This window comes from Cervus elaphus, chromosome 1 (genome assembly GCF_910594005.1).
Source record: "Cervus elaphus chromosome 1, mCerEla1.1, whole genome shotgun sequence".
In the NCBI taxonomy this organism is placed as follows: Eukaryota; Metazoa; Chordata; class Mammalia; order Artiodactyla; family Cervidae; genus Cervus; species Cervus elaphus.
The window spans coordinates 79,393,207-79,515,102 of NC_057815.1; the positions used below are offsets into that span (position 1 = coordinate 79,393,207).

At 42.1% G+C, this 121,896-nt stretch overlaps 2 protein-coding genes across 3 annotated transcripts; one reads left to right on the forward strand and one right to left on the reverse strand.

Annotated features, from left to right (window-relative positions):
- Positions 1-8,401: 8,401 nt before the first annotated feature.
- LOC122698384 (ferritin heavy chain-like) lies at positions 8,402-9,328 on the reverse strand. Its single transcript, XM_043909331.1, has one exon. The coding sequence runs from the start codon at positions 9,122-9,124 to the stop codon at positions 8,579-8,581; it is 546 nt and encodes a 181-aa protein (XP_043765266.1). The 5' UTR covers positions 9,125-9,328; the 3' UTR covers positions 8,402-8,578.
- Positions 9,329-11,467: 2,139 nt separating this feature from the next.
- On the forward strand, positions 11,468-117,895 carry TRIM44 (tripartite motif containing 44). 2 transcript variants are annotated; one of them, XR_006342321.1, is made up of 6 exons: positions 11,468-12,470; positions 31,020-31,097; positions 55,227-55,466; positions 66,052-66,071; positions 66,994-67,099; positions 115,613-117,895. XR_006342321.1 is itself a non-coding variant. In XM_043909349.1 (5 exons), exons 1-5 carry the CDS (start codon positions 11,811-11,813, stop codon positions 115,638-115,640), a joined length of 1,026 nt encoding a protein of 341 aa, XP_043765284.1. In that variant the 5' UTR covers positions 11,468-11,810; the 3' UTR covers positions 115,641-117,895. The 2 variants fall into 2 exon arrangements, 1 of the variants encoding a protein (XP_043765284.1); XM_043909349.1 differs by lacking the exon at positions 66,994-67,099.
- Positions 117,896-121,896: the final 4,001 nt, after the last annotated feature.

Here is a 121,896-nt window from a genome sequence, read left to right on the forward strand (position 1 = left end):
GACTATGTCAGTTGCCCTCTGGTTTATCTGTTTTTTTCCCCTAAACTAAAACCTCTTTTCCCAACCAATTCTACTCCTCTAATGTCTCATCATCACAGTCTGAATAAGGACTATGGCAATGTGCTACCTTAAAACTTTTCTTTGAAAAGGTACCATTTTAGGAAGCCTACTTAGGGAAAGGAAGTCACCTCACCAGTCATTCCATCATGGTATCTTCCATAATATAAATTTCTTCATTCATGAGTAGAGTTATAATTGACTTAGGATATTGAGAAAACTGTCTTATGCTACAGAAAAAAATAAAGTTGGATCTATACCTCAAACTGCACACAAAGGTGATCTTCAGTCGGAGCTTATTGTGAAAAGTAAAATCATAAAGATAAAAGAAGAAGATGTTGGAGTTAAGATAGTATCATCTTGAAGTGGAGCAGGACTTAAGAAGGATGGATTTGACTATATCAAAACATAAGATCTCCATTCAAAACAGCATTACTATATACAATGTTCTTGAACATGTAACAGACTGGGAGAAGAAATTTACTTTAAAACTGACCAGGGTTAATAACTAGAAGGTACAAGAAAATATTTCAAAACAGTAGGAAAATGGCAGAGAACTCAAAAATAGGCGAAAGGTAAAAATGGGGTATTCACTATTGAAAAACATTTCTAGGCTCAAGATGGAGCTGCTCCTGTTTGGGTTGTCGTATTCCCTGGTGGCTCAGATAGTTAAGAATCTGCAATGCAGGAGACCAGGGTTTGATCCCTGGGTCGGGAAGATCCCATGGAGAAGGGAATGGCAACCCACTCCAATACTCTTGCCTGGAGAATCCCATGGACAGAGGAACCTGGCGGGCTACAGTCCATAGGATCGCAAAGAGCTGGACACGACTGAGTGACTAACACTCACTCATCAGCAAACCTAAATTTCCTGTTCCTGAAAATGTTCCACTTGACCAGAAACAGAGTGTATCCAGTCAGCCAACTCCAAACGCCAAGCCAACTCTGGACTGTAGAGTCATTTCCTTGTTCCTTGATCTTTTGAAATAGAAGATCAGATATGCAACCCCAGTCAGTCATGCCGTTTCCACATTGCCACTTCTAACGCTCCCTAAAACTCACTCTTGCCCAAAATCCCTCAGAAGAGTGGTGCATTGGTTATGGACTGTTTTCCCTTGAATAAAGGATATCAAACTTGTTACTGAATTGTTTTATTTTGACATTACATACAAGTTTATAAAGAGTTATTTGTCTTTATCAGTAACCCAAGAAATGTAAATATAATGCTGCAATGAGTTATCACTTTATATCCCTAAGATTGACAAAAATTAGAAATTCAGAGAATAACCAAATATCAAGGAGCAGATATCCAAGATTATACCAATCACAACATTCAGTGAGAAAATGAAAGAAACAGAAAACTTTCTTGAGTATCATACATGTAAAGTTTAACATACAAATAAACAAAACAATAAAATACTTTAAAAACATGTATTCATGAACTTTTATTAAATATGCTAGAGATTCTGTGGGAAAAAGTTGGAGTAATGGGAGTGGGGTATGGAGATAAAGGAAAAATAAAATTAAATCAAATGTAATAAAATAACAAAGATGTATTACATGAACTAAAGACAGGTTATGATCTGAGTAGTATGATTAACTAGCCTATCTACACTCCAAAATAAACAAGTAAATGGAGAGAGCAAGCCTCAGGGCGATTCTCTGTCATAATTCCTGATTTACAAAGGCAGTGCACTACTTGCTAATATACGCAGTATTTAATTAGTTCCTGTCCACAGGTGACTGCTTGTCCAACTGGATAATGGAAGGCAAATTTAGGGATTTTTCTCACTCCCAAAGAGTACTGATCTTATAGATGATTAAGTGTCTGCCTTCATTCCCTACAGCCCACTCAGATTAACGCCAAGACCACCCCTAAGAAAGCATTTCCAAAAGTTTGAAAAACATAATTTTGCCAAAAAGAATTAGTATTACTCAGGGATCTGGGAGATGGCTTGGAGACTACGAAGGAAGTTAGAGATTAACACACAATTGACTGGATTTTTTTTTTTTAATAACTCTCTTGGCATTAGTTTCCATACTGTTAAAACCGAGGCAAGGGTGCCACTAGCAAGGGCTTTGTAGAGGGTATCTGAAGAAAACTGAAAGAAGAATCAGTGTGATTTTTTTTTTTTTTTGCATTCTTGGGGTGAATGAAGTAGTGGTTATGAAAGTGAGATATTTCTATTATCTGTTGTGGTTATAGGAATTACTTAACACTATCTAGCAAGTAACATACTAAAGGAATGTAATTAAAATATCTTGATCAGAGCTTAGCTGGGGCTATCTCTGCAAATACTTACTTTTGAATGGATGGAGGTATTTGGAGAATTACGATACTAACAAGCAGGGAACCAGTGGAGTATATCTATGAGAACTGGGTAAAATGAACTTGTTCAGGAAGGTGTTGGGCCAAGGAATCATTCTGGTATCCATCTCCATAGGCTTCTGAGGAACAGAAAGAGTCAGACCCAGCAGTACAGACTTCATTCTTGCTGTTTTGGCAGGATTGGGATATCATATTTCACTGCACTGACTTTAATAAGATAAGATGTTGGCTAAATAGGAAAAGGAGTACGACAAGGCTGTATATTGTCACCCTGCTCATTTAACTCATATGCAGAGTACATCATGAGAAACGCTGGGCTGGAGGAAGCACAAGCTGGAATCAAGATTGCTGGAAGAAATAACAATAACCTCAGATATGCAAATGACACCACCCTTATGGCAGAAAGTGAAGAATAACTAAAGGGCCTCTTGATGAAAGTGAAAGAGGAGGGTGAAAAAGTTGGCTGAAGGCTCAACATTCAGAAAACTAAGATCATGGCATCCGTTCCCGTCACTTCATGGGAAATAGATGGGAAACAGTGGCTGACTTTATTTTTCTGGGCTCCAAGATCACTGCAGATCGTGACTGCAGCCACGAAATTAAAAGATGTTTACTCCTTGGAAGGAAACTTATGACCAACCTAGATAGCATATTAAAAAGCAGAGACATCACTTTGTCAACAAGTTCCGTCTAGTCAAGGCTATGGTTTTTCCAGTGGTCATGTGAGAGTTGGACTATAAAGAAGGCTGAATGTTGAAGAATTGATGCTTTTGAACTGTGATGTTGGAGAAGACCCTTGAGAGTCCCTTGGACTGCAAGGAGATCCAACCAGTCCATCCTAAAGGAGATTGGTCCTGGGTGTTCATTGGAAGGACTGATGCTGAAGCTGAAACTCCAATACTTTGGCCACCTGATGCGAAGAGCTGACTCATTTTTAAAAGACCCTGATGCTGGGAAAGATTGAGGGCAGGAGGAGAAGGGGACGACAGAAGGAGAAGGGGACGACAGAAGATGAGATGGTTGGATGGCATCACTGACTCAATGGACATGGGTTTGGGTGGACTTCAGGAGTTGGTGATGGACAGGGAGGCCTGGCGTGCTGCGGTTCATGGGGTCACAAAGAGTCGGACACGACTGAGCGACTGAACTGAACTGTGAATATGATAACGGCATGAGATGAGATTTAGGTGATCTCAGGAGTTTGGGGAAGGGGAATAAAATCAGTCACTAAAGTGACAATGTAATTACATAAGAATGGGATAGGCTGAGGGGTGCAAATACCTTTCCTAAAGCAGTGCACTTAGAAATTCCACCCTGTTCTCTTTTCAACTTCTAGAGGTTTTTCTGAAATTAAATGTACTATGCTATGAATATTACTAAACCCAGATTGTCTCTTTGGAAGACATGAAAGAGAGAAAAATTGATTTCAGAGTTGAAAGGTAAAGACAGGTTAAGTTTACTAGGAAGTGGTTAGGCAATTGGGGGGTGGGGGTATCACCTATTCATACCACAAGTGAATGTAGTAAGATGGAGTCAGGTAGATCTGAGTTTGAATCCCAATTTAGCTACTTTATGGCTGGGTAACATGTAACAAGCTTCTTCACCTCTCTGATCCTAGGCTTCCTATTGTGTATAGTTTCAAATGTCTAGTAAGTTAAGAGCTATCACCTACGTAATTAGGAGATTCTTGTGTACTTTAGGAACACACCATATATTTCTAAAAGTCCCACATGAACAGTCTCAAATGCAAACTGTTCTGTTCTCTTCTCCACTCTCCACACATACTGCCTGCTGAGAATCTTGGAGGTACCTTATCGGTGTTGCTAACTGAAACAAGAAGACAATGCCAGTGCCAAGTGTGGTAACCCCAGGATGATCTAAAGTTTTGGAATAGTTTATTATGTAGTGAAAGTGATAGTGTTAGTTACTCAGTTTTGTCCAACTCTTTGCGATCCCATGGACTGTAACCCACCAGGTTCCTCTGTCCATGGGATTCTCCAGGCAAGAATACTGAAGTGGGTTACCATTTCTTTCTCCAGGGGATCTTCCCGACCCGGGGACTGAACTGGGGTCTCCTTCATTGCCAGCAGATTCTTTACGGTCTGAGCCAATAGACAACTAATATATATTTTATTATTATATGAGTAATAATAAAGAATCCACCTGCCATGCAGGAGACCCCGGTTTGATTCCTGGGTCTGCAATATTGGCTGGAGAAGGGATAGACTACCCACTCCAGTATTCTTGGACTTCCCTGATGGCTTTGACAATAAAGAATCTGCCCGCAATGCGAGAGACTGGGGTTCGATCCCTGGATTAGGAAGATCCCCTGGAGAAGGGAATGGCTTCCCACTCCATATTTCAGTCTGGAGAATTCCATGGACAGAGGAGCCTGGTGGGCTACAGTCTGTGGGGTCGAAAAGAGTTGGACACGACTGAGCGACTCACTCACATGCTCACTCCATAACAAAACCATAACCTAAAATGTTGGACTGCGTTTGGAATTAGATAGAGGGAAAAGCTGGAATAATAACCAAAGAAGGTTAGTTTTGAATTTATGCTGGATCTGCTTCTGTGACTTTAATTCTCATCTTGCTGCTTTTGTGACTGTAGGCATACACAGTGGCTTGCCCCAGGGAGACAACCTGAGCCACCTACCTGGGAAGGACTGTAAGGAAGTAAAACCAACACATTCCCCCGCCTGAAGCTTCCATGCTAGGGGAGGTTTGCAAAGATTGAATAGTCTTCTTACTTTGTTTCCTCACCTCCCCCCATCTCTAATCCATAAAAGAACCTGGCAATCAGGCCCCAACAAGATGGTTATTTTGAGGTGTTACCCAGCCATCTTCTCTGTCAGCCAACTCCCAAATAAAGTCACTTGGTAGTCCCAACACCTTGTCTTGGATTCACTGGCTGTCTTGTGAGCAGAGTGAGCTAGGATTTCATAACAGAAGAACTTGGAGGAGAGTATCATAAAAGCCTGAAAAAATTTGAAGAAACTGTTATGAGAAACCTGCTTTTTTTTTTTTTTTTGGCTGCACCACAGGCATGCAAGATCTTAGTTCTTCCACCAGGGATCAATCCCAATCTCCCTACAATGAAGGCACAGAGTCTTAACTACTGGACCACAGGGAAGTCCCCCTGATGGGTTTTGAAAAAGCTGTAGATAAAGGCTTAAGGGGAAATGAGGAAAATGTTGCTGGAAACTGGAGAAAGAGGGTCTTTGTTATGTAGTGGCAAGAACTTAGCAATGCTGTCACCTGCAATAATGTAGAAAGTGGAAAATTTGCCTAATTAATCGGGTATCCTAGTTAAGTACAATTCCAGGTAAAGTGTTGAAGGTGTTGACTGAAGTCTTCTTCCTGATTATAGTAAAATGTGAGAAGGAAAAGATAATATAAAAAACTAATTTTAAAAAAGGACCCAGGGCTTGCTAGATTTGAAAATTCCTGTCTTCTTCAGATAGCAAATAATACTAAAATGAAGAAATGACTTCCAGTTAAAAATAAACTCTCGGGTGCTGCAAGGAAAACATCATCCAATGATGAAGGTAGAGAGTGTGGCTGTAAAACAGTTTGTTCAGAACTCAAAAAGATCTACAGAAGTGATTCAGAGAATCATTCAGACAAACAATAGGGCTTTAAAGAAACTTACAAGTGTTGTACCTCAGCAGTTTCAGCAGAATGAGCCTCCAGAGAAGAGAAGAGCTTACCTCAGAGATTTGCAGGTATGACTTTTGTCCAATGGAATGGTTCCCCAGTTAGATTCACAGGAGACTCACAAACTTTTTAAATGCATGATACTGGCCAAAACACTGCCAGCATGGAATAAATGGGACAGAGATAGTACAGAATGAAAAGGAGACTTTGGACCCTGAAGTTCTAATGGCAGGAAGCAGACTGACAAACTACACAGCTGCAAACATGAGTTTCTTTTCATGGAAGAGGACGGATAACTCAGAGAGTAGAATCAAGAGCCCAAGGGGTAAAGTCAAAAGCCATGGAGAATCATTCCCAGGCAGAAGTAGGATTGAGCCCTAATCAGGGCACTTCTAACACGTGTCTAGAAGGATTTTTAGGACTCTTATGGAACTCCAACTCTTCTGTGCCTCCTATCTTTTCTTCTTTTTGAACAGGAGTGTCTGTACCAGTTATCTGAAGCTCGTCCCACCATTGTATGTTGGGAGGCATTCAGGTGAAAAGGAGGAGTTGCATACAGGACACTACACCTGGGGCTTCCTGGGTAGCTCAAACGGTAAAGAATCTGCCTGAAATGTGAGAGAACCTAGGTCGGGAAGATCCCTGGAGAAGGGCATGGCAGCCCACTCCAGTATTCTTGCCTGGAGACTTCCATGGACAGAGTAGCCTGTATAGTCCATGGGGTCACAGAGAGTTGGACATGACTGAAGCAACTTAGCAGGCACACATGGGGGCTCAGAGAAAAGAGAAGTTAATTTCAGCTGGAGACTGACTCACAGCCTCAAAGTTGAGAATTATATTTTAACCAGCAGACTTACTGAGGACTTAAGCAAGGGATGAGTGAGTGAGTGAGTGCTAAGCCACTCAGTTGGGTCAGACTCTCTGCAACCCCCATGGACTATACCCCGGCAGACTCCTCTGTCCATGGAAGTCTCCAGGCAAGAATACTGAAGTGAGTTGCCATGCTCTTCTCCAGGGATCTTCCCGACCTAGGTTCTCCCACATTTCAGGCAGATTCTTTACCGTTTGAGCTACCCAGGAAGCCCCAGGTGTAGTGTCCTGTATGCAACTCCTCCTTTTCACCTGAATGCCTCCCGACATACAATGGTGGGACGAGCTTCAGATAACTGGTACAGACACTCCTGTTCAAAAAGAAGAAAAGATAGGAGGCACAGAAGAGTTGGAGTTCCATAAGAGTCCTAAAAATCCTTCTAGACACGTGTTAGAAGTGCCCTGATTAGGGCTCAATCCTACTCCTGCCTGGGAATGATTCTCCATGGCTTTTGACTTTACCCCTTGGGCTCTTGATTCTACTCTCTGAGTTATCCGTCCTCTTCCATGAAAAGAAACTCATGTTTGCAGCTGTGTAGTTTGTCAGTCTGCTTCCTGTCATTAGAACTTCAGGGTCCACAGTCCAGAACCTTATCATCTAAAACAGGCCCAGGAGTGGATGAGGTTCCTAGGGTGTGTGTGTGTGTGTGTATGTGTGTGTGTGTGTGTGTTTGTGTGTGTCCACTAGTTGCTCAAAGCGCACGCACGCACACACACACACACACACACACCCCTAAGAACCTCATCCATTCCTGGGCCTGTTTTAGATGATAAGATTTTGGACTTTGAGCTGATGATATAATGAGTTAAGAGTTTGGGGCAACTTGGGAGGAAGTGAACGTATTTTGCATTTAAGAGAGACATAAATCACTAGGCGATAAAGGACAGAATATGATATCCTGCCTTAAAGATGGCCCTGATTGCCCCCTCTTGATATTCATGACCTACACAAATAGTCCTCTCCATAACTAATAGGCTATGTTGGAAATGATTTTAGACATTAAATTCATGTCTGAATTTAGACATTATAGACATTGCAGGCACTTCCCTGAAATTTCAGTGGTTAAGACTATGCTCCCAATGCAGCGGGCATGGTTCCATCCCTGGTTGGGGAACTAATATCCTGCAAGCATGTAGTGGAGCCAAAAAAAGAAAAAAAAAAAAAAAAAAAACAGTATCTTTCACTTTGTCCCCTATTGGATTGTTTGCTTTGGGATAATTTATCTGCCATATCATGAAGACATTCAAGCAACCCAACAGAAAATGGCAAGGCTTCCTGACAACAGCCATGTGAAGGAGCCATCTTGGAAGCAAATCCTACACTTCTAGTCAAGTCTTCAAATGATTACAGCTCCAGCCAACATTTCACTGAAATCTCTTGAGATACCCTGAGTTGAACCACTCAGTTAAGCCACTCCTATAATCCTGGCTCAGGAATAAGTGAAGTAATAATTGTTCATTGTTTTAAGCTGCTACATTTTGAGGGTTTTTTTTTTTTTGGGTACCAAATTACTTTATTTGAAGGAATGGTACTACTAAAGAAAGAACTTAAGTAGATGTTTTGTTACAACTTATAGAAAAGGTGGAGGTAACCCAAATATGCATGCACCGCCTTGGTGACCAGAGGAGTCACCCCTGTGGCTGTGGGAAGCCAGCCAGAGGCTTAGCTCTCACTGTGTCCCAGGGTGTGCTTGTCAAAGAGGTACTCTGCCATGCCAGATCCAGGGGCCCCCATCTTGCGCAGGTTGGTTACATGGTCACCCAACTCTTTGATGGCTTCCCCCTGCTCATTCAGGTAATGAGTCTCAATGAAATCACACAGATGGGGATCATTTTTTTCAGTGGCCAGTTTGTGCAGTTCCAGTAGTGATTGATTCACACTTCTTTCCAAGCACAGCGCACATTCCATTGCATTCAGCCCATTCTCCCAGTCATCACGGTCTGGTTTCTTGATATCCTGAAGGAAGATTCGGCCGCCTCGCTGGTTCTGCAGCTTCATTAGTCTCTCAGCATGTTCCCTCTCCTCATGAGATTGGTGAAGAAAGTACTTGGCAAAGTTCTTCAAAGCCACATCATCGCGGTCAAAATAGTAGGACATGGACAGGTACACAAAGGAGGCGTAGAGCTCCAGGTGGATCTGGCGGTTGACGGCGGCCTCCGAGTCCTGGTGGTAGTTCTGGCGCACCTGCGAGGGGGATGCGGTCGTCATGGCGGGCGGATGAGAAGGGGCGGCGGCGGCGACGGCTGCGCTGCGCTGGAGCGGCGGCGGGGACCTTGGGCCGGTCGGAGGGTGTTGTCAAGTGGGGACGAGGGCTGGCTCTGAGTAGCCTGCCGGGGCTAGCGGGGGACGAGCAGCCGGGTTCCGTTCAAGCACTGTTGAAGCAGGAAACCGCGGCGACTCTCCGCGAAGACTGTGTGATTTTGAGGTATTTTTATGCAGTAATGGATTATAGTTTATGGACTATAATAAGTTTCTGTCTCTACATACTCCCAAAGTTTCCAGTTCCTATGGAATCAGACCATTCTGATTTCTGTGCAGAGGGATACAGATGGTCCATCTTGTGAGTCTTGCCATATTCCATCTCCAGAATTTTATGAAGTCCCTTTTTAAGAATTCCACAACTTCTGTCTCTAAGACCCTCTCACCACAGGACTCAAAAAAGGCTTGTCAAGTGTCAGATACTGACTTATATGATACTTCAACTTTCTGTCAGACAAAATTAAGAACAAACAATAATGACAATAATAACAATGTGCGTGTGTGCTCAGTCCTGTTCAACTCTTTGCGACCCCATGGACTGTAGCCTGCCAGGCTCCTCTGTCCATGGAATTCTGCAGGCAAGAAAACTGGAGTGGGTTGCCATGCACTTCTCCAGCGGATCTTCACAACCCAGGGATCAAACCTTCCACTCCTGCATTGGCAGGCAAATTCTTTAAAACTGTGCCACCTGGGAAGCCAAATAATGACAACAAAGGCATAATTTCTGGAAAAATGAACTGCAAAAAAAAAAACCAAACCAGAAATGTGTATGGAATTGGAACAAAATGAAACTTTGGATTCCGCCCCTCCCCCCCACATTCTATAGAATTGCTTTGAGGTTAATAAAAGATTTTTTTCAAAATAAAATCTCTGACAAAAGCTACACAGAAATTAAGCATACATTATATGTACAGATATTAAAAATTATTTTAAATGATTTTTACACCCCCCCTTGCAATCCCCTGACATTTTGTGAAGATCATCTAGAAACCCTAACTCAAATGTATCTAAGAGAATCAATAAAAAACAGACACCATTCCATTTCCCTTCCTTCTCTTCAACCATATCTCAGTTTCTCCCTGGACTAGATTAAAATGTCCATTTCCACTTCCAAATAAACAAATCAAAAGCTCTTCTATGAATTGAGAGACATATATATGAGGCAGAGGTGGGGAGCTGCTTACAACAGCAGCCAGCCAAAATGTGTTAAGGGTCATTATGTACACTAATTATAATTTGTGCCAATAACAGTTAAAATACAGTGAATACCTCTACAAGGCAGGTATCTTTACATTTTATCCACAAAATAGGCCTATGAGTAGGTATTACTACTATTTCCACTTTGCATATATATATATATATACACACACACACATATTTTAAATATGTATACTTAATAGTGGAAAACATACTTAATATATACTTAATAGTGGAAAATATACTTAAAAGTGGAAAACAGAATGATCAATTAACCATGGAGACATAGTTGCAAAACCAGTACGTTGTAGTACCAGGATCTGCGGGTCCTTGGGCAGTGGCTCTTCCAAACTTGGCTTTTAAAAAAGCCAAAAAAGATCCAGCTCAATTCCTGGCTCTTTAGTATTGGTTAATAAATAACAGTCCCCTTTCTACCTCCTGGAACCAATCTGAATCTAGATGGTCTCCTTACATACAGGATAATGACTGCATGCTAGAACTCTCACTCGACAAATATTGTCTCTCCCTACCTACTTTCACTGACATCTCAGCCAAACCCAAAGCAAACTCTCGAAAAAAGGCGCAGAGGCTACCATTCTCGAGTTTCGGAGCCCCTAAGAGAGCAAGAATGCAAATAGACTTTGCAAATAGACAAAGCATAGTATTGCTTTAGATGGAAAATGTCTGTTTGCTCATCCTGACTCCGATTCCCTGAGCCTAGAGTGAACAAACACAACCTTTTCCCCTGGAAATCCCAAAGGGTCAGGTTCAGTCTGGTAAGCAACACTCTATTCTGGCGCCTTGCAGAACAGGCAGCAGCGGGGGCAGAGACGGGCAGCAACAAATTTGAAGGAAGGAGGCTGAAATGCACCTGCATGGTGACCTGAGAAATCAGGTTGACAACTTCAGAGAGCGAGTGGAGGAGGCGGGGCCCAATTCCCGCCTCCAGAGTGAGCGGAGTGAACTGGACACCTCTTCCATCCTTCCCCTCCTTCCGGGGATGCTGAGCCCCCGCGGGAAACGCAGAAAGGACCATCGCCACTTTAAGTGACTCAGGAAGTGAAAGGAGGCCGCCTGATTGGGGGGAGGAGGGGAGGCAAAGTGGAACCGGGGCAGCGCGAAGGCCTCGCGGCTCCGCGATCTCGCCGGGGGCAGCGGGAGGACGAGCAGGCGGCACGGCGCGGGGGCCGACGGAGGCGCGGGGCGGCCGCGCCGGAAGTGCCCCAACCGCGGGAGGAAGCTCAGCGGTCGCCGAGCTGCCGAGCCGGCGGGAAGGCCCTGCGCTCTTCCGCCGGACACGGGCTACCGGGAGCAGGCGGCAGCGGCCCCGAGGCTGCGGGACACTGCGCGGCCAGTCCCCGGGGCTGGGGAGGAGGCCGCGCCGAAGCTAGACGGCGAGATCGGGAGGCCCGAGGCCCGGGCCGCGGCAGAGCCCCACATGGCCTCCGGAGGGGGTGCGGCCTTCGAGGAGCTGCCGCACGACGGCACGTGTGATGAGTGCGAGCCCGACGAGGCTCCGGGGGCCGAGGAAGTGTGTAGAGAATGCGGCTTCTGCTACTGCCGCCACCACGCGGAGGCGCACGGGCAGAAGTTCCCCAGACACCACCTGGCCGAGTACGTTCACTGCGCCGCCCAGGCCTGGACCCCGGGAGCCCGCGGGGATGGGGCCGGGGAGGAGGCAGTCGAGGCCCCGGTGGAAAATGAGAAGGCCCTAGAAAGCGAGGCGGGGGAAGGGAGCGAGTCCGAGGAAGACAGTGAGCCCGAAGAAGCGAGCGAGACAGAGGAAGAGAGCGAGGACGAGAGCGAGGAAGACAGTGAGGAAGAAATGGAGGACGAGCAAGAGAGCGAAGCCGAGGAGGACAACCAGGAAGAAGGAGAATCCGAGGCCGAGGGAGAAACAGAGGCGGAAAGCGAATTTGACCCCGAAATAGAAATGGAAGCAGAGAGAGTGGCCAAGAGGAAGTGTCCGGACCATGGGCTCGATTTGAGTACCTATTGCCAGGAAGACAAGCAGCTCATCTGTGTGCTCTGCCCAGTCATTGGGGCTCACCATGGCCACCATCTCTCCACCCTCGATGAAGCCTTCGAGGAACTAAGAGTAAGTATTGGTCATTCGGAGCATAGGCCCAGAGGTTAGGACATGTGGTTTTCAACTCAGGTGGTCTGCCTGTGGCCACATTCACTTTCACCACGTCCCTAAAAAGCTGGCCTGTTCAACTTGTTGGGAGCAGTGCTTAATGGCCCCTTTTTGATTGAACTCCTTTGAGAATCAGATGAAAGTTCTGGACTCTGACCTGAGAAAAATAAATGTACACGCAAAGTCTAGGGTACAGTGTCTGGAAAATGACAAGCCTCTGGTCTTTGGATGCCATTCCTTGGTATTTTGACTCCATATAAGCCAGTTCCCACAGCATCTCCATTGTTGAGACTAGTGCTTGACTTTAAGGTTCTTGATAAGGCAGTCATTTTGCCTACTTGAAAATATGGCAAGCCATAGTTTAGCCAAAGAACCCAATATGTAGTTCCTCTGTAGTGAAAAGTCTCCCTAAGATTAGGTTTTGATGATAACTTCATGTGTATTCCTGAGATCCTTTTTAGTTCTTCATGTTTGGTACTTGTTTGGAAAAGAGAATGAGAGGGTGGAGGCAAAATTCGGATGGAAGTGGCGGGTCCCCTGTCCTTTATCTTTTGCAGGAGGACAGGGCCTTTATTTATCTTGAACCTTGCTGGTGCCCTGGAACAGTGTATGGAAATATTATAAATATTAATAAATATTTGTTGAATGAATGAATTTGAAGGTGATTTGCCTGTTATTTATACTGTGGATGCTTCCAATTAGTGAGAGAGACATCTGGAGGTAACCAGGCAGGAAAGTGAGTGATCAGTTCATTAAGTGATTAGTTCATTAGCTTATTGTCATTGTGACATCTTTTGTTTCTCTAAGCAACCTTTCAGTTGCTGGCACTGGGATAGCAAATATTTTGATAACGAAATCCGCTATATTAGGATTTTTCCTCTTTTTTTTAAAAATTGTAAAATGCACACTCAAAGTGTATGAAAACAAATGCACAGTCTAACAACTATAAAGCAAATACTGATGTAACCTCCACCTAGATGAAGAAATAGATTATTAGTAGCACTATTGAAGCCCAGTGCCCCTTTTATAATTTTCCAGTTATAACCATCTCCCTTTCCCATAGGTAGCCATTATCCTGACTTTTGTGGTGGTCATTTCCTTGCCTATCTTTTTATACTTTTACCAGGTTTATGAATTTCTAAACTTATTTGAACCTGACACAGTTGATATTGCTATTGTATTGTTATCATGCATTCTTTTGGAATTTGCTTCATTTTTTCAACATTGTGAGATTCATCCAGTGGGTGACTGTAGTTTGTTTATATTCATTGTTGTGTAGAATTCCATTTTATAAATATGCCACAAGTTACCTGTTCTGTCAACGATGAATATCTGATTTCCAAATTCTGGAGCTTCTGGTTATCGTAAACAGTGTTGGTGTAAGCATTCTAGTATATATCTCCTGCTGCACATCTACATACATTTAAATGGAATATCAACCTAGGAGTGCGATTGTTGGGTCACACACTATGCATATCTTCAATAATATCAGATATTGCCAACTGTTTTCCAAAGTTGTACCAATTTGCATTCCCATGAAGAGTGTCAGAGAGTTCCTTTTTCTCAGTATCTTCACCAATACTTGTTATTACAGAATTTTTAATTTTTGTCAGTCATATGGATATGTCATGGTTTCTTCTTGTGGTTTAAAATTTAAAGCTACTTTGAATGTTATTTGTGTTTTTTCTTTTGCAAGCTACTCATTCAGGTCTTTTGCTCATTTTTTCATTTGGGTTGTCTTTTTTTCATTATTTTACAGGAATAATTTATACACACACACAGATACAGGTATATATATATATATATATAAAACACTGACTTCTTTGTTTATGGATTACAAATATCTTCTACTCTCTTTTTCTTTTCATTTTTTAAAAAAATTGTGCCTTGAACAGAGAAGTTCTTCATTTTAAGGTAGTAAACTTTATCAATAACTTCCTTTATCATTAGTTCTTTATGTGTCTTGTTCCACTTAGTATTGATTTTTTGGCTAGTGGAAGTCGGGGTTCAATTTCACTTTTCACCCTGTACAGATGGCCAGTTGCTCTAGCCGCATTTATTGAAAAGTCTTTCCTTTATGTACTGATCTGCTGTGCCACTGGTCATCTATCAAATGCCCATATGTGTGCAGTGTGTTTCTTGGCACTTCTGGTTTTTTTTTTTTTTCAGGCTCTATCAAACTTTATTTATTTATTTTTTTTATTAGTTGGAGGCTAATTACTTCACAACATTTCAGTGGGTTTTGTCATACATTGATATGAATCAGCCATGGCGTTACATGTATTCCCCATCCCGATCCCCCCTCCCACCTCCCTCTCCACCCGATTCCTCTGGGTCTTCCCAGTGCACCAGGCCCGAGCACTTGTCTCATGCATCCCACCTGGGCTGGTGATCTGTTTCACCATAGATAATATACATGCTGTTCTTTTGAAGGCACTTCTGTTTTATACCATTGATCTGTTTGTATATTCCTGCATGAGCAACATGTTTTCTTAGTTACCATAAGTTTGTAACATGTCTTAATATCTGGTAGAGCAAGCCTGTCCACTTTGTTCTTCTAAAAGAGTGTCTTAAGCAGTCTTGGCCTTTTACATTTCTTAGAATCATACCATGAAGTTCTACCTTAAAAAAAAAAAAAAAAGTCTGCAAGACTTTTTTTGTATTGTATTGAAATTATAAACTGATACAAGGAGCATTAATGCCATTACAAAATGAAGTCATCTGATCCTTTTTTTTAGGTCTTTTGCATTGCCTCACAATATTTATAATTTTTTTCTTGGAGATCGTATACATTACTGGGAAGTTTATTTCTGGGTACTTACTGTTTTATAGTGTTGTAAAATATATTTTTAATTTTTCCCTAATTGTATATAGGAATATGATTAACTTTTATATACTGATTTTCATTTAAACTCTTACTATTTTAATAATAAATCTGTAAATTTATTCTACACACATGATCATATTATTTTCAAGAGGGGCAGTATTTGTTTCTTTTCAGTCCTTATGCTTGTTTTTTTTGTTTGTTTGTTTTTTTTTGCCTCCTTGCCCTGATGCTGTGGATAGGACCACCAATAGAATGTTGAATAAAACTGATAGTAGGTATTTTTGCCTTGTTCTTAATTGAGGGATAATTCATAACATTTCACAAGTGTGATATAACTTTTTTCCCACATATATATTGCATCAGATTAAGAAAATTCCCTTCCAGTCCAAGTTTAAGAGTTTTTCTTAGTACCGCTTGGATATTGAATTTTATCAAATGTTTTTTCTGCATCTGCCGCATGTTCATGTGATTTTACTTTTCTGCTATGCTGATGTGATGAATTGCATTAATTGATATACTTAATAATTTGAAAATCAGTATTATGTTCATATGTCTCAAAAACCTCTTTTTCACCTTTGGTAACTGCTTTTATTAGTTTTTTCATTTGTTCAAGTGTTTCTTTTTGCAAATACAGGTGTGTACATATATATATTTTCATCCCTTCATTATTATTATTATATTTTTCAATTAAAACAATCTGCCATTTCTGAGGTAGATTCAACTTGGTTGTGATGAAGTGTCCTTATGTTTTTGAATTTAGCTTATTAATAATTTATGTAGGAGTTTTCATTTATATTTATGAGAGAAATTGCCTTGTAAATTTCCTTTCTTGTAATGTCCTCTTGAGATTTTGCTATCAAGGTTATGTTGGCTTCGTAGTATGAGTCAGGATGTATTGCTTCTCATATATTTTCTTCCTGTTTTAATGCTCTGGAAGTGTTTGTATAAGATTGGAATATTTCTTCCTAGAATGATTGATAAAACTGACCAGGGAATCCATTTGCATCTGAAATGAGAGAGAGAAAGAATTTATTTTGTTTTTCTTTTATGGTATTTTTGACTATGGATTCAATTTATTTGATGGTTATAGGCTTCTCTAGGTTGTCTATTTTCCTTTGAGTCAATTTTGATAAGTTACATTTTCCTAGAAGTTGGTCCAATTTGTTTAAATTTTCAGATATGCTAGTATAGATTTATGAATCATATCCTCTTGCTATCTTTTTTCATACTGTTGCTATCCTCTTTATTCCTTTAAGAACAATAAGCATGTTGATTTATAATCTGTCACTGATATTTCCAGTATGTGAAGACTTTGTAGATCTGTCTCTGCTAGCTATTGTTTTTGGTGGTGATTTTCAGGTTTCATTATTTCCTTTTGTGCTTGTTATATTTGAGTAACTTTTCATTGCCTTTAAAAAATTATTTTTGGGGAATTTCCCATGCCTTGGCATGAAGCTGGATTCTTCAAAAGAGGATTTGAGTTTGCTTCTGCTAAGACCTAAGTGTACAACTTGTTTAGGACCACTTTGTTGTTTTCGTTCCGTTGCTCAGTTCTGTCTGACTCTGCGATCCCATGGACTGCAATATGCAAGGCTTCACTGCAGTCACTATCTGCAGTGATTTTGGTGCCCAAGAAAATAAAGTCCGTCACTGTTTCCCCATCTATCTGCCCTGAAGTGATGGGACCAGATGCCATGATCTTCATTTTTTGAATGTTGAATTATAAGCCAGATTTTCTACTTCTCTTTTGCCTTCATCAAGAGGCTTTTTAGTTACTCTTAGCTTTCTGCCATAAGCATGGTGTCTCCTGCATATCTGAGGTTATTGATACTTCTCCCGGCAGTCTTGATTCCAACTTGTGCTTCATCCAGCTTTGCATTTTTTGCATGATGTACTCTGCATTTAAGTTAAATAAGGAGGGTGATAATATACAGCCTTGACATACTCCTTTCCCGATTTGGAACCAGTCCATTGTCTCCTGTCTGGTTCTAATTGTTGCTTCTTGACCTGCGATCAGGTTTCACAGGAGGCAGGTCAGGTGGTCTGGTATTCCCATCTCTTTAAGAATTTTCCACAGTTTGTTGTGATCCACACAGTCAAAGGCTTTAGCGTAGTCAGTGAAACAGAAGTAGATGTTCTACTGGAACTTTCTTGCTTTTTCTATGATCCAACGGATGTTGGCAATTTGATTTCTGGTTCCTCTGCCTTTTCTGAAAACAGCTTGAACGTCTGGAAGTTCTTGGTTCATATACTCTTGAAGTGGCAGTCCCCTCCCCCCAACATCACTTTCTGCCTATAATCAAATGCACATCCTGGTTTCTTATGATCAGTAAATGTACTCAGATCAATAGAGCTGTTTCTTATACTCTGCTTGTATAACATTGGAACAGTACTACTAAACCTTATTAGAATTTCACCAGTTTTTTCTCTGATGACTTCAGTGCCAGGGTCCTCTGGCCATATTGTAGGTTTTTGTTTTTGATCATGATAGTTTTGAGGAGTGCCAGTCAGGTATTTGGTAGACCGCCCCTCGGTTAGATTTGTCTCATGTTTTTCTCATGGTGAAACTTGAATTGTGGGTTCTGGAGCAATAGAAATTCTCTTTTATGTTTTGCTTTCTTTCATTTAGTAGTATGTCTTAGAAATCACTCCATAGACCTCCCTATTTATTTATTTACTTACCTATTTCAGCTTCAAATACTCCAATGAGTGTCATTCATTAATTTTTTTTAGCTTTTTTTAAAAAAAATCACTTTTAATTGGAAGCTAATTACTTTACAATATTGTGATGGTTTCTGCCATACGTCAGCATGAATCAGCCATAGGTATACATATGTCCCTTCCCTCTTAAACCTCCTGGAGTCTATAAAGATGGTATGATGGTTCTATATACAGGGCAGAAAATGAGACACAGACATTAAATTCTTAATTTATGATATTGTTTTTCAACTCTAGAGCACCTATTTGGCTCTTTTAAAAAAAGATCCATTTCTCTTTATCTTTTGGGGTCTGATTCTTGATTATATGCCATATTTTAATGATTCTTTTCATCTCTCGTGATTTTTCATTCAATGTTAGACACTCTGTTTAAAAGAACTCTAGATACTAGAGTCATATTTTCCCCGCTCAGAAAGGGCATACCATTTGCTCTGTAAGACAGCTAGGATGAAGGGCTGATCATTTTTATCCAGTAAAAATTTGAACTTGGTCAGAGCTTGATTGCAGCATGAATTAGTTTCATTTCACCTTTTGTTTCATATATTTTGAGGACAGTGTACATTTACCTGTTGACAAGAGAGTAGGTCTCTTAGAATATTAAAAGTGTTTTGGCATGATAATGGCTAGAGAAGAGAATCTTTGTTATGCTGCATTTATTCTTTCACCAGATATTTGCTGAGCATCAGCCAAGAGCAGGTGCTTTCTAAGCCTTGGGAATATAGCAAGATGGAAAAAGTGTGTACTTCAGCTGGAGTGTACATTGTATTGGAAGGAAATAGAAAAAATGGGCACATAAGCATGTAGTAAGTGATATAAAGAAAAAATAAAACAACATTGTCCGTTTAGAGAGGGACAGAAGTATCCTAGTTCTGCCACTGGCTTTTAGACCCTGGACAAGTTACCTAATGGTTTGGCTGTGTTTTTACATTTCTAAAATGGGTATAAAGTTAAGAAATAGTGTTTTGTGAGAGTAAAATAATCTAGTTTGTGATAAAACTTTAACAATGCTTAACACACTGTAAGTGCTCTTTAAATGTTAGCTGTTGTCTTTGTTATTATTATTATAGGAGGAGTCTTGTTAAATGTATAAGTTTAGAGTTAAGAGGAATTTAAACAATATATGTTTTGAGATCTCAATGCCAGACTGGACATGAGTGGCTTATATTGGCAGTAGAAGATCAAATTGTTGCCAAATGCTAGAATAAAGCAAACTTAGAGTAGGCCAGAATGGTCAGAAAACCGAGGTGATTGTAGAGCTGAGGGGATCCAGGCAGAGACAACCTGAAGGCTATGCCAGAAGGACTAAGGCAAACACCTTGAAGGGATAAATTTAACCCTTCATCACTGAAATGACTTTTAAAGTCCTGCCTTCCTCCTGCGCTGTATTCCCAGTTTGGCTCCAGAGGATTTGGTCTCCAAAGGATTCTGCGGGTCCAAACTTGTATTGAGCCTGTGCTCCAGCTTTATTATAGAAACATAGTTACACAGCCCATATTATGACCTCTTATCTGGCTCAGAACCTCTCATCTCAGATACACAGGTTTCTCTTACTGTGACTGTGGTTTCTGATTCTGAAAATAGGTCATGGAGTCTGACAAAGGAGCTTGATCTGGTTCATGGATATTTTCATAGGAAAATTATGTTGCCATGGGAATTTGCATTCGTAGCTATAGTTAATGAATTGTTTTGGTTGAACAATGTAAGTGCAATTACATGTATTCAGAACTCTAGACCAGCAATTTAAAAAATTATTTTGAACATAACTTACAGTAGGGGAAATATAGTTTACATTGTGGTCTAGTTTACACACACACACACACACACACATACACACACACACACATTTAGCTAACACAAATGGAACACTATTAACCTTACTGTGTATGATATATTCTGTTCTGTTTCTCTTATTTTCTGTCTAAAAAAAAAATCTAGATTCTCCCAATAAATTGATTTCATTGCATACTAGTGGGTCAAGTCCTGTGGTTTGAAATGCACTTGTCTAGTTCATTCTAAGATCACCTGAAGAAAAGGTGGAGTCTTATAACATGGCAAAGGGAGAAATAATTGACAGAATCCAGCAAGCACTTATAAGCATCTGTGGAGTTTTTAACATTGCTTTGCTATGGACGGATGCAAAGGTTTTGAAGCCACTCCCTTTGTCCTTGGATGTGTCTTTAAGATGGATGGATATTAGGAGAGAAGAATGTTTGGTTAAGTGACAGTGGGAACAACTGCAGGGGGTACCCAGCGAGGGGGCAGCAGCAGCCGGGTGGTTGGAAGGATTTAGGCACATGCTCAGAACAGCTGTGACTCTGGAGGGGCTGGAGGTGGGGGCATGTCCCTGCTGCATCTCCTCATGGCCAGTGGCTCTGCCTGTGTAGTCAGCTCCTAAGAAACAGCTCTGGTAGGGAGGCAAAAGGTTGAATTTCTGCTGTAATGTCCTTATTTATAGTTTTATTCCTGACTGAATGGATTTGGTGTATCTTCTAATAAAACCATGAAGCATCGGCTACACAGTCATCCACTCAGTGTCTTATTTATTTGTATATGTGTGTGTGTGTGTGCGTGCTCAAGTTGTGTCTGACTCTTTGTGACCTCATGAACTATAGCCTGCCAGGCTCCTCTGTCCATGGCATTTCCAGGCAAGAATACTGGAGTGGGTTGCCATTTCCTCCTCCAGGGATCTTCCTGACCCAGGGGTTGAACCAGTGTCTCTTGCATCTTCTGCATTGGCAGGTGGATTCTTTACCACTGCACCACCTGGGAAGCACCATTTATTTGTATAGAATAAGATACAAGAAGACAAAAGCTAAGACTAAGGTAAAGGGATTCAGCATTCATGGTAGATGGAACTCCATTAGAGAGAGCCTAGAGGGCTTCTGCAGGGTGAAGTGCAGGGGACAAGCCATCAGATTTTGTTAAGGGTATGACTCTTCCCCCAATCTTTGTTATTAAAATGACACTTATAATCTAAGAATTAAGAAAAAAGATAAAGGTTACCTTGGGGTATTGGAAGGACAGCAAAAAGGTCATTATGGAATAAAAGAGGAGTCAGAAGTAGGTTAACAAGACAGTGTGTTTCTTACCTTGTTGCCACATTTTGGACTCACCTGTGGAGTGGGATTCTTTAGAAAATACCTGGGATTGGCCTCACCCCAGCCTAAAATCAAAATCTTTGGGAATGGTCAGGTATTTTGTAGAATGTCTTTCTCTTGGGATTTGTCACCTGTTCATCTCATGGTTAGACTGGAGTTACTGGTTTGTAGAAGGAAGACCATGGAATTAAGGGTACATACTGTCAAGAGGACTTTTGTGAGAAAAGGCCCAGACTTTCCTTGCTGTCTCCCAAGAAGTGCCCTCTTTTTCTCTTCCCTAACCTTTCAATCAGAATAGAATGGATTAATAGACATATTGTGCTATTAGATGCTTACTTTTCAGGGTAAGTTTGCTGATGTGGTAGGTATGTAATTCTTAAGTCACTCTGGGGATAAAGGAGTCTGTGCCTGTGATACCACCTTTTCTTGACACAGCCCACAACATGGAGGTTGCCCTGTCTGTCCACTGGTAACATCCACCTTTTCTCTTCCCAGGCATCTGACCCACAGTTAAGAAGCTAGAGATCTGTTGGTGTTGGTGTGTTTCCTGCTTGAAGTTTCAGTTCAGTCTGGGATAACTGGCTCAGTTTCACGCTCTTGTTTCTGTTTTGTGTTTTACTATCCAGAGCCAGAGGCTAAACCTGTCATGCGGCAGGAAGGAGCACAGATGCTCATGACCTCTTGGAAGAGGAGGCAGCACAAAGAAGGGGTGAAATAAGTACTTTAGTTCAGATATGTGGGGTAGAGATGAGAATCTTGCCTGTGTGTGTGTGTGTGTGTGTGTGTGTGTGTGTGTGTGTGTGTGTGATGGTAGGGATCAAGCCAACATGATAGCAGGATTAAAAAATCAATATCTATGCCCTTTACAGGTGTCAGAAATTAATCAAGATTGAAAAAATAAAACCAAGCAAGCAAAAGCTTCCAAATACACTGTATTAAGTCCATAATTTATGGCAAATAACCATATGGGCAATGACTCTGATGTACATTGTGTTATGCTAAATTGTTCCTGTTGAACATGTATTTATAAATTAAACTCAGTTCAGATGTATTTAGCTAGCTTTTGATCAGATAGAGTAATGTGCTTTTAACTTCAATAGAATATTAGAGAAAATATATCCAGACTGTAGCATACAGTTAGCTTTATTGTCAAAAACTGGTATTTTTAAGCTATTTTTATTTATGTGAATCTTGGAGCACTTACGGTGAGCTATGTGACAGATACTGAGGAAAAGAAAGATTCCTGACATCGGAAAGCTTATATTCTTTTTCACATGCCTATTTGTGTGTAAATATTAGAAAAGAGGTACAAATAGTATGTCATGGGGGCTCAGTATTCTCGCCTGGAGAATCCCATGGACAGAGGAGCCTGAGGGACCACAGTCCAGATGGTCGCAAAAGTCGGACATGATTGAAACAACTTAGCATGCACGCATGGGGGCTCAGAGAAAAGAGAAGTTCGTTTCAGCTGGAGACAGGTGATGAGGAAAGCTTTGAGGAAGCGGTGTGTGAGGTGAGTCTTTGCTGGGTGCACTCTGACTGGGCTGACACCGCGCAAGTGTGAGGCGGCCGGCCTCAGTTCCCACAGCGAGAGCCTGTGCACAGTGTATCACATTAATATTGTTTCTCCCCAACACGTCTGTGTCCTGTGTGTGCTATAGATTCTTCTAGGGTTAGGGCTGCATGTTGTTTATCTTTCTGTTCCCTGCACCTAGCACAGTGCCTGCTGGAGAGGAGGTGTACATGATAGGTTCGGTCAATGTGTGATATGAAGAATAATCATCTCAAATAATCACAGGGCATCAAGGAAAGAGACTATTGCATAGGGGTTTACCGCATCAATGTTTACATTAAGTTCAACTGCATGTAAAATAGTGAAGTAATTTGGAAAAGTCCAAAATAACGGCAGCTCAAACGACGGATGTTTTATTTCTCTCGTATAAAAGGAAGTAGGCTGTCTAAAGCTGGTATGGAGGAATCATGAAGTTACTAGGAATCTAGGCAGTTTCTACCTCTGCTATGGCATCCCTAGGGTTTAGTCCTTGTCATGGACCAAGATGACTACTGGAGGTCCAGCCATATATCTGAATCCCAGGACAGCAGGCACAGGAACGTGAAGAAGGGAAGGGAACCCTTTATTTTAAGAGAACCTTTCAGAAGTTGCACACATTGCTGTTTGTATTTCAGTGGTCAGAGTTCAGCCCCATGGCATTATCTAGTTGCAAGAGGGGGTGCTAGGAAACAGTCTTTTCTTCAGGCCATGGTGTGTGCAGCTAAAACTGGAGTGTCTTACTAAGGAGAAATGGGAGAATGAATATGAAGAACCCACCTGTCCTGCCTTAATTGGCTTTGCCCTCTGTGGGTTTGAATCCTGGCTCTGCTGCCTGTTACGTGTGTCATGCTGGAGAATTCACCTCCTCTCTCTGAATCTTGGTTTCATCATTTGTAACATGGCCATGATAATTACTTCTCCTTTTAGGGCTGTAGTGAAAACCAAATAATACATGTAAAGATCTTAGCACAGTGCCTGGAACATAATAATCCCTCAGCGATTAGTGACTCTTCTTACACTTATGGAGCCATCTATGGTTCTTTTCTGAGTTCAATTCCAGACCAGTTAGTCTGACAGAAATAGAAGTTCGGACACCAAGTTTCTTTGGGTGGAAACTGGTCAGCCCCCTCTCCTTCTGCTTCTTCTGCCTGCTCTATTCTGGTGGGTAGAAAGGCTGGTGGAAAACCTGTCTTCAGAGAAGAGGCTCCTGTATATTTCAGTGTCCTGCTGGTGCCTTATGCACTAGCTAACCAAAACACAGCTGGTATGTCTAATTTTAGGTTCACACGTCTTGCTGGTTGTCCTCTTTAAATTCTGTTTTACATTCTGAACTGTGGGAAATTTTTATAGAAGCAGAGAGGAGGCAGGGGCAATACACCCTTTTCATTCTGCTTGGAAAATAGCCTCCGTTTTCTTTCCAGTAGGAAATGGGGACAAGTAGGGGAAAGCCATTATAGGCACCCCTACTGTCCTCCTCTCCACCCTTTGGGTCTGTGAACCCTGGTAGGGTATAACTTGTGTTGAATGATAGACTCTGACTGCATGTGTGTGAAGAATGGAAGTCATATATACCCTTTTATATTTTAACCGTTAAATTTCACTCTGTTGCCTGTATGGAGAAGGGACACTGTAGGGTGGGTGAGTGGAGCAGTTTTGCTTCTTGGACCTCAAGCAAGCGGGGATTAGTAGAAATGGTTAAGAGTAATTGAACTTGGCCTGTGTTTTAGAGTTAGGTCTGAAAAGACTTGGTGATAGGTTTTCTCAGACCCAAAAATGATTTTGGATCTGAGCAACTGTATAAAGGTGGTTACCTAACATAGGAGTAGATTTGGAGTTGGAAAATCAAGTCATGTGAAGAACATGGAAAAGAATTTTTGGACATGGAGTGGTGATACTAAATTTGGTTTAATTTCCTTTCATCAGGACTTTGCTTTATGGTTGGATTCTTTAGGAGGACTTCTTATATATTCTACCTCCCAATCCTTTTCCATTGTTTCTCCCCCCCAAAAATTTTGTGAAAATGATAGAAAGTGGGATTGATTTTTTTTTTTATTTTTTAAAGCATGGTACCAATGCAAGGCCACTGGGATAGGGGAAAAAAAAACAAACATAGGCAGCCAATATTCTTTTGCAACTCAGTTTCTTCTGATTCTTTGTAATATAGAATTCAATATTTAGGAGCCAGTTTAAGATACTAAGTGATTTTGACATTTCTGCTGACACATGACTTTTCTTTTGGTCCCCAGCTGGTAATAGGCATTAGACTGGACTGACTCCTCTGAAAGCATAGAGACTGGTTGTCAAGAAACACTTCCTGTTCTGATGCCCCCTTTACCTACCATATTCCACCTTTGTTTCTACCTCTTGCCCGCTTTCAAAGAATGTTTACATTAGAATAAACTATATCATCTCTGTGTTTTGTATGGACATGTATTCATGAGGTATTCTGAATTCCTTTGAGGAAAGACATGCCACCATTCTTGGTGTTCAAATACAAAAACCCTTAGAGGTAAAAAACTCTCCGAGCTGCTGTTAAGGATGGCAACTTCAGATGTCTACAGGGAGCAGAAAGGTAATATAAATGAGAAGCCATCCAGGGTACCTGTGGCGTACTGAAGGGAGCTTGTCTTGCCTGCAGTGGGTAGTTGCTCCTCAGCTTCCCCCAGTTGCTGCCGTGTGGAAAGGGAACCCAGTGCAGTCAGACCTTTCAGAGTTTCAGAAGAAGCTAGCAATCTTTATTATGTCATATCTCCTGGTTTTTAAGTGTTGGCGATTGATTTAAAATTCCTAGCATGCTAGTGTGGGACAACACCCTAAAAACAAAAGTTGTGTAGGCTGTGGCCTGTGAATTTGTAGGCTCTGATTTGGCCCCTTTTCCTCATTTACAAGTTGAGAAACAGAAACTCTGAGATATAAAATGACTTTTCCAAGCGCACATAGCAATTAATAGGAATGAAGCCTGGGACTCCCTCCTCTTTATGCAGTGCCCTTTACACTAGGAAAGTCAAACTTTGGGGGAACTTTGAGCAATGCTCAAGTCCCTTTTTATAGAATAGTGCATGTCCTTCCCAAATCTTGTGGATAGTTTGGGGATTTCAAACTTCCTGAAATCCATATATGAATCCTAGGTGGAAAATCTTCTCTTATACCTTTGGTTCATGTTTGCTGCAAAGGGAACAGTGCCCTGGTATTTATACATAGGCAAACTCAAGGAGAGAGACACTCGAAGCAGAAACTCTGGGTCAGTCTTTGCTTCCTCCCTCCCTCCCTTTTTGTGTATTAAATCCTAATTAGACAATAGGAATACATTTAACTAAGTCTAAGACTCTTCCTACCACTATTCCCACTACCAGTCTCCCCAAGTCATTGCTTTTCTAATCTTTTACATACATATGTAACCCATTGAATAGTTTTACATTTCTTTAAATAAATGATATAGTATGCCTTGTTTGGCAAGTTTTTAAAAATTCAGCATTGTGCATTGCATGTACATACCGGTCTACTTCATTCTTTTTATTTGCCATATCAGACCTCATTTGTAATTCCATAGTTTATTTAGCCACCCACAATTGATGGATGCTTAGGATGTTTCCAGGTTTTTACTATTAAAAACAGTGCTGCAATAATTATTTTTGTGCATACCTCCTTGACACATGTTAGTGTTACTCAAGGGAAGAAAGTGAAAAATGGACTTGCTTGGCATGTGATTTCAAAGTAGCTTTGTTATATCAGCAACATATGAAAACCCCCAACGTCCCCGAAGTCTCTCATCACTTGGTGTTATCAAATCAAAACTTTTTTTGATTTAGATAAGTATGATGGATAAGAAATGATATCATAATTACAAGTAAGTTTGAGCATCTTTTAACATCTTTTCATATGTGTATTAGCCATTTCACATTCTGTTCTGTTCATATCCTTTGTTGGGATTTCTTTTGTGCTTTTTTGGCTTTTTCTTATTTATAGGAATCCCTTATGTATTTTTCCATGTGTTCCTGATACCAACCTCTTCTCTTGTACATGTTATAAATCTTTGCATTTGGATCTTTTTGATCCTGATTTTGCTACTGACCAGCTCTGTAATTTGAGGGATATCATTTAACTTCCCACAGAGCCATTTTTTCCTATTGTATGACGAGAATATACTTGTTGTTCAGTCCCTAAGTTGTGTCTGACTCTTTTGTGACCCCCATGGACTGCAGCAGGCCAGGCTCCTCTGTCCTCCACTATCTCTTGGAGTTTGCTCAGATTCGTGTCCATTGAGTCGTTGATGCTATCTAACCATCTCATCCTCTGCCACCTTCCTCTCCTTTTGCCTTCAGTCTTTCCCACCGTTAGAGTCTTCTCCAATGTGTTGGCTCATTGCAATAATACTACCTTTCAGTTATTGTGTTACTGTGTAAGGCTAGTGAAACAGTGTATGGACTCTGATTTGGTGGTTTCTGATTTGATTTCCGCCAGCCTTTTCTCAGCTGTAAAGTGAGAATACACTACTTTTTACTTTTATTATGAAATGCCAATGGTAGAGCATAGGAAAGTGCTTTGGAGAATAAAGAATAACTTCAAATGTAGGCATTTTGTCCTTTCTTTGACTTTATTATGATTTATCCCTAGGAGTTAACTTCTATGAAGCATCCCCATCTCCACAGGTGTGGATCAGATTTTGAGGGGTGGGTGTCACAACAGAGCATTTGTCTTGTTTTAATCTACACTCTTCTCGGGGGAGGGAAGAGGTTCATAAACAAGGATAGGCTCACATATGGGAAGGAGGTGAGGAAGAGCAGCATCAGGAGACACTCACTTCATCACCACTCACAGTGCTTGCCCCAAGGACTGTCATAGTAGAATCTGGCCATTTATGGATCCACATGTGTCCAAAGTTAGAATTCTTCTGACTTCGCAGTTAGAACACAAATTTCAGAGGCACCTCTTCCATTCCACCACAGTAGGGAAATATGTAAGTATGACCTATTCCAGTTACCTTTTGACTGATGAGTGCCCTCAGCAAACTATTAAAACACAATACCACACAATGCTTTGGAGACACTCATACTCAAATACCACCTTAGACATAGACAACCTTGTGCCCCTACCCTGTGCTTTAGAGGGCCCTTCCTTTGCCCATGCCTGCCCCCTTCTAATGGAGAAGTAAATGGCAACCCACTCCAGTATTCTTGCCTGGAGAATCCCATGGACAGAGGAGCCTGGCGGGCTACAGTCCATGGGGTCGCAAGAGTCGGACACAACTTAGCGACTAAACCACCACCACCACCCCCTCTTCTAGACTGCTCTCCCAAGTGCCCAGAACCCAAGAGTTACCTAATGAAGTGTCCTGACCCTGCTCTCAGGATCTGCAGAGGCTTTTTCTGAGCCCATCCTCCAAAAGATGAATTAGACCCCATTAGACCCCACCCCTGATATGTGCATTCTTATGTTCCAGGTGTGGCCCAGCGTGACTGTTTGAAAGAGCTGTTCCCAGAACTTGGGGGTACTAGCCTGAGCATCTGTGTACACGGCTTGTTGAGGCGCAGGAAGGGGCTGGGGTGTGTGAGAAAAGAAAGGCAGTGGCTCTGGGGCCAGGGTAGTCCATTTTCACTCTTGCCTCAGCCCTGCAGCTGTCAACTGCAGGGAGAGTCTCCCCACTGCTTATTTGTGGGGGAGGGTTTTTATTTTTTATTTTTTAAAGCTTTTTTTAAAAAAAGCCACTAGGGACTGTTTTTTTCCACCACTCGTTTAGAGGCTGGCTTCACATAGACCCCAATTATCTTTGAGAATATTCTCAAAGAGCGCGGGGTGGGGAGTGGTCTGGGTGAATTTCCTGAAGGAAGGGTCTCTGCCTCTCCTCTGTCACTCGCCTGGTAGGCAGTGCTGCTGTTGCTTTGTGAAGAGGAGGAAGGATTCTGCTGACCCACTGGATTTTTATGAAAGAAGGCTAAGGGTTCCCTTATCTCCCCTCACAAGGCACATCTGCCAGCAAACAGGCTGTCTGCTTCTTAGGGATTCCTTCGTCATCCTGTTTCTCTTCTGAATGTTTTAAGACACAGTTTAGTGCATTCCTTTCTGTTCTCTAGAGCTGTGGGGGGAGGCAGGGCGGTGGGGAAGTCATAATATATCAGGGCTCTTGCTGAAGAGCTTAAAATGGGTGCTGGCAGCTGGGATGTGGGGGAAGAGAGCTTTCCAGGGACAAGTGACCTGCTTGTTCAGCCAATGAGAATCAGGTTAGAGGAATGATATCACCAGACAGGCGTTATTGTCTGATCGTCTCATAAAAGCCGGATTGTGTCTGGTAGTTTAACCCTTCTTTAGGTACTTTGGGTCTCACGCACTTCCTGGTATGTGACCTCCAGATTCCTTTTCCCACCTGTCTGCTGTGAGACCAGAGATTAAAGATTTAAATTGGTGATGAAATTTGGGAAGTGATGTCATCATCTTGAAAGTACAAATTATTAAAACTTAGAACCACAGTTAGGGTGGGAATGTCAGCTATATCTGGAGAGCACATCTAAAGCAGATATCCATCTTAGGTTACATCAGACTTTTACTGTGGACTTGGGAGAGAATGGAGGGTAGAGGGGGGAAAAAGGATTTAAGCTTTAGTCTATTTCAATCTATATGATGGAGACTTACTAAGTATGCCCTGTTTTGGAGAAATTGGAATTTTCCTCCCAAATTGGGAAAAGATCACTGATTCTGAGGCCAATTTTGAAGAACAGATATTTGTCATGTTTGATTATATTACACTTATTTATTGTCCCTTACCCATAAAAATGACTTGATTTTCTCATACCTCCTTTCCATCACTGGTGAAATGAGGGTAAAGATCCTATCCTACCCCCGAGGAGTTGAGATAAGAAAACAAACTAATTCATGTGACTTTGTGCTACACACATGTATTATTATTAAGGCATTTGTATCTTAAGATTGCATATTCATTCATTCATTTGTTCAGCGTACTTTTTAAAACGCCTTGATGCTGGAAGCAGATACAGAGAAAAGATGTAGTTATTACCTTTAAGGAATTTTAAATATTGTGAGGGAGACAGACAATAATAATAAATATGTCTCATACATCTATTGTCTTTACCATGTGCCAGGCTCTGTTCCAAGTACCTTGATGTATATGAGCTTGTTTTATCTTACTACAGCCCTCTGAAATGGGTACTATTATTAGCTTCATATTATAGATAAAGAAATTGAGGCTCTGAGAGGCTAAGTGATTTGCCTAAGGTCACACAGACCTAATGGTAGATTGGGGACTTGAATCCAGGCAGTGTAGCTTTAGTCTTTGCTTTCAATCTGTGGTAACCAGTGCAGTAATCACTAGCTATACATGGCTTTAGAGTACTTGAAATTTGGTAAATCCAAATTGAATTGGGCTGTGTGAAATACACATTACATTCCAAAGCTCTGGTATGAAAAAGATATAAAATACCTCATGTTGAAATCACCTGTAGCGGTGATAATATTGTGGGCATACTGAGTTAAGTAAAATGTATTCAAATTAATTCCCTTTTGTTTTTTTGACTACTCGAAAAGTTAAAATTATATATGTGCCTTGCATTTTGGGCTCATATTTCTGTTGAACCATGCTAGTCTCAACCATTATAATGCAGTAACAACAACGGGTGACATTTATTGAGCTTTTACTATGTGCCACATATTATGCTCATGCCTTTACAAACACCATTTCAATTAAGCTTCAAAATAACCCTTTTTATAATCTTCATTTTGTTGAAAAGGGAATAGGTTTTGAGAGTCCGTAACCTGCCTGAGGTTAGTTAACTAGTTAATGTAGACCCCAAATTTGAAATGTTTTATGTCTGACTCAAAAACCTGTGTTCAACCAGCACACTGAAATGCCACTTCCAGTTAAATATTGGAGCATTTTTTTTTTGTTTTTATTTTTGTAAGGATATTTAGTATTGCATACATCTGTATTTGTGATGTAGAAGTTTAAAATCAAAATTACTTGGTCATAAAATAGACATCCTGGATAGAAATCTCTTGCAAAGCTTTGGCTCTCAGTGAATAATGGCCCAGTTGAGCCTTGAGATGAAGCAGTGAGTCACCCTATACAAATTGTGTTTAATTTTCATTTCAATTGTTCTCTCAGGTCACTGGGCAATTTATGTCCCAACCGTCTTTGTCCATAGAGAAGAGGAAAAGGGGCAACACAGCTTTCCTTAGTCGTTTAGTCTTCTTGCTGATAGGAAGGGAAAAAAATGCCTTCCGTTTCATTGTCCCATGAAATACTGTTTGTGTTCTAGAGAGTAACAAAGTGCTGTCTAATGACCCCTGACTTTCCTTTCTTCTAGAGCAAAGACTCAGGCGGACTGAAGGCGGCTATGATAGAGTTGGTGGAAAGGTTAAAGTTTAAGAGCTCAGACCCTAAAGTAAGTATTGTTTTGGATTTAATTGGATATTGGTACCCCAAGTATTTCATTCTCCTTGGGCTAAATTCGAGGGATGTTAATGACCGTCCATCTGAACACTGCATCAAGATTAATTAAGCCTGCCCATCAAAAGCAGTGTTCTCATGTGCCTAGAGATAAGTCGTCTTATTTTCCCCCTTCTCTATTTTATGACTTACAACACATAATCATTAATTGTTTTCTCTGAACTGCAGACAAGTGCATTTTTAATCTTCCTTTACTGGGCCTTTGAGACTGCTGGTGCCTGTGTCCATTAAATCCAGCCAAAGGCATCAGAGATACAATCAGCTTAATGCTGGGGACTGGAATAAACTCAGGCCTATGCAGTTGGTGTTCAGTACTAGCGTCTTGTCACTTTCCCACTTAGAGGAGCCAGCTGCCACAGTGAATGCCTTTGTCCCCATGACCTGGAGTCTGGTCTGGGAAATGGTTTAAGCTTCCCAGCTTTTTTTGAGAGATGTTGGGGGTTTCTAGGATTGGTATTCTGGGAGGTGCCATACCAGGGTTTGGGGGTGGACGGGGAACTGAGCATGCCTGAGGGATTATGACTCATGCAGCCTCCCTTCTCCTACCCAGACACTTGCTGTGGTGCTCCCCGGTCCTGGTGCCAGCTGGCTTTGCCTGAGAGTCAGAGCCTCTCACAATTTAAGAGAGAAAGGAGCATGATTTTAGTTGACTTTTTGTATTGTCATTTTTTTTTAATTAAAAAATTTTATAAGAGGAATTAGACTAGCATTTCCTGAGCACCTACTAAGAGCCCAGCACTGTGCTAGGATCTTTACATACTTTTTTAAAAAATTGTGGTAAAATATACAAAATGAAATTTACCATTTTAACCACTTTGGAGTGTTCAGTTCCGTGACCTTAAGTACGTTCACATTGTTATGCAGCATCACCACTCTCCATCTCCAGAACTTTATCCATCATCCCAAACTGAAACTGTGCCCATGAAGCACGAACTCTTCATTCTCCCTCTCCTCTTACACCCTTGTGATGCTGGGAAAGACTGAGGGCAGGAGGAGGAGGGGACGACAGAGGATGAGATGGCTGGATGGCATCACCTACTCAATGGACATGGGTTTGGGTGGACTCCGGGAGTTGGTGATGGACAGGGAGGCCTGGCGTGCTGCCGTTCATAGGATCGCAAAGAGTCAGACACGACTGAGTGACTGAACTGAACTGATCATTGCAGTAACCTTGTACATTAGCTTTTATTTCAATTTTATTGATAAGAACACTGAGGTTCAGAGAGATAGGGCCATTACCCCAAGTAGAGTGTAATTTAGAGCTGAGATTCAAAATCTGATTCCGGTGTTTGTGTTCTTTTTTATTATGCTGCAGGCACTGGGTTTCATCTCCTTTCTCCTATGGAATCACGTTATGCTTCCATTTTCTAACGTGAAACACTGTATGAGGCAGAGCCACAGACAATGCCAGGCTCTTCAAAAGGTGGCTGCAGTCACCAGTCTGCAAAATAATTTTCGTTTTATACAGCATTGAAAGTTCTTGGGACATCAGTAACACCTCTTGCCTTCTGGTGTAGTTAGGGTTCCAAAGCATCTTGATACCAAAAAAAAAAAAAAATTGGAGTAACTTTTGTCAATTTTGGTAGCTCAAAGTAGAAAGACCCCCCTCAAAACTACTTATATTAAAGTAATTTCCCTTTAGTGGAGGTGAACCAATTAATTATTAAAGATAGCAGGAAGATTTCTTTTTTTTACCAAGTTTCTTGGACAACAGCTATCCTGAAGGAAACAAATGTATTTCCTCTTTGTGCCATACCCACATGCTTATGGGCAGTGAAGAGCAAGAGGATGTGTACAGATTACACTGAATGGCTTCTGTGCCTGATGACAATACAGGTGAGGTGCTCTGGGGTCCTTACTGAATGTATAAAGTGCATCTGACGGGAAACTTGCCAGAGGTGAACGGATGGAGTAGTCCCCTCAGAGCAACCCATGGAAGCCTCAGGATTTTCCCACAGTGCATCATAAGCTAAAGGATATTTGTTAGGACCTCGCTTGATCTTGAGGATGTTTATACACACTCACCTTTCTTCCATCTTCTCTTTGTCTCATCCTGGATAATTTTCCACCAGTCTGTTTTATTGTCAAGCCCCTTTCTCGTCCACCATATGTGTGTGCCATTTTTTTACCTGGAGCCAGCTCCAAGAAGGACCAATGTCATGGTCGAATGACTGTCAGATCACAAAGAGGGGATGAAAAATGGGGCACTTAAATACATAATTTCTGCAACAAAGAAAAATTTCCCAGAAATAAACTGGTGTCTTCCAAAAGAATCCATGCATTTTTAGTCTGTTCTGTCTTCCTTCCTAACCCTACCATCCCTTTCTTATGTTGGCCTATTTAAGAAGAGCAAAATCTCTCAGGCTTTGGGACCTGTTATTTCCTGGTGTGGCAGCTTTAAGTAGAAGCACTGATTGAGTCATGGAGCGCTGAGCACTCTCTCTGCCTCACATCCTCAGGAATTCCCTAAAGCCTCACAAAACTTGATTAGTCCAGACAATGAGGTCTGCTGGGGACTGAGTTAATTTTTACATCTCAGTTTTGCCAGAGAGAAGTGGAAGATGCCTAGATTAACCTTTTTTAAAAAAAATTATAAAATAATATATGCTTATAGATTAAAAATACAAATATTCATAAAGAAAATTAAAATGAATTTCCCTCAAGTTAACCACTGTTAACATTTTGCTATGTAACCTTGTAGACCTTTTTTCACGTGGAAATAAGTTTCTAAGATATTTTACAAAAATTATACCATAGCTGTGGCTTAAGACACAGAATGTCTAAAACATTCCTCAGTGTCAGTAATATAGACTGATAAATGAGATGCCTCGTTTTGTCCAAAATATTTGTCGGATACCCTCTTTTCTTCAGATCAATGGTTCTTAAACTTTAGTGTGCATGAAAATCACTTGGAGGAGCCCCATCCCAGAGTTTCTGATTCAGTGAGTCTGAGGGGGCTAGAAACTGTGTCAGACCTTCATTATTTTCCTGCCCTCTTGTGTTTTGGTTTTTTTCATTCTTTTCTGCAAATAGCCAGAAGGGCCTTTGTAAATAAGTCCAAGTGATTTCAACCTTGAAAAAAAATGAAATACATAAAAGTCCAGGCTTAGAAAACAAGCTGAGCTGAGGCAGCAGAGGAGAGAAGGGAGGTGAGCTGTCATCAGCTCAGGCGCCCTGAGGACAGGGTTCCTTTCAACAGTTAAGTCCAACAGAGAAGCAACAAAGCCAAATAAAGGGAAAGGAGTCCTGGTCAGGAGTGAGGAGGATGATCACAGCATTGTGGTCCAGGAGTGGGCTGAGTTCTAAGACCAGAGGAACAGCAAGAGATACCCAATCCCAGCTCCTAGGATTGAGCCTGAGGATGGGAAAGAGTGCCGGTGATGCTTGGTAAATAAGGCGCAGGTCCACGTGAAGTTGTGTGCCTGCGTGTTGCTGGGGTGAGCCTAGTTTTAAAGGGGACAGACCTCCAGGGATCCAGAACTTGTATACAGTGGAAAAAAGTTGTTTTTAATAGCAATCTTTATTATGTTTAATTGGAAGTGGTCTATTAAGTAATCCTCATGTGTTTGACATGATCCAGTTTGCAAAAATTTTTTTGCAACCAAACTTTTCAGAAACATCTGTTGCACAAAGCAGGATTTTAGTCTCTAGATTTCTTATATTTATTCTAGACTTTAGGGAAACTAAAAGATGTAGTTAATTTGGGGTTTGTGTGTGTGTGTATGTCCAGGCTGGATTTTTAGGAAATTTAAAGCACATGAGTTCTTCACAGCTTTCCTTTGTAGTGACTACGCAATCATCTTTCATAGTTTACCCAGGGGAAACCGGAAACTTAAAAAACACATCGATCCCCTTCCTTTCCTTCCCTCTGCTCAGTCTCCTAGAAATCACTGAACCAAAAGTATAACATGCTAAGCTCAATGTAACCAGCCTCTCACCATGCAGTTAATGACAGCCGTTTTCTCCATTATATATTGATTACTTCTCTTTCCATATAAGATGCACCATTGACTGCTTTCTATAGCTGGTGTGCTTGAAACAAACAGTTAAACCATGTTTGCATATCTAGAATTTATACTAATTTATTAAGAAGTTATCCTCAAAAACGCATCTTAAACTTGAGCCACGTGGTTCACGTTATTCTCTCTGACTGGAGTGGGATTAAACATGGGATCTAATCATACTAAGACTGTCTAGAGTACAATCAGGTTCTTTTCCTTTTTTCTCTGATCTCAAAAGGTATTCTTACTGAAGTGTGAAACCAAAGAATTGTCTAGTAACATGAAATGAAATAGAACTGGGGATTGTTTTCTTGTTTTCTTTTTATTTAACATTTACAGAGCATTTTTTAATTGAAAGAGGACTTTATGGTACTTTTTAATAGCTGATGTCATTGACATAGAACATAGCCCAGACCTTCACTCCAGTGCTAATCAGACTGTTGTTAAAATGGTAGGTTTTGCATGTACAAATGGTAATGGATAGAAGCCAAACCAAACTTGAATCCTTAGTGTATTGTTATCACCTGGGTCAAGCCAGGCCTTGTCCTGCCATAAGATAGAAGGCAGTATTTAATCAACCATCTGAAGCAAATAATTAAGATGCCCCAGTTATTAAATTGGTTCATTCAAAAGTGTTTCTTTGGTTGGAGGGTTATTAGAATTATTGACCTAGTCCTTCACTTTAAATAAAAAAGTTATAAATAGTAATCTTAGAAGACATGAATTGTGTTTATCTCTGTATCCTCAAGCCCTGTGAGCCTGGTACCTGGCACATAGTAATAGATTTTCTTCTTCTTGTGCATGCTTAGTCATGTCCAGCTCTTTGTGACCCTGTGAACTATAGCCTACCAGGCTCCCCAACCATGGGATTTTCCAGGCAAGAAATACTGGTCTGGGTTGCCATTCCCTTCTCCAGAAGCTCTTCCAGACCCAGGAGTTGAATTGTCTCCTGCATTGGCAGGTGGATTCTTTTACCACTGAGCCACCTGGGAAGCCCTATAGTAATAGATATGCATTATCTATTACAACAACCGTATGAAAAGAAATATTATTATTTGCCCTGTTTTATGAATATGCAATCTAAGACTCAGAGGTGTTAAATAGCTTGCTGGTAAGTGATGGGAATAGAACTTAACTTCAGATTCATCCTGTTTCAAGTTACACACCCATACTATGGTTGAACCCATGGGTGAGTTGATGTTGATACACATAGCCTGTCTAGCAATATGGCTCTTCACTATTTTTCCCTCACACCCTTCTTTTATCTCTCACACTGGATCCTGCCGGATCCAAATAGGAGACATGCCAGCACTTTCTCAGGTCCAGTCTAGCTCTGAGACGCAGAAATCACCCGGAAGCAAGTGTGACCTCTTTGCATCCCAGGTAGACACTTGGGCAGTGAAAAAAAGAGAAGCAAGCTCTTTGCCATCTTTCACCAACTCCCTGCCTTTATAAAAACAAAACAGTTTCCCCTTTTCTCATCCGCCAGTTATAAAAGTAATACATGTTCTTCGTAGAAAAATATGGAAAGTACAGACAACTATAATGAAAAAGGGAAAAAAATCTGCCAGTCTGCTGCTGCCTGCAGTGGTTTGTAAGCTTTCAGTACTTTTTTTCTAAGATTGAGGATTCTTGAGCCTCACTCAGAACATCTAATTTGGTAGTTCGCAGTTCTGCTTTTTTAGTATGCGGCCTGATGCATACCGTCAACTTCAAAACACACCAGCGAAAAAGCTGGTTAATGTTGTGGTGCTTGGCCTTTTAGACAGAAGAGTCCTATCATTCTATATACAATTGACCTTTGAACAACATGACTCAAACTGCGAGGTTCCACTTATATAAGGATTTTTTTTCCCCAGTAGTAAATACTATAGTTCTACACAACCTGCAGTTGGTTGAATTTGTGCATGCAGAACCCAGAACCGTGGTTATGTAGGAATCCCGTATGTGGAGGGCTGACTCCGAACCAGACAGGGACCTTCAGCCCAACTTCAACAGAGGGTTGCTCACAGCACCGTTCAAGAGACAACGGTATATATACCTGTTAGAATTCTTTGTGTGTGTGTGTTTATATATATGTAAAATTATATATCTATATACACATACACACACATGCATAGTTTGTATCCTGCTTTTATCACCTGACATTATTCCTTATAAATACATATATTTTATCATTTGAATTCACTTCTATCTTTGAACCCCAGTTTCAAAAGCTCAAGTCCTGAGTGCCATTATTGCCAAATGGAAACTTTACCTAATAAGGCATTTCTGTTTTCTCCCTAATAGCATAAGCAGATTCTGTGAGTTTATTTGTTTTTTTGAGGCAAGCATGATAGTCAGAGTCTAAGGTTATTCAGGTACAATGGAAACTGAGTTAGTACAAAGTCAGATACACAGTTGTGTAGTCAGCTCCAAGCTACCTGTTTCACAGTATCTGTCTCCCTGCTGGTCAGGGTGTCTCCCGTCATGGGACTGAATGAATAAATGCAGAGCACAGTGGGACGTCTAAGGCCATCGGCTCTGGTCCCTCCACTCTAGGTGAGAACACTGAGGCGCCAGGGGAATAACGGGTTCTTGTCCAAGGTCACCCGGGCGGTTACAGCAGAGCTAGAGAAGGTTGACAGCTTTTAGGACTACAGCTCTAGTTTTCCAGTAAGGAGAAGTTTTGTCCATTTGACAAGGATGTGAGAAAATTAGAAATCGCATAACTTTATTGAAAGTGAAAGTCGCTCCGTCGTGTCCGACTCTTTGTGACCCCATGGACTATACAGTCCATAGAATTCTCCAGGTCAGAATACTGGAGTGAGTAGCCTGTCCCTTCTCCAGTGGGTCTTCCCGACCCAGGAATCGAACTGGGGTCTCCTGCATTGCAGGTGAATTCTTCACCAACTGAGCTTTCTGGGGGGATATAAAATGGTATAGTCACTTTGGAAAATGATCTGGCAGTTACTCAAAAGGTTAAACCTAAGAGTTGCTGTGTTATCCAGCAATTCCATTCTAGGGTATAAACCCAAGAGAGGTAAAAACGTACATCCACACAAAAACTGCACACCAGTGTTCATAGCAACATTATTCATACTGTCCAGAATGTGAAAACAACCCAACCAATGCATGGGTAAATAAAATGTGGTATATCCATACAGTGGAGGACTATTTGGCAATAAAAAGAAATCAAGTCCTGACAGAGGCTGCAACAAGGATAATCCTTGGAAACATGCGGAGTGAAAGTCATTCACAAAAGGCCAAATACTGCATGATTGCGTGGTTCCGTTTATATGAAATGTCCAGAATAGGCAAATTTTTAGAGAAGGAAAATAGATTTGTTGCTTGGGGCTGAGGGAAATGGTGGGAATGGGGAGATAGTGATTGCTAATAGGTATGGAATTTCTTTTTGTGATGATGAAAATGTTCTAAAATTGATTGTGGTAATGATCACACAATTCTGTTACTGTACTGAAAAGCACTGAATTATATGACATGTGAATTATATCTCAGTAAAGCTGTTGAGCGATTATTGTCTGAGTCACGTTTATTCAGCCCTTCACTTGAAATGTCAGCAGTGAATAGTCTTTTTCTTTCCCCTTTCCTCTTCTAGCAGGAGTGAGGGTCAGAGATCTAATGTTAGCCTCTGTTAGGGGAGCAGCACTTTATAGTTACTAAAAGCTCCCTGGGACAGATGCCTTGATAACTGCAGACTTGAGCAGATCTTGTGTTTAACCTCCCCATTTCTCAGGGTTTTTTTTGTTTGTTTGTTTTTTCAGCTGCAAAATAGAGGATGATAGTACATACTTCATAGGGTTGTTAGGGAAATTAAATGAGGTAATACGTTTAAAATGCTCAGGACTGCATCCTGTAACTGGTGGCTGCTGCCTGCTTTCTCCTAGTCTGAGAACCATCACTGTGTCCAGCGGAAAGGCAGGGGTTCATGAGGGCTGTAGACTCCTCCTTCACCCCCTACAAGAGTTCCGGAGACCTTCTGATACTGGTGGAGAAAAATAAGCCACCTGTTTTATAACTAACTGGATTCTGCACTTGCATCAATTAACACTTCCCAGGATTAGTGACACTTACAGATTGCAGGTTTCAAAGGGCCATTGCTACCTCTTTGAGTGATAATGACATGCAAATAAATTGAGTTGAGACCCCTAGGTGTTGTTGCCTGGCTGGCTGACTCTGGGCTTTGCAGGGTGACCTTGCTGGTTTTTGACTCACTGTCTATTGCCCATTCAAGTGGAGGCAAACATATCTACCTCGGGGAGTATGTGACTGTTTGTCCATAGATTTCCAGTAGAAATAAGAAATCAATGCACAAAAGTATGTTTATTGTTATGGAGCAAACTCTAGTTAGCATAACTTATCTGGTGCCAAATTAAAATAGAAATAAAGAAATTAAGAGCACAAAAGAATTTTGAGTGTGGCATTTGAGACATGCTAGGAAATATACCCCACTTTAAAGTAAATACCACTGAGATACTGGTTCCCTCCCTACTTCCCCTTCCCCTTCTGCTTTACCTTTTGACTGTTCTCTTTCTCCTGGAGCACCCGAGCTCCTAACTGTAGCACCGTACAAATCGACTCCAGGCATTTTAAAACTAGGTGGACATGGTCTCTGAGCCGCCTGGTGGGCTGGAGCGTTGTTAGAAATCAAAGGAATTGAGCTTTAAATGGCTTAATAAAATTAACACATCGTGATGTCCTTCTCCCCACTGTTCCAGCTCCTCTGCACTGACAGGAGCCTTGATAATATACTCTCTGCCAGAGCTTAAAGGGCCTATTACGTGGCAAACGTGAAGAAAGCAATGGACTGTCAGGATTCCCCCCCAGCAGACACACTTCACGTTTCCAGTGTAGGATTGTATTTGACATTTAATTTAGGAGCCTGGGTATCTAGATATAAAGCTTTACTGCGATAATAGTGATTTAAAAAAACCACCCAGAGTTTTATTTAAGGGCCTCCTCTTTTCCTGTCCCCCTCCCTCCCCTTTTCCTTTTAGTTCAACCAGGGATCGAACCTGCATTTCCGGCATTGCAGGCAGATTCTTTACTGCTGAGCCAATGAGGAAGCCCTATAGATGCTTGTAGGCATATATGAATGTAAAATTTGAAAACCGGCCTCTCCCCTGGTTGAGACCTGCATTTAGGCAAAGGGGAAAATTCATCAAGTCTCTGAGTCTCTGTAGTTGTATGGAGAACTGCCATTCAACCCCACGATCCAGTTGATGACCATCCCATGGTTGAATGGCTTTTGTTTTACTTCTTTAGTGGGTGAAACAGATTCTATGATATCACCTTAATTCCTAAGTCAATCTGATTAAATAGACATGATAATCCCCATTTTACAATTGAAGAAGCAAATATGTAAGAGGTTTAATGACTTGTCCAAGGCCACAGGGCTGGTGATGGCAATCAACTGCCTTTGTGTGATTGCTATACAGAATTAGTAGCAATCATAGGAGGTTATTAACTTTTTACTTATAGAAGATGGGTTGGGAATAGTATACAAATACAGTCTGAGTTTATTCAGACTTTTAGGGGAAAAGTTAAATCAAGTATCCCATGCTTTCCTTTACTTTTATGGCAAAAGAGCATAGACACTGGAACAGGATGATTTTATTCCAAGCACTGGCACTTAATTACCTCCCTCATTTGATTTGACTGAAACTTCAGTTTAATTATAAGGTGAGACTGATCATAGTTCATCAGGCACTCTGTCTATCAGATCTAGTCCCTTAAATCTATTTCTCACTTCTACTGTATAATCATTAAGGATTTGATTTATGTCATATCTGATTGGTCTGGTGGTTTTCCCTACTTTCTTCAATTTAAGTCTGAATTTGGCAATAAGGAGTTCATAATCTGAGCCACAGTCAGCTGCCAGTCTTGTTTTTCCTGACTGTATAGAGCTTCTCTATCTTTGGCTGCAAAGAATATAATCAATCTGATTTCGGTGTTGACCATCTGGTGATGTCCATCGTTAGAGTCTTCTCTTGTGTTTTTGGAAGAGGGTGTTTGTGACATTGTACAGGAGACAGGGAACAAGACCATCCCCAAGAAAAAGAAATGCAGAAAGCAAAATGGCTGTCTGAGGAGGCCTTCCAAATAGCTGTGAAAAGAAGAGAAGCAAAAAGCAAAGGAGAAAAAGAAAGGTATTCCCATTTGAATGCAGAGTTCCAAAGAATAGCAAGGAGAGATAAGAAAGCCTTCCTCAGTAATCAGTGCAAAGAAATAGAGGAAAACAACAGAATGGGAAAGACTAGAGATCTCTTCAAGAAAATTAGAGATACCAAGGGAACATTTCATGCAACGATGGGCTCAGTAAAGGACAGATATGGTATGGACCTAACAGAAGCAGAGGATATTAAGAAGAGGTGGCAAGAATACACAGAAGAACTGTACAGAAAAGATCTTCACGACCCAGATAATCACAATGGTGTGATCACTCACCTAGAGCCAGACATCCTGGAATGTGAAGTCAAATGGGCCTTAGGAAGCATCAGTACGAACAAAGCTAGTGGAGGTGATGAAATTCCAGTTGAGCTATTTCAAATCCTAAAAGATGATGCTGTGAAAGTGCTGCACTCAATATGCCAGCAAATTTGGAAAACTCAGCAGTGGCCACAGGACTGGAAAAGGTCAGTTTTCATTCCAATCCCTGAGAAAGACAATGCCAAAGAATGCTCAAACTACCGCACAATTACACTCATCTCACATGTTAGTAAAGTAATGCTCAAAATTCTCCAAGCCAGGCTTCAACAATACGTGAACCATGAACTTCCAGTTGTTCAAGCTGGTTTTAGAAAAGGCGGAGGAACCAGAGATCAAATTGCCAACATCCACTGGATCATCGAAAAAGCAAGAGAGTTCCAGGAAAACATTTATTTCTGCTCTGTTGACTATGCCAAAGCCTTTCACTGTGTGGATCACAATAAACTGTGGAAAATTCTGAAAGAGATGGGAATACCAGACCACCTGACCTGCCTCCTGAGAAATCTGTATGCAGGTCAGGAAGCAACAGTTAGAATGGGACATGGACCAACAGACTGGTTCCAAATAGGAAAAGGAGTACATCAAGGCCATATATTGTCACCGTGGTTATTTAACTTACATGCAGAGTACATCATGAGAAATGCTGGGCTGGGTGAAGCACAAGCTGGAATCAAGATTGTTGGGGAAAATAGCAATAACCTCAGATGTGCAGATGATACCACCCTTATGGCAGCAAGTGAAGAAGAGCTAAAGAGCCTCTTGATGAAAGTGAAAGAGAGAGTGAAAAAGTTGGCTTAAAGCTCAACATTCAGAAAACAAAGATCATGGCATCCAGTCCCATTGCTTCATGGCAAATAGATGGAGAAACAGGGGAAGACTATTTTTGGGGGCTCCAAAATCACTGCAGATGGTGACTGCAGCCATGAAATAAAAAGACACTTACTCCTTGGAAGAAAAGTTATGACCAACCTAGACAGCATATTAAAAAGCAGAGACATTACTTTGCCAACAAAGGTCCATCTAGTCAAGGCTATGATTTTTCCAGTAGTCATGTATGGATGTGAGAGTTGGACAATAAAGAAAGCTGAGCGCTAAAGAATTGATGCTTTTGAACTGTGGTGTTGGCGAAGACTCTTGAGAGTCCCTTGGACTGCAAGGAGATCAACCAGTCCATCCTAAAGGAAATTAGTCCTGGGTGTTCATTGGAAGGACTGATGTTGAAGCTGAAACTCCAGTACTTTGGCCACCTGATGCGAAGAGCTGACTCATTTGAAAAAACCCTGATGCTGGGAAAGATTGAAGGCAGGAGGCGAAGGGGACGACAGAGGATGAGATGGTTGGATGGCATCACCGACTCAGTGTACATGAGTTTGAGTAAGCTCCGGGAGTTGGTGATAGACAAGGAGGCCTGGCGTGCTGCAGTCCATGGAGTCCAAAGAGTTGGACACGACCGACTGACCGAACTGAACTGAGCTAAGATTAATCATACTATGTTTTTATTAATGAGTACCCTGAAAACAGAAACTTTTAAGAGGCAGATAGGAAATGATGCAGGAAGATTGGTCTCATGGCTTTTGGCAGCCTGAGAAGAATTTTCGAAACTGTAGTTATCTAACAGGCCCTGTGGTTCTTGGGTTAGCAGATTGTTAGCTCCTCGAGGAGGTGCAGTAGGGTTTCAGTCAGCCAAAGAGAGCAAATATGATAGAGGCAGGCTGTGCAGTTGAGGAGCTGACGCTACCTTCAGACTCTTTGTAGGTGCTGAGGAGCGGAGAGTGACCTGTCCTTCCTGCGTTTTCTGTGCTTCATGTCTATGTCATGGAAGTAGATTGTATCTCCTCTTATCAAACTAGAAAAGGCTCCTTGACAATTTGACCATCTACTGAAACTGAGGCAAGGAACCTCTGACTTGACATCTGTCCTCTTCAGTGCCTAGGGTCTGTGAGGAAGTCCTTCCCGTGTTCCTTTGGGAAATTAGAATCTACTCCCAAGGGTGTGGGCTCTCTTTCTCTGGAGAATTGACTGGAGCTGTGTATCTGTGAGAGCTCAGTGGGTACCAAAGGAAAAACCCACCATAAATGTTGCCACCAGGCGCCTCTGTCCATGGGATACTCCAGGCAAGAAAACTGGAGTGGGTTGCCATGCCCTTCTCCAGGGGATCTTCCCAGCCCAGGAATTGAACCCAGGTCTCTGATATTGCAGGCAGATTCTTTACCATTTGAGCTACGCGGGAAGCCCCTAAATGATCACAGTTACTCTTACCTGGGCCAGCAGAACAATTCTGCTGATACGTCTGTGTTCCCAGAAAGTACTAAGTTCTTCCCATGTATTATTTTGTATAAACGTCACAGAAATGTCTGTGAGAGCCATATTATTAGCCATATTTTACCAATGAAGAAACTTACCCCTTTCTGAGCTTCAGAAGCGCAGAGTTAGCCGGGCCAATGTGGAAAGCTTTCTCTATCATCACAGACTCCACCAGCTTTACCATTCTGACCCTCTGTGGCAAAGAAGACCCAGAAAACCTGAGCCCTGCATCTCAGTGCCCTTTGCTGAGTAGCCCTGGTAGCGCGGGTTGTGTTCGTTTGGTGGTCTCTATGGTACGCAGATAGCCATGGCTTTGCAGGAAAGATGTTTGGGTTGAGAACCAGAGTGGAGGTGTGGAGGTGATGGGTGGGTCTTGTTTTGAAATCACTTTCATCTTCAACAGATAAAATAGGCTTTCTTTGTATATTTAAGTCTAAGAGGTTTAAAAATAGTATAATTTCTGTTTAGTTGCCCCTGAAATTTTCAGGGTCAGTTCTTACCTCCCACTTCCTAAACAGTAACTCCTGAGGCAGGAGCCATCTGTCTGGTTTCTATGTACGTTAAGGTAGAAGTAAAACTAAAAACAAGGTGGAGTAGATGCTTTCACTCGTCTTCATGTTTGTTAAAGGTCTGTGGGGACCCAGTCTTCTACTTTCACATTTCTACAGGGGGCACCCAGAATTTTTTTCTGTTCACCCAAGTCAAGTGTTGCTCAGAAGCTCATGATTGCTTTCTCTGTTGCCACCCTGGAGCCAGGCAGAGAGAAGCATCTTAAGAGTAAGCCACAGAACCACTCAGAGAGAGCCCAGCATCCCTCTTGAACTGTTCTCTGGTGCATCCAGTTCAGCGCCATGACTCCAGGTTCCACATCAAGTTCTCAGGGCAGGAAATTCATAGCAGCCGACAGCTTGAACAAGCAGTCCTGGGAGGAGAGCACTTGCATTGATGCCATCACCGTGGTGGTTAGGTCTCCGTCTCTCACGTAGGGCTGCTTGGCAGTCTGCTGTGACTGTGTCTCACAGATGACTGGAGCACACAGTTGCTATCCACTTCACAGCTGATTAGCAGATTCAAGTGTTTAGTAGGATCTTTCCAGCACCAGGCCTCTGGAAAACGTAGTCCTGAGTCTCTAACACTCTGTGTATGCGTGTGCTCATGTACATGTGTGTTTATGTATGTTGAGGAGGAAAAACCATGAAAGGGAGGATATTCAGAAGAGGCATATTGCCAGGTCTTATACATGAAGCTGATAAAGAACAATAGAGTGCTTAGGTTCAAGTACCAAAATTTACAAGCTCAGGAAGAAGCACTGTGGCAGAAATAGAGGAAGGCTGAAGTATTCTAGCTGAAGTACGGGGCTCCTATGCATATTAAAAAACAGAGACATTACTTTGCCAACAAAGGGCCGTCTGGTCAAGGCTGTGGTTTTTCCAGTGGTCATGTATGGATGTGAGAGTTGGGCTGTGAAGAAAGCTGAGTGCCGAAGAATTGATGCTTTTGAACTGTGGTGTTGGTGAAGACTCTTGAGAGTCCCTTTGACTGCAGGGAGATCCAATCAGTCCATCCTGAAGGAGATCAGTCCTGGGTGTTCATTGGAAGGACTGATGCTGAAGCTGAAACTCCAATACTTTGGTCACCTCATGCGAAGAGTTGACTCATTGGAAAAGACCCTGATGCTGGGAAGGATTGGGGGCAGGAGGAGAAGGGGACGACAGAGGATGAGATGGCTGGATGGCATCACTGACTTGATGGACATGAGTATGAGTAAACTCCGGGAGTTGGTGATGGACAGGGAGGCCTGGCATGCTGTGATTCATGGGGTCGCAAAGAGTCGGACATGATTGAGCGACTGAACTGAACTGAACTGATCCACGAGAATGTGATTCTGCAAGTCAAAGATACAAACCTAGCTAAAGACTACGTAAGGCATATCTAAGGTGTAAACACCAAGAAGGAGAGCTTGAAGGGCATATGTAGTTACCAAGTCCAAAAGGATTAAGGTGGGATTTGAGGTCAAGATTAGAAAGTCAAGGATTCTGGGCCAAGTGGAAATGAGAAAGGAGAAAAAGCTGGCTGAAAACAAGTTGGAGGTAGGATTAGAATCCTAAAGAGTTTCTTCAAATCACTCAGCAGCCCTTTGTGACTTAGAACTTTGTTTCAGAAAATTAGTGGTGCAAGTGAGAGTGGGGCCAGTTTAACGTAGGTGGGTCTAGGTGGGGGTGGGGGTAGGTGGAGCTTAAATGGAGTGTTTGAGTCTAGAGAGTGGGTATAGTTATTTAGTGGGGAGTAGTGGGAGACGGTGCAAGAAAATGTATTCATTGGTATAGGGGCAGGCTTCTTCAGCCTGCCTGTGATGGAGAGACAGGTGTGGGATGGCTTCTGACACTTGGTCAGAAGGTACTGACTGCCATTATGTGCCAGATCCTAAGCAAAGATGTCATAATTTTTTCCTCCAGATATTAAGTACATCTATGATCTAGTGGAGAAAATAAAACCTGACTCGAGTGTAAAGCCTGGGTGACTGCCTAAACTTTGATATTGTTAAGGGGGAGAAGGGAGCAGACAAGGGTTGAATGGAAGATACGAAAGAATAATACTGTGTTTAGAAGGCAGATTATGCAGTCAAACTATGTGAGTTCAAGCTCCAAATTTGCCACCTGCTCTGTGTGTGAATTTGGGCAGGTTTCTTACCCGTACTCAACCTCAGTTTCTTCATCTGTAAAACTGATATAATAAGAATTGCTACCTCATGATATCATTGTGATGATTAATTGAAATAGCATGTAAAGTGCTTAGAATAGTGCCTAATATGTAAGTGCTCAAAAGGATAGCAGTGACAATGAGGAGGAAGAGGGAGAGGATTCCGTTTGATGCTTGATGGTTTAAGTAATAGGAAATTATCCAGGTAGAGATACACATCAAAAGGAATTGTGAGACTGGAGACCTAGAGAGAAAACCTCGGCTTTGGAGCCATCTCCATTGAGGTGGTAGTTGAATCGCAAAGATGAGATGAAACTAATAAGGAGGAAGTTATGGAGAGAAAGCAGTTTTGTCTCCAGAGGACATTTAACAATGTCTGGAGACTCTTGTTTGTTATAATTGGGGATGGGGAGCAATGTATCATCTACTACATAGAGGCCAAGGATGCTGCTTCATATTTTACAATGCACAGTTCATTTCCCCCCACAGCAAATACCAACAACAGATGGAACTTGTGCCAAGGTTGAAAAACCCTTGTGGTTTCCTCAGTCACAGTCGTCTGGAGAGTAAGCGTAATGTTTGCAGGGATGAAGCTGATAAACATAAAGCCAGGGAAGTCCAGGTCACAGAAACCATGGGAGAAGAGAAATTAAAGGCTGAGGGCTGTCAGCAGTGTCAGCAGAGAGGTCAGTCGTGAGAGCAGATGGAGTCAGCAACCAGTAGAGTCTTCAGTGCTGGAAGAGACCAGGGAGCAAGTTTTATGTGACTTTCTAAATAAGCTTGGTGGTTAAAGGTAGGAGAGAGGGCAGCGTTGCCATAGGAAAAGGGTTATTCTGCATTCTTCCTTACTTCTCAATCTGACTGTATCAGGCTAACAACTTCTAGGTCAGATTCCTACTCCTCTGATGCCCCCTCTTGTTTTAGCAACAAATGTGATTAGAGGCAAATCTGGATTAGTGAATTAGTTCCAAGAATGTAACATTTGTGCAGCTCTATCATTTTAGAGATAAAAGGGAGACTGAATTTAGCTTTTCACTTTTAACAGCTCAGGGGCCTGAGGCCCTGAGAGATTCCCTGACTTATCCAAAGTCACGCAGCTGGTTAGTTCTAAAGGACAGGCCTGAATGCCATCCACGGCCGCTGACTTCCCATCCCAAGTGCTCACTTCTGTGCCACACTGCCTTCCAGTGTTCTCATCCTGGTTCTCAGAGGAAGGAGGTTACTAGATAGAGTGGTTTTCAGTGTGATGACCTAGATCAGGCTGATCTGAGGTGCATCTTTGCTCTATAGCTTACCTGCTGTGTAACACCAGACCAGTGACTTCATCACTGGGGACTTCAATTTCCCCTACGCATAAAATGAAATTATTATTGCCTCCCTGAGGATTAAATCAGAAACACGCCTGTGATGGCACTTGGAACACTGCTTGTACATGGTCCCTCTTAATATCTTCAGTATTATGTTTCATAAGACCCTATCTTTGTCACAGATTAAGGGGCAAGAGAATGTCCAGTGGTAGAAAGCAGGCCAAAGTTAGAGAGGCCTCTGAGTCACCCAGAGGCTGGGTGACTCCCAGCCCTATCTTGCTCCTAACCCTGTCTCCTACTTTGCCATAAGAGCAGCATAGTGAGGGTTGGTGTTGCTGTAGTTATACACGATCTTAAAGCAGGTATCTCTCCACTACATTGTGGTGATGTCTTTATGTCGTTGATGAGCCTGGTGCTTCTCAAAAGTCAGTGACTTCACAGTTCAGGTCACTCACTGAGTCAGCTAATTAGACCTTGACAATTTTGAGTCTTCCTGTCTATGAACATCGACTGTCTTTACAATTGTTTTTTTTCTCTTTTAATTTCTTTCATTATAGATTTCCTTATTCCTTATACAGACTTTGTACATGTTGTGTTAGATTTATACCTAAGTCTTTCATTTTTTGAGTGCTAATTTAAATGCTATTGTGTTTTTAAATTCAAATTCCACATGTTCATTGATGGTATATATAGGAAAGTGATTGATTTTTATATATTAGCTTTATATCTGGCAGCATTGTTATAACTGCCTATTAGTTTGAGAGCTTTTTTTGATGATTCTTTCAGATTTTCTGCATAAATAATCATGTCAGTTGTGAACAAAGACTGCTTTATTTCTGCCTTCTCAACCTGTAAACTTTTATTTCCTTTTGCCTTTTGAAAAGGAGAAGTGAGATAAAACATCCTTGCCTTGTTCTTGATCTTGGCTTGAAAAATCTAGTTTCTCACCACGCAGTATGCCATTAACTGTAGATTTTTTTGGTGCACTTTTATGAAGTTGAGAAAGTTCTTCTCTGTTTCTAGTTTGCTGAGAGTTTTTATCATACATGGATATTAGATTTTGTCAAGTGCTTTTTCTTGTATCTATTGATATGGTCATGTGATTTTTCTTCTTTAGACTATTGATTATAGATTAGATGAACTGATTTTCAAATGTTGAACCAGGCTTGCATACCTGGGGTAAATCCCCCTAAGTCGTGGTATATAATTCCTTTTATACATTTTTGGATTTGATTTGCTAATGTCTTATTGAGGACTTAACTTTCTTTGAGCCATATTTCTTTTTTAAAATTACTCTTAAAGGGAAAGTATTACACATTATTGTAGAAAACTTGAACTTAAAAGTAAAAAAAAAAAAAAGAAAAGTACTCTTAATTCCAGCACTCAGACATAACCACTCTCCAACATTTTGATGTGTTTGTTTTGCTGTTGTTGTTTAGTTGCCAAGTTGCATCTGACTGTTTGTGACCTCATGGACTGTAGCCCGCCAAGCTCCTGTGTCCATGGAATTTCCCAAGCAAGAATCCTGGTGTGTGTTAGTCACTCAGTTGTGTCCAACTCTTTGCAACTCCATGAACTGTAGCCCGCCAGGCTCCTCTGTCCACAGAATACTCAAGGCAAGAATCCTGGAGTGGGTTGCAATTTCCTTCTCCAGGAGATCTTCTCAACCCAGTGATCAAACCTGCATCCCCTACATTGGCAGGCAGATTCTTTACCACTGAGCCACCAGGGAAGCCATATTTATTCAAGTCTTTTTAATGCAAATAATAACTGGAACAGTAAATATCATTATTACTTCATTGAGTGAATACTTGAAATAACTAAGTGATAGCTGAGGTAGTGATCCCATGGTACTCTTAACAAAGTGAGGAAGGAAGGTAAAGAAGACACTAATGACTACTTTTGTCTAGAGGCTTCTGATGATGAGAAAATGCTTCTCAACACTCCATTGTAAAATCCAAGCAATCCAGGCTTCTAACCATTGTCAGGAAAATTTTTGTCATCTCTCGGAATGTTGGTAATAGAATGTGGTTCATAGTTTTGGGTTTTTTTTTTCATAGTTCTTATCTGCTATGATTCTAAAAGTGAAGTGTAGTGAAAGTGTTAGTCACTCAGTCGTGTCCAGCTCTTTGCCACCTCATGGACTGTAGCCTGCCAGGCCTCTCTGTTCATGAAATTCTCCAGGCGTGAGTACTAGAGTGGGTAGCCATTCCCTTCTCCAGGGGATCTTCCCAACCCAGGGATTGAACGTGGGTCTCCTACATTGCAGGCAGATTCTTTACTGTCTGAGCCACAAGGGAAGCTTCTGTTAGATAATTTTCCAAGCCTTAGTAATGGACAATTGTTTTATTCATAAATATTGGCTATTCCCCTCAAACACAAAAGACACAGGAAATGGGAGATCCAGGCATCCACTGAAAAAGACTCTGTCCTCCTTGCGGATGAAGCTCTTCCCTTGTATGCCCTCACTGGAGCCTGGCAGAGGTTTGCAAGGAGCTCTCTTGAGGTAAAAAGGCCAGAATAAATCCACAGGCTATACTGGCCGCCTTAACTTTGAGATTCCCTGCCTGGAAGTTTCCGTGGACACTGGCATGCTGAGAGGGTACTGTGCTGTGGGAGTGAGGACAGATTACAGCATTGAGAAAGTTCCCCTGGAACCTTTTTCCTTGGGATGGACTGCTTTAAAGTTACTTGCAGGAGGTTTGGCTAAAGAGCAAGTATTTCTGGAAGCTTCAATCAGGGTAGACTCAGATGTGCTGCTTTTGTGCAGCTTCCTGTTCCTGACCCTGTTCTATCTTTCTCAGTTCATCTCAGCAACACTCTTCTGGAACAACTCCATCATGCTTTCTAGCTAGTACGCTTATTGTTTTTATAATCTTCCTATAATAAAAAGTAAATAAAACCTTGGTTTTCTACAGGCCAGCTAATGAGGAGTTAATGATTTCCAGCTCATGTCAAACCCATCGAATGGTAGTGTTTTCAAGTACAAGCTCTTAATTCAGGATTTTATGTGTTTAATTATGTATATGTAAAGTGACAGTCTGCATGCCTCTTGGGTCTAGTCTGGCTTAGAAATATTAACTATAATAGCATATAGAAAGTACCGTGGGATGAGACTTAACTCTTCAAATGTACGTCCTTCATCCCAAGATTCACTTTGGGGAAGTAACATCCTAGTGGGGATAATAACAGAAGCAACCTGTTAGCAGCAGAAATATCTCATTAAGAAGAAATAAATATGAAAAACTTGAGGCAGGCAGAAAGGGATCCTTAGAGGTAACATGTTACAGCAGAAGGTATACCAGTCTAGACCAGAGGAAAGTTGGTTTCTAAACCATACTTTGTAACTGTACCTCTCTGGGGCTTTTTTTTCCCCTTACCAGAAAGTTGGACTCAGCTCTAATAAGAACCATCAGATGTTCACTAGTTAGTTCCAACCATTCACAAATGAGCTTCTTATTCTATGATATTACAATGCTGTGTTTAAGTAATTTTAGAAAATGCTATGGTTTTCACCAAATACACCTATAAGAAAGATATATCAACTTGCTTATAACTTAGGGCTTTAAAGTTTTAACAACTTAGGGACTAATCAGTTGACCAAAGAGAGCAAACTCTTTTTATGGTTTCATTTGTATAGAGGACCCAGGTCACTCAGGTACAGTTTTCTTGGAGAGAACCTCCAGTGCCTCAGGGAGCACTTCAGGGAGGATGGGGCGGTTTTTCTTTTAACCAGAGTGGTTTTACTTTGGGCTCTATTATACTTCGGGTTTCTACACTAAGACTTTGTTTGGGGCAAGGGAAGTTCTGTGGCTTTAAAAAGGTGTGACAACTACTAGTAGATTCTATAAAAAGGAAACTTCTACATCACCAGTCTTATCAGTCTGTGATACATCCAGCCTTCTCTCTTCTTTGATTATGAAGAGCTTTCTCTTTTGACATAACTTGCGTGCAGTATAGTCAAGAGTATGGGACTATCACTGTCATCTTTGGGAAGCTGTAGGTTAGAGGCTACCTAAATTCTAGGAAACCTACTCAGAAATGATGTCAGTGGCTCCCAACCATCAGTGCTGATGTGAAGGGCCGGCTGCTTCTGGAGAATTGTGAAGTTTATAGCAGGATGAAGTTTTGATGATGGGTTGAAATGAAACCTGAAAGGAAGTTTTGAAAGCTGTTTCATTTCTGCCATTGGTGGGGGTCCTTTCTCCAGAGTGCTCAACCTGTTAACCTACAGGTGGCCTAATCCCCCGGGGAGTCTCTCCTTTGGGCTCTGGATTTAAATGAATGCCATGACCCAGTTTGTTCTTGCCATTTTGAACTAGGCTGGAGAATACCTCTTGTTGATTAGTAGAGAATTGGAGTGAGAAGAAGGCAGAAAGTATAAAAGTATACTTTTATAAAGTATTCTGCCTTCAAATCTGTGGCCTAATCTGTATAAAAATAAATTGCATAAAATAAAGGTTGAAAAACCTATGTAAAGTAAAGGCAAATAGATGATTTATGTTTTAAAAACCATGATTTATTCACTTACTGCAATGTAGTTCCCACCTTTCCTGACTGTGATGTCAGCTTCTTAACTTCAAATCACATGTGTATGTGATGTCTAGTGAAGTCGGTTACAGGTCAGTTTTTATTATGCTGTCCATTTTTAGTCACTTGGAAGAGCTTTTCTTAGGAATTCAAAAAGTTTATGCCTTAGTTAAAGATTTAGTCTCTAAAGAGAGGTCTTATAAGACTAAATTTATTTATTTCAAGGGTAGGGATCCAGATTCACTGATAAATGATTACCATAAAGCATAACACCCTTGAAATATATACACTAAAAATAAAAAGGAATTATATAAATAAACACAAATCACAGTTCTCAATCTGATAAAGAACTTGGAGGGACATTAATAACATTTAACACTCCCTCTCCCCTTTTCTTTAGCACTGGGACGAGTACCTGCAAAGAGTATGTGAATTCATGAGGGCTTATGTCACTTTGTCACTTGCCTTTTGAATGGATAGTGTTCTGCAGGCCTTATTTTGCGCTAATGTTTTTATGGCAGTGTTACAAAAGCTGCTTAAAGTATCAAGCCTATTTCATTTTTTAAGAGGCTAATAGAAAATGGCCTCATCTTCCTCTCTCCTTTAGTCTTTTTCTTTCCTAGTCTCCTTTTTAGGTTTTCCCAGTTTGACTTCTCTTCTGACAGACTGTTTTGGTGAACAGAGCCTCAGACTGGGAGCGAGAAGATTGGAGAACTCAGGGTCTCTTCCAGGATTACAGCTGGGTCTGTTTCCTTATCTGTAAGACGGGGGTTCACTTAGATGACAGCTACTTTCTCTTTCAGCTCTAAAATTCTCTATTGGCTTTTGTCCTTTTGTCTACTGTTCTGCCTCTTCCCTGTTTCCTACCTCAGCTACTCAATATGCAGAATTGTTTAACAATACTCATAAAATAAACATGGTTATGGGGAAACATCAATACGTGTAGTTGCTGGCAAGATACGGCATTTAGAAATTCAGATTTGGTAGTTTCTCATTTTGTTTGCCTTATGCCCTAGCCAAATGCAGCGGAGTCATATTTTATTTATTCTACACAGTTGTTGTTGCACAATAAAACAATAATATATTTCACTCATCAGAGAGTAAAAATTTAAAGACTTGATATTATCCACTCTTGGGGGAAGTGTAGGAAAATGCATACTTCACACATTGTGGGAATGTAATTGGTGCAGTTTTTTGGAGGACAGTTTGGCAGTATCAGTCAGTAGTTTTAGAATATATATATATATATATTGGTTCAGTGATTTCAAAGGTTTCTAGAGAAATTCATATGCAAATATTAAGAGGTATGGCCATTGATGTTCATTGCTGTCCTGTTCATAAAAGCAAAAGTTTGGAAATATCTTGTATTTCTATTAAGAAGGGAAATATTTAATGGATATATTTATTCTTTTATCTCTCTCTATATAAATGTCCATATCTGTATATACCCGTATCATACAGGCATTAAAAATAATACAATGAATGGAGTTGCTCTGTATATACTAACTTTTCAAGTAGGAAATCAAGACACAGAACCATACGTTTACCATGATTCATTTACATAAAAGCAACGTAATTGTCTGTATGTGTATAGCATACTTAGTTTTACTGTGGTTTACTTCATTGTGCTTTGCAGATACCGTGTCTTACAAACTGAAGGTTTGTAGCAGCCCTACATTGAGCAATACTCTTCTCCCAACAGTGTATGCTCACTTTCTGTCCCTGTGTCATGTTGTGGTAATTCTTGTAGCATTTCAAACTTTTTCATTATTATTGTGTCTGTTCTGTTGTTGATCTTTGATCAGTGATCTTGATGTTACCATTATAAAAAGTTTATGACTTGCTGAAGGCTCAAATGATGGTTAGCATTTTTTAGCAATGAATTATTTTTAAATTGAAGTATGTATATTGTTTTTGTAAACATAATACTCTTTCATACTTAAGAGACTACAGTGTAGTATATATTTATACTTTTATATAACTTTTATATGTACTGGGAAACCAAAAAATTTGTGTGACCCTGTATTGTAATATTCACTTTACTGTGGTGGTCTAGAGCAGAACCTGTGTGTCTCCAAGGTGTGTCTGTGCATATATATATGTACACACACACACACACACACACACACACACACACACACACACACATAATGACCAGAAAGGCATGGATCAGACTGTTAACAGTAACTACCCACTGAGGAGGAAAATGGTATTGGGAAAGAGAGAGAAGAAGAATTTCTCTCTTTTTTTTAGTATACACAAAGAATCTGTGTGCAATATAGGAGAGATGGGTTCAAGCCGTGGGTGGGGAAGACCCCCTAGAGAAGGAAATGGCACCCCACTCCAGTATTCTTGCTGGAAAATCCCATGGACAGAGGAGTCTGAATGGCTACAGTTCACGGAGTCACAAAGAGTCAGACATGACTGAGCAACTAAACAATAATATCTATTAAATTTTTAAAAAGTAATTATGTATTACTGGTATGAAAACAAAAAAATGAAAAGGAAGGATAAGGAATCACTTCCTAAAGAATGAAAAAAGCAAAAAGAGTGGCAGGAAATTCATTAACAGTATCCGAGAAACATTGTTCAGAGGATATTCCCAAAACTTCGGGATAGGATAGGACCCACGGTTTGTGTTTTGGCCAGGGCTACCTTGCATTTAGAATAATAGCCCTACTCTCCCATTTCTTTGCGTGTCCAATGTATTCTTACTCATCTTCTGTTCTGCAGGTAACCCGGGACCAGATGAAGGTGTTTATACAGCAAGAATTTAAGAAAGTTCAAAAAGTGATTGCGGATGAGGAGCAGAAGGCCCTTCATTTAGTGGACATCCAGGAAGCAATGGCCACAGCTCATGTGACTGAGATACTGGCTGACATCCAGTCCCATATGGATAGATTGATGACTCAGATGGCCCAAGCCAAGGAACAACTTGATACCTCTAATGAATCAGCTGAGCCAAAGGCAGAGGTAAAGGAGAATGCCTGTAATAAACCAGTAGCATGAAAAATAGGCAGAAGCTGACTGCCATGTTTGTTGATTCTGGAAATTCCCCCATTTTGGTCCCTAAACATGAGTGGATTGAAAGCTTCAATATGACATAAGTGTTTAGACTGGTGTGTAAACCAGTTTGGAAATATTGGCTGCTTGGGCCTGTACTCAAAAACTAGGCCTAGTAAAATATGTGTACACTGTGACTTACAGGAGTGTAGTCAATGGGGCAGATACTGTTCCCGGTTAATGAGGGAAGCCAGAAATCAGAGCCAGAGAAGAGGACAACTGACAGATTCCCAGTTGTTAAATGAGCCTATAGATAAAGTCACCGTAGGGATGAGAACTGGGCTGAATGAGAATATGTCAGGAAGTGAGCATAAAGCAGGCCAAAATAAAAGATTGGACTCATTTTGTGAATAGTGAAAAGGTGCCTCAGGCTGGTCTTTTTATGAAGCTAATGCATAAATTGATTGGGGGCATGACTATTGGATTGAGGGGCATATGGGCTCAGGCATTGTGAGGATCAGAAGTATCAGTGAAAGACTCAAGGTAAATGTTGAATGACAGTTTTAGTCACTACGTTCATTGTTATTTTGTAAGGAGAATAAAAGAATCTTAAGACATTTTACCAAACCACATACACATATTCACGCATTTAGAATCTATTTCTTAAAAAATAAAAAACAACAAAAATTAAGGTGGCCATTTTTTAAAATTCATGTGCTTAGTTGCATCTGACTCTTTGTGACCTCATGGACTGTATCCTGCCAGGCTCCTCTGTCCATGGAATTTTCCAGGCAAGAATACTAGAGTGGGTTGCCATTTCCTACTGCAGGAGATCTTCCAGACCCAGGGATTGAACCCACATCTCTTGCAGCCCCTACATTGGCAGGTGGATTCTTTACCAGTATCGCCGCCTTGGGAAGCCCACATGTAAAACATATTCCAACCACTGGACAGAGGCTGTTGTTGATGAGGTTTCATACCATTATGTTGAAAATTCTGGTTAAGCTTCCGCCAGGTAGGTTTAGGGTAGGCCTTTCTAGAAGAAAACCTAGGAGAGTCCTGTGAACTTTGTAGTATAGCTGCTGACTCAGTGAGCTCAGCCTTAACGAATGATTTTGCCTTGGCCCAGGAGAGCCCAGCCACAGAATGATCCAGCCAACAGAGCAGCCAGGGTACACCCAGGAGGCAGGTACTGCTGGTGTCGTCCTGACAGGAAGTAAGAGACCGTTGCTTCACTCCTCTAGAGCTTTCGCTTAATTTTCATCAGTGTGTGAAAGGAATAGAATAGCACCTGTTCTTTTCATTTCCTCCTCCCCAGAATTAACAAAGTGTGTGCCTAAATAGGTTTCTAGATAAGGTGAGAGGGCATGTTACATGTGTCGTTTCATGTAATCCTTATTTCAGTGAGCAGTGTAACCATTTTACAGATGGGCTGCTGAGGTGCCAAGAACTGTAGACGCGGACTGGGTGTCACTACTTAGCAGAAAAGAGCCAGGGTTCCGTCCATCCCGTTCCCGTGCCTGTGCTTTCCCCTACCGTCTGCCACATGTCCTGTTTATACCTGTGGGAAGAACAAGGAGAATCAGTGTCAGTGTCCTGGACCGCATTCCTAAGACCTTTTACTCTGTGGAAATGGTCACTGTGTGTCTTTTTAAAAATTAATTATAAATAACAATACATTTGTTTTTAAATAAATTTATTTAACATTTTTTCTTTAACATTGGAGTGGACTTTGTGTCCAAAGTCCAAGTAAACAGAAGTTTCAGCCTTAAGAGATCATTGGCATGACTCTGTCCCCAGGTCAGCTCAGATTGGACCCTTCACATTTATTCTGTGTGTCGATGATTTTTTTCAGAAATAAAGATTCAATTTTGAAGAGCTCTCCCTCTCTTTTATTTTCACTTCAAATAAAGAATTTAGCACCTCCCCAACATTAATTGTCCTTCAACTACTTGCTTGAGTAGCTCAGTTTCACTCTGCTTGTTAACTCTGATGGAATTGCTCTTAGGGGTGCAAAGATGACAAGCCCTAAGGGCCAGGCAGTGTACACAGTAAGCTATTAAAAATGAGAAGTAGCATACATCCGGCTAAAGCTTTTACACAAAGCTATTGTTATCTCATGGCTGCTCATTCCAGCTAATGTGGTTGACTTACTGATCAAAGCAAATTTCCAGTACCTCTCTTTCACTCAACAGAGGAATTGTTTCCTTCTCTTTGCATTGTATAGGTTTTTAAAAATTTCCTGAATTTTTATTTTGATCAGAAATCCTACCCAACAATTTATTATGAAAAATTTCATACATATAGCAAAGTTGAAAGAATTTTATAGATAACACCCATATCCTGACACCAGGATTCTGCCATTAACAGTTTACTGTACTTGATTCATTTTACGTGTGTAGCCGTCTTTCCAACCTTCTATCCTCAGTTCTTCTTCGCATTTAAAAACAAATAGCACGTTCTGGTTCTGAACAAGATGGAGTAAATGCATTTTCTTTGTACTCTTTCCCACTGATCACAGCAAAAATTCCTAGACAAAATACTGAGTCACCTACCAGAAGATTCTCAAAAGTGGAGAAAAGATGGCAGACTGACCCACAGATCTTGGGATATGAGGAGCCACACCACAATGAGTTCCTTGGGAGGAGCAGAGGCAGGGTTCTTGCTTCCTATATATCCTGGCCTGGGTGTCCTGCAAGCTAGAAACACTAATGAGCACAGACTAAAAGAACATCTCCAAGAGAAAACCTGCTCTCTAGCCAAAGGACTTGGAAAAGGGCAGTTCAGCTGAAGAGAAGAAACCCTTTAATCATTTCTGCCTATTCTGGATGAATGGGCACGGTGTTTATAATAGTGACTGTAAAATTCTGGTCTGATAATCCCTAATACTGTGCCAAAAAAACTGCATCCCTTCCCATCCCGAACTGACACCACAGTAGTGGAGCCAGTGAGGGAAAACCTATTTTACACCCTCACCTATAGTAATGGGGTGTCATTTTTTTCTCCATGGAGTCTTTAGGTAAAAGTTTGCACCTACCCCTCACAGTAATTAAGTGATGCCTACCTCCTATGGAGCCTGAAGGTGGAACTCTGACTTCTCCCACTCCTCTGCAATAAGAGGAAGGGAATAGCAAACCATCCCCTGTGGGGTTCTCTGGTGGCTCAAGTGGCAAAGCGTCCATCTGCAATGTCGAAGACCTGGGGTCGATCCCTAGGTCAGAAAGATCCCCTGGAGAAGGGAATGGCAACCTACTCCAGTATTCTTGCCTGGAGAATTCCATGGACAGAGAAGCCTGGCAGGCTATAGTCCATGGGGTCTCAACTGAGCGACTAACACTTTCACTTTCATATCACCCCTCCCCTTGGGGACTGTAGATGGAGCTTTAACACCTCCCTCCCGCCCTGCATTAACTAGGCAATGCCCCTCCCCAGCTGACTCAGCGGGTGGAATCATACCTTCCTCCTTTACTTGGTAGTGTTGAGTTGGTTCCCCTCCTCCTCCTGAACTAGCACCAATGGAAACTAAAGATGGGGAGCTCTGTCATCTGAAGGAGGCGACCAGAACGGCACTGCAGAAGTTTTATAAACTCAGATGACGTGTGAACCATAAGCCATAAAAGTGATCTAGGAAATGTGTTCTGACCCAAAATAGGTTGACAGCCTTCTAGAATAGAAGATATAATTAGTAACCGGATCTTATAATGTCTAGGATATAGTGCATAGTTACTCATTATACCAAGAACCAATGAAATCTCAATTCTAACGAGAAAGAAAATCAGGAGATGGCCACACCAGGAAGACACAGTACTAGGGATTATCAGACCAGAATTTTAAAGTCACTATTATAAAAATGTCTCAATAAGCAGTAACAAATGCTGGAAACAAATGAAAAATATTTTAAAATCTCAGGAAGGAAATATTAATACAAGATATAAAGAAGGATCAAATGAAATTTTAAAGCTGAAAAATACAATGACAGACATGAAAAATTCACTGGACTGGCTCAATGGCAAATGGGAAATTACAGAGGAAAGAATCAGTTAATTTGAAGACACATCAATAGACCCTCAGTCTGAACAACCAAGAAAAAAGATTGAAAAAGAATTGAATTGAATCTCAGAGATCTGTGGGACAATAAAGAAAGCTCTGACATACATGTCACTTGTCCAGCAAGGGGAGGAAAAGGAATTTCTAAAATTTGGTTGAAAAATATAAACCCAGAGATTTAAGAAACTGAATGAACCCAAGTGAGATAAACCTAAGAAATCCATGCCTAGACTAATCAAAATCAAACTTCCAAAAACTTAGGACAAAGAACAAATCTTGAAATCAAAAGAGAAATGACATTAGATATGGGAAACAATAATTCAGATGAACATGGTTAGAAGTAAGATTTTTTTTTTATATATCCACTGAAATTATTAAGTGAATTTCTTCCATTATTCTGGTGTGATGGCTGATTACTTTGGTTAATTTTACAATGTTGAATCTTGCATTACAATACTAAACCTTGGAATCCTGAGATAAACTCCCACCTGATCATTTTGTATCTATCTGAGTTCAATTCATTAATATTTTGTTGAAGATTTTTATGTCTGTGTTCAGAGAGAGATGTGAGGTGAAAGCGTTAGTCTCTCAGTCATGTCCAACTCTTTGTGACCCCGTGGACTGTAGCCCACCGGGCTCCTCTGCCCATGGGATTCTCTAGGCAAGGATAATGGAGTGGGCAGCCATTCCTTTCTCCGGGGGATCTGATTGAACCTGGATCTCCTGCATTGCAGGCAGATTCTTTACTGTCTGGGTCACCAGGGAAGCCCCCTTCAGAGAGGGATACTTATTTGTTAACTTATATTTTTATAATGTCATTGTGAGGCTTTGGTATTAGGATGGTGCTGGCCTCAGATAACAACCTGAGAAGTTATTTCCTCCTCATCTATTTTCTGGAAGAGTTTTTGTAAGGTTGGTGTTATTTCTTCCTTAAATATTTGGTAGAATTTATAAGCAAAAACATCTGTCGTAGAGTTTCTTTATGTGAAGGTTTTTGATAGCCAATTTAATTTCTTTGATATCGACCTAGTCAAATTTTTTCATCTTACATTGATTTGAAATGTTAAAACTGGTTGTAATTTTCAAGGAATTTGTCATTTTCACCTAAGTTGTTTTAGTTTTTAGTGTAGAGTTGTTCATATATTTTCTTATATTTTTTAATTGTCCGTAGTCTCCAGGGACGGAGGAGCCTGATGGGCTGCCGTCTATGGGGTTGTACAGAGTTGGACACGACTGAAGCGACTTAGCAGCAGCAGCAGTCTCTAGAATAGTAACCCATCTTTCATGTCTGATACTGATAATTTTTTATTTTCCCTCTTTTATCCTTGATCAGTCTAACTTATATTTCATTAATTTTATTAGTCTTTTTAAAGAACTGACTTTTGGATTTGCTAATTTTACTCTTTGTTTTCTATTTTGTTTACATCTGCTTTTTTCCTACTTATTTTGAGTTTACCTTATTCTTTTTTCTGTCTTCATAGATTGTGGATTTTACTACTTTCTTCTTTTATGTAAATTTTTAGAGCAATACATTTTCCTCTAATCACTGTTGAATCATACAGTTTGGTTATGTTGTGGTTTCTTTATCATTCAGTTTGAAATATTTTTTCATTTACCATGTGATTTCTTCTTTTTGTTCATTGATTATTTAGGAGTATATTGTTTAGTTTCTAAATATAGGGCCTTTTCCTACATACCTTGTTATTTCTAGTTTAGTTTAATTGTCAACAGAGAACCTATTCTGAATGAGTTCATTCATCTAACACTTACTGAGGCTTGTTTTATGACCTGTCACATGGTCTTTCTTGTTGAAAGCATATGCACACCTAAAAGTAATATGTATTCTGTAGTTTGAAGTGTGGTGTTCTTTAAATAGCACTTAGGAGTTCAGATAATTTGTGTTTTTACTTATTTTTATGCCTAGTTCTATCAACTGCTGAGAGAGGGGTGTTACATTTCAAGTATGATTAGGGATTATCTATTTCTTTAATTCTGTCAGCTGTTCTTCAGATATTTTGAAGCTCTATCACTAAGCAAATAAGTATTTATGATTATTACATCTTCCTAATGAACCAGTCCTTTAATCATTATGAACATTCCCTTTTTCTCTATTAATGCTCTGTCTTGATATCTGTTTTATCTAATGTTAGTAAAGCCAGTCTAGTGTTATGCTTACTGTTTTTGTGGTTTATCTCTTTCCATTCATTTGCTTTCAATCTGTCTGTATTCTTAACTTATGTCTCTTATAGATAACATGTAGCTGGGTCTTAGTCATTTATCCATTCTGGTAATCTCTGTCTTTTAATTGAAGTGTAATGTCCATTAACATTTGATGTTATTATTAATATGGTTAAATTTAGGTCTACCCTTGCATGGTTTGTTTTCTGTTTTTGTTCTTCTCATTGTGGTTTCTTGCTTTCTTTTGGATTTTTGAAACATTTCCTTGAATCCCATTGTAATATATCCATTGGCCTTCCAGCCCTATTATTTTGCATTATTTTTTAGTGGTTTCTGTAAGGATTATAGTATGTATCCTTAAATTTTCAGTCTACTTAAAATTAACTTTTACATAAAGTGTAGATAGCTTGAAACTATATAGGTCAATTGACCCTCTTTCCATATCCTTTATGTTTTAGTTGTCGTATGTATATAATTTATATACATTATAAACACTGCAAGACAGCTATAATTTTAGCTTAAAACTGTGTTTTTAAGGAAATTAAGAAGGAAAAAGATAATTTCATGTCTGTGGGCTTGTGTGTGTGTATGTAGTTTTTATGCAGGTTTGTAATAATAGTTGCTTAACTCTAAATTTACTGAAGGTTGTTTACATAAACTTAAAGCAGTTAATTTTATGGTATTAAAAATTATACATCGATAAAGCTGATAAAAACATGTCTAGGTGTCGTACCCACCCAAGTACTATTGGCTTTTTTTTTCCATGAAGATTATTCTAAAGCCAGCAAATTATTTGCCAGTATAATATATAGCCAGCAAAATATATAGCCAGTATATTTATTTGATTCCAAGTTAAGGCCTTTTCTTTGAGAGTATGAGTTTGCTCTTTGGAGTGGAATGTCCTATTTCTGGCATAAACCATACTCATACTGTTTCACTTATAAGGTCCAGTTTCAGTCTCTTTTTAAGTGAGGAGGATAACATTTGAAGAAAGTTGAATGTAGAATCCTTTTTTTATGTAGTTTTTTTATACCATTTTTAAATTGAAGTATAGTTAATTTACAGTGTTGCATTAGTTTCAGGTGTATGTCAAAGTGATTCAGTTATATAAATATATCAAATTTATATATATAAGTGTGATATATTTATATAACTGAATCACTTTGATATATATACACACATATATGTTTATATATATATATATATATTCTTTTCCAGATTCTTTTCCATTATACATTATTATAAGATATTCAATACCATTCCCTGTGCTATACAGTCAATCCTTATTTTTTAATCTATTTTATATATGCTACTATATATCTGTTCCTGGAGTAGGAAATGACAACCCACTCTGGTATTCTTGCCTGGCAAATCCCTTGGAAAGGGAAGCCTGGGCAGGCTGTGGTCCATAGGTCTCAAAGAATCAGACACTACTGAAGCAACTTAGCATGTATGCAAGTATGTATCTGTTAATTCGAAGCTTCTAATTTATGCCTCCCCACCCCTTTACCATTTGGCAACCATAAGTTTGCTTTCTATGTCTGTGAGTCTTTTTCTGTTCTGTAAATAAGTTCATTTGCACCACTCAGTCTGCTATTGAGGAAAATTTTCCGAGTGAGGCTTGGCCTTTCAGGATGGGAATTAGCTCTCAGAATAGGAATGGGCATTTCAAGTAGTGGGGAGAGAATGGGCTCACCTTTTACTCGCAAGATTGCTAATCCTCTGAATATCTACTGACCTCTTCAAAATTGCCTTATATGTATGCGCATTTGTTCTTGCATTCATTTGTTCATTTCTTCAAAAGTGAAACTCTCACCCTGTTTTTCCCATGCTTTTTGATAGTGATTACTGTTTTTTAAAAAATAATCACCTATAGGCAGCAGAAATGGATGAATGAAAGCAAAGCCCATCTTCTCTGTTCTTTCACAGTATCCCTAGAAATGTTATCAAATATTTCAGAGAAGTACAATAATGACCACCATTTGTTGAGCACTTATACTAGACACTTGCTTAATGTTTTATACACATTTTCTCATTTAATGAATCCATGCAGCCACCCTGTGAGGTCAGAATTAGGATTTCCATGTGCAGATGAGGAAACTGAACCTTGGAAAAGTTAAGTAAATTGCCAAAAATGTCACTGTTGGAGTTGAAGAACCAGAATTCAAAGCCATGTTTTTCTAACTTAGAAAGCCTGTCTCTTAACCATTATACTAAGATAAGTGATTTTGAAGATTTCCTCTGAATCATGGAAGGACGTTTGGATACTTTTTTCCTTACAGTTCTCCTAGATAATTATGTTTTAACACCCAAAGATAATTGGAAAATTGTATTGAGGTTTAAATATGTCATTGATAGTTATGCAGCTCATATTAAATTTAAATTATATGGATTTTTTTTCACTATATTATAGTTCCCATAAGACATGCCATTCAAACAGACGACAAGAGAAGGTTTCCATCACCCCATACCCTCCTTCCACCACTTGCCCCGCTTCTCATTAGTTGATTAGCACCCTCAGCAATAGTGCAGATTCCTCACAGGCTTCTAAAAATGTTCTTTTTTATCCAACGTCCAGTGCATAACCTGTTGAGAACCACCTTTCTGACTGCAGGTGTCCTTGAGAGGTTTGTGCCCTGGCAGTCTCCCGTTACCTCTGTTGCATTCCCAGCCCCTCCAGCCCACCCACACCACTGCCACCCCCACATCTCCTGCCCAAGACATGCACATACACATCCCCATTCTCTAGTTTCACAGAACTCAAAATTCCTTAAACCTGCATTTTATAAACTGCGGTGGCTTTGCTCTTGCTATTCCAGTGCCCTCCCTGTTTATCTTCTGTTCTCAACCTGGGAAAATCCTTCCTATTCCCCAAGGGGCAGTATAAGTGCCGCGTTCTCTGTGGAGCCTTCTCCCCTTCTCCAGGAGAGGCTGTGTTTATCACTTTTCTTCTGACTCTCCGAGCATTCCGTGTACATCTTTGGTAGCACCCTTAAGACATTTAGGCATAGTTCACTTTCTATCTAGTTCCCCTGCTCCAGAATGGGAGCTCCTAGAAGGATAGATCATGAGGGGTTTTTTGTCTATTATCTTCAGTGCCCTCAAGTAAGAGCTTCTTAATGAATCATACTGAATTGTTAGTGATATTGCTAATAACCTTTATTAAGTGCATTCTATGTCTTAGGCACTGTGCTTGACATTTGTACACATTATTTCACTTAATTTCATGCTTACCCTATATTATAAGGAGAGTTTTTACCCCTATGTTACTAATTAGAAAATTGAAGTTAAGAAAGGCAAAATAATTTGACCAGGGTAGGACAGCAAGCAAGTGATAGAGTCAAGATTTGAACCAAGTGTCTGACTCCAGAGCTCATTCTCCTTTATACCTATAGGATCAATCAGTCAATCTATCCATTAATCAAATAAGTTCCCGGGGAGTTATCTCCAGCTAAGAGATACAGTCTCTATTGAAACCAATCCTGAATGACTAAAGAGGAGGACATCAAAGATACTGTCACCAAAAGGATAAGTGAGGTCCCTTGGAGAAGGCTTGAGTGTCATTTGAAAAATCTTGTTTGGTCACAAAAAGAGGCTCAAAGAAATCTACTGTGATCACTGATAAAGTTAGGCTCACAGAATACAGTACCTGGAAAAATCACCATCACACATCGCTTTTGTGAAGGGTGGATGAGAAGTAGAGAAATGTCATTGTTTGGAGAATGGTGTGGCTCATCAAATGCCAGAACTGTCCTTTTACAAAGAAGATCGAGGTCCAGATTAATTAACTGGCTTGCCCAAGGGCTCATAGCTAATAAATAACAGAACTTGGACTAGAATTTCAGTTTCCCGAGTCCCAGTTTAGAGCCTTTTGCATAGTGTGCTCTCTTTTAAAGCTTCTGTATTCATGTTTGGAGGGAAAAGATGCTAGGCCGAGGCCGAAGTGAGCCTTTGAGGGGAACAGCTTGATGCTTTTGGAGCTGGTCAGCTTTTGCCAGAGAACCGCTGCTATTTTGGGCTCTCACTTTGCTCAAAACTAAATACTGCCAGCCATACAAATAAAGGGCAAGGCTATTATTTAGGCCTCCTAGGTCTATGCATTCACTTCTCTGCTTGCAAGGGCAAATTATTAGTTCATCTCTGCTGGGCAGTTTGAACATAGGATTATATTAGCCCTTGTCTTAGCACTTAGATGTCGACTAGCTTGTCTCTGTTGTAATGAATGTACAAGCTTTGCTTTCAGATTGGGTGAGAAGAGGGAAAACAAAAACATCTCAGTCAGTCTCTACTGATCCTGATTTCTCATGTTGTTTCTTTCTGTTTCTTTCAGGGCGACGAGGAAGGACCTGGGTAAGATCACATTACTGTTGCTTATGTGTTCTCAGAATTGAAGTAGAGCGACATTTGTGGCCTTTGAAGGCCCCATGAAATATGCCAGCCAAGGAGCAGCACAGATAAGCGATCTTCATCTTAGGCCAGGGGCTTTGCAGATCTTATTTTGTAAGATTCCCATCTCCCCCCACCATCTATGCCATTTCCTGTCTGTAACCTTCAGATAAAGATAAGCTTTAAAGTATACAATGACAGTAACTCTGCTTTATTCTGTAGCACATTCCGAATACCTTGTTAAGACCAGTAGGTACTATATTTAAATGGTAATTAGGTATCAGGTGGGCTGAATAGATAAACTTTTGCATTGTTCTTCCTTGATTGGAATTGGATTGCTTTAAAAAAAAAAAATTTAATGGACTCTGGATCCAATATTCTTTACTTCTGACCTATAACCTTGTGTCTGACTCAAGACAGCTATACAGTGAACCCAAGGTCATAGGTATACAACACTTTGTTTAGGAAGAAAAAAATGCTTCTTTGTGCTGTTGTTTCACCACATGAGATTTGAAAGTGCATTTTTTCCATTGCCGCTGCTTCTTGGTAAACCTGGACTTTGGTTTACTTATCTTTGCTTCTTTCTGCTCAGCAGCGAGAACGGGCTCTGGGCAATGCTGTAGCTCTGCTGTGAGCACAGTCAAGGGGCATCTGTACAAAGTAAAACGCAGCGTCCGGATGGGCTCCCTCTATCACATAGGATCCAGGGCTGTTAAGGCTGGGAGTTGTCAGAAAGATCATCCAGGCCACTGCTATTCAAGCTTCAGTTTTAGTAGAAACAGCTTTTTTTCAGATGGGCCTTGGGTAGAGTGTATACAAAACATTTTTTGTCTGGTTAAAGTTGGGGCCACATCTACCGGTGAAACTTCTCTATGCCTTACGATAGACCCCGAGGGGCTGCTGCACAAACCCAGGGTTCCTGAGGACTCAGTTTGAAAATCACTCATCTAATGCAAGCCTCTCATCGAAAGAAGCTAAATGAGTTGCCCAAGGTTACCTCACTGGAGCCAGGATTTGCTCCTTCTTTGCCTTTGTTTACAAATACGGTTCCTTGTTTTTCCTTCTCCCTCCACACATCCTGAGCCCGTCTCGGTGCCAGATGTTATCCCACGTCTGTATTTCCTGCTCTTCCTTCCCTGGGACTGTAGTTCTCAGCCTAAATCTCATTCCTTGTCCTCTGTGGCTAATGGTACAGGCGCCCCCGCTTTAAACCCAGAGAGCTTCAGGGGATCCCTTCAGATCCCATCCTCCAGCCATCCTCAGGAACAGCCTCCCTTTGTGTTGTGGTTCATTTCTTTCCTTCCTTCCTCTCTCCCTGTCTCTTTTTCTCATGACCCTACTGTGTGTCAGGCACTGTGCTGTACACTGGGCATATGTGGAAACTCAGACAGACATGGTCCCTGCCCTTGCGAGTCCTCAGTCTAGTAGGAGAGACAGGCACATGACCGGGCACTTGCGGTCTGGAGGAAGTGCTGCGATTAAGTGAAGTTCAGGCTGCTTTAGGAAGGGCTCCTGAGACAGTCTTGGGGAATAAGGGGAGGCTAACCAGAAAAGGTGTTCTGTAAACGGAGGTCTGAAGGATGAGCAGGCAGTCAGAGAAGAGGCAGAGACAGGGCTGTTACAGGGACAGGGAACAACTTGGGTAATAGCTCTAGACAAGAGAAGAGTGGCGGAAAGAAACCAGAGTCCGGCTCACTGAGGGCCCTTATAGGCCTCCTGGAGTGGGAGGGCATTAAATAACTTAAAACATGAATTAGCCTGAGTAGATTTGCATTTTGGAAGTCTCGTCTGCATGCTCATCTGCATGCAGAATGGGAGATGGATGGAAGGTATTTCAGAGCCTGGGAGACTAGTAAGATCAGGCTCGTGATGTTGGGAGCCTATATCAACATCTTCTCTAGTTATTGACCAAGTTTTCACCATTTTACACAGACCTCTGGTCTAAACCAGAGGTTTAGACAAACTCATCAGATTATCTGTAAACCTTTGGTTTAGACAAACTCCACCTCTTCTCTCAAAACTAGCTCTGGCTCCTTAAAATTCAGACAAAGTAGAGTCCTAGACATTTTCTTCCCCAGAGAGAGGATTCAAGCAAGACCAATATAAAGAAAACACTTCAGCCTATGTAGTGTACATATTCTGCACATAGAAATGGCATTTCTGTCTTGTGAGCGCCTGGTTAGGATGGACATGTTCATCTTGTCTTTATGACCACATGCCAGAGTCATGTTGACCTTATGAAGGGACCTAATGAGGAGATTAACTCCCTTCAGAGATACTGTTCAGTATGAGATACTGGCTTCAGAGTTAATTGCAGATTGCTTCCTGTCATTTTGACAAGATAGTGGTGACGTGTTTAGAGTTTCTTTGGGCTTCCCTGGTGGCTCAGTGGTAAAGAATCCACCTGCCAATTCAGGAGATGTGAGTGTGATCTATGGGTCTGGAAGATCCTTGAAGGAGGGAATGGCAACCCATTCCAGTATTCTTACCTAGAGAATTCCAGGACAGAGGAGCCTGGCAGGCAGCAGTCCATGGGGTCTCAAAAGAGTCAGACACAAGTTAGCAGCTAAACAACAACAAATAGGGTTTCTTTACTAGCAACCAAGATATCAAGCTTTCTCCCTCACACCAAGCTGCCTGCCATGGATGTCAGTAGGGATCTGTTGGATCGGGACTTATTTGGTAAAATGAGCACTTGAAAAAAGCGTGTTCCAGTATGGCAGAAAGAGGAGTCAAATTTTCCTTTTACCCTTTAAATTCCTACCTGGTTCCATTCAGTTTGTGTTGAACTACCATTTGGCTCAATTTATTCCAATTAACACCTCAGGGCAGATTGCCTTTGATCTGAAATTTCTCACATTTATGATATACACTTTACCATCTCAGTAAGCCGGAGTTTTGTTCCAAAGGCTTCTGTATTGCTGACAGTGCTAAATGAGAGTTTGATGTGTGAGGAAGACAGAAGGAAGTGTGGGTCTCCCCGCACGGGGGACGGAAGAGACATGAATCTGGAGACGCTGTGTTCCAGGTCTGCTCGGGAGTCTTACACCTCTGTCTCCTTTGCTAGTATTCTTGCCACACAGCTCCTTCCCCTTTCTGCACAGAAGTCCAGGGAGATTGGATTCCAACCACTCTCTATGGTGGTCGGAACAAAGGAAATATCCTGTCCTTTTGAAACATATTTGTCTGAAATAGATCTATATTTTCCTCCATTCCTGCCAGCTAGAGTCTCCCTGCCTTCTTTTTTCTTTTCACTTTTGACTTCCCAAGCCGGTTAGATTTGAGGTGGCCAAGTATTCGTGCTTTTTGGTCATGTCTGTTCCTTGTTCTGAATTCTGTTGTGTACTTTTCCTGCTAGTTAACAACAATGATGATCAAAGATACTATTTTTTGAAGTTTTACTGTGCACAAGTGTTTTTTATATACTCTCTTAACCCTCATGTAAAGCTTATGATGGAGCTATTACCCCACTTGTAAAAGAGAGGAAATGAACACACCGAAAGATTAACTTGCCCTGGATCACACAGCTAGTAGAAGCAGAGCTAGGATTTAAATCTAGTCTGGTTTCAGAGCCCACGCCCTCATCCATGATGCGGACTATCTCCCAGGGGCCAGCCCACTTCTCTCTGTGACCCTGAATGAAAGGCATGAGGATTCACACTCACTTGTCAGAGTATCACTTTGATCTCATTCCTCTAACCTGGGAATTCTTACTTGCATTGACGTTCAAATGTTGGCCACTGTTTTCTGCAGGCTACTTTTCCTCTCCTTAGCCTCTGTCACTTTAAGGGGCTATTTCTTCATCTTGTCCTCATACAATGTGCCCTGAGGGTCAGCAATAAAAGGGGTGCTTTTAGAATCCCTTGGGAGCAGGCAGCCAAGCCTTCCTTTGACCCTGCAGAATCAGCTGCCATTCTTGGTAGTCCCTCTTCAGATCCATGATCCAGTTATACAGATGACAAGGATTCTTGGAGGGAGTGAAGGAACAGAAGTCCTAATATGTAGAACATGGATGTTAACCACTGTGGAATCACCTTTTAAGAGGGTATCTTTAAAGCCCAGAGTGATTTTTTTTTTTCCAAGCCAAAGAAAAAAAAAGCAATTTACACTTTTGGCAGCAATTTTCAGTCTTCTCTATGCTATTATGGGAGATCTTGTGTTTGCTCCCTCACAGATTGGCTCCTTCTCGACTCCTGCTGGAGCCTGCTGAGAAGTAATATATATTCAAGGAGAGGAGGCGGCAATAGGCTCTGCTGCCTTGAAAGCTGTTGTGTAGTGGGAGGAAGTCAGAGAGGGAAGGACCCTTAAACTCGTGTGTTCTGAGGAGAAAGTAGCAAGATCAATATTAAATTTTCATTTGCTATTGAGATTTTCTCTGATTTTTTTTTTTTAACTAAAAGGAAAATGGCTTTTTAAATAGTAACAGCCATACGAGGATTTCTGTAGAATTTTTCATCTTCAGAGCTGGCTCTCATTCAGGCAAAGAGCTCCCGCTGAGATCAGTGTGAATCTGACCATGCTGATTCTGTGATCCAACAAGCAGTAGTTCTGAGAAAGTAGGAGCTCAAGGAGAGTCAGCAGACCTACCTTTTGTTCTTGGTAGGGGACCGACTGTGCGACCTTGGGCAAGTCATTTAACCTCTTTGTCTCTGTGTAGCTGGGTTTTATTTTCCTGTAAATACTAGCCCTTCTTTGCCCTACTCTGCCCCCAGTTTTTGGGAATATAGTGTGCGCAGGAGTACGATTACATATCAAATGTGAAATGAAAAGAATCTGCTTATAGCAGATTATGGATTCTATAATTTGGTAGAGTTTTTTCCCCTATATTTCTCAATTTTGTTTCTTTAAAAATTTTCTTGGTTCTATATATTAGGTACTCTTTTCCCCCATGCCCTAAAATAACAACCATATGCCTGTCCTCAGATCTGGCATTTCTCTTCCTAATTACTTAGTTTGTAGAGATAAGAGGGCACTAAGTCAGTGATACACTTAGGTATCTTTTATCCTCTGATGGTAAATTTGTGGTTTGGTATTTACATTGCCTTCATTTAAGAAGACCTAAGTGGAAGCCAAAGAAAATGGCTCTGATACTTGTGACATGGAGTGGAACTGTCAGGATTGCCTATTATCCTCACATGGGGCTCTAACATCTAAGTTGGTCTTCAGCACAGAGAGTGTCTTTGCTGTCACATTTCCCTCTTGTGGAACCTGAGCTGACTTTGTTTTCCTCTGCTGATGTGAATTGTTTATCCTCTCCTCACCCGGATGAAGGATGAAGCCATGCAATGCATTGTCCTGCCTCTCTTGAATAAAAGCAAGCCTGCTTCCTAAAGTAATTGATTTTCATATATTTGCCTGTGAGAGCCACAGCTTTATTTTATTCTGTGCATATTGCCAATAACCAGAGAATCCATTCACAGCTGGAAAACTCAGCCAAGGTGACTCTAGCTTATTCTACCTACCTCACAGTAGCAATACTAGCTTGGAGCAGCCTGCCTTTTTTGGCTTCATAATGCTAACAAAAAAAGGCCCAGGAGGAAGAGACCTGGATGTCACTTTTCATAGTGTGGTTTTATGCTAAATCAACTTTGGTTTGCCATCCAGTGCATAGTTATGATGCTTGGCAGGCTTACCTCGTTTATATGTTTGACCTCAGAGCTCATCAAAATAACATTCACTTTTAGGAGCTCTGTTCCCTTATCTCTTTAGCAAGTAAAATTGGAGAGGAATTTTTTCATTCGTTTGTTCAGAAACATTTTCAATTGTCTATTCTGTTGCCAGGCCCCATGCTAGGCCTCAGAGATACGATGATGAAGAAAGACTTTGGCTCTGTATTTGAAGATCTCAAAGTCTAGTTCAAAAGAGAGAACTAAGTAAACAATTTTAATTTCACATGTAAAGGCAATATAGTAATTATAATTATTATAAAAAAAGCATTTATTGAATGCCAACTATGTTGTTGATGCTGGGAAAGATTGAGGACTGGAGGAGAAGGGGACGACAGAGGATGAGATGGTTGAATGGCATCACTAACTAAATGAACGTGAATTTGAGCAAACTCTGGGACGTAGGGGAGGACAGAGGACCCTGACTGCAGTGCTGCAGTCCAAGGGGTTGCAAAGAGTCCGACACGACTTAGCGACTGAATAACAGTGATGTCAGTGATGCTGTCCAACCAACTCATCCCCTGCTGCCCCTCCTTCTGCCTTCAGTCTTTCCCAGCATCAGAGTCTTTTCCAATGTATCAGAAAGTACTTTAAACATTTTTTTAAATTTCTCATAGCAGCCCTAATAAGTGGTTAATACATTATCTTCATTTCTCATCTGAATGAGAAAACCGACTTGCAGAAAGGTTCTATGGACACTAACAAGGTCACTCAGCTGAAAAGCGGTAGAGCCAGTATTCAAGTACTCTGATTTGAGACTGCGGGCTCTTGACCACTACAGTACAATGATTCTCTACAATAAATACATTGGATGTAGAATCAGGTACAACTAACTCCAAATAGAGAATCAGAAAAAAATAGCGTTTGTGCTGGCGTTGAAGGATGGGTGTAGGGATTAGCTTTTCTAGACAGACAGGGTAGGAAGGCCATGCAAGCACAGAGATCAGCATTTCTGAAGGCTCAGAGGGATGTAAACTCTTATGCTGTGTGGGGGAGGGTGTGTAAGTGCATGACTGGCCTGAGGCAGGAGATGGGACTAAAGGGCGGCTGAGTCTCCCTTGTCCAGGGTCTTGTGTGCCATTTGAGGCACCAGATGGTTTATACCACTTCCTGTTGGCTTTGCCTCTTGACTACAGCAGTGCCCTCCCTACTCATAGAAGAAATGGATGGACTTTTGAATTGTATGGGTCTCCTCCTGTAGTCATAGCTCATGAGTTGTTATGTGTAAATTGTTTGCTTTTTCTGTGCCTCGGTTTTTCCATCAAATTGCACATCTTAAGCTATACTGAAAGGACAAGTAGTTTATGAAGCATTAAAAGTATTCTCTTTTTGGGTTTCTCCTTTTATATAGAAAAGCAACTGAGATATAGTTGTAAAAGGAAATTGTTTGTTTTTATCTTATTTATACCTGTTTTGACAGCTCCCACCTTCCTCTAACTTAAAGCCAAATTTGGAGAGTAGATACCTGGTTCCTTCTAAATTAATGGAGATAAGGAATGCTAAAGAACCAGCACTTTCCAAACAGATTTAAGACTCTAGATGTTTCTTAGAAGCTAGTCAAAGAACTAAATTGATGTCACAGGTATCCCTGAGTTAGATCCAGTGCTGAATAGTCTGGTTGGAGCTTAATTCTCTTCTTCCTTGTTTAATCTTCATAAACATTTTGGACTGGCTGTTAAGGAGTCACGAAACTCCAGTCTGTGTTTGAAGAATAAGTAAATCTGATGTCCTTGGTTCTGCCCCCTCCTCACCCCTGGCAGCCGCAGCCACATGTCATTAGCGGTGTCTTTTTCATTTTAGGAGAAACCTGCTGGTCCCTAGCATCTTCTTACTGCCTCTCAGTGAGAGGCAGGCAAGAGGTGGATAATTCCCTTTCCCCAGTAACTTCCAAGGAGCCTTCCTTTCTCTGTAGGCTCTGTATGGTTGAACTGCATTCAGCACTTTACCCAGAAACCCCCAGCAGGTGTCTGTACCAGATGCTGGGAGCAGAAGCTGGTGTGTTTTTTGTTTGGGGATTTTTCTTTTCAAGATGGTATGAAGTTTTGGAGTCACTGCGTGCAGGTTTCTTTAAAACGAGAACTACAACGAGGAAACTTCAGAACCTGAAGGAGGTGGCCAAAGGCTGAGCTAAGACTGGGGTATCCTAAATGGTGACGTCTTTGCCAAGGAACAGTACTCTTGTGCCTGTCCTATTTGGACCTGGGGCCTGTGAGTGGTTGTAGGTTCGTTTAAAAAAAAAAAAAAAGACTTCTTTAGCCAGAAGCAGGGGTGTTAGGAAAGAAAAAGACTTCCTTACCTAAATGCCTCATTCCTGCACTCCTAGCACCACTACCAATTGTTCCCTGTAGGTTGTAATGTGGTTGTAAAACAGAAAAGTGTTTTGTTTCCTTGGTGAGTACATGCCTCCTTCCCCCCCTGGTTCTATCAATTCTATTTAAAGGAAAGTGAGACTGAGCGTGAGAAAAACAGTAGAGAGAGGGAGGAGCTGACAGAATTACAGAGAAGGTAGGCAAAGAAGCATTTCTCAGCTGTCCCTGGCTGCTAGATGCATCGGTTCAGATGCTGTGGGGCAGTGTACCGTTTTATCCTACTTCTCAGGTACTGCCACTCAGACAAGGACCGGTTAAAACCTACCTAGCTGCCAACTTTGCCCTGACTTTCAGGGCTGTTCAGGATTAGCACCTAAGCAGCTGTCATATAAGTGATACCTGCTTATGTGTTGTACCTAAAATAGGAGTCAGACCTACATATATTATTTCAAAGCTTTAAAAAAAAAAAAACTCTGTTAAATTTAGTTATTCTCATCCCCTTTTCACAGATGAAGCAATTGATACTACAGGAAGTTCTTAGGCCATGGTCACACAGTTAGAAAGGATTAGAACCCAAATCTGTCAGGCTTAAAATTCTGTGCTTTTAACCTGCACACTATACTCTCATTCTCAGGAGATGGAAGATTCGTATCTTCCAACATCTTGGCTAGCAATAAGTAAAGTTAATGGATGGAATGGTGACAAGCCATGAGGGATTTGGCATTTTTATCAGAAAATGTTGTTTCCATTTTCTTTATTGAATGCCAGCAGCAGTTTGTATGAGGCAGAAGTCGAGGTGGAACTTGCCAGGAAACTGCCTCAGGTGGAATGAACAGAAACTTCTCTCCCCAGACAGGTAAACATTAGTTTACTCCCTGGCTTTTGTGGAGCCAGCAGCTGCCATCGCCTCTTCTGAAAGAGCCACTGTTCACCGAGTGGCAGGTGCAGGCCAACTGTTGTCATGACAACGGCAGGAGAGGCAAGCAGTTTAATTCCAGAACTGATAATTAACTTGGGGGTGGGGTGGAGGTGGGGAGAGAAATGGGGGGATAATTGTTTCAGGAGGGGAAACTTAGCAATTACCAGCAAGCTGCACAGATAAAAAGGCCAGGCACAGACGCCCCAGCTCAGCATGCCCCTGGAATACAGCACTCATCCCTTCTGGTTAGGAATTTTTGATAAATGAAAATGAAGGGTCGAGTCCCCAGCCAATCAAGACTCTTTAAGTACCAAATAAGGAAAAATGAAGCTATATAGGCTGTAAGAAAGAAATGCAGGGGGCCAGATAAATGACTACCCTAAATGACATCACCCAACCAGCAGCAATCCAGAAATGCTATCTAAACTCTGCAGGGGGAATTCATGCCTGGAGACAAAACAAGACCCACAAGGCACACCCACTGTGAGCTTCAACTTCTGTGGATGGAGTCCGGGAGAGTGGCTTATTAGGAAGAAAATAAAAAGAAGACTTACAGAGGTGATGAACTTGTTAAGGTCCTTGATCATCAAGGCTAGTCATCTGTCAACTCCTCAGAGACTGCAATAATGAACGTAAGCTAAACATTCCACATGGATCATCTATCTCATTTAATCCTTACAACAGCCTGGGACAATGGTGCTGGTATTATTCTCGTATCAGACTTACACATGTTCAGTGCTTTACCCAAGGTCACAGAGCTAGTAAAGCAATGTACTGAATCCTATTATCCTATTAATTTGTGTTTTTAAAGTAAAACCTATAGTACTCTATGGGGATGTCATGGTCCCAATCTAGAGTAAAATCAGGCTTAAGTAGATACAAACAGTTTACAATAAAAAGGAAAATATTTTTTTTCTAGTAGAAGAAAGATAAGCTACAAAATAAAAATTACTAGATAAGCAGTGCTGGAGAATGTCCTGTCGTGGGTGTGAGATCTGTCAGACTGGTGGTTCACAGATTAGCCCTGTGTCACAGGTCAGCTCGGATCAGATGACTTAGGTGTGCGTCAGGATTTCTTCCAGACTTGCTCTGTGGCTCAGGGCAGGTTAAGGCTTGGACGAGGGGGTGACATTGCACAATGCAAAGTAACTGTCCAAAACTCCTCTAGTGACAGATGTTCACCAAACTTCCATGCCTTATGTGTTTTTCATGGGAAACTGCCATGGTGTATAGCAAGACTCCCTGTATTCCAGAGTGTGTGTGTGTAATGCACATACATGATATGAGAGAGAAACAAATAGGGTTGGCGGTGGGGGGCTGTGGAGACGGAGAAAATGTGGGGAAGGGAGAAAGAAAGATTTTACTTTAAAACAGTGAGTCTCAGTGAAAGGAGAAACATGGTGTTCATGTAGTACTTAGAGCGCATTGTTCCAGGCATTGTTCTTTGGTGTGCAGAATAGTTTTCAACAAAGCATTCATGGTCCACATAGCCCTCAAAGAGCTTATAGTCTAAAATCTCAAAGACCGAAGAATGTAAATGGTATGTAATTTAAAAACACATCTTAAAGAAAGCCATTAGTTCTTCTCTTAAACCTATTACAAGAACTAAAACTTGCCCAGTCCTTCTGGCTAGTAGGAAAATGTGTAAAAGATAGAATACAAGAGAGACATAGATTGATAATCACTACTTAAAACTATGAGCTTCCCTTCAGTTTTTCAGAGGTTTGACAAACTAGTAAGTTGATGTTGCCTTTGCAAATGAAACAATTAATATCAAAATTGGGGCGCTCGACTGACATAATAATTATGCTGGAAAATGTAATTTTGTCTGTATAATGGAAGCGGGATTACTTCAAGGAGATCTCATTAATGTTCGTTCATCTACAAAAAGCAGTGTAACCTTTCTTATTAGATTATTGCAGGGTCATGATGCAAAAGGCAGTTGGAATAATTCTCAGTCTTTTGTTCTAAGAAAATAAATTAAACACTGTCTAGGAGTCTAGATATGGAAATTGAAATCATTGAAGACAGAAAACGTAGTCACTCATTCTGAATTTACATAACCTTTTTATTTCTGTAGGTTTCATTCCACTTATCCATTTATTAAAATAAATTATATCCAATGTCTGTTATGTTCCAGGCAGTGCTAGATGTTGAAACTGTCATAGAAATCAAAAGCCAAAACAGTTCCTTTTTGCATGGTGCTTACCTTATAGCAGTTGGTCTCTCCTCCCCATTTCAGAGCCATACATCTATTCTCTGTTCAACTCTCTCCAGTCTTAAAGAATCAGCACCGTACTAAAAAGATGCTCGTCACGTGCAGTTATAAATGGAAATCCCCCAATCCTGGGCTTCCAAGTGTATTAGACTGAACACTGATTATCTGAGTTGTTGACTTTGTCTCTTAAACTAAGGTTCTAGGGTCCAATAAGTCTGGCAAATGCTGCTTATTTACCCAGCTCTTGAAGTTCCATAAGTACCATGACATAATAAAGGCTTTGAGCACTCCTGTAAATAGTAAGACTGACTTACTTTGTTTAACCCAGCATTCCCAAACTTCTTGACCATAAGGATCTTTTATCCCCTATCACATAAATACCCTTTAGCAACAGTGTTCCTCAACTGGAGGAATGTGGCTCATCGTCCGCTAGATATTAAGAACTGTTGCTGATGAATTGCCATCTAGAAAGAGGGTATAAGAAACGTAAGACAATGTAGAAAGAGCTCACATCTCTCAGGTTGAAATCTTGTATTTTTAAAAAACTAGGTCTTCTGAACCATTTCTCTACTATTATTAATATATGTCCAATACAAATGGGAGTGTAGCTATCAGAGGTTCAAATAATGGAAACTGATACACCATCCTGGGAAAAGAAAGTCTGGAGAAGGCCACTGGGAGTTTTTTTAATTGGCATGAAAATGAAACTCGGATGTCCATGATTCCTTTCAAAAATAATTTATCTATCATAAATCAGTTTTTTGTTCTTCTGGTCTTAATAACATAATTCCTTTCACTCTTTAACAATAAAAAAGTTGTAATTTCTACATATCCCAAGCACCCAGCATATTATGTAGTACAGAGTAGGCTCTCAGGTATTGGTTGAGTGAATGACTGAAACAGACAATGACAAGGAATGTTACTAAATACAGAGCAATACAGAAGAGTGCCCTTTTTCCAGTTTTAGTTCAGTGTATAAAGTGAGTGTATCCTTTTGTCATATGATAGTACCATGCTTAATAACAAGTTGAGGGAACCAAGAAAATTTATATGTATAGAAGTATCTTTCAAACTGTTACATGCTGGGTCTAAGGAGTTGTCCTGTTTGGTGTTTTGTTTCTTTTTTAATCCAGTGATCATGGAGGTGCTCAATATTCTGTGTGTCAGAAATTTCCCCAGATGACCCGGCCCTAATACCAAGTGGATTATACACCAGGATTGCAGTATTCTGACTTAAAGAGAGGAAGGCCGTGAGACTATGATGTCAGGTCTTTGATAGAACTTCTCTGTCCCTCAATTTTCTCATCAGTCGTTTAGGGGGCATAGAGCACCCATTCTGTCTGTATTAACGATTAAGTGAGAGAACATATGTGAATAATAGTACATAATAAATGTAAATGATACTCTGTGCCCTTCATAAGTATAAGCATTAGACAAGCAAAATGATATAAAGTTAAGTCTTTTCATAATACTATTTAAGACATAACCTGAGGTTCATATATGAATTATTTAAATAAACATTTATCAGAAGTAACAAAAGAAACAAGCAGTTCACCTTTGATTCAGTACCTTTACAATTTACATGGTATACACAGGTGGCTCAGTGGTAAAGAATCCGCCTGCTGAACAGGAGCTGTGGGTTTGCTTCCTGGCTTGGGGAGATCCCCTGAAGAAGGAGATGGCAATCCACTCCAGTATTCTTGCCCAGAATACTCCACAGACAAGGAGCCTGGTGGGCTATAGTCCACAGGGTCACAAAAGAGTTGGACTCGACTTGGTGACAACAACATAGACATCTTGTTTCCTTATTCAAACAAACCTGAGATGTAGTTTTGCTTACCCCCATGTTACATCGATGAGAAAGTGATCTGTGAAAGTGATGAGGAAGTGATCTGTTCAGGGTCACCCAGCTAGAACCAGAAGCGGCAAGAGTCAGGACTTGCAGTAAGACCTTCTTGTTCTCCGTCCCGTACCTTTGCCCTCACAGCTGCTTTTGTTCAAAACATCGCTCTTGCTTTTCTCCTCCCTCCCCAGCATGTTCTACCCTTGACTTCTCCTCTTCAGTGAATAGCATCATCATATCTCAAGCCAGTAACCTAAGAGTAATACTCAGTATCTCTCTTTTCTTCACATTCCACATCCAATTAATCAGTAAATTTTGTCAGATTTACCCTCATCTATACATCAAATCCAAGGACTCCTCTCCTCCGCCCACTCTCCATACTGGTCCAGGCCGCGTAATTTCTCTCCAGGCATTCTGCTGTCATTCCATTACGGCCACTGTTACTCATCTTTCCCCTCAGTGTAACCAACCCCCCCCCCCCACCGCCCCCGCCCAATCCATTCTTCATGTAGATACTGAAATGTTCTTTTGGAGACAAAGGAAGTCATCTAACTATTCAGAATGCTCCAGGATGAAATATATCATGTCTGGAGTTTGCTTCAGAATCACCTGGAGGAAGAGGACCTATAAAGGCACACGGGAGGGGGTTCCAGCATCCTCACGCCTGCTGTTCACCCCCGTGCTTGCCACAGCCACACAGCTCTCTCACTGACCTTCAGATGGAAGGGACGGTCCTTCACTTCAGGGCCTTCGTGCGTGGGTTCCCTTCTGCCCGGGTGTTCCTCCTCAGATCTTCACACGGCTCATTCCCTCTCATTATCTAGGCCTCAGCTGAAATGTTGCCTCTTTGGACCTTCCTCGCTTCCTTACCTGCTTTGGCTTTCTGCTATACTTGTTACTACATGAAAATGGATTATATATGTAACTTATTTTTCCCCCCACTGGAAGTAAATGTCATGAGGGCAAAAGCTTTGTCTTTTTCACCGCTGTTCTCTCAGTGTCTGGAAAGTGATAGGCACACAGTTAATTTGAATAAATAAATCGCTATGCAAAACCTGTTTTCAAAGTTGTGGAGAGAACTCTGGTTTGGAACAGAAAAACCTTAGACTCACTGGATCATGTCCTCAGCCTGTCACCTCGCGCAGGGCATTGACCTTCAGCCGTTATTTGCAAATCTGCTTTTGTTATCCGCCAGCAGCCTGTGAGCTTCTGAACGGTGGCAGCTACACTTGGTTTTTCTTCATCTCAGTAGGAGACATAGCAGGTCTGTTAAACTATTCGCTAACTTAACACAGGAGCAATACTTAGCCGTGTTCCAGGCTTGGAAAATGACTGACTAGGGCTCAAGAGCCCTCGGCTATTCCTTAGATAATAACGATCATGGCCATAATAGCAAACGCTGATAAAAGGGCCTGCCACAGGCCAGGTGCTGTTCTAAGAGTTTTACGTGTCATGATTTCATTTAATCCTTTTGACGGCCCCATCGGGGTAGAGCCTGCTACTGTCCCCATTTTCCAGACAAGGACAACTAAGCACAGAAGAAGTGAATAGTTTGCCCAACGTCGCAGAGCCAGTGAATGATAGAGAGCCAGGGTCTGAACCAAAGGCATCTGGCTGCGGAGTCTGTATTCTTAACCAACTCTTTCTTCTACCTTTGCAAATCCTCGGTGTAGGCTTACAGTGAGATAGGTAGATAGAAAAATAGATGATTTAGTAAATAAATATTTAAAAAAATAAAAGTTTGGCTGTGTGTATCTGCTCTAAAGAGGGCTTTTAATCTAAGTATTCAAGGCTAGTTTCTTGGCTCTTTTCATTTAAAGCTGCACATCTGCCCCATCTGCTCTGTGTGAGCCTTCTGAGAAGGGCAGGGATGCAGCAGTGAGAGCTTTGCGTGGAGTCAACTGTGCTCTCAGGACCGTGGGGAGATTCGGGCGGCGCCCGTTCCCTGTCCTTGGCAAGTGATGGGCTGCAGAGGTGCCTTCAAGTCGGCGGCCGCCCTTTTAGCCGCGGACTTGTATGCCTTGTGATGATGAGGTTGGACAACAGCGGCCTGTCTGAGCCAGCGGTAGTGCAGGCCGCTGTCTGGGAAAGCAGGGTGTGAACTCACATATATCGTCGTGAGAGAGTTCCCAAAATAAACGGGGTTTTTGTGCTGACTCTTGCTTTTCCAGCTGAGGCCTGACTGTTTCCTCTTTCTTCTCTTAAAACAATCTTTCTAGAAGGCGTTTCTCTTCCTACCTGCCTTTGAGTGACAGGGCTGACATCTGAGAAAAAGGAGAAGTGATCTACTTCTTTGCAAGTTACATCTCCATCAGACCTGAAAGTTGTTTAAAATTCATTCTTTGCCTCTGGAGCTCTTGAGTCAAGGTGAGGAGTACTGAAGTCATCCTTCTGACTCCATGAGAACTGGAAGTAGGAAGAGTGAACTCTTGTCCTGAATCAACCAGCATCAGTCAGTAAAGACATCTTTAGGAGGGACTCTGCCTGCAACTAAGGGGAAATGGCAGAGGAGGTTATATGTGTGTACTCCACTATTATATATAAATAAGGGACTTGGACATCATGGATTTTGGTATCTGAGGGAGATCTGGAATCAATTCATATGGAGGAATGATGTAATATATGAAATAATTATATTTCATATATTCAGACAGCTTTAAGATAAAACCCTCATTAAAAACTGAATGCGTGTTTTATACTCTATCACTTTAAGAGTTCAAAGAATCAGTGTGATGCACTGGGTAAAGAATACAGGCTTTGGGGTCAGAGGTTCTGGGTCTGAATTCAAGCCTCATCATCCATTAGCTCTATAACCGTAGCCCTACTATTTCAATTCCTTAGGCCTTGGTTCTCTCATCTGCCAAATAGAGATGATAACAGTATCTAAAGTTAAGATTAATGCAAGGACTAGTAAGATCATTCAGTTAAAAAAAAATTCTTTTGAGTGCCATATCTGAGCTAGGCACTGTTCTGGGTGCCTGGGATATGGAAAAGGCCCCCAAAGTCTCAGTGGCAGCAGCAAGCCTTTACCTGTCTCACATACTGCATGCCCCTCTGGATCAGCTTTAGCTCTGCCCCCTTCTTCATTCCAAGACCAAGGCTAGGGAGCAGGCCCGTGTGGCACATGCTGGCCGGCAAAGGGAACAGAGCAGCGGCCAAACGGTGCAGCTCACCCCAGCAGAGCAGGGGCTCACTTTTGAGGCGAGCAACAGAGGGAGAGAAGAGTCCGGAAGGCTTGCAAGATGAGAACATTTTTGCGGCGATTCAGATGAAAGAGCTTGAAGTTCTAGGCTTGGATTAGAAGAGTGGCCATGCGGAGAAAAGAATAGGTGGGGGAAACGTCGGTATGGGACTGGCAAGAACTTAGTGAGTGGCCGCATTTGAGAATAAAGGAGGAAGATGGAACTCAGTCAGAAGCACTGGCTTCCAAGCCTTGCTCTGCCACTACCTACTTATGTAAACTCAGGCAGATCATTGAACGATTCTGGGCTTTGAATTCAACGTTTATAAAATGAAAGGCCTGAGTTTGATGTGGCCCCTGAGGTTCCCTCTAGTTCTGTCCCTCTCTGGCTCGAAGACTCTGAAGTCTCTGTCTTAGGAGATCACAGACCACTGGGAGTGGTGCTCATGGGAGGGAAGGTTGGCTTAGAGAGAAGGTGTTATAGTTATGACTCCAGTTTGCATCTTTCTCAGACCATTGGGTTGTGAGCCTCTCCTCTTTGACTTTGCTTAGAGCCCTCTTTCTCCTTGGCTTCATTTTGAATCCAAAAAGGAAATAGAATTTCTTTTTCATCTCCAAAGTGGGGTCCTTGGAAACACATAACACCTTGAGGTCATGGGACTAATGTAGCCTTACGGATAGTGTTTCTCCAGCATCTTTTGGTATCCTGGCATCTTTCTATGCTTCCTTCACCATATTTCATGTTATGATAGCATCTTCACAGTGTCAGCCTGGGAGTCTGTTTGAGAGGAATCCTTATCCCCCCTGCCCCAGCGTGTCACATACCACATATTCACAGAATCAGAAATTTCTGCCACTCTTCCTCCCTCTCAAGGGCATACTTCAGCCTCTCTTATCCTGTACTCACTCCTTCCCTTGGGAAGAGGAGTAACTTGTCTGATTGGTGGGAGTCTGGCAATTATTTGACCTCTCCTCTCAGTTGCACAGGGTAAATGTGTTTAACAATCACTGCCCTGAAAAGACAGCATGGCCATGTCTTTCTCTCTTCTCTTTTGCTTTCTTGAACCACTGGGTTCAGGCAGGATGGACCTTCCTTGCTCTTTGCTCTCCATTAAAATAAGCAGACTAGGAGGAAATTGTCTCTTCTGGATGCAGATAGGTCTTTGTTCCAACTTCCCCATCAATGACTAATTAAGTAAATTAAGTCATTCCTTCCCTGGAATTCAGATGACTTTAATTTAGTGGGGGGCTTCTTCCCTGGTAGCTCAGCTGGTAAAGAATCCACCTGAATGCAGGAGACCCTGGTTCGATTCCTGGGTTGGGAAGATCCCCTGGAGAAGGGATAGGCTACCCACTCCAGTATTCTGGCCTGGAGAATTCCATGGACTGTATAGTCCATGGGGTCGCAAAGAGTCGGACATGACTGAGCGACTTTCACTTTTACTAATTTAGTGGGATAAGTGGCAGGAGGCAACTACTGTAGCTTTAGAAATCTCAGCACTATATTAATTGGGTCGCCACTAACAAAAGTAATACCTTGATCATAGTTTAGCTCCTGAAGTCTCTGCTCTCCTTGTTTGAAAGTGGAGAATGCAGTGAACAAGTGACAGAATGGTCTTCAGCGGAACCCTTTCAGCATCACGTCACACTTGGTAGTGGCTTCTTGTCCTCCTCCCTTGGCTTTGCCCATAGGAAAGTGACGCTGTGAAAGAGGGGACTGGTTTATTGTGCATCAGATGTATTGCATCAAAGCTGAGTTACCATCAACCAGTGTCTGCCTGCCCTATAAACTGTGCTTCCAGGAAACTGGCTTCCCTGTTATATCCTGATATTTTTAGCCACTTCATCCAAAATGCTGGATTCAGTGCTCTTTTCATATGGTCATTTTAGTTAAATGACTACTTTGAAATTTCAGTATTAAATTAGTGGTACAATCTAAGTTCACCAAAGATGAGAGTTGTACTTAATAGTTTGAGGTTTTTAACCTCCTTCCTGTCTTCCACTACAGTCAGTGTTTTGAAATATAACTTTTTGACAAGCAGGTAATTAAATTCAGACATGATTTTTGTACCTTTTTAAAAACTAAAATTATAGGCCAATTCAGTTGAAATGGTTAAACACAATTTGCGTGCATGGTTATAACCCCACTTGATTCGTTACAAAAAATTTTAAGTCTTAACTATGGTTTCTAGGAAGTCTCCCAGGAGGCAAAGCTAATGAACCTTGAATTATTCCATCAGTGTGTGTGTCAGACACTGTGTGAGGCGCAACAGGGTTGAAGAATGAGCCATGGGCCCTACTCTCAAAGCACTTGTAGTTTGATTGAGAAATGAAGCTCATGGGCAAAGAATTATAATATACCGGTATGAGAACCCACAGAGAGATGTGCTAAGTGCTGTGGGAAGCAGAATAAAAAGTGACTAATTCTTCCTGGGGAATCAAGGAAGATTTCACAGGTGTTGACCCATTTGAACCAGTGACCTGAACTGAGCTATACAACAGTAAGTTGATTGATGGAGATTAGAGAATGGGCATCATAATTGTATGTTCTGATAGTGACAAGGGAATTTTGAACTGTGGTTCACGAGGGGAAAGTATGTACTATATCACTATTTAAGTCCTTTGTCAGCATTGTGCTTTATTTTATAAGAGAGCCTTGCCAACATTTATCCTTCTGGTTTTAGAAAGAGCATAGACATAATGGAAATAAACTTGGCATATTTTGAGGAGCCATAATTTAGAGTTTTTCAGTTTTGAAGTTTCAATCATTCATTCTCTTCTTCTCTTTCTCTGTCATCTAAAAGAAAGAGATTTAATTTCTTTTTAACTATTTCCTACTCTTTTAATTGTTCTCTGTTATAACTACGGCTCCTGTTTCTCACTGTATTAACCAGAGGCTCTTTGATTGTAAGGAACAGAAATCTACCCTAACTAGTTCAGATAACATAGTGGGATATGGAAAAGATATGGTACACTTTTCACAGGACCCAATCAAAGGAAGTGTTTCTGTACCTGGTGGGCACAGGCCTGGAAACTGGTTAAGACCTGAAGTTGCTCTCACAGTCTCTGATCTCTCTGTCTCTTTCTTTCTCCTGCTTCACCCTCCACCCCACAGAGCAGACGTCTCTGTTCGCTTTGTCTGTCCTCTTTCCCTATAATCTCAGCTTGTCCTGGCAGCACTTTGGTCCCTGCTATATAGCAGTTTTCTGATGCAGAATTCAACATTGCTTCACCACAGTCTTGAGAGAAAATCTAGCCAATTCATGTCTATTAATTAGCTACCCTTGAGTTCTGTGGTCATGCCTGTCTCATCAGTTACTGTAGAAGGGGGGTAGGGCTGGGGGGTGAGGAATCATGTGGCTTGTAGGGCTTTTCTTGCCCCAGGTAGGGACAGGACAGAAGGGTGAATTGAAAAAGGTAAGCAAAAATTAAACAATATTCTGCTGTGCTCCCCTAGCGAAGCAAACTGGTATGTAATCAAAGATGACAATTTAACTTTTCTTAACAGTTTTTTAATAGTTAGACAGCAGAGTGCCCCTAAGTGCCCGTACCTAGTATCTACTGCAGAACAACTTCATTTCTTATACACTTAGCATTTCACAGATAAACAGAAGATGTACACTCAACCAACATGTGACAGCACCCCTGTTTCTCATTTGCTGTTGCCTCTTAAAGGTCAGGGTATATGAGAAAAACCATGAATTTTAAGTCACTGGAGTTACTTCCATTTCTTGCTAATTTAGTGGTCATAAGCTAGTTCCAACCTCTTAGAATCTGTTTTCTGATTCACAAAACAGAGCTGACTTGTACTTCCCCCGCCACTCTAGATGTTTGTGAGAAACATATGAGAAATGCACATTGAATGATTTTTTGAATAGTAAAACACCATTCTGATGAGTTCAGTTATTAATCGATTATGTTAGTGGTGGCAACAAAGATAGTTTCTTGGTTGATATTTAGCATGAGTTACTGAGGGATTACACCCTCTGGCATCTGCTCATCTAAGGCAGGGCATGCATGCCTTTTGGCAGGACTTGTAAACACACCAAGTTTCTGCTTCTTTGCCTCTCTGGGCTGTCACTGCGCACTTGGAGTTCCTCAGATGAAAAGTATAATGGAAGGTCACAGGTACGCTGCTCCCCCATCAGCGTGCATGTCATCATGACTCCTGTTCATGACAGGAGCCTTTTGCTTTGCTCATTTGTGAGCTGGAACTATTTTAATCATCGTAATGGTATTAAGTGGGCTGTTATCTGGGTGCTTCTTTTAATTAGATGATGGTAAGAGAAAAACATGGATCACAAATTATTCCCTTTTGCAAATAAGTAAAAGCTGCTAAATAATTTATTGAAGTTCACTCAGCTAATAAGTCGAAGAACTAGGATTCAACCCAGTTCTGTTTGAGTCTAGTTCCCACATTTTCCCCACTATGCCTTACTGCCACCAGATCTTAAGAGTTATGTGTTTAATTTCTACCTGGGCTCTTCAGACCCCAAAAGGATCTATGAAGATAGAAATAAGTCTGTGAACTATTTTCAGTATTTCAAAAATTGTAGTGAGAAATCTTACGTTTAACTGCAACAGAGAAGAATTATGTTAACTTTTTTCACCCCGTGGTGACCTAATTTGTCAGTTATTGATTATTTAATTCACACAAGAAAACTAATTAAATATTCAAAAATGTTGTATGTTAGACAAAGAGTTTCAAATTCTGAAGCCTTTGGAGGGTACATGGGCGTCCTTGATGGTGAAAAGATTATGAAATGCAGCCTAATCCCCAAACTGCAAACTCATGGGTCATCAGTCAGCCAAATCTAGCCCAAAGATGTCTTGTTTGCCTCATAAAGTATTTTTTTCAACTGACCAGCATTTAAAAATTGAAAGATTTCACATCAAAAAGCAGATTTTTTTCAGCTTCTTTTGAAAATTCAGAATTTTTAGCAGTACTGAATCTGTATTTACCCATGACATTGATCAGCTGGCTCCTTAGAAGGGGTATGTACTTTGCAGTTTACCAGACTCCACCTGGTCCAATTTATTTGCCTCATTCATTCATGTTACCTATGGGGCCCCTGTAAGCATTGGAATCTCTGATGCCCAGGCTCATCCAGTCTCCTTAATTTGCTGCTTAGTTATAAAGTTAAACCCATCCCCTAGTGGTAGTCACACACATTTTGTACGCTATAGAGTTTGTGTCTTGGGCTTCTTCTTAAGGTCTTTCATGCACACTTGTCTGTTTGGCTCTACTGTATCTTTGAGAACAGGAGTCACAGTCTCATTATTGTTTAAGGGGTCGGGAATGCAAAGAAGAGTAAGACAGAGTTCCTGAGAAAAGTCAAGTAGTCTAGAGTTGTTTCTTTTTAAAGTATCTTTTAAAGTATCTAGGACCCTGGTAAGTACCAAGTGCCTTTTCATGACCTACTTGCTAGAGTATTGTGAAACAGAATGGGGTTGGTGTTGGTGTCAGAAAGACCTAGGTTAAAGTTCTGGTCACCATTAATTTTCCATGTAAGCAATTTACATAAACTCCTGGGTTTCAGCTCTCTTGTCTGTAAAATGGGTATAATTATAATGCCTGTGGGATGAAATGAAGATCGAATGATCTGATGCTCATAAGGGTTAGGCACTGTGCTTACCATTTAATAACTGCGAGGACATGGTAACTCTTAGGGTTAAACATGCAGTTGGCACTAAGCTAATGCTTGTTGAATTAACAAATGAACAGGTAAAAAAAATTGAGTATAAGGATTTAAATGTGTTTAAACAAGTAAATATTTATCAAAGAAGATATCACCAGAAGTGTGTCTAGCAGGCTTGGAGACCACAAAGTTTTGATGGCTTTGAATGTTTGATTTTGATGAAACTACAGTAAGCACATGCTGTGGCAGAATCAGCACCCAGAGCTCCTTAAGCCCACGGATAAGCTTGCCTCTGTGGGATAATATTGGCCCCAGTTTAACGCAGGTTGGTGTAAGGTTGAGGAGGGAGGAATACATTTCTAATAAACTTGCAAAGTAGGCTCAAGCTCAGTGTTTTCAGAAGATCCTCAGGACTTCACAGCTGGCCCGTGGGCTAGCCTCGGTGGTACAGCAGGTTGACATGATCTCCATGAAGGATTGTTGCGGTTGCTAAGGTGACTGCTAGAAGGGGGAAAAGCATTAGATGACTTTGCTGGGGCTCCTGGACTGCTTCCTCCTTCTACAGCCTCAAGGGCCAGGCAGAGGGGAACAGACTTACTAACTGTGTGCCGCTGCTGTCCCATTTAATTGTTACACGGATCCGCTGAAACAGTTTACCATTCAGATGACAAAACTGAAGCTCAGCGAGATCAAGGGACATGTTCCAATTAGGACAGTAGCAGAACCAGAACTCTGGCTCTTTCCATATCTCCACGGAGCCTCCCACAGCCGACCTCTCCCTCCTAAGGATTCTTCTTGGCCCTCAAGCCCATCCTCATCCTCACCCCCAAAGGGAAACTCAAGTAAACTGCCCACTCTCTTCTTACTCATTTTCAACACATGTTTATTAAACAGCCCTATTATGCCAGGCACAGCTCCTATGACTAAAGATACACGATGAGCAAGACAGATGCAGTCCCTTCCCTGGTGGAATTTAATTCTAGTGAGAAGAGATAGATTAAAAAAAACCCTAGTAAACCATTAAATGAAGAAAATAATTTCAGATAGCAGTGTTAGAAAGGAAATGAAAAAGGGTGACATGATGGAAGGAGGTTGGGAAGAAGAAGCTGCTAAAGATAAGGTGTTCAAAAAGGGCTAAGGAGGTCACTTTTGAGCTGAAACCTGACTGAACAAAGGGGCCAGCCAAGCAAAAATGGGCATGTGCGCATTAGAGGCAGAGGGAAGGGGGAGTTCAGACTTGAGGCTGGCCGCTAGTGACCATCACAGCAGGCCACTTCACCTTTTAGACTTTTTGAAAATATAACAAGCCTCATAATAGAACATGTTTTTGATTTATAAGCTGAATCATAATATTACATTATTTGGCATAACTCTTTTTCTGGGTATTCTGTAATGTGGCTTCAAGAAGGCTATGATCTCTACAAGTCATGGAGACAAGCTGGCTTTATCAACAAAGGGAGGACACCCAAGTTTACATGTATCTCCTTCTAGAGAACCACACACCTCAGGCTGAGCCTGAGGACCTCACACTGTTCGTTCGAGGATGGCAAGGACCCAGGTATGGCAAAGTCAGCAGGCGCCCCCAGAAACCCAGTCATACACAGACAGAACTCAGACACCTAGGAGGCGGGCTGCTGGGTGGTGTGAACATTTATTTTGGTGCTATATAGCATTATTCCCAGGATGCCTTTGGTTATCACCACAAGGAAGGAAATAAAATTCTTTTTGTGTAGGTAAGTATGGACTCAGTCAATACACAGCAAAAAATAGTTTAGGAGGTAGAAATAGGGGACTGTCATGAACTCAAACTAGGATCAAAGGGAGTGACTTAAAGCAATAAATCCCTGCTTAGACCTAACATAGGCTGTCCCAACCCAGGTACCCGAAAAGTAATAACAGGAATTAGAAAGCTATTTGCAATATCTCAAAAGCATGAGTGGACAATGAAACTACACAGGGTCTCATTTACTTCTCCTGTCCCTTCAGGTCATTCTTTCGTTGGTTTATTCAGTAGTTCAGTAAATCCTTAATGAGTTATTTCTGTGTGCCCGGTATTAATGACAAGCACTACGAAATCTTTTAAGTGGGTAAAATAGGGATCCTTGTTGTTGAGACATTTAAAGCCTCTGGTGGAGCAAAGAGACAAGGAGATGGCTCATTACAAAGCAGTGGAACAGGTACTGATCCAGGCGTTATGGAGTGCTTTGAGAAGTCCAGAGCACGGGAGAAATGCAAGGGATAGGGTCTTGGAAAGCTTCCTAGAGGAGACATTACTAAACCTAAGTTTAAAGGATATAGATAAATTAGCCAGATGGGTCCAAGGGAATGAAGTTCTTGGCAGAGAAAAGATCCCGTACTTATATATAGGGCTTTTAATTCTCCAGAGTACTTAATGCTTTGTATCAGAATTGTGTTCAGCTTGGAATAAGAGAAAACTCTGGTGTCAGTAGCTTAAGCAAACAGAGGTTCATTTGTCTCACATAATCAGTTTGGAGGGAGGTGAGTGCTCGCTGTGGTTCAGTGGCTGATGATGACGGTACTGCCATGTTCCTCTGAGACTGGCTGGGCTTTTCCTTCGTGTTCATTGCCTTATGATTGAAAAAGGGCTGCAGCTCTGGGTGTCATATCCATGTTCAAGCATGAAGAAGGGCTCAGAAGAAGGGCCACGTCTGCATTAATCGGAAAAGTATACACTTTTTCCAGCAAACAGCCCCCCACGTACAACCGGAAGGCTTTTCCTTCCATGTCAGAGGCTTGAACTGGGCTCCGTGTCCCCATCCCCCACTGCAGTACCGGCTTGGTATGCAGACATTTAACCCTTCCGCACCCTAGAGTAGAAGGCAGCAGGGAGAGTGAGTTGGGAATGGCTAAATCAGCCAATCAATAGTATCTGCCAAACTTTCCATTTCACTTGCTCTTTGTAATAAGCTCACGCAGTAGGAAGAGCTGGTGTTATTAGCTCCACTTTGCAGAAGAAACTGAGATTTGGAGAGCTAGATGATGCCTGAAATCACAGAGTTGAACATTTATTTAGTGATAACAAAAAAAGAAAACGGAGAGCTAATGTTGACATATGCTTATTACACACCAGACTCTAGCTGAGCACTTAACATATGGTCTCTCCTTTCCTCCTCAGGCAGTCCTTGCGGTCTATCTCCTCTTGTTAGAAATGAGTAGTCCAGGTATGGACATACCCAAGGGCATATTGACGCGACTTGCCCAGGATCACAAAGCTAGCATACAACAGAGCCAGGATTCAGACCTCAGTTCTCCGGAGTGTCAGCCTGACGCCCTTGTTGCCTCTGCTACCTTGAAACTCTCATAACTTTCTCCCTATGAACCCAGTGAATGTGACAGCTCACTGACATTACCCAGAGCCCTTGAAGCCACCTCATCCCAAGCCCCTCTTACTCCTTCTAATTTATTTGACCCACTCCTGTTTCTTCATTATTGCTTTATGGACACGGAATCCAGCAACACATTATTTCAAATGTCCTGCCATTATGAATACATTTCCTTTCATTGTAATAGCACCAGCCATAATGAATACATTCTGGATCTGTGCAGATGTCACCGGTGTTTTCAGTGCTCCATTCTAATTTATGTTGGGAAATGAATACGTAAAGTATTGCCCAGACTCCCATTACTCCAGAGAAAATGAGGGCCGCCCTGTGTGTTTGCATATGTTTTTGCATTCATGCAGCAGATAGGATGTTTGGGTCAGAATGAATTGTGTGCCTGAAGTAGGATTCTGGCTCTTTCCGGGAAGGGCACATTGGAAGTAATGTGCTGTGAACATCAGCAGACCTATGCAAGCAGGTTTCCTAAGGGATAGAAGGGCCTACCCCCTGGGCATAAATTACAGTCAGATGTGTTAGAAAGGCAGAGAGAGCCTTGCCGACTGAGGGGTCCAAGTGTGGGGGGACCCCCAAGACCTTCTTCCCCTCGTGTGTACAGCCAGCAAGGTTGATGTGCTCGATACCAGCCAGTCTCATCAGTCAGCACACACCGTCACAGCCTTTTTGACCTTGAGGGTAAATAGTGAGACAGGCCCACCAGGGAGCAGAATGTGCTCAGTTTGGAATTAATTATGTGACCTGGTCTTTATGGTGAGAGTCTGTCTATGAAATAGAGGGATGGTAATAGTCACGGAGTCTGAAATGCCCGATTGTAGTAGAACATAGCCCCTTTATGGAGAGAGGCTGGGGCTCTTAGCTCTCCAAGAAGTGGCCTATCCTATATTTGAAACAATATGTGGGCCAAGAAGTGCTAGACATTTAGCCTGCTATCTGCAGGGGGTTCTTAGGGTGATATCTTGTTAGGTATCTCTATACCAAACATATCCTTTCCAGGGCTTGGGATCTCAGCAGTTAAAGGGTGCCTGGAAGATAACCTGTGAGGCCCAATATTGAGAATCCCCATTCAGAGGTTCTAGGAATTTTAAAGGAGGTGATGTGGTGGTTTACAGAATGTAAGAGTATCCTAAATTTCTGTAAAATCCTATGTTTTCATACCACACCTATTCCAGCGAAGGCTTTTAGATATTCAGGAGTTGCCTGTTAATAAAAAATTGGCCACTCAGTGATTGCAAGGCAAATTAAAGAAGAAATAGAGGTTGCAAACTGAATTTAGAATGGGTAATGGGTGTGGGCATGCGTGTTTCTACACACATATGCAAAATGCAAATATTGAGGGGGTTCTGGAAATGTTTGGTTTTGCCTTTAACAGAAAAAAGGGCAAGCGTGACTCTAAAATTTGGCTTGGGGGAGCAAAATTTCTTTCTAGTCTCTAAGTAATCTTAAATCTCACCTGATTTTTATTGCTGAAAATCTACTATCAAAAAAACAAGGCTGTGGAATTTCAATATCTGTCCTTTTCTGTTTCATAGGGAGTGCTTTTTCCTCTGAGTCTCTGGAGCCTTAATTTTTATATAATTCGTCACCTGACTTTTCTGTCAATACCTGAAAGACAGGCTTGAGAGAACTAGTTTTCCCAAATCTACCAGTTAAGACCAGTGCAGTCCTCAAAGAAGTTATTGCTCTTCCCTTCCTTCATGCCACAAAGCTACTTGCACTTGTCCTACACTGAAAAGTCTATTTTACAAGAAGTTCTGTAGAACCAAATAGACTGTTTAGGGGTTTAGTTAAAACACAAATGAATCTAGCTCTGAGTTGAATCTCTTGAGTCTCAAAGTCTCCATTCTTGCAAATTCAAACAACTGGAATGGCTTGCTGTATCCTCAAAAAGAAAAGGAGTCAAACAGTAAGAGAATGATTGTCCACCATTTCCTCAGGGGCAGTGATATGAAGCACAGTTGACTTTTGCCCTGCGGCAGGGTTTAGTCTTGCTTCAACCTGGAAAGCCTTTCTGAAAGGGGTGCAGAAATGGGGATGCAGATAGATGCTGTCTCCTGCAGCAGTGGCTTCAGGTTTCCATGGACTTGGAGCAAAAGAAAATGCAGTTTACCACCAGCTTTGAGTCAGAAGTACCAGAGATTAAAACCCACAGAGAAATGTAGGTCTTTTTGCCCCTGTTGGGGTCAGAGTGAGGAGCAGGAGCTAGGATACAGTATCAGCCTGGTTCTCCTTCAGTTCACTGCTCCCTGCTTGATTAAGCTGGCTGGCAAGCCAGGGAACCAACTTAAACTGCCCTCCCGAGGAGCCGCCCATCTTACGAGAGTTCCTCAAGTAAATGTGCCTGCAGGGGACTATATAACTAGAAGCAGAGCCATTTGCATTAATTCATCCTACACATGTCTTTTGCCTCCTAAAGTGCTCAAGGTTCCTGCCATATATATATATATATATATGTATGTATGTATGTGTATATATATATATAGCATAAATTTCTAGTCTCTAAGTAGCTGTACTTACAGTCTGCTCTAAGATGATTGATGGGCTTCCCTGGTGGCTTAGTAGTAAAGAACCCACCTGCGAACGCAGGAGATGCAAGTTGGAGCCCTGGGTCCGGAAGATCCCTTGGAGGAGGAAATGACAACCCACTCCAGTATTCTTGCCTGAAAAATCCCACAGATAAAGGAGACTGGCAGACTACCATCCATGAGGTCGCAGAAGAGTTGGATAGGACTTAGCGACTGAACAGCAAAGATGACGAAACAGATAGGGAGAAGAGCAGCGCCCAGGAGAATATGACTGTTTCCTGAACACAGATTGTCTGTGCTTCCACTGCCATTCTTTTGTAATAGTTGTTCTTGGCCCTGAAACAAACTCAAGATTTAAAAAAAATTTTCAGTAATAAATAGTATCTACTGAACGGGAACTAGTTGGAGCTAAACCTATGCATTTTCTAAAACTGCCTGAAATAACAACAAATTGCAATAATAGCTGTCATTAAGTATTTACCTTGTGCCAGATAGAATACTAAGGATTCTAATAAGGTGTCTTATTTAGTGTTCACGACTACTCAATTATAAAGGTTTTGTTGAACCTCTTTTACAGATGAGCATACTAAAGTCAAAGAGGAAAGTGACCTAGGTTACATTGTCTGCTTATCTCAGAACCCAGTCCTTCTCTTCTAGGTGGCTATTGACACCTAGAAGATTGAAGAAAGATTCCATCAGAGACTCAGTTAGCCCACTTAAGATAGATAGGTTTGCTCTTCCTTTAAATGGGTCCCAGGAAAGGCCACTGTGCTCTACAGACCCCACACCACACGCTTATACCTGATTTACCCAGGAGATAAGTAACTAACGGCAGGTAAGTCAGAATGACACAGCCCTGGCAAGGAGTCACAGCTCACATTTCTTTTTTTTTTTTTTTTTTTGGTAGGAAGAACATTGGCTTGGCAGTCAGACAAACTTGAACTCCAAACATGATCGAGCCACTGACTTCTCTGAATGTCAGTTTACACATCTGTAAAATGGGGGATCAAAATGTCTTCCTCACAAAGATGCAGTCCAAATTGGATGAGACTATATATGAATACCTATTATAATACATGCCATTGAGTAATTTTTTTAAAATACAAAGTTACTTAAAATTTCATTTTATTCTGTTTCAGCAAAAGGTTTCATCCCAGGCACCCTGAAATGTTCTGGCCCTAGCAGTTGAGTGGTTGAAAAATGCAGTGTTCTGCGTTTCCCAAAGGAGGGCCCCTTCTTTAGAACCAGTTGTGCTATTTCTGGCCTGTTTTTCCCTCCAAGGCAGGAGGTGGGCTGCTGCTTTCCTTTCTGCCCTCCCTATCCCATCTCTCCCCAAAGTATTCTCTCACCTCCCACTTGTGATTTCCTTAAGTGCTTTTAACGGTCGCTTGACACTGGAAGGATATTCTCAGCCGGCATGCAACCTGTAATCGCTGCTTGTTGCTGACGTGACCTTGTGGCTGACCTCTGGGAAAGCAGTGGAAACTGGAGGAGGCAGCCAGGCTCTGCTCCGGCAAAGCAGGACGATGGGTCCCAGAGCACCTGGGAGGCTGAGGGAGGCACGGCCCCAGATGCCTTCCCAGCTTGGCTCCCTCTGAAGGTGTGATCAGGAGAGAACTATGGGATGGGTAAGCTTCCATTGTTCTTAAACAACTCCAACCCCAAACAAAATGAAAACAGAGACAGCGAGCACAGGGCAGCTGGCAGTAGGTTTCCGCCGGGTGCGCGTTACCCCTGTGAGAGGCGTGCAGCGCCCTTAGGAGCATCCTGCATCACTAGGGCCCACCAGCCATCATCCCATGGTCTGCCCCCCGCCCCAGGGCAGGGGTCTAGACTGCCTCCCACTCTTCTTACCCTTCTAATTCCTATTGTCTGAACCAAGGGGAAGGTGATTGAGGTACAAGAAATGGAGGAAAAGTGCAAAGCCCTTACCTCCATTTCACAATTTTTAGACACAAAACTGCTCTTCAGAGTTGTGATAAGTCACAGTATATGCCTTTGAGAGGCTGCAAGCTGTCCAGGGGAGGAAAAGGCAAGCATCCTACCAGGCTAATAGCACCACAAGAGATAACCTGTAGTGGAGGGGGTCAATGCCAGGGAAGTGGATTTCAAATTAAGTACTTCATCCCTGTCTTTGTGACTCTTGAACTTTTCAGGCACTTTGCCCCAAACCACACAGCCTGGATGGCCTAAAGAGGCTTCCAGTGCCCACCGTGTTCACAGCCCCCCCCTTCCTGAACACTTCAGTCCTGTTCACCTTGCACTGTACTTCCTTGCCCTCGTGGACCTTCTGAAGTTTGGACTTTATAATGAATGATCCTGTTTACAGACATGGTTCACTGCTCCAGCTGCCACTCTGCCTCTTCAGGGCCTTGCCTCCGTGGTAATTTTCATGCATATTCTCTTAACTATGCTGCTTCTAGCTCGCCTGGTCTCATTCACCCGCCCTCAGGATCCTGCATTTCTACCATTCCGCCATGAGCTGGGGAACCGCTAAGTTACCTGGGCCCTACTGGCAGGACCCAGGCCCTGAGAGTCTGAGGCGGAATGCTGAGTAGTCTCTGTGGGCTGGGGTCTCTGTAGGGCTTCCCAGGGGGCACTGTGGTAAAGAATCCACCTGCAATGTAGGATCCGCAGGAGATGCGGTTTTGATCCCCGGGTCAGGAAGATCCCCTGGAGGGGGAACTGGCAACCCGCTCCAGTATACTTGTCTGGACAATCCCATGGACAGAGGTGTCTGGCAGGCTACAGTCCATGGGGTCACAAAAAGTTGGATATGACTGAGCACGCACACATGTAGGCTAGAGGGTCAGCACAGCCTCATGGAACACGTGAACTTGAAGGCTGGTATGATTTGAGTAGGGCAAGAGAAAGGATATTGATATTGCAGGCTGGAGCAAGAGAGGGCCTTGTTATGACTTGTTAACAGCTGTTAAAACCGTCAGTGTGAAGGAGGAGTTTAGAACTGGAGCTGCCACAGAGATTTAAGGATTATCTGTGGATTTCAATGCTATTACTGTTCTTTACCAGAGGGGAGGGGAGGGGGAGTTGGAATGAAAGCAAGAAAATAAAGCCTCTAGTAAGGAGTTATGTCAGATTCGTGGAGTCATTCTACTCTCCTCTTCTAGACGCGTTTCACATTCCTGTGGTAGAGGCTCATTGGAGGGTCTCATTTTGACCCCTAGCAAGAGTGCCCTTCACAGTTACCCTGCCACTGTTCATGCCATTTAAAATGAATCAGAGCTAAGTGGGTGATCACATTGTCTTCTTTATAGACCAGTGGTTCCGGCCTTCGTTGCCGGGTTCCTGCAGTTAATCTAGCGCCATTTCCAGAGACTGGTCTTCCCATCCTCCTCTGTGGGCCGGAGGAGGCATCTGAGTAGCCAGCAGAGTCCTCTGTCCCATCGGGCCCCGAGCACTATCAGAAATCAGACTTCGATCATAACAACAATAGCACAAGTCTAATTATGCGAGGCAAAGGATGTGTTAACTAACCTTACTATGGGAAACATTCCACAGTGTACACATGGATCAAATCATCACGTTGTATACCCTAGATGACACAATAGCATATGTCCGTGATGTCTGTAATAGAGATCAGGAAAGCTGGCGAAATGAAATCAGACTTCAGAGAGATTGGAGAAGCCATGTGAGAAGGAATAGAGCTTTCTCTTTCCATGGGTCAAGTAGTTCCATAGACTTTCCTTGAACTCTTCTATACAGAATTCTCATCTTTTTATTCTTTTCTTTCTTTTTTGTATATATTTTAGCCCAGAGCCGTAAAAATAGTTTTTAGGGAACAGTGGCCTTATTGTCTCACAGCAAAATTTATTTTTAATTTAGAAACAACCCCTAAAGGGCTTCTCTTATCTTTTCCCCAAAGTGATGAGCTGAAATATTTATTTTGTTAGCCCTCCGACCCATCTGTGCTGGGCTGGGGGAAGACTGTGTAGCATGTTTTAAGCAGTGAGCGGGTGAGCGGGTAGGGAAGGCAGGAGGTCTATGTACTTTTATTAGTTTCTCATGCTTACTGATATGCTTACTGTCCTGTGTAAACTTTAATTCAGACTCCGAATGTGGAGTCTGGAGAGCATCTGATCCAGGCAGGAGGAAGGGGACAGAGCTGTGTGGGGAAAGTTGCAGGTACTGTCTTGCACACCATTTCCTGATAAGAACAGCCGCTTAATGAGCATTTGCCTTGTGCCATATGCCTCTTAGATTCATGAAGAACCTGTGAGCCTGTTGTATAGACTTGTTGTTACAGGTGAGGAAACTGAGGCCGGGGGAACCAGGTAGTAAGTGGAGACCCCGTGGACTGGGCTTCCTTGGTAGCTCAGTTGGTAAAGAATCCGCCTACAATGCAGGAGACCCCGGTTCGACTCCTGGGTTGGGAAGATCCACTGGGGAAGGGATAGGCTCCCCACTCCAGTATTCATGTACTTCCCTTGTGACTCAGCTGGTAAAGAATCTGCCCACAATGCAGGAGACCTGAGTTCGATCCCTGGGTTGGGAAGATACCCTGGAGAAGGGAATGGCTACCCACTCCAGTATCCTGCCCTGGAGAATTGCATGCACTGTATAGTCCATGGGTTCACAAAGAGTTGGACATGACTGAGCGACTTTCACTTCAGGGACTTGGAGCACACCAGGCTTCCTTGTCCTTCACTATCTCTTGGAGTTTGCTCAAACTCATGCTTATTGAATTGGTGATGCCATCCAACCATCTCATCTTCTATCGCCCTCTTCTCCTCATGCCCTCAGTCTTTCCCAGCATCAGGGTCTTTTCCAGTGAGTCGGCTCTCTGCATCAGGTAGTAAAAGTATTGTCTGCTCTGGCTAGCTGAGCGCTGTGACTGGGCCAGTGGAGAACAGTTGCCTTCCAGGTATCAGAAATCAATCTTATAACATCTGATATATGTTGAGACTGAGCCATAGACAGGTTCTTCTGAAAACAGATGAACCAGGTCTGAAGTGGTAGGGTTATGTCATTTGAGTATAACAGCAGAGCTGGCTTCAGGAAAACCTAGGAGGAAGACAGAACATGTCTTTAATAATCTTTATCTGCTTCCTTCAGCATCCTATCCTTATACCCCAGTCCTGGCCCTTTAAGGAGTATTACTTCTTTTCCCCCAGTGAAATTTAACCATCCATCTCAACCCATCAGCCTCTGAGATGACAGCTGACTCACTCAGAAACTCACCTGTGCTCAAGTGCTTATGGTGATCCCCTGGCCTCCTCTTGTCTTGTAATATCTACTGATTTTTAACTCTGGGAGCTCAGCTCGAGTGAGTACCTTAGACTTCAGGTAAGTGACTTTGATAAGGTCTTTAGATTTAGTGGCTTATGCGGAGATCTTTTGAATGTAACGAAGACTATGGCTGCTTTCTGCGTGATGTCATGTTGGGTATCTATTCATTCCTCCAATGACTAGGGCAGCCCTTTGAGTGAGAGCAGTGGCCTTTGTTCAGTCTTCTGACTGGGCAGTGGCAGGCAAAAGGATGATAGACGTGTCGTGTTCAGTTCCTCTTCTCCCTTTGCTTCGGCTCTCCTGCTGGGTGTGTTCATGTGTGTGGGGTCATCCTCCTCTCTTCTGGCCAGACTGATGCTCTGTCTCTGGCGGCGCTGGCCTGGAGTCCAGGGAGAGCCTCAGGTAAGATGCTGAATGCATATTGGACGTGATGTTCATCTCCTTCCTTGGCTGTCTGCTCTGAGCAGCCTTCCTCCCAGTGAGGGCAGATTCCTACAGGCCAGACTTATTGACTATCATAAGCTTATGGAATATTGGGAATGGAGATGAGACATTCTTAATTTCTTCTCCATTTCCCGGGGAGACTCCTGACAAGAGCGTGTATGCAGGGGCAGGGATAGGACACAGTAATAAGGAGGCAGGGAGCCAGGCCTCGGCCTGAATGGTGCCCTGACACAAACGTCTCCTCTGCACTCATCTCAGAGGAGAGGTGCTGGCAGAGGTGCCTGAGTTACTAACTTGGCACAAGAAACCTCCTCGTAGTTCCCTGTTTCCCTGTTCCACAGCCCTCTTATAGAAGGTTTCCCCCATGGGCCCTAGGCCCTTGGACAGGTGAATCTGGCTTTGGCAAAGAGGGAGTCCTTGGTCCTTCTTAGGAGCACGAGTCGGTTCCCTCTAGACCCCCAGCATCATGCACTGCGCCTGTGTTCCTCGTCCAGGCTGCGTCTCAGGCTTGCTCTGATGATACAGTCCCATTTGAGCAGCCCGATGCCTGCCTTCCACTGACGCGGGATTTATATTGAGTTAGCACTGGGTGTTTGGTTTTCCCCCTCCTCGAAACATCTGTTTGTGCTGCCTGGGGGAGCATCACACGGAACCCAGGCTGCACATTTTCAGCATAGCCCTTACTCACGTTTTGGAGCGGAGTGCTGGCGGTGTGGTAGACGCCGTATGGAGCCCTGACACACTCCTCACCTCTGTTCTTTTCCGCATCTCCTTAGGAGAGACTTCAGACCCGTGAAGATAAGCATTAGGAGCTGCTGATGAGATGCTTCTCCTCTCGGCGTGCCCTCTTGCACTTGATCTCTAGCCATTCTGAGTTTTTCACAGCTCCCTGAACATGCCAGGCTGTGCCGCATCTTCAGAGTTTTTTCAAGCTGTTCCCTCCACCTGGCATGCCCTTCTTCTGGCCCCGTAGTCTTCCTGGATCATACTAGTCCATCTGTCCACATTAAGTGATAGCCTTTGCTGACTCTGTAGGTGGAATTTAGTGCTTCTTCCTTCTCTCATAACACACAGGCTACATTCTTTGCCCGACTCTGAGCTCATATCTGGTTCTGCCCTGCCTTCCCGTTACCTGCCTATAGCAGGGGCTCAGCCACTGTGAGCTGAGAGAAAAGCAGCTGACCTCAGGATGAAGCAACATAACAAGAGTTGACTTTCAGTTGAGTGCTCATTTCTTGCTAGTGAGGATGCTAAATCGTTGACATCTGTTGTCTCACTTAATACTCGTCGACTCCGAGCAGTAGATCCTCATACGTTTGCCCCTCAACACACGTGCACCCATCATTCACTATCTCAGAATCCTGCTTTCTTGTCCTCATAGTACTTTCTACCATCTGAAAGTATTAATTTGTGTAACTCCCTTCTTAGTTGCCTTTCTTTACTAGAAGGAAGTTAAGCTTCATGAAAACCAGACTTTGTCAGTCTTGCTCACTGCTATAATGCTATCATGTGTTACAGAACCTAATATATTGTGAATACTCAGTAAACATTTGTTCACTGAGAGAGTGCATGAATGAATGGCTCCCCATTTTGCAGTTAAGGAGATGAAGACTTAGAGAGGCTGTTTTGCCAAAGTCGCACAGCTCAGAAGAGCTTGGGTGGGAACTCTGGTCTTCCTCCAGAGTGGGCGATCCTAACATGTCACACCACCTCCTGTAGGCGTTCTCCTAGCAGGTGGATCTTAGCACTCCTAGGAGGAAAATCTGCTTTCCTGCTGCATCTAGCTTCTGCTTGTAGGTCAGCCTTCCCCACCGCTCCCTTCACCAGCTGACTCCCTTCTCCTTGGCGGAGCAGGTTGTGAGAGAGACTGTGTACCCATCACCAGATTTATTGTAAGTGCCAGACATGTTGGTGAACACTCAGGGTAAACAGTGAATGAGCAACAGATCCGGCCTCCGAGGAGTCCAAGTAGCAAAGACTGACATTTACAATACAGCCACGTAAAGGCAGGCTGAATCCCTGAAGCCCTGCAGGCTGCACGGGCTGAGCAGACATCCCTCAGACCACCTTCATCACCAGTTCCCTGAAGGCACACAGCAGGGCATTATCTCAACTTAACACTGATTTTCTTCTCTAGCGGGGTGGAGTGAAAATCAGCTGAAGCCTTGAAAGATATTTTCTGTGCAGCCTAATTAAATAGGACCTGGGTGCCTGTCACCTCAAGACAGATGGAACTGAAATTGAAACTGATGTCTGACCCAGAGAGACTCTGTCCAGGGGATGGTGTCTTAGGGGCGGGCCCTTTTGCATGACTGTTTGCTGAAGCTCGCAAGAACCAAGGTGACAATCAGAGGGAAATGGCTGACTTGCAGCTGGCTTGCTGTAGGGAAGTCACAGGCTGGCTGTGGTTATAAAAACTGAGAACATCTGGCTGTATCTTTTTTAAAAAAAGAGACTCTTGGGATCCTCTAGGCAGGGAAGTGGTTTTCCAGTACCTGGTTTGGATTTGAGTCTGCCAAAACCTTGGCAAAGTCTTTAGCAGTCAGCAAAGGTTACCGCCCATGCTACTGGTATTGAGGCATTACCAGTAACCTGGCTGAATAAATGCAGCCAAGCTGACTTCACATGCCCCCTCACAGCTGCCTTCACTCAGCACTGAGTCCCCTGTCCATGGTTGAAAGCAAGGGCCAGGCCCTGGTTGTATTCCAGCTCTGCCCTTGGGATGTCATTCATTTCTCTACTTCTCACTTTTTTCATCTGTAGAATGGAGTGGTGGTGTCATTACAGAGGGTTACAGTTAGGGTTAGGCTTATTAGTAAATAATGTGAAAAGTGAAAGTGTTAGTCACTCAGCAATATCCCACTCTTTGCTACCCTGTAGACTGTAGCCCGCCAGACTCCTCTGTCCATGGAGTTCCCCAGGCAAGAATACTGAAATGGGTAGCCATTCTCTTCTCCAAGGCATCTTCCTAACCCAGGGATTGAACCCAGGTCTCCTGCACTGCAGGTGGATTCTTTACCATCTGAGCCACCAGGGAAACCCATTAGTAAATAATGGTAGCATCCATTTAGTGAGTACTTACAGGTATCATCATCCTCATTTTACAAACAAACATGGAAACTTTAAAGAGGCCTTTCACTCAGGGTCATACTGCTTTCCTTTTTTTTCACAATTCGAAAGATTTTTACTTCAGAAATGGTATTTTAATAAAATAATTTGTTTCAAGCATCAAGAAATTTTTTGATATATAATATAAATTTAAAACAAAAAATTTTCAAATGTTGATATCAGAGTTTATAAAAGTCTTTAAAATGTTCTATGTAAATTTTGAGATATGGATAGGAAGAAAACTATGTATTAAAAGTAGCAAAACATGTAATAATTCTGACAATTTTAGTATAATTGGATTAGTAAGTGATTTCAATATGAAGTTTGCATTTGATTTCACAGCATATCACAGGGCTTAATTGAATTTTTCTATTAAACTTTTTATTTTGTGTTGGGGTACAGCCAGTTAACAATGTTGTGATAGTTTCAGGTGGACAGCAAAGGGACCCAGCCATTCATATACATGTATCCATTCTCCCCCACTGCTCAAGGTCATACTTTTGATGGAATGAGGTTTGAAGCCATGTCTCTGATTCTTAGTTGTGGGCTTTTGTACCGTCACTACGACCACAGTAACCACCCAGCTCTCCCATTCCTGGCTCTACACCTCAGCTGACATTTCATCCAAGGGAAGGAGAGGGGCCGTGAATAAACTCCCCTTTACTTCCATCTTGGCCTGGATGACTCTTCCTCCATAGACCATTAGGGTGAGGGGCAAATAGTTGAAGTCTTAGGATCCAAACCTGCCTTGAGTCAGCTCACAGCTGGATTGTAGATGGCTGGAAGTTGCCAAACATGCAGCTATTTTATAAGGAAGAAGGGAACATTTCCTCACGGACCTTAGCGGGTTCTTCAGATTTCTTTGCTTGGGAAGGACTGGACATGAACTTGCTTCTACTTTATCCTCAGTGACACAGCATTCCTTGTCCATCAAACATGCACATTCTTTACCAGGAAGGCTTAGTCATTTGTAAAAGTAATCATCATTTATGATACAGCATTTTAATCCACACCTGGTGCCCCTGGTGGTTATTTGTGCCTGGTGATCACAGTGAGAGTTAGGAAAGAAATGAGCCCAGGCTCACCTGTGAGTAAGCTGTCCATGAGACTCCTGGGCAGTATCTGTAAGACCAGCAAGTTGCCCACACCTTGCCTGGGGACACTTGGAATGTTTCTAGAACAGTAATTCTTTACGGGGTTGTTTTGATCATTCACTCAGAATAACTGTGTTGAAGTTTCACTGGTGCCAGGCACATTATCAGGTACCAGTGACATAGAACAAAATAGTTAAGGACCTTTACATCTCAAAACAATTTTAGGCAGTAATCAGTGCTGTGCAGACAACACGACAATCTAATGTAATAGCACAGGGGTGGGGTTGCTACTCTAGACTGCTTGGTCAGGGAAAGTCTCGGAAAAGGTGACATTGGATCCGAGACCTAAGTGTTAAGGAGCCAGTCATTCCAAGCTGAGACGGGGGAAAGCTTTTGAGACCTAACAGCAAATGCACAAGACTTAGACAGGACCAAGCTCTGCTTATCTGAGGAGGCAAAGAGAGAGCTAGTGTGGCTGGCAAGTGGCATGAAATAGGTCAGAGACATAGGCAGGGGCCAAACTTTTATTCTTTATTCAGGGGACTTTAGTCTAAGGCTCTAGGAAGCCACTGATGGATTTTTAAGTGGGCAGTGACATGATCTATTATGCATTTACAAACTATTACTCTGAGTGCAGTTTGAAAACCAAACAGTAGTGAAGTAAAAATAGAAATAGGAAAACCAGTCCAAAGTCAACTGCAGCAGTTCAAGCAGGAGATGGTGGTGGCATTGGAGAAGAGGCATGGACAGCCACAGGATAGAAGTGCAGTGGGAGTGGACAGAACTCGCTGGCGGACTCGGTGGGATAGGGAGATTTTGAGCACAGTAGTTGGTGTTGTTGACTGTTGTTATTAGCCAACAGCCTATTATCAAACACCAAGAGAACAAGCTTGAGAAGCAATCTTGAACCCATTCAAGTGGCAGAATGATGCCTGTCATGCATGTGTGACAGCAGCATTGACTCTTCTCTCTTGTTAATAAATGACATTCTTAGAGAAAATGAGGCTTGCAGATATGATGATATGTTCAGGAACCAGATACTCATGTTCAAGTCATCTCATGTTCAATGGAGGCCCTCTTTAACTTGTGGCCTCTCTCAGCTTTGGTTTCCTCATCTACAACTATACAATGTACTGGGCACTTTCTAGGTGCCAGGTTCCATGCCAGCTCTCTCTATATAGGTCCAGCAGTCTCTATGTTAATCCTCAGCTGATCCTTCCAGTAACTCTTCTAGGTAGGTACTAAGTTGTCCTCCATTTCCAGGTAAGAACACTAAACTCAAAATCCCACAGCTAGTAAATGGCAATGCTGTGACTCAAACCTAGGTGTTCCTAACTCTTAAATCTGCATTCATGACCCTCTGTGACATGAGAAGTCGATTCTGAGAGTTGGTGTGCTTCCAATTTCTAACTTTCTACAACTTCCAGACCTCAATTTAAGGTCATCTTGGGACTCAAAACTACTGAGAACTAATATGGGACATTTGGGGGAAAAAAGCCTACTATTCATACAGAGATTAGAGATTTATGTCAAGAGTGTATTTATTTATTGATCTTTTCTCCTCTCCCTTTGGTAACTTGTAAGATACAGCAGCTGAGGCAACAGGAAATTTGAAGTCCAGCATTTTATTAAATCTTATGTTTAAGATTTCTGTGGAAGGAAACTGCCTGAGAGAGATTTGGTTTCTATTATGCACTTGCCAAGAAAAGATGAGGAAACTGGGTCGGGTGGATTTCCTGAAGGTGCAGGAAGCAGCGAAGGTAAACCCTTGAGCTATTTTCTGCTCCTAAACCCCTACCCCCTGGAGTTGCCCAAGGCCTAATGGAGGCTTTGGGAAGAGTTCCTTTCAGCCCTCACGACAGGACGTCGTCAGTTATGTGAAATCCAGCTGTAGTGGAAGGGCGGGGAGGGAGGTTGGGGAAGACCAACAGATCGCAGAGAAAAGGGAGAGCTTACAGCCCACCTGGCATTTCCCTCTTGAAGTTCAACAGGAAACCAAATAATCAGCCCCTATGGCATTTCCCTCTTGAAGTTCAACAGAAAACCAAATAGTAACATGGAAGTTATTGCAGAGAGAAGAAACACACACCATCTCATCCCCACAGACATTGTTCTACATTGACAAGGGTGTGGGGAAGATGGACATTCTCATACCTATTTGAGTAATGATTGTAAATCAGTACAGAATGATTTCTGGAGGGCATATTAACAATAATAGATCAAATACTTTTAAAAATGCTTATCCTTTGCTTGTTGGGGGAATATCTGATTCTTGGACTGGGACAGGAAATATATAGGATGAGGCTAGAGTATTTTGTAGTGTCAGAAAGTAAGGAATTATTTCCCCAAAACCTCAAAACAAACCTCACATTGATGAGGGTATGTCAGAGGTCACAGGACTGGACTATTACTAATACAAGAGCTCCCAAAGGCCAAAGCTGAACAATTTGAGCAACAAAATAAAGAAGCATTAGATTATAACCTAAATGTAAAAATAAGTATCTGTGAGTCCATACTGATGTAAACAAATGATCTGTAAATAAATAAATGAAGAAGAGACAGATCTCATGTTCAGAAAACTTCAAATGATTTTCGATACTCTGCCTTCATCCAAGGGGAGCATAACTCCTCACTCCTTAGGTGTAGCTGCCCATCATGACTTCTTTCCAAAGAGTACAGTAGGTGAAGGGGGTAAAAGAGTAACCTTCCAGTGGAAAACCTTTAACAAGTACTAGCTCAGCCAGGTGATCAAGGTCAATGCTGTCATGTCAATAGCATGTGCCCTTGATACGATGTGATCAGAACAGCACTTTACTTCTCTGATTTTCCTTCTTAAGACCCATAACCATGAGAAGAACATGAGACAAATCCCAAATGAGGGACATTCTACCAAATATCTGACCAGTACTTCTCAACACTGTCAAGGTCATCAAAAACAAGAAAGTCTAAGAAACCGTCAAGGCAAAACAAGACTTAGGAGACCTGATGATTAAATATAATATAGTATCTTGAGTGAAATTTGGAACAGAAAAAGGACATTAGGGAAAAAGCAAAAGGAATCTGAATCAAATATAGACATGATATATGTTTATATAATTAATGATTATATTAATACTTTAATATTATATTAAATATTATATAAGTATATATATACTTATATAAGAAGTATTATATAAGTATAATACTTATATAAGTATTAATACTAGTATACCAAATTTGTTGATTCATTCTAACAAATGCACTAATGTAAGATAATAATATTCGAGGAAACTAGATATTGGAACCCTCTGTACTATCTTTGTAATTTTCCTTTGACCCAGGAGTTTCCCTTCAGGCAGTTTTTTCTTTGGAAATAACTAAGGGTGAACCTTACAGCTGCAGGGGCAGCTGTGAGGGCTGAGAGACAAACCCAGTGTCTGTTTCCTCCTCCTTCCATAGTCATCCTACCCGTATCTGGAAATTTTTCATCTTAAAAAAGAATTTGCATGTACCTTCCAACTCATTACAACAACCCTTGGAGATAGATAATTATCATCTCATTTTTCAGGTAAAAATTGAACCTAGAGCTCTTAAATGGCTGTCTCTTACTATCTGGGTTACCAAGAGTCAGAAGATGAGGTTTATGTCTCTCCTTTTAACGAGTGCAGTTTCATATCTGAGGGTCCTGGAATCTTCATAGGCTAGATCTACCATTTACAAGCTGTGTATTTCAAGCAAGTCATGTAGCTGCTCTTGGCCTCAGTGTTATCATCTGTAGGATGAAGATAATAATACTTATCCTAAAGTGACTATTAGGGTTTAGTGAGATTATGTATATAAATCGCTTAGCCCAGTGCCTAGAACATGAAGTCACCCATCTGCAAACAATGGTTATTATTGAAGGAGAAAAGATTCATGGGATAAAGGATTAAGGAATCTAGAAAGAGAAGTACCCTTCTCCCTGTTTCCTGTAATTTGTGAAGAAAGACGCAACAAGGCTGGTGCCACTTTAGACTTCAAGAACCACGATGAATTAGGTTACCAGAGCTCACTGTATTAGATCGAGTCTGCCCTAGGTCTTGAGCAAGCGCTACAGTTCATCACCCTGGCATTTGGGCCCAGCCAGAAAAAGAAGTGAAAGAACTTGAACTCCTGAGGTCAGCCCTCAGCTTGAGTTTGAGAAGCATGGAGCAAGAGGGTAGTGCACAGGAGGGAAGGGAAAAAACAGTATAAGTGAGCGCTTATGACAGTGCAAGTGCTGCGCTAGCCCAGCGAGTGTGGAAGTCAGAAAGGAGCTTCACTTTTGTCTGGTTTGAAATTTTGTAAATTTCACTAAGGTGAAATTCACCAGGTGAGGAAATGAGGTGGCACAGCAAAGCCAGGACTAGAACTGTGGGGTCCTCTCATGTATTTCTCAGTTATCCCAGGATAAACTGAGGAATCTTGCTTTATATTTGTATCTCTTTTAAATTTACATTTGTATCTCTTAAAACTAATTTGTATTAGTCCCACAGTCAATCAGTCAGTTCATTCGCTCAGTCGTTTCTGGCTCTTTGCAACCTCATGGACTGCAGCACACCAGGCCTCCCTGTCCATCACCAACTCCCGGAGTTTACTCAAACTCATGTCCATTGAGTCGGTGATGCCATCCAACCATCTCATCCTCTGTCATCCCCTTCTCCTCCTGCCTTCAATCTTTCCCAGCATCAGGGTCTTTTCTAGTGAGTCAGATCTTCGCATCAGGTGGCCAGAGTATTGGAGTTTCAGCGTCAACATCAGTCCTTCCAATGAATATTCCAGGCTGATCTCCTTTAGGATGGACTGGTTGGATCTCCTTGCTGTCCAAGGGAGTCTCAAGAGTCTTCTCCAACACCACAGTTCAGAAACATCAGTTCTTCGGCTCTCAGCTTTCTTTATAGGCCAACTCTCACATCCATACATGACCACTGGAAAGACCATAGCTGCAGCTAAATATATGAGTTCTGATTCCTTCTAGGACAGTAACCCCCTCACTTGCATCCCAGGCTGTTGGGACAGGTGATGTGGGAGACAGGAGCGGCAGCTCTGCTCTGGCTGGTGGAGGAGTGTTTCTGATCTGGGTATTTGGCCCATCCCCCAGCTGGGCTGATCACACACTCCCTGGAGGAGAGCCACTGCAGCCTTAGGCGGTGAATGGAGACTTCCTATTAGTTCCTCATATGGTACCTGTGCGACTTCTTTTTTGGAGAACACTACATCTATCTTTTGAAATCCCAGCTGAGTCTAGCTTTCCTCTCTTAATTGATACCTCTTAATTTCTCCACCTTCATGAGTGAAAAATCTTTTCACAGCAATAATAATAAATAGCCAAGGACTTGGCAGTGTAAGTGATGCCAAATCAAGTTAAGTTGTATTATATTCTCAGGAAAAGAAAGTAACTTGCAAGATCAGAGTACTTACCCACCTCATTTATTAACTTCCTCGTGTAAGTGTCCATCTCTGGGGACGGAAGCTGAAAACCTGAGCTGCCTGTCTATCTGGACTATCTAAAAGCTTGTCAGGCAGGGAGACACTCTTCCATCATAATCACTTTATCAGCAGGTGTTGAGGGGCTCAGTAGGACAGGGGCTTGTGGCCTGCCTCTAACAATGCCTTCAGTTTCACAAGCACAAGACAGAAGGGATTGTTCTTGGAGAGGTGCCCCCCGCTGGCAGAGGAAACACAGCGGTCTGCTGGCTGGGCTTCTCAGTCGTGTTCTGTCACCTGGACCCCTACCCCCAGCAAGTATTAAATGTCAAATCACTCTCCCAGTCATGCTTGAGAAATTCTCAGTTCCTTTAGCTATTCTTTTTGTTCTTACACCCCCAAAAATAATTTAGAAAAAAATCGTGTGTCTTCTTGCCCATTTTAACTCCTAAAATTATACATCAAGTTTAGGTAGTTGAAAAAGATGTTATTTCTGACATAGTGTGTTGCTTTATATACATTTTTGTCAAAACTTTGACACTACAGACACAGCTTATTAAATTTATAGGCAAGATCCACTGTATAATCTCATGGACAAAGATGGTTTATATGGTCAAAGCATCCAGCCAAATCAGTTCTGCTTTCTGTCAGATCCAAGTCTGGTTTCATTTTTCTTTTTCAATTAAAATGAACATATTAGTACACATTTCATGACAAGTGTCTGACTTATGAATATGAATTCTTAGATCCGCGGATAGACAGATAAAGGCACACAGCTTTGCCAGGAGTTTACTACCTGGATGAAATAAGGAATTATATCCTTCACTATTTCTTACCCTGCTCTCATAGAAGCAAGGCTTTCTAAAATTGTCCTCTGGCGAGATTCAGGAGGATGAGGGATATGCATTTCTTTTCTGTGGTGGGGGGAAGGTGATTGTAAAAAGTGGGAGTGACTGAAGACAGAACCTCTAGATCACAAGCATGTTCTGGGAAAGGTCAGTTTTAAGAAAGAGTATATATGGAAGGTACAGATCTGGACATTAATTTCCTTTGAATTAGCCATGACCAGATGAACCTCCTGGAAGATCACTAGGTACCACAAAGGTATGTGTACCCTAGTTTCAAAACCTCTGCTTTTAGATACACCAGCACTCTCTAGCTAGGTCAGTCTGTGACTGAGGCCAGTGAACTGGGTTCACACATTGTCTGTCCTCACCAGTGTTTTTCAGCAACTGAGATCTAGAGATCTGTCAGGTAGAACCTGGAGGAGGGCCTGGCAACCCACTCCAGTATTCCTGCCTGGAGAATCCGCATGGACAGAGGAGCCTGGCGGACTACAGTCCACGGGGTTGCAAAGAGTCAGACACGACTGAGTCAAGCATATGGGTCAGAAGCAGGGAGCTCAGCCTTTCTTTCTATTCACTTTCCGTAGGTCTGTCTCCAAGCAGGCAAAGCAGGGCACTGTCACACTCTAGAACTTTAAGGACATTTGGGGACAGGAGCACACATGCCCTGAAATGTAGCATCTCAGATGCTAGAAGAGCAGTGTGGAAGGAAAGTTAGGCAGGTGCTGCTTCTGGATAAGCAGAAAGGCAGGGTGCAGAAGGGAGCCAACATTGTATTTATACTGCATAAAACACATAGAACTGTCACAGTAACCCCGTAAGATATATAGTATTACCACAAGGAAACTGAGACCCGGAGAGGTTGACCAGCTCACCCCAAGGCCCACAGCTCATTAGTGTCAGAGTGAGTGGGATTTTGAACCTAGTTTAGTTTGGTGACTTCAAAGCCATTATATAAGTGCTCCTCTCGTGGTAAATATCTACTACAGAATGGGCTATCTAAAACCCTTAGTTTATTCTCAAAACAGCAGTAACAAAACAAACACTTCAAAAATTTCTGAGTATCGGGTGGAGAGGGAGGTGGGAGGGGGGATCGGGATGGGGAATACGTGTAAATCTATGGCTGATTCATATCAATGTATGACAAAACCCACTGAAATGTTGTGAAGTAATTAGCCTCCAACTAATAAAAAAAAAAAAATTTCTGAGTATCACTCCAATTATAAATCCAGTATGAGGGGTAGAGGATGATAAGTGGCTAAGATGGAAGACTATATTTCTTCCCTTGGAGAAAGTAAAGGCTCCTACAGGCTAAGATAAAATCCTATGAGCACAGATCAGCTCATATACAGAGTAAAGAAGGAGCATTTAAATGACTTCTCACACCAGTTATACTATGTGACCCTCCAGGAGAGATCACGCGCAAGGAGAACAGAGCTCTGTGCTATAGATTCAGTTATAATTTTTTCTTCTTTATTGTTGTTAAAAAAAAAAAAGGTTATTAATTGTGAAAAAGATGCTTTATTTGAAGATGCTATTCTGGACAAAAATATTTCTCTCCTTCTACCCCCATCTCTCTCTCTCTCTCTCTCTCTCTCTCTCTTTTTCTCTCCCTTTCCCCTCATCCCTCCCCTCCCCATCTCCCTCCCTCACCTACTGGACTGTGAAGTCCATGAGGGCAACTACTGTGATTTCATCTTATTCATTGTTGCGCCTAGTGCCGAGACTAATACAGAGTATACAGTCAAATCAACCAGTGATGTGGACTTCCCTGGTGGCCCAGGGGTAAAAACTCTGCCCACCAGTACAGGAGACGTGGGTTCAATCCCTGAATCAGGAAAATTCTCTGGAAAAGAGAATGGCGACCCAGTCCAGTATTCTTGCCTGGGAGATCCCATGGAAAGAGGAGGCTGAAAGGCTACAGTCCATGGGGTCACAAAACAGTTGGTGCCAGAATCCCAAGGTCTTATGCTTTTAAACTGTGATGTGAGCATGGTCATTCAGGCCCCATAACAGATCTCTTTCAGGATAATGAGAAAAGATGTTATCGGTCAGGGCTTCTGATCTTTTCCCCAAGTCAACTCCTCTTGTCTTATAGTAAGGGACCTGGCCACTTGAAAGGAACTTAAATTTATTTATAATTTCATTATACTTAGTTTTGGGAGGTTGTTGACCCCTTTTTGAGTATAATGAAAATTATGGCCTCTGACCGACAAGGAACACACAGACAAAATTTTGTATACAATTTCAGTAGGTTCATGAACCCTCTAAACTATGCATCTCAAGTTAAGAATGCCAAAAAGTGAGCCACAGTTTAAGGGAAGGGCACATGCTGATGCTAGACCTCTCATATTTGAAGGAAAATAGACAAAAGAACATTGAGCTTGCTTTGGGTATAATACTAGAGGGGAGACTATGGCGCCAATTCCAACCGTGCTTGATTCTGCCAAGACACTCTCATGAAAGACCCTTTGTTCCCTTTGGGATGGATGCCACCAAACACTGCTCCTTAATGACAGTTCACTGACCAGCCCTTCCAAGCATGCTCCCTTCCTCCCAAGCCTGGACAATGGGCAGAAAGAGGGAATAGAATAGGGCAACTGGAACAGGGCAGAGTTTGGATAGTGAAGGTTGCTGGGTTGGATCTTTTGGCTCCTAGACTACACTTGCCTTAATTTCAGGTTCCGTGTCTTAAAATGCTTTCTCCCTTAGCAGCAGTTCTACAGGTCTGTTGTCAAGCGTATTTTCCCTTACAGTCTTTCCCAAGTGGATGCAAAACAGCCCCAATTTTATATAGACATAGATAATCCTTTGTGAGGTGAAAAAAAAAAAAAACAAATTTCTAGGTCATAGCTGGGAGCTAAGGCACCCCAGGCCTTTCCTCTTCATAACTCCTGTCTTGACCAGAGGAAGGAGATTTTCCCTCTCTTCCAAGTACCCTAGCCTGAATCTGTGAGACTTTCTCCAGCCAAAACTAATCCCTAAGTCTCAAGGACACAGACCTTACTCTATGGCTGAGGATTTTATGTCTCTCAGAGCTTCATTTTCCTCATTTGCCAAATGGGGAACATAATAATATTAATAGTAGTCCCTACATCCTGGGATTGATGTGAGGGGTAATGGAAAGAATGGGCGAGGAGGGCTTAGCTTGGTGCCCTGGCACACTTGATCAGGCTGACTCTTATTATTTTCAGGATGTTGCTGTTGTTCAGTCACTGAGTCATGTCTGACTCTCTCGACCCCATGACCTGCTGCACTCCAGGCTTCCCTGTCTTTCACTATTTCCCAGAGTTTGCTCAGAGTCATGTCCATTGAGACGATGATGCCATCCAACCCTTTCATCCTCTGTCGCCCCCTTCTCCTCCTGCCCTCAATCTTTCCCAGCATCAGGGTCTTTTCCAGTGAGTCAGCTCTTCACATCCAGTGACCAAGTATTAAAGCTTCAACTTCAGCATCAGTTCTTCCAGTTCTCCCAGTATTCAGGGTCTATTTCCTTTAGGATTGACTAGTTTGATCTCCTGCTGTCCAAGAGACTCTCAAGAGTCAGCTCTTCGCATCAGGTGGCCAAAGTATTGGAGTTTCAGCTTCAACATCAGTCCTTCCAATGAATACCCAGGACTGATCTCCTTCAGGGTGGACTGGTTGGATCTCCTTGCAGTCCAAGGGACTCTCAAGAGTCTGCCAACACCACAGTTCAAAAGCATCAATTCTTCGGCACTCAGCTTTCTTTATAGTCCAACTCTCACATCCATACATGACCACTGGAAAAACCATAGCCTTGACTAGATGGACCTTTGTTGACAAAGTAATGTCTCTGCTTTTTAATATGCTGTCTAGGTTGGTCATAACTTTCCTTCCAAGGAGTTAAATGTCTTTTAATTGCAATTAATTTAATTGCAATCACCATCTGCAGTGAATTTAGAGCCCAGAAAAATAAAGTCAGCCACTGTTTCCACTGTTTCCCCATCAATTAGACATGAAGTGATGGGACCGGATGTCATGATCTTAGTTTTCTGATTGTTGAGCTTTAAGCCAACTTTTTCACTCTCCTCTTTCACTTTCATTAAGAGGCTCTTTAGTTCCTCTTCACTTTCTGCCCTAAGGGTGGTGTCATCTGCATATCTGAGGCTATTGATATTTCTCCCGGCAATCTTGATTCCAGCTTGTGCTTCCTCCAGCCCAGCATTTCTCATGATGTACTCTGCATATAAGTTAAATAAGCAGGATGACAATATACAGCCTTGAGGTACTCCTTTGGAACAAGTCTGTTCGTCCATGTCCAGTTCTCCCTGTTGCTTCCTGACCTGCATACAGGTTTCTGAAGAGGCAGGTCGGGTGGTCTGGTATTCCCATCTCTTTCAGAATTTTCCACAGATTTTCAGGATAGTGACCCCTAGAAGTTGTGGAGGAGGAGAAGCCAGGCACGTTTGCTACCTCTGTCCTTCTAACTGTCCTTCCAGGGCTCTTACTGACGCTGCCTCTTCCTTGCCCTGGTACTTGTATCAACAGTGTTCTCTCCAAGGACCAAGCCAGCAAGGCTCTAACCCTGAGCAGCTGAGCTTCTCGCCGTGCTTCTGAGGCTCACAACTCATTTGTGGCCCCTGACATACCACCAGTACCCAAGATGCCCTGATCAAGGCAGCTTTGAATGACTGTCCATTTCAGCATCTTCCTTCCCTCCCTTCCTGTTTTTATTTATCACTCCCTTTTAGAAACAGCTATTTATTGAACACTTCTGTGTGCATAGCACAGTACTAGTGCCAGATAAACAGTCATCGATAAAATAGACAGTACTGCTCCTCCTTTTATGCTCTGGCAGGGGTAGAGGGAAGCGTAAATAGCAAACAGATGATTTATAGGATGTGATAAGGGCTATGAAAGAAATAAGATGGAGATGGACAGTGACCAAGGAGTCTGACTGAGAGAAAGGACCTTCTCTGAGGCGGTGACACCTGAACCCCGTGACTATCCCTGTGGCATGAATTGAAACCTTGGTCTTATTCCAGGTGAGAAGTGCCACTGAGTGTGCAGAATGATAGCTTCTCTTTGCTTTTCTCTTGTAACAATAGGTGGGTTTAAGGTTTGTTTGTGGGCTCAGTCGCGTCCGACCCTTTGTGACCCCACAACTGTAGCCCGCCAGGCTCCTCTGTCCATGGGATTATCCAAGCAAGAATACAGAAGTGTGGGTTGCCATTTCCTCCTCCAGGGGATCTTCCCAGCCCAGGGACTGAACCCACGTCTCCTGTGTTTCCTACATTGGCAGGCAGATTCTTTATCACTGAGTCACCTAGGGAGCCCTGGCTTTAAGGCTTAGGGGAAGTCAGACTTCCAATTTTTACCAGCTATTTATTTTGTCAAGTTAAAATTAAAAAATACTATGACAAATCACTTGTTCCTTTAAATAGCTATTCACCTGTTGTGTACCAGGCATGGGCATTTTACCTGTATTATCTCATTTATCCCCCCAGTAACCTGAGAAAGTAGGTTTCATTATCATCATTATCTCTGCAGTCAAATAAATCAGAACATGGAGAGGTGCAGAAGCATGCCGCTGGCCACAGTGCCCCGCGGTGGTAGGGCTGGAATCCAGGGCAGTCGACGGCAGAGCCTCAGCCTGCTGTCAGTAGCTGAGGCGGGCCTCCCGTCTTATGACGTCTCAGCTCACCTGGTTCTCCTTTCCTTTGCAGTGGCACCGATGAAGAAGAGGACACATGAAGGCCCGCCCTCCCCGGTGGACACCCCCCTCCCCTTGTGTGTGTGTGACAGCGTGTGTGCAACGGCTTCTGACCCCTGTGAAGGCTGCCCGTGCAAGCAACGTGCTCCCGCCAGATGCGTCCCCCAGACCCACAGCAGGCACAGAGCTCTCCGAGGAACGGCCAGTTTTACTGTTACTGACCGTGCTGCTCATTCTCTCGTCGTGGTAGGAAAAGGACAAGTGCCCCTTTGCTCAACCAGGAGCAATTCCAGGGTCCTTCAGGTCATTCCCTCAACAGCTGCTTTGAACTTCCTCAGGAAAGCCAGCCCCTGTAATGGTGTATGCCCAAACAGTATCACTTCATTAAGAAGGATCTGAAATCATCTTGAAGGGCAGTCAGGATGTTTCCCTCCCTGCTTATAACCCCCCACTTTATTCATATCGAAGCATGGAATAAATGAGGGGGAAAGTAGGGCTGAATCAACCCATGTGATTAGTCTCTACAAGTCCAATTATACATCTGTGAAAATGTGGTTTCATGAAATAAGATGGATGGCTTGAAAATCGACAGAGTTAAAAGTTAAAAATATATAAAGATATTTTTAGTACGTGAGGTTATCCTGGACTTCAGATTCATAATTCAATCCTGTGGCAATGAAAAAAAAAAAAGATTAAAGAGATAGAAAAGAAATGACTTAAAAAAGAGGGGGGACCAAAAAGATCTGATTAAAAGTTGAAATCGAAGTTAATATTTCTGAACTTAAATTGCCTAGGTTTCCAAAACAGTCACTCAAGGATCTGATGGAACCTGAATTATCTGAGTGGATTCTGAGGTTTCATGGGTCTCGTCACATCATGGAAGTCTGGAGTGTGTGCCACAAATGGGAATTTGCACTGTAGGTTTTGCTCCCCTTCCCCTAGCTTAGCCTGATTTGGCTTCAGTGCAGTGTGGGGAGGATACTTGGCCCTCTGTGGTGTGTGAATTGAGTTCCAGCCCCTGGCAGACAGACCTTCCTTTCACTCTAGGGAAGGACCCCTCCGACCCCGGCACTCACCACCTCCAGGTCATCTCCCACCCCCTGCCTCTCCCCTCTTACATGCCGTGAGTAGACTCACCGTGGTTGGACTCTGGCCTCTCCCCACTCCCAAATCACATTTCGTTACAGCCAAGCTTTTTACTCCCAAGTAAGCAGTGATGTCCTAGGGAACACAAAGCTGTAAGCTGAAAAGCATGCATCTTCTGCAGCAGCAGTTTTGACTTAACACATGTTTTGGAGTCAGGGAAAGATGTTATTTGCGGATAAAATAAACACAGTTACATTATGAAATAGAATGTTCATATATATAAACTGTAAAGATAAAACGGGAGACTTCACAGAGGACTTTTGTTTGCAAGCGGGCTGTGTGTTCTCCCTCCTCTGCCGTTAGTGGTATGTGGGTGTTCACTTCTGAGAAGTACAATTGGACCTGCAAACATCCAAGAGCCTTGGGGTTTCTGCTGACTCAGGACCCAGACTTCTAGTGCTTCTGAGGCAGAACCAAAGGAACCTGCATTGGGGGGATCTTCCTCTTTTCCTGCCTGCCTGCCTGTGACCTGTATACCTGTCAACAGAGCTTTAGGGCCCACTGATGTGTGTGTGCAGGATGGTTTTGAGGTGGAAACAATGCTTACTGCCGGAATCCTGTTTATATCACTGTTCAATCCTGTGCATGCTGTGAAATTACTATTTCTTTGACGCCAGAAGCTACCAGGCATATACGCTTCTCAGTTAAGAGTACCCCAGCTCACTAAATCATGAGGGACACTGAGGGCTGAGAGCAGTTTGGGCTGTTTTTTTTAAAAAAAAAAACAAACAAACTATTTTTTCTCTTAAACTGGTGGCCAACAAATGGCTGAGACATTTTCGGTGCTTTACCTTTCTACACAAAAATCTGGAGATTTTGGCATACCACTAATTACATCCCCCAACCACATCCAATGCAACTACCTTTAAAGGAAGACCAGTGGCCATTCTCAAAGAGAGTTTAAAAAATCAGAAGATTAAGAAGACTCTAGGATGTGGAAGCTTGTGTTGTCTTTCCCCAGTAATCATTGTTTAATCTCCAAGTGGTAGCCTTATCTTAGCAATGGACAGCTTATTGGCTCCTCCATAACTGATCATAGGTTATTACTTTAAATCAGTATTTGGGAAACCCAGGCATTTATGCAAGGGATATGAATGGAAATATAAAAATACATGCCAGCCTGTCTCAATAAATTATCATATCTCTATAATCCTCGAGGAAAGCACTTTGGCTTTTACCTAGAAAGTATTTCAGATCTGCTTTATGGGCTCCCGCTGTCTTCAGTACCTGATAAAACTTTAACCAGGGAAGCATTAAACACAGCGCAGCAGCCTCTGCCCAGGCTCCCGAGTTCCTGCCGGCAGCATCTATCAACACAAGAGCTAGACTGCTTCCTACAGCGGCACCAGCTTCCCCAAGCTGGGGCAGGCTGCTCGGCCTTAAGCCCCAGCACGAGGCGGCCTCCCTCCTACCAGGTCAGTAGAGTTGCTCCAAATTGTGTCCTGCCTGGCTGCAGGGTTTGCAGACATCCCTAGGGAGACGTCAGCAAGGGAGACAGGTAATGACTGTCTTCAGAATGAATTGGGTCCTCACAGCAATCCCTGGATGCCTTCCAAAGGTTGAGTATCCGAGGCTAAGAGGAGATTTGAACTTTGATTTGGTGTCATTAAATCCAGGGCAATTCCAAGAAGTGCCTGGAGTCTCTGCTCTGACAGCCCCAAAAGGGAAATGATTTGAAATACTGAGGACCCTGCACCAAGGCCCCATTTCCCAGATGATAATACAGATTTGTAGGTAAGAGTTAACTTGTCTTGAGTTACACAACTAGGAAGTATGGGAGCCAGATTTTTGTACCTGGCTCTCCCTAACTCCGCTGCTGCTGCTAAGTCTCTTCAGCCGTGTCCGACTCTGTGCAACCCCATACAAGGCAGCCCACCAGGCTCCTCTGCCCCTGGGATTCTCCAGGCAAGAATACCAGAGTGAGTTGCCATTTCCTTCTCCAATGCATGCATGCCTGCTAAGTTGCTTCAGTCATGGACAGCAGCCCACCAGGCTCCTCTGTCCACAGGATTCTCCAGGCAAGAATACTGGAGTAGGTTGCCATTTCCTTCTCCAATGCATGCATGCCTGCCTGCTAAGTTGCTTCAGTCATGGACAGCAGCCCACCAGGCTCCTCTGTCCACAGGATTCTCCAGGCAAGAATACTGGAGTAGGTTGCCATTTCCTTCTCCAATGCATGCATGCCTGCTAAGTTGCTTCAGTCGTGTCTGATTCTGTGCGACCCTCCAGGCTCCTCTGTCCACAGGATTCTCCAGGCAAGAGTGGGTTGCCATTTCCTTCTCCCTTCCTAACTCTTATGTATCCTTAAAACACAGAAAAGGCTGTGGGTTCCCCTGCTACAGTCTGACCATTCCACTCTAAGGATTCTTTTTCACAGTGACATTTCGTGGCAGTAGTTTGGGCCCAGAAATGGCGTCAGGGTAGCCTTATTCTTCCAGTTTAGCAGATACATTAAGTACATGTTGCTAATTTGAGCCTGCACCCAGGAATGGGAGGAGGCCTTTCCTTTTTGGTGCCATCCCTCATAAAGAAGGGGGAGTTGAAGCCATCCAGGCCAGTTACTGGGCGTCCTCAACGGCTCAACTGGTAAAGCACCTGCCTGCCAATGCAGTAGATACCAGAGACGCAGCTTCGATCTCTGGGTGGAAAAGATCTGGAGAAGGAAATGGCAACCCACTCTAGTATTCTTGCCTGGAGGATCCCATGGACAGAGGAGTCTGGCGGGCCATAGTCCAGGCTCAAAGAGTCAGACACTCTGAGCATGCATGCAGCCCATAAGGAAAGCGTTTCTAGGCCTTTAGGAGTGTGGAACTTCTCAGAAATAGTGAGTGAGCAGTGTTCTGCTCTCTATTTGAAAATGCCTGCTGCTGCAAAAGAAATCTTCATATTCTAGTAAACCTAGCTAGTCTGTGCCCTGTGAGGATGTGACCATTCAAAGTCCAGTGAATATAGACGTTCCTGCAAATACCTGGTGTGTATATGTACACATACACACACACTCAGTTTAACAAGTAAGGGAACTGCAGAGCAGTCCCCTCCTTATCTTACATGCCACGGCAGAGGTTTCTGCCAGCTCTGATCACAAGTGTCACCAGGTAATCGGAGCTTTGGTGCTTGCTCAAGAGATGCTTATAGGAAGAGCAGTGCCTTGGCAAAGGTCAGCTCCTGAAGCTAGCCAAGATGACTCCTGAAGGAATTTACACTCCAGCCCTGCTCCAGGATGTCTGATGATACGGGAAATTTGGATACCCAGCCATTTCGGTGACCTGAGCATCTGACCACTCCAGTCAGACCTGAGGGCATGGCTGAAGAATTCATAACTGGTAAGAGTGGTAGGGCTTAGGAAGCTCTTTCCTCCACTTAGACAATATTCTCTTGCCCATACCTGAAATTGGCACACTCACATAGTAGCTGTTCGACACATGCTTTTCTCTAAGAAAATCAGTTGCATGTTTACTGTGTGCCTAGCACATGTAAAATCTTCTGTTTAAAAAACAAATCGATCTCATTATGAGTGGACTCAGCCTAGCCCTAAGAGAAAAAAAGGCCTATAGAGGAGACTTCAGATCTCATTAATACTGCCTTACCCGACAGTGTGTTGGAAGCCCCACTCCAGCTCATTCCAAGAGCTGTAAGGCCCGAGAACACACCAGAAACAGCAGAACAGGTGCCAGAGCAGGAAAATAAAAATAAACTAATTAAAACACTTGTGGGTATAGTGGTACAAAAATGCCACAGGGCCAGGTCATATCATGCTGGGCTTGATATGACCTTGGGGGGACAGTAGATTTATACTTCATGGGAGTATCCGTGACCAGTCTTTCTACAGTGACCAGTCTTTCATACACTACATGGATGGGGAGAACCAACAAATCCATTGTCCTCTGCCTGTTTTCCCTCACACTGTCACATTCCCTCCTCAGTCATCTTCCCCTTTCACCCTTTACATTAAACAAGGGAACACTCAATCTTTTAAGGGAATTATACGTTTGAGTTAATGTTGCAGTATATCATTTTCATGCTGTAAATTATTTTGTAAGAGATTTACCGCTATCCCAGGATGTTTGGACTCAGCGCCCCTGTGCATTTGGAAATCAATAAACTATTCCTGGAAATACCATTTGTCTCTCAGAGTTTTGCACAAAGGACCCTGCTAGGTGTAAATATTCACGGTGATCTGCACTCTTAACCATGATCATGCCGCAGATGATGGTGTTTTGGTTATGAGAGATGGGATGCTCCTTCACCCTGACTTCTCTGGAGTGACTTAGGAGGTCTCTGGGAGTTGCAGAAGGACAGATTGAAAATCATAGTTATTTAAAGAGACGTTTTCTCCTCATAGTGAAATGATCCATGCCTACATTAAATTTTTTGAGCAAAGTAGATTATAAAGTGAAGAATGCTTGGTCCTGAATGATGTTTTCAAATAATGTTAAAGCTTAACAATTTGGATCAGCCCAAGGGGGTGGTCAAACTTTAACCTTTACCATATTTCCTGGGGGGGGGGGGAATGTTTTCATAGAGAAAATTACAGTTAGACCAGCAAAATCATCTTTGGGGAATCTTAGAAGTACACATTTGAAACAACTGGTAAAGAGAAGTAAGGTATAAATGAAGCAGTTCTCATCCAGTTTGTAATACCAGGAGCCAAGGGTGCATTAAAACCAAGAGGCAAAATGTGAAAACTCAAGGTAGTAGATACTGGATGAATTAGAAAGTACAAGTCCTACCTAAAAGTATTAAAATTCAATTTTTAAAAATCTACCAGCAAGGGTGTCTGGAGGAGCTGCAGTTTATGAGCCCTGCTCTAAAACAATTTTTAACAAATTTGTCCCCATTAAACCCCTTTAGTTAGCTGGGGGCTGTGTGAACTTTGGAGAGATTGTTCAAGTGAGGGTTCTAGAGCAAGTCAGTCACCCAAGGTCACCCGGTGAACCAGGCCAGCAGACTCTCTGTCTCCTGGAGTAACCATTAGGCCCACTTCCTCCCATCTCTCGTAACCTCCCCCGCTGCCGAGGACACTTCTGCCTGTGAGATGGGGCTGCCAAGCGCTGTGGTACTTGGGAGTCTCGGTGTTCTAACAAACCACAGTGTGTTTGGAGGTTTTCTTCCCTGCTTCCTGGTGCCAGCAACTCAATACCACATCCCACT

Excerpts from the sequence above, each read along its gene's own strand:
- TRIM44 (XM_043909349.1), top strand. The coding sequence starts at position 11,811 with ATGGCCTCCGGAGGGGGTGCGGCCTTCGAGGAGCTGCCGCACGACGGC. Across the intron at positions 31,098-55,226 it reads TTAAGAGCTCAGACCCTAAA|GTAACCCGGGACCAGATGAA; the intron begins GTAAGTATTGTT and ends TCTGTTCTGCAG. Across the intron at positions 55,467-66,051 it reads CAGCTGAGCCAAAGGCAGAG|GGCGACGAGGAAGGACCTGG; the intron begins GTAAAGGAGAAT and ends TGTTTCTTTCAG.
- LOC122698384 (XM_043909331.1), bottom strand. The coding sequence starts at position 9,124 with ATGACGACCGCATCCCCCTCGCAGGTGCGCCAGAACTACCACCAGGAC.